Source organism: Capricornis sumatraensis, chromosome 21, assembly GCF_032405125.1.
Source record: "Capricornis sumatraensis isolate serow.1 chromosome 21, serow.2, whole genome shotgun sequence".
Taxonomy (NCBI): domain Eukaryota; kingdom Metazoa; phylum Chordata; class Mammalia; order Artiodactyla; family Bovidae; genus Capricornis; species Capricornis sumatraensis.
This window is the reverse complement of record NC_091089.1, coordinates 24,464,962-24,609,140: the sequence shown is the minus strand read 5'-3', so window position 1 is coordinate 24,609,140 and position 144,179 is coordinate 24,464,962. Positions and strand designations below refer to the sequence as shown.

General features: G+C 41.4%; 3 protein-coding genes and 2 pseudogenes across 5 annotated transcripts; 3 read left to right on the top strand and 2 right to left on the bottom strand.

Annotated features, from left to right (window-relative positions):
- The first annotated feature begins 31,166 nt into the window (after positions 1 to 31,166).
- LOC138097467 (high mobility group protein B3 pseudogene) lies at positions 31,167 to 33,138 on the top strand (annotated as a pseudogene).
- Positions 33,139 to 59,400: 26,262 nt separating this feature from the next.
- Positions 59,401 to 107,318, top strand: LOC138097509 (zinc finger protein 271). Of its 3 annotated transcripts, XM_068993697.1 has the most exons (4): positions 59,401 to 59,479; positions 59,748 to 59,889; positions 62,609 to 63,650; positions 104,407 to 107,318. In XM_068993697.1, exons 2-4 carry the CDS (start codon positions 59,775 to 59,777, stop codon positions 106,220 to 106,222), a joined length of 2,973 nt encoding a protein of 990 aa, XP_068849798.1. In that variant the 5' UTR covers positions 59,401 to 59,479; positions 59,748 to 59,774; the 3' UTR covers positions 106,223 to 107,318. The 3 variants fall into 3 exon arrangements, with proteins under 3 accessions (XP_068849798.1, XP_068849799.1, XP_068849800.1); XM_068993698.1 differs by lacking the exons at positions 59,401 to 59,479; positions 59,748 to 59,889; positions 62,609 to 63,650 and adding exons at positions 95,906 to 95,955; positions 96,752 to 96,928 and having other exon boundaries at positions 104,226 to 107,318; XM_068993699.1 differs by lacking the exons at positions 59,401 to 59,479; positions 59,748 to 59,889; positions 62,609 to 63,650 and adding exons at positions 96,208 to 96,263; positions 96,752 to 96,928 and having other exon boundaries at positions 104,226 to 107,318.
- On the bottom strand, positions 70,022 to 79,109 carry ZSCAN30 (zinc finger and SCAN domain containing 30). Its single transcript, XM_068993700.1, has 3 exons — positions 78,556 to 79,109; positions 78,128 to 78,266; positions 70,022 to 70,953 (listed from the first exon to the last, which is right to left on the bottom strand). Exons 1-3 carry the CDS (start codon positions 78,961 to 78,963, stop codon positions 70,022 to 70,024), a joined length of 1,479 nt encoding a protein of 492 aa, XP_068849801.1. The 5' UTR covers positions 78,964 to 79,109.
- Positions 107,319 to 112,324: 5,006 nt separating the features above from the next.
- LOC138097751 (small ribosomal subunit protein uS2B-like) lies at positions 112,325 to 115,180 on the top strand (annotated as a pseudogene).
- A 9,266-nt stretch (positions 115,181 to 124,446) lies between these two features.
- On the bottom strand, positions 124,447 to 134,818 carry ZNF24 (zinc finger protein 24). Its single transcript, XM_068993702.1, has 4 exons — positions 134,758 to 134,818; positions 132,389 to 132,887; positions 132,009 to 132,156; positions 124,447 to 130,076 (listed from the first exon to the last, which is right to left on the bottom strand). The coding sequence occupies exons 2-4, from the start codon at positions 132,806 to 132,808 to the stop codon at positions 129,538 to 129,540; spliced, it is 1,107 nt and encodes a 368-aa protein (XP_068849803.1). The 5' UTR covers positions 132,809 to 132,887; positions 134,758 to 134,818; the 3' UTR covers positions 124,447 to 129,537.
- Positions 134,819 to 144,179: the final 9,361 nt, after the last annotated feature.

Here is a 144,179-nt window from a genome sequence, read left to right as displayed (position 1 = left end):
ACACGACTGAAGTGACCTAGCATGCACAGTGTCAATGAAACTCTAAGCTACCTTTCCAAGAGCTTATTATAACAAGCCCTTAGAACAAAATACTTTGAGAACATAATATAGGAAGAAAAAACTATGATCTGGGCATACAATAGCCAAATTTGCCCACTCAGTGCACAGAGCAACAACCATTCTCTATTTTCCAAACAAGGACACTCTTAATTTGATTTATATAAATGGAAATTTAGGAAATCAGTCCTGAATATTCATTGGAAGGACTGATGCTGAAGCTGAAACTCCAACACTTTGGCCACCTGATGCGAAGAACTGACTCATTGGAAAAGACCCTGATGCTGGGAAAGATTGAAGGCAGGAGGAGAAGGAGACGACAGAGGATGAGATGATTGGATGGAATCACCGACTCGATAGACATGAGTTTGAGTAAACTCCGGAAGTTGGTGATGGACAGGGAGGCCGGGCATGCTGCAGTCCCTAGGGTCGCACAGAGTTGGACATGACTGAGCGACTGAGCTGAACTGAAATGAAAATTTAAAAATTTACGTAAATGAAATCCCTAGCAGGTGGAGGGAAGTAGGTATACTCTGCAAGGAATGAGCTAGGTCTTAACTGAGAAAGGGGAAAATAGGGTGTTTCTGTGTGCTTTATTCATTTCACTTTGCTTTTAAAGGCCCCTCCCTGCCTATTGTCTCCCCACTACTTCCAGTGATAGTAGTCCCTTGCCTCTAACCAAAAAGCTGCTTTGGTAGGATGAGGAGGAGTCTCCTATGGAATGCAGGCTATTACCCTGTGATTAACTCTTTTCCCTTGGATCAAAACCCCAGGTTCTCTTTGCCAAAAAGACAAAGAGAAGACACTTCTGTGACATATTAAGAGTGTTACAAAATGCTTCCACATAAATTCCCTCATTTGATCTTCATACCAGTCCTGGGAGAGAGACAAAGTCTACATCATAATCCTCATTTTACTGACAATAAAAATAAATCTGATTAAGTGACTTGTTCAAGACCGTACAACTAGTAAAACTCGGGCTGGAAGCCAGGTATTCTGTTACTGAACCTCAGGCTCTTTCCACAGCAGTGTCATGTTCTAAATTATTTGAGAAATAATCTGTTTTACCATACAACACTGACTATCTCTATAGCTGCTATTGCAGTTACGACTTCATCATATTTTTCTTTTTACTTTTTTATAGACTTTAGTTTTTTTAAGAGCAGTTTTAGGTTCACAGCAAAACTGAGCAGAAAGTCTAGAGATTGCCCTTACACCCTCTCTCCCCACAGACGCATAGCCATCGCCATAACCAAAATCCCCCACCGGAGCAATATATTTGTTACAATTCATCATCATTTTTTAACCTATAAGAATCTTCAAATGATCATTCTATTGGCATGTTCTTATCCAGCCCACCCACCTAGAGCTGATGCTCTGCAACAAGAGAAACCACTGCAATGAGAAGAGAGTAGCCTCTGCTTGCTGCAACTATAGAAAGCCCAGGCGCAGCAATGAAGACCTAGCACAGTAAAAAAAAAAAAAAAAAGAAAGAAACTTGAATAAATAAAAATTTTCTTAAAAAAGGAAGTATACAGATAATATAGCTCCTTTTTACAGGGCATATGCTATGCAGTGGCAAGTATACTAGGTGTTTGCACATTTTTGGACAATTAACCCTCACAACTCTAAGGAAGCTGGTTTGTTTGGTTTTTTAATTATTTATTTATTTCGTCTCTTTAGGTCTTAGTTGCAGATCTTCAATGTGGCAGGTGGGTTCTTTAGTTGTGGCATGTGGGATCTAATTCCCTGACCAGGGATCAAACCTGGGGCCCCAGCATTGGTAGCCACTGGACCAGCAGGGAAGTCCCTGTTGTTCTTTTCATCTTTGTGTTTCATGAAACTGAGGCTCAGAGAGGTGAAACGACTTGCCCACACTCAACAAATGAGGAGACAGGATTCAAAATACTCCAAAGTCTATGACATTTCCAAGGCACTGGTTATCAAAGGAAAGACTTCAAAAACCATCTTACCCTCAATCAAGGCAAGATGACTCCTAGAATAGCAAATCTACTGGTTTCCTTAGGAACCTACCTTAACCTAGCAACCCCTACATCGGTCAGTTGTTCATCACGTAAACCCAGGAAAGAAAAGTAAAACAAAGTTCTACAGAATCAATAAATGACTGAAATGTAACTGGAAAGCTGTGTTAGCATCAACACACTGAACCAGCTTGTCTCCCCTTCCCCAGGACAGGCTCTAATGAATGCTCTCTTTACTCAGCGGATCAAAAACCCTCTGTTCAAGGCTTCTACCTCCCACCTATGAACCTCAACCTCTAGCCCATGGTTGAAGCAACTTCCTTTGTCTATGAGATGACAGTCACAAGACTGAGTCAATGAAGGAGAAGGGGGAAGAGAAGGAGGAGGAGGAAGAGGAGGAGGAAAAAGACAGTTTCCAGCATTGGTGGAACCAATGCTACCTAGGGCTCGACTCACCCCTACTTCTTGCACTTATCACCAGCCTCTCTGTTTCATCCCCCAGTGAACGTATGAAAGACCTCAAAGAATGGGCCTCCCAGTCCCCTTGTTTCTATTTAAACCATCCCTAAAACATCATCTACAGTTTTAATTGGACCTGAGGGATCAGGGAAATTGAGTAATGTTTCTAACAGGCCTTGACTTTTACAGTCTTGAAATAATTACTACTGCTATCCTACTGCAACATTATCCTACTAATAATATTGATGCAATAAATATCAATGGTGTTAATAATTGGGGGCTTCCCTGGTGGCTCAGATGGTAAAGAATCTGCCTGCACTGCAAGAGACCCAGGATCCAATCCTGGGTTGGGAAGATCCCCTGGATAAGGAAACGGCAACCCACTCAATATTCTTGCCTAGGAGAATTCCACGGACAAAGGAGCCTGGCAGGCTACAGTTCATAGGGTCGCAGAGTTGGACACAAATTGAGTTCCTATTTCAGGTGCTTTATATACTTAATCCTCACCCAAATTTTAAGATGAAAGGTCCACAATTCTAAAATTATAAAGATCTGAAAACCCAAATGCATTTTCCTAAGTTTACAGGAAACTCTTTTGGTGGCAAAACTTAATCTGAACCAAAACTGGGTTTTTGGTTTTTTCTTTTTTTTTTTTCACAATCTTTATTTGTCCACTTGGTGTGAGCATTCATACATTCTGCTGCAAAATAAGTTAATGTGTTTGATTTGAGGGCACTACCCCAGGCTCCACTGGGATGTAAAATACTATGTGTTATAAAAGATATATGCAACTTTTTCTTTCTAAAATCTAAAAATAACTGAATTCTAAAATATACCTGGACACCAGAATCTCAGATATCTCGTTTTCTGATAAGAAACCGAGAGTCACAAAGAACACAATTTTATTGCATACTTCCTTTAGGTCACCAGAGCTCCTTTACTAATTTAATAGTCCATTTTTTAAATTCAAAAAAGGATAGCTATTACATCTGTGTGTAATCTAATAGTGTATTTACGTGGATCATTCCAGTGCACACCTGATGTACTGGCTTGTGGTTGACCTGAGACAGCTGAGCTTGCATTTATCATTTCCTGTTACCTGACCAATTTCTAGTGGGACCTATTCCATAACATCTCTAAGAACAATGACTGACTATACTCCATGCGCTGTTCTGAATGCCATACATAACACACTTAATCCTCTGAACAACACATGGAGCTAGGCACTATTTTCCCCATTTTATATGGATGTGAAGTAGAAAAAGGCTAAGTATATTGTCCAGCTAGAAAAAGTGGCAAAGCAAGAATCTGACTCTCAGTAGAAACCAGACAAAACTCCTTTCCAGCATTTGTTGGGAGGGGGAAGAACAGAAACAAATAAAACAAATACAAATTATATAGTATATCAGAAGGTGGCTATGTCCCATAAAAAGAAATAAAATCTGAGCTCTTAACTACAACACTCCACTATCTTAGTGAAAGCAATGTCAGGTCTGGTGTCTGAAAGGGGAAAGAGAAGATAAATTTTAGGATAAGTAAACTGAATACTGAACTCCACAATCAAAGGCCTGTCAATGAATTTTTTACAATTTTATTTTTGGTTGTTTTTGGTTGTGCTGGGTCTTCGTTGCTGGGCAGGCTTTCTCTAGCTGAGCGATGGAGGCTGCTCTCCCGCTCTCTAGCTGCGGCGCCTGGCTTCTCACTGCGGTGGCTTCCTTCGTTGTGGGGTGCAGGCTCCAGGGCACAGTCTCAGTAGTTGTGGGTCATGGGCTTAGCTGCTCTACGGCATGTGGGAATCTTCCTGGATCAGGGACTGAACCCGTGTCTCCTGCGTGGGCAGGTGGATTCTTTACCACTGAGCCAGAAGGGAAGCCCTGAAAATGATTTTTTTACATATGAGAACATCCATATCAAGTCATCATGGAGTAACAGGGATTGGATTTACCCTTCCACCTGAAAGGTTCAAAAATAAAAGCAAAAAACAGAATACATGAGAAAATGGTTTTCAAGATACTGGATATCAGACAGTTGGAGGACAGTGATTCCTGACAAACAGGAAATGAATGAGGTGAGCCCTGTTATTCACCTCACTTACTGATTTGGAAATCCTAGGCCATGGCACGGGGTGAGGGGGGGCGGAACTGAAGGAGAAGCCATCTATGGGATACCCCAGGGGATTCTGGTCAGGTTCATACAGCAAGAAGAGAAATAAAAGGCATCTGGCTTAATAAGGAAAAAGGAAAAGTGTCTTCGTTTGCATATGACAGAATTTTCCATGTACAAAATCCCAGAAATTTTTTTAAGCTACTAGAATTAATAAGTGAATTTAACAATATGAAGGATATAAGTGATTATAAAATCAGCTGTATTATTATGTGCCTATAGACTAGTGATGAATCACTGAAAGTCAAAATAAAATATAATTTACAGAGCATCGAAAATATGAAAAAATCTAGAAAAAGATGGGCAAGATACGTACACTGAAACTATAAAACATTGCTGGAAAAATTTAAACACTGCCTAAATGACTGGTGGTCTGCTCATTGTTTACAGGTCACAATAGTCAATTATTCAGAAGGCAGTTCTCCCCACGTTGATCTAAAGATTCAGCACAATTCCTATCTAAACCCCAGCTGGATTTCTACAGATAAGGACAGGATGATTCTAAAATTCATATGGAACTGAAAAAGATCTAGAATAACTACAGAAAAAGTGTTTTTACACAGCAAAGTTAGAGGACTAACACTACTTGATTTTAAGAGTTCTAAATTTACAGCAAAAAAGATTGTGCGGGGAATTCTCTGGTGGTCCAGTGGTTAGGACTCCACACTTTCACTGTCAAGGTCCAGGGTTCAAGCCCTGGTCAGGGAACTAAGATCCCATGAGCCTCGTGGCATAGCTAAAAAAAAAAAAAAAAAGATGGTACACAAATATTCATAGCAGTTCTATTGTGTAATAAACAAAAACTAGAAACGACACAGATGCCCAGGTGAATGGTCAAACAAATTGTGACATATCCATACCATGGAATATTCCTGAGCGATAAAAAAGAATGAAGCAATGATACACATAACAAAAGGGAGAATCTTAATTATGTTAAACAAAAAGAGACAAATATATACGTGATTCCATTTATATGAAATGCTAGAAGATGCAAACTAAACTACAGGGACAGAAAGCAGGTCAATATGGCTGCCTCGTCCCTCAGGAGGGAGAGACTACAAAATGTAATGAGGAAACTTCTGGGAGGTGATGAATATGTTCACTATCTTGATTGTAATGATGATGTCACCGGTGTGGACATATATCAAAATCTATCAATACTACCTGCACATGCAGTACTTTAAACATGTACAGTTTATTGAATGTCAATTATACCTCAAAAAGCTATTAAAAAATAACATGTAAGAATCTAGAGACTCCTTATGGTCAAACCTACTGAAATTATGTCACTTTTACAGAGAGGTATGACTAACTGCAAACAGACAAGTCAGTTCTATACAAAAGTTGAGAGGGCTTGGTTCTTCAAAAGAATGTTATACAAACTGAGAGAGTAGTATTGAAACATACACATTATCGCATATAAAATGGATTGCTGGGGGAAGCTGCTCTATAATACAAGGAGCTCAATCTGGTGCTCCATGGCAACCTAGAGGGGTGGGTGGGGCTGGGAGCAAGGTTCAAGAGGGAGGGAACACAAGTATACTCATGGCTGATTGACACTGCTGTATGCAGAGGCCAACGCAACACTGTAAAGCAATTTTCCTCCAACTAAAAATAAATTTTTAAAGAAAGCAAAAAATGGTAACTAAATAATAAAATTAAAAAAATTTTAAATAATAAAAACAAACCAAGGATTGTTACAAATGTGTGCCATTCATAGATGATCAACCAATTCTAGTCCAAGAAGCAACAGTTTTGCTTTCTTCGCCTTCTTTATGCAAAATGAAAGTTTCAGATATCTTACAAATAACAAGGTCTGTAATTTTGTTTATTATGAGTTTTGATAATCTACTTTTTAGTAGTTTATTTTTATTTATTTTTAACAGTGCTGGTTCTTTGTCGCTGCATGCATGCTCTTCATTGCCGAGTGTGGGCTTTCTCTAATTGCAGCAAGTTGGGACTATTCTGGGTACCAAAGTGTGTGGCACAGGAGCTCAGTAGATGCAGCTCATGGACTTCGTTGCCCCGCAGCATGTGGGATCTAAGCTCCTGGACCACGGATCAAACCTGTGTTCCCTGCATTGGCAGGTGGATTGTTAACCACTGGGCCTCCAGGGAAGTCCCCTGATGATCTACTGCTACACCAAAACCACTGCAAAAGCTAGTGTCTTAAATACAATTTGATCAGGACTCAACAGGAACAGCTCATTTCTGCTTCACTCAGAGCCTTCTCAGATGGCACAAAGGCTGAGAGATGCAAGCATTTGAAGGCTCATTGATCTCAAGTCCAGTGGCTGGAGTTAGTTGTCCCTGTGTGGCCTGGGCCTCCTCACAACATGGCATCTGGATCCTACACACCAACATCCTAAGAAAGAGCCAGTGATAGGCTATGTCACCTCTTCTAACCTAGCCTTTTAAGTCACACTGCCACTCTATCACATTCTGTTCTCTAAAATCAAATGAGAAATGGCAGGGGATTAGATTCCATCTTTTGATGGGATGAATTCAAAGAATTTGCAGATGTTGTTTTAAAATCACCATACTGTGTTTATTAAAAATGCAGGTTCCTCATCATCCTTTCAAATATGTGGCCAGATGCTTTCATGGAAGGAGCTCTTATGCAGGGACTCCAGGACACTGGATGGAAATCCTGATAGAGATCTGAGACTCTTTGTTGCTGTTCTTGTTCAGTCACCCACTCATACCCAACTCTGTGGCCCCGTGGACCGCAGCATGCCAGGCCTCCCTGCCCCTCCTTATTGCTCAAAGTTTTCCCAAGTTGATGTCCATTGCATCGGTGATGCCATCCAGCCATCTCGTCCTCTGTTGCCCTCTTCTCCTTCTGCCCTCAATCTTCCCGAGCATCAGGGACTTTTCCAGTGAGTCAGCTTCTTGCATCAGGTGACCAAACTATTGGAGCTTCAGCTTCAGCATCAGTCCTACCAACAAGTATTCAGGGTTGATTTCCCTTACGATTGACTGGTTTGATCTCCTTGCTGTCCAGGGGACTTTCAGGAGTCTTCTCCAGCACCACAGTTTGAAGGCATCAAATCTTTGGTGTTCTGCCTTCTTTATGCTCTCACAACCGTATGTGACCACTGGGAAGACCATAGCCTTGACTCTTACAACATGGGCTAATTTTCCATGTTAAGAATGGGGACTAGGAAGTAGTATACAGATGAGGTCAGAGTGAGATGAGAGGGCCCAGAGGGAAGGGATGCAGGCTGCACAGTTTAAATCCTCAGCAGAGAAAGGCAGTGGAGGCACTAGACAAAACACAGCAGCCAGACTCCCAAAAGAATACTTAGGGCCACTGATGGGTCGGTCCTGTAAAAGCAGAGTGAGGAATAGTGGTGGGCAGGCCAGCAGCTCAAGGGAGAAATCTTGCAGCAGGTACAGGTGGTTTTGAGTCCAGAAATGGGTTTTGGTACCCTTGTTCATGGCCTCCAGTCCCATCACTTCATAGCAAATAGATGGGGAAACAGTGGCTGACTATTTTTTTCAGCTCCAAAATCACTGCAGATGGTGATTGTAGCCATGAAATTAAAAGATGCTTACTCCTTGGAAGGAAAGTTATGACCAGCCTGCTGTTGCTACTGCTGCTGCTGCTAAGTCACTTCAGTCGTGTCCGACTCTGTGTGACCCCAGAGATGGCAGCCCACCAGGCTCCCCCGTCCCTGGGATTCTCCAGGCAAGAATACTGGAGTGGGTTGCCATTTCCTTCTCCAATGCATGAAAGTGAAAAGTGAAAGTGAAGTCGCTCAGTAGTGTCTGACTCCTAGCGACCCCATGGACTGCAGCCCACCAGGCTCCTCCGTCCATGGGATTTTCCAGGCAAGAGTACTGGAGTGGGTTGCTATTGCCTTCTCCGTGACCAGCCTAGACAGCATATTAAAATGCAGAGACATTACTTTGCCAACAAAAGTCCATCTAGTCAAGGCTATGGTTTTTCCAGTAGTCATGTATGGATGTGAGAGTTGGACTATAAAGAAAGCTGAGTGCAGAAGAATGGATGCTTTTGAACTGTGGTGTTGGAGAAGACTCTTGAGAGTCCCTTGGACTGAAAGGAGATCCAACCAGTTCATCCTAAAGGAGATCAGTCTTGAGTGTTCATTGGAAGGACTGATGCTGAAGCTGAAACTCCAATACTTTGGCTACCTGATGGGAAGAGCAGACTCATTTGAAAAGACCCTGATGCTGGGAAAGATTGAAGGCAGGAGGAGAAGGGGACGACGGAGGATGAGATGGTTGAGTGCATCACCGACTCAATGGACATGAGTTTGGGTCAACCGCGGGAGTTGGTGATGGACAGGGAGGCCTGGAGTGCTGCAGTCCATGGGGTTGCAAAGAGTTGAACATGACTGAGTGATTGAACTGAACCCGTTTCTTGGCAGAACCCTGCTTCTTCTAGACAGCAAACAGTCTGCTATTACTGTACCAAATCATACAGAATCCTCATTTCAGGTTCATATGACCCACTGTCCTACCAGACTAAATGCTCCATCAGGGCAGGCAACATGTTTAATTGTTGGGGGGGTGGGGGGTGGGATGCCACACCATGTGGCAGGCATGTGGGATCTTAATTTCCCCACCAGGGATTGAACCCACACCCTTTGCATTAGAAGTTCTGAGTCATAGCCACTGGACTGCCAGGGAAGTTTCTTTTTTCTTTTTTGTTTGTTTTTTGCTGTTGTCTGCTGAATTCATTTTTGAATCTCAGCACCTTGCATGGTTCCTTTCGCGCCCAATACTTAGCAAGTGCTCAGGAATAAATGGAACTGAACTATCAAGGTCAAAGGAGGGAGACCATCTTAAGGGAGTAGGAGTCCAGGGCTGGACATCAGCACAGGATTTAGAATCCAGGAAAGTCAGGGCTCAGTTATTAAACCGTATAGTGGTGGAGGTCCTAAGCAGATGATCTGTGCTGAGGTTCTGAGTATAACTGGCTACGAGGCTGAACTGCCTGAGCTCTTAAACAAAGGTTCCTTCATTTCCCCCCAAAGATTAATCCTGAAGCATGAGTGTAGGATCACAGAATGGGAACAAGTGGCAGGAACAGAAAAATCTGTGGCCCACATAAAGAATGTACCAGGAAGCCTGTGAGACCCCTTTCTGCTTCTAAGCCAACCTGCACAGAAAGGGGCTGTGCCTATGAGAGGATGTGTTTTGAACAACATGCCAGGAATCCCCCACTGCACCATGTGGCTTCTCCAGGCCAGACTACTCTGCTGTGAGCTCATCTATCCGACTGCCCCAGATTCCCACAGGCATCAAACAAAGCTCATCACCAGGCCCAGACCTCAGTGTTCTTCCTTCATTCCCTGACTCCACAGGACAGAACCACCACCTCCCAGCTGGCCACACTGGAATGGGGCCTTGTCCTGGTCACCTCGCCTCAGTCATCCCCAACTTGCAATTATGTCCTATCAATTCCAACTCTTTATTATCACTCAATCCTGACTCCTCAAAATACAGATCAAAACTATAGTGAGATACCACCCCACACCAGTCAGAATGGCCATCACCAAAAGTGTACAAATTAATAAATGCTGAAGAGGATGTGGAGAAGAGGGAACCCTCCTGTTGGTGGGAATGTAAACTGGTATAACCTCTATGGAGAACAGTATGGAGGTTCCTTCAAAAATTGACAATAGAATTATTATATGATACAGCAATCCAAATCCTAGGCATATATCCCTAAAGGGCAAAAATTCTAATTCAAAAAGATACATGCGCCTCAATGTTCAGAGCAGTACGATTGTCAATAATCAAGACATGGAAACAGCCTAAATGTTCTTCAACAGATGACTGAATAAAGAAGATGTGGTACGTGTGTGTGTGTGTGTGTGTCTGTGCGTGTGTGTGTAGGGTACAGCAACCCACTTCAGTACCCTTGCCTGGAGAATCCCATGGACAGAGAAGCCTGGTGGGCTACAGTCCATAGGGTCGCAAAGAGTGGGACGCGACTGAAGCAACTAAGCATGCAGGTATATATATATAGTGATATATTACTCAGCCATTAAAAAAAAATGAAATCATGCCATTTGCAACAATATGGATAGAACTATAAATTATCGTACTCAGTGAGGTGAAAGTGAAAGTCACTCAGTCATGTCCGACTCTTTGCAACCCCACGGAATTCTCCAGACCAGAATACTGGAGTGGGTAGCCTTTCCCTTCTCCAGGTCATCTTCCCAACCCAGGGATCAAACCCAGGTTTCCCGCATTGCAGGCAGATTCTTTACTAGCTGAGCCACAAGGGAAGCCCAAGAATACTGGAGTGGGTAGCCTATCCCTTCTCCAGTGGATCTTCCCGACCCAGGAATCAAACTGGAGTCTCCTGCATTGCAGGCAGATTCTTTACCAACTGAGCATCAGGGAAGCCCACTCAGTGAAGTTAGACAAAGACAAATATTATATGATATCACTTATATGTGAAATCTAAAAAAATGATAAAAATGAATTTATATATAAAATGGAAATAGATGCACAGACATAGAAAACAAACTTATGGTTACCAAAAGGGAAAGAAGAAAGGGATATATTGGGAATTTTGGATTAATAGATACGTGCTACTATACATAAACTAGATAACCAACAAGGATCTACTGTATAGCACAGGGATCTGTATTTAATACTTTATAGTAACTTATAATGGAAAAGAATCTGAAAATGAATATATATATATATAACTAAATCACTTTGCTATACACCTGAATCACTGTAAATCAACTATACTTCAATTTAAAAAAAAAAAAAAAAAACACAACAAAGCTGTCTCCTCTCCAAGAAATCCCCTCAACCCTAAAAAGTTGAAATGCCTTAAGTAACTTCAGATCCTGAACTACAGGATCAGTACTTACACTGATCAGCAGCTACACTACTCCGATGGCCCAGATGACTTGGCTGTTCAACAGATGTTTATTGAATAAATGGACAAACAAATAAAGCCGTAGCCATTGTAAACCGTGCCCCCACCTAGCACTTCCTAACCTCTTCCGTCCTTTCTTTTTCCCTCCATGACACCCATTGCCTCCTATTGCTATGCCTGTTGCTACACATTTACTTGCTTCTTTTACTCATGATCTCTTCATCTCCACACACCCTTTGAGTGTAACCTCCACGACAAAGGAATTTTTGGCTTAGTTCACCCCTGAACCCCAAGGTCATAGATGAGCACCTGGCATTCAGTAGGCACTTAATGAACACAAATGGATGACAGGCTTCCACTGCTTAGCTGGGTCCACACAGCCTGGGCATTCTCTCAGCAGGGATCCCCCAGGGTCCCTGGCAATCATGCCTCACTGATGTGCCATCCTCTCCTGCCCTGGGGCATTCTTTCCTCATCTGCCTGCCCTCATTGTAGGGCAGCAGCTGCTGCAGAACAACCAGGAAACACTTCTCATCCCCACACCTGGAGAACTCGCTGAGAAAGCCTTTCAACATTCATGTGCCAGGAAAAATCACTTTGTCACTCTTTACAAAGTAGCCAAGTGACCACAAAGTATTCGTTTTAAAAATGCATTTAATGAGGAACTAGTTGGTATTTTAAATTTTAAATATTTGTGAAATTTTAACATTAAAAAAAAAACTTAGACTCAGGAAATACTAAATAAGGGATTATTTTTCTAAACCAGTGACAGAGAAAATCAGCTTTATTTTTATAGTAACAAAATCAAGGTTAGGGACTATCTGTTACTGTTGTTGTTTAGTCACTAAGTCTGACTCTTTTGCAACCCCCCTGGACTGTAGCCCACCAGGCTCCTCTGTCTATGGGATTTTCCTGGCCAGAATACTAGAGTAGGTTGCCATTTCCTTCTCTAGGGTATCTTCCCAACCCAGGGATCGAACCAAAGTCTCCTGTATTGGGCAGGCGAATTCTTTACCACTGAGCAACAAGTAAAGCCCTAGGGACTGCATAGAGTTTGCAAAATTATGTTGTCTTTAAAAAAAATTCATATTGTTTCTAAAAAGCCACTAAAGTGATTTGTGATTGTCAACATAAGAACGCTAATGTTTTTAAGCGCATAAAATATGGCAGACACTTTAGGTATGTCATGCTGTTTAAATCTCACAACTCTGTGACAGAATTAGACTCATTTCAGAGTAAAAGAAACCCCAAATCAGAGCAACTACGTCATTGCTATAACATTTTATTTCCTAACAAAACGGAAGGGAAATTAATACCGTATGGCACAATGATACAATCTGACAAAGTTACAATGGTGGCCAAACATGTCATTGTATACACAGCTTTCTGAACTTCAAATACTTCATAATTAAAAAAAATAATGCTGGTAATAATTTGCCCATGTTATAGTGCTAATTAAGGACAGAACCAAAATTTAAATTCACATCTCTGAAGTCCATGCTTTTCCCATAATATTGTGCTGCCTTGCCTCTCCAAAATAGAAACTATGACATTTGCTTGAACTGGTATAGACCCAATTTGGAAGATTGAAAGTAGGTATAACTCATCATTACACAGTTGTTATTAGCAGAAATTATAATACAAGTGTGGCAAATATGTTGGATGCATACCACATTTTTTGGGCTGTCTTTGAGATGGTTTAGTAATCCTAGACTGAGAGATTGTGAAAATTATCCCTATTCTCAAATGGCCTCTTAGGATAGAGCCCACAAGCTAGAACCAGCATCTCTTTCTTAGAGTACAGGCATAATTAAAAATAAGGAGCACTCTTACGGACAAAGAAAGGCAAAGGAGTAAACCAAAGACAGTAGGTGAGCAGGGCCAACTGTGAGTGAGTTCTGGAGAAGGAATGGGAAAGAATCCTGAGGTTTAAAGAATAAGAAGAGGAGAGAGTGGGAGAGGAAGGGTTATATATAAAGGAGGCATAAAGAGAACTAGGAGATGAGGTGAAGTCTGAAGACAGAGAAAGGTAAGAGTTAGAGAAAGTAAAAGGAATATAGAACAGGAAAAAATTAAAAATTGGAGGAAAACAGTGGGGCAGAGAAGCAGGGGGTATAAAATGAATGACATTAAGGAGAAGGCAGAGGCAGCCCTCCATCAGTTCATAAATTAGTTCCACGTCCTGCCATGTGGGTTTTCCCCTCCCTTTCCTGACATTAACAGGATCAGCAACTTTGAGCGCTACATTTTGCAAGAGGAGGGTGATAAATTGAAAGCATCAGTGAGCAAACAGACCCTCACAATGAAAATTAAGCACTGAGGAATGCAGATTAAATTCCGACATGACATAATACTTAGAAATGCACTGAAACACGATGTTGTTCTGGAATCATTTCCAGGTCTGCAGCAAGCCTCCAGACCACAGGCTGCTGTTACAGATTTTATTTCTCCCCCCCAACCCAGTCCACCACTGTAGACTCGAATCTGACGCCATCTTTACTACTGAACAAGCAGGACGAAGCTTCACAAACATCCCCCCAACCACACCCACACCTGCCAACACCTTTATTTATACAGCAGGCTGAAGGGTGAGTGGCAAGCAGCCAAAACACACACCAGGGGAAACACACTCTCTTTCGAATGCTTTTTTTTCTCTCTCTCCCCGTTTCAAGGAACTTCAAAAATTACATCCAGAATGTCCAAAAATGTCAGAGTTTTTAAAAACCTGTAGCTGCAATCAATTTTCTTCCAGGTTCATCAGGGTTTTTTTTATAGGTAAATATTTCTTTCTAAAGAGGTAGAGGCTAAAAATCCATAAAGCTGCAGAGGGGGACTTAGTAAACGTGTTATTTCATATTGCCCAAATGAGTACTTTTTCTTTAAGGGAGATTAGTTTTAGGTGGTTTTATTTTTTTTATTTTTTTAAAGTACTTTGTAGCCATTTCATCTGTTTATAAACAAGTTTTACGTTAATTCCAGTTAGGTTAATTCAATAAGGATTTACATTAAATCCTTACCAAGTGCCTACTGATATCAAGGTCCTATACCCTAATCCACACAACCTGAAAAAATCAAACTGTCAGCTGGATGATATATTAAAGGTCGGGCTTACCCAGGTGGCACTCGTGGTAAAGAACCCGCCTGCCAATGCAGGAGATATAAGAGGCATGGGTTCAATCCCTGGATCAGGATGATCCCCTGGAGGAGGGCATGGCAACCCAATCCAGTGTTCTGACCTGGAGAATCCCCATGGACAGAGGAGCCTGGTGGGCTACAGTGCATAGGGTCACAAAGAGGCAGACACGACTGAAGCAACCTAGCATGCACGCACACACATTAATGGTCATCTTTACATACAGGCGGTTCCTAAGGGGAAGCAAGCAGACCAGCAAGCACAACTCAGCCACTCATTTCAACCTCCAGCCACCAAGAACTACCTATGTTCCACCATGGTACTGGGAACCACCCTGAGCTACACAACTACCACACGTGGTCACGTGTAGATGTGAGGGCTGGACCATAAGGAGAGCTGAGCGCTGAAGAATTGATGCTTTTGAACTGTGGTGTTGGAGAAGATTCTTGAGAGTCCCTTGGACTGCAAGGAAATCGAACCAGTCTATCCTAAAGGAGATCAGTCGAACATTCATTGGAAAAACTGATGCTGAAGCTGAAACTCCAACACTTTGGCCACCTGATGCGAAGAACTGACTCATTGAAAAGACCCTGATGCTGAGAAAGACTGAGGGCAGGCGGAGAAGGAGACGACAGAGGATGAGATGGTTGGATAGCATCACCGACTTGATAGACATGAGTTTGAGCAAGCTCCGAGAGTGGTGATGGACAGGGAAGCCTGGCGTGCTGCAGTCCATGGGGTTTCAAAGAGTTAGACACAACTGAGCAACTGAACTGAACTGATAAAACCACGAGAGCCCTTGGCCTCCCCTCCCATTTCCTTTCCTCCTCTCTGCTGCCGTATCAACCCTGCAACCTTCCCTGGCAGGTGCCCCTCAGCTCCAGGACATTCCCTGCCCAGGACAACTTTTGGACAAGCAAACCCTGGGCCAAACTCCTGCCACAACATCAATGGAGGAGCAGACACTGGCCTCAGACTCAGAAAACTGAGTGCCAAGTCCTCCACTTGCTAATCGTGTGTCAAAAGACAATTTATTTCACCTCTTTGAAGCTTCCATGTCTTTACCCTTAAAATGGGAAGACGATCTGCTCTACCATCTTCACAGGATTGTGGTGAAGATTTCGTGAGTCTCCTGTGAAGGAGAGCACTTTCTAAGTGCTCTAGTGATATATATCTATTCAGAAGTTACCTGTTTAGAGCTATATGGAGGTAAGTAGTGGCCTAATTTTATAAATTATAGGATACTGGAAGTCACATGTGGATCCAGTCCTGACTGTTGGATAAACCCAAACAAGCCACTTTCCTCCTCCCACCCTTTGTATGATTTCATGTTTTCATTCAACTTGACAATCTCTGAAGACCCTTCAGGAGCTGATAATCTGGAAGTCTAGAGCTGCACTGTTTAACTGCACACGTGTTGCATATAAGCTTTCAGGAATCAGCCCGGGAACGGAACTAACAGGATAATATTGCTTATATGGAAAAATGAGTTCTGAGCCATGACAGCTGCCTTTCAAGTGGACTTTTGGAATAAAAGCAATTTGCAATTTGGAGACTGTATTAATCACCACTGTAGATTTCCATTACCAAAAAAAAAAAAAGCCCTTTGGTGAAGTTAGGAACTATCGCCCATGCTCTCCTGGAGTTGATTTCCCACAGCATTTCAGTTTTGCTGCTGCATGTACTTGAGAACTGAGACATACTTGGGTTTCTAGTTACCCAAACCACCACCGTTTCTAAGGACAATGACTGGTCTTCCTTTTGGCACATGAGCTGTATATACGTATGTATGTGTGTGGGTGTGGGTGTGTGTGTGTGTGTGTGTGTGTGTGTGTGGAGTGAGGGAAGGGGACTAATCTGGATTTCACTTTAAACCTGATATTATATGAAATTATTACACATTATAAAAAGCATTTTGAATTCTTAGAAGAATATGCAATATTGACATACACTTTCATTTTTCACCTTTACTTTCTTCCTTATATCACTCTGCCATTAACTGTCTAAAGTGAAAAAGGAAAGGGCAGTGTATCCCTCAGCAGTTCTAACAAAGGCAGTGGGATAACTGGTACTCTGTCAAATTAAACAATGAAATGAAAAGACTTTCTTCTCAATTGACCTTCCTAAAGCAGGGAAGTCTTGGACACATATTACCCCCAGGTTTCCAGGTGCAATATGTTATAACTCCTGATGCTGTGAGGGAACAGGGAGAGATCATGGGATGCTGCTACTATAGAAGCTTGGGGTTATGTAACAAGAACTTGAGTTGCCAACCTCTGAATGGAGGACAGCTCAGTTGGAGGCTCAGAAACCTGATTTTTCACTGGCTCATCTCACATGGTTCCAGACCGAGGTTTCAGTATATGGCTGTTATGATAAAAGTAACCACAATCCAAGAAATCATAATTATGAAGACACATTGTTCTAAAAAATTCTCTCACATACCTTCCTTCTGTGATGACTTAAGCTCTACTCACTGTCAAGAAGGTAATGTTTTCCCATTACATGAAATGTACATGTTCTTCTCACTTCATGCTTTATTGTGAGATGCACAGACACCTTTTCTAAAGACGAGTTTAAAAATCACACTTTTAAATAAAAATAAAGTGACTTGCACAACAGGCTCCACAAAAAAAGTTCACACACAGTTTTTCAGAAACTATTCCAAGAACTGTGGTAGTTAATGTCTTAAAGTGATCATCCTTTTCTCAACTATGGGGACATTTTGCATCTGATGGACTTTTCAAATTTATTACCAGACAGTAGACATTATCACACTCTGAAACATTATGTGTTTGTGTAAGAAAAATTAAAAAACAAAAAGGAGTTAAGGGGGGGTGTCAAGAGATATAAACTTCCAGTTATAAAATAAACAAGTCTCAGGGGTGACCTGTAATGTACAGCACGACAACTATAGTTAACACCACATTGTATATTTGAAAATTGCTAAGAGGATAGATCTTACAGGTTCTTGTCACAAGAAAAAAATTAGCTTTTTATATCTAAAACATCAGATCATTTTGACAATAAATCTGTTACCCTAGCTTGAGGGGAAATAAAAATCTTTTTTGTGAAAGGCTTTTATGTACTCTGCTGAGAGTCTTAGAAATCCTGCTGCTAAGCTGCTAAGTTGTTTCAGTCGTGTCCGACTCTGTGCGACCCCATAGACAGAAGCCCACCAGGCTCCCCCGTCCCTGGGATTCTCCAGGCAAGAACACTGGAGTGGGTTGCCATTTCCTTCTCCAACGCATGAAAGTGAAAAGTGAAAGTGCACTCAGTCATGTCCGACTCCTAGCAACCCCATGGACTGCAGCCCACCAGGCTCCTCCGTCCACGGGATTTGCCAAGCAAAAATGCTTGTTCTCCTCCAATTATTAAAAAAAATACGAGCAATATCATTTTGTGATAGGATCATTGTGATAGATTCCTGATAGGAATCAAATTGGGGTTCCCAAATCTTGCTGACTGGGATAATGCGAGGCCATATGACAGCACAAGATGCGGCTTTTCCTCTGCAAGAGATCAGAGCAGCTCCTAAGGGATCCTTGTGTCAGTCGATAGATCCTTGAAATCAAACCCGGCGTGGTCGTGCATCATGCTCTTTGGAGAAGGATGACAATGATGATATGGTGATGACAATGAAATAGCTGGCATTTATTGTCCGTTTCTACAAGTCAAGCATCACACGAAGAGCATTATGCAAATTAGCTCATTTAAACCTGACAACAACTCCGGAATAGCTTATTTACACATGCTGCTGCTGCCGCTGCTAAGTCACATCAGTCGTGTCCGACTCTGTGCGACCCCATAGACGGCAGCCCACCAGGCTCCCGTCCCTGGGATTCTCCAGGTAAGAATACTGGAGTGGGTTGTTTATGTTGACTGAATAACTTACCCAAAGGTACACAGCTCAGAAACAGCAAGGCCTCCACCCAAACTCAGATGGGTCTGTGTGCTGAACCACTTCACCTGCCCCTCCAGGTTGTCTTTCCACCCTAATCTCTGCATCAATTTTATAAACTGTGCCAATTTTACACCCAGGTGGTTGACCTCTATGAGCTGCATCAGTGGGCTTCCCTGCCTTCTGGATGATAGTTGTTTTGGCCCATGGAACCAAGGCAGGAGGTCAGCGGGAGGAAAGAGGCGAAGGCCGAGCTGCTTATTCCCTGGGCTTCCTCCCTGTGGAGTCACCTCAGGCTGGGGGTTATTTCTGAAGCCCTATTGCTAGAGTACCATTTCCCAATCAATACTGTGGAATGCTCTGACACATGTAGTGATGGTCTTGGGGTTTCATGAGACCCAGGAGCCAATTTTTGACTAGGCATATTAGTGTGCAGGTAATTATATTCTCCTAGACCAAGAGAGAATTGAAAAGAGCCTGTGCAAGTGTCCTTGTGTGTGTGTTTACAAACACAAGCAGTCCTAAGAGGCCGTGGTCCCTGTGTCAATGCACGAAGTACAGTCACTACCCTCAAGGGACTGCATCGTGCCTCTAACACTGCATCTTGGAATGCAATTCTCCTCGAAAATAATCCTAAAGAACCACAATGTTACAGCTACTAGAGACCCTAGAGATAAAAAAGGAAGAGTTCCAACCCCTTCATTTTTCAGATGAGTCAGTGCATCAGAGCAAGAAGTGACCTCTGTAGATTTCCAGTTCAAAAGTCTGATTCCATTCATCAAACTCTCAGAGTGCTGGGGGCTTTCTCTTGTTCCTCCACGAACTGCCTCCTCCGTCCACTTAGTTCGCAAAACCACCAAGATACTGACAATGACACAATATCTCAAAGTGTTTACTTATTAAGCCTGCTATATTGTAAGGAGTTTTGTGTATGTGTTAGTTGCTAAGTCGTGCTCAACTTTTTGTGACCCCATGGACTGTAGCTGGCCAGACCCCTCTGTCCATGGAATTCTCTGTGCAAGAATACTGGAGTGCATTGCCATTCCCTTCTCCAGGGGATCTTTCCAACTCAGGGATCCAACGTGGGTCTCCTACATTGCAGGCAGATTCTTTACCGTCTGAGCCACCAGGGAAGCCCAATATACTATAAGCAATTTTACATATTATTAAGGAGGGCTTCCCTGATAGCTCATGGAATACTTAATACTGGGCTCCAGTATTCTTGGGCTTCCCTGGTGGCTCAGATGTAAAAAATCTGCCTGCAGTGTGGGAGACCTGCGTTCGATTCCTGGGTTGGGAAGATCCCCTGGAGAAGGGAAAGGCTACCCACTCCAGTATTCTGGCCTGGAGAATTCCATGGACTGTATAGTCCATGGGGTCGCAAAGAGTTGGACACAACTGAGCAAATTTTACTTTCAAGTATTTTACAAGATTTTTAAAGACTGTATAGCCTTTTGGCTTTGGGGTGTAGTGTCCTTTGTTTCATCAGTCCTCTGTGTTTTATTCGCCTCCTCTTCACTCCACTGATGAGGGAAGGATTCCTGCCTTAGGTGACAGGGATGGCGGGATACATGATGCCTGACACTGGACAGATGAGAGGGACAGCAATTTTACAGCCCCATACACTCACAGCCTCAGGGAACACGGTGCACACCATGCAGAACTGCCTGGGGGCTACCCCCAGAAACAGAGGGAATAAGCAGGGTCTGTAGGACGCAAGCTCCATAGAAACAAGAGGGTGAGGTGACCCCTGGCTTCTGCAGGGGGTTGTCGCTGACTTGTCTGAATAGTTCTGCACACTGGCAAGGAACTGAAGAAGCCCGCTATTTAGGGATAAGCAGCACTGTGCCTGGCCCTGTGATAAGGAAGGGCTTGGGCCAGATAATATTCATATTCTAGGCAGAATGCTGTTTTGCTTTTAACTAGATGTTTTATTATTATAAAACCTATAAGCTCTTTTAAAAATATTCAAACAGTTGAAAATGGTATATAATGAAAGCTAAAAGCCTCTCTCACCAAGCCCCACTAGGAGGCCTTTCCCCCAAAACAACTACAAAAAGCTTATGGATATACAAGCATACAATGTGTGTGTGTGTGTGTTAGTCACTCAGTCATGTCTGACTCTTTGCAACCACGTGGATTGTAGCTGCCCAGGCTCCTCTGTCCATGGAATTCTCAGAGAATCCTGGAGTGGGTTGCCATTCCCTTCTCCAAACAAGTATACCATAGTGTATCTTTTCTTAAAAAAAGTTTGAATCCAATAAATGGAAGGGTAATATGCTTTATGTTGAAACTGCATAGTACTTCATTAGATGGATGCTGCATTCATTTGCACAGAGAAGGCAATGGCACCCCACTCCAGTACTCTTGCCTGGAAAATCCCATGGATGGAGGAGCCTGGTGGGCTACAGTCCATGGGGTTGCTAAGAGTCAGACACGACTGAGCGGCTTCACTTTCACTTTTCACTTTAATGCATTGGAGAAGGAAATGGCAACCCACTCCAGTGTTCTTGCCTGGAGAATCCCAGGGATGGGGGAGCCTGGTTGGCTGCCGTCTATGGGGTCGCACAGAGTTGGACACGACTGAAGCGACTTAGCAGCAGCAGCAGCATTCATTTGCAAGGATTGCCATTAAAAAATAACACTGACTGGGTGGCTTAAAACAACAGAAATTTATTTCCTCACAGTTCTGGAGGCTAGAAGTCCAAGATCAAGGTGCCAGCAAGTCTGGTTTCTCCTGAGGCTTCTCTCCTTACCTTGCAGACAGCTGCCTTCTCACACGGCCCTTCCTCTCTGTGCATGCCCCTGGTTCTTTTTCGTCTTCCGAGGACATCAGTCATGAATTAGGGCTCCCCCACCCGTATGATCTGTTAAGGGACTGCATTCAATATGTCAGCAAAATTGGAAAACTCAGTAGTGGCCACAGGACTGGAAAAGGTCAGTTTTCTTTCCAATCCCAAAGAAGGATGATGTCAAAGAATATTCAAACCACTGTACAGTTGCGTTCATTTCACATACCAGTAAGGTTAAGCTCAAAATCCTTCAAGCTAGGCTTCAGCAGTACGTGAACTTCTAAATGTACAAGCTGGATTTAGAAAAGGCAGAGGGACCAGAGACCAAATTGCCAACATTCATTGGATCATAGAGAAAGCAAGCAAATTCCAGAAATACAACCACTTCTGCTTCATTGACTATGCTAAAGCCACTGACTGTGTGGATCACAATAAACTGTGAAAAATTCTTAAAGAGATGGGAATACCAGACCACCTTACTTGTCTCCTGAGAAACCTATATGTGGGTCATAAAGCAATGGTTAGAACCGGACATGGAACAACAGACTGGTTCCAAATTGGGAACGTACAACAAGTCTATATATTGTCACCCTGCTTATTTAACTTATTAACTTATTACTATAACAATAATATATGCAGAGGACATCATGTGAAATGATGGATGAATCACAAGCTGGGATCAAGATTGCTGGGGAAAATATCAACAAACTCAGATATGCAGCTGATATACCACTCCAATGGCAGAGAGTAAAGAGGAACTAAAGAGCCTCCTGATGAAGATGAAAGAGGAAAGTGAAAAAGCTGTCTTGAAACTCAATATTAAAAAGAACTAAGATCATGGCATCTGATTCCATCAGTTCAGTTCAGTTCAGTCGCTCAGTCATGTCCGACTCTTTGCGACCCCATGGATCGCAGCACGCCAGGCCTCCCTGTCCATCACCGTCTCCTGGAGTTCACTCAGATTTATGTCCATCGAGACCGTGATGCCATCCAGCCATCTCATCCTCTGTCGTCCCCTTCTTCTCCTGCCCCCAATCTCTCCCAGCATCAGAGTCTTTTCCAATGAGTCAACTCTTCGCATGAGGTGGCCAAAGTACTGGAGTTTCAGCTTTAGCATCATTCCTTCCAAAGAAATCCCAGGGTTGATCTCCTCCAGAATGGACTCGTTGGATCTCCTTGCAGTCCAAGGGACTCTCAAGAGTCTTCTCCAACACCACAGTTCAAACGCATCAATTCTTCAGCACTCAGCCTTCTTCACAGTCCAACTCTCACATCCATACATGACCACAGGAAAAACCATAGCCTAGACTAGACAGACCTTAGTCGGCAAAGTAATGTCTCTGCTTTTGAATATGCTATCTAGTTTGGTCATAACTTTTCTTCCTAGGAGTAAGCATCTTTTAATTTCATGGCTGCAATCACCATCTGCAGTGATTTTGGAGCCCAAAAAAATAAAGTCTGACACTGTTTCCACTGTTTCTCCATCTATTTCCCATGAAGTGATGGGACCAGATGCCATGATCTTCGTTTTCTGAATGTTGAGCTTTAAGCCAACTTTTTCACTCTCCTCTTTCACTTTCATCAAGAGGCTTTTTAGCTCCTCTTCACTTTCTGCCATAAGGGTGGTATCATCTGCATATCTGAGGTTATTAATATTTCTCCTGGCAATCTTGATTCCAGCTTGTGTTTCTTCCAGTCCAGCGTTTCTCATGATGTACTCTGCATATAAGTTAAATAAGCAGGGTGACAATATACAGCCTTGACGTACTCCTTTTCCTATTTGGAACCAGTCTGTTGTTCCACGTCCAGTTCTAACTGTTGCTTCCTGACCTGCATACAGAGCAAATAGATGGGGAAAAAGAGGAAACTGTGACAGATTTTACTTTCTTGGGCTCCAAAATTACTGTGGATGGTGACTGCAGCCACAAAATTAAAAGGTGCTTGCTCCTTGGAAGGAAAGTTATGACAAACATAGACCAAGTATTAAAAAGCAAAGACATCACTTTGCTGACACAGGTCCATCTACTCAAAGCTATGGTTCTTCCAATAGTCACGTACATATGTGAAAGTTAAACCATAAAGAAGGCTGCGTGTCGAAGAACTGATGCTTTCAAACTGGTGGTGGAGAAGATTCTTGAGAGTTTTTTGGACTGCAAGGAGATCAAACCAGTCAATCCTAAAGAAAATCAACCCTGAATATTCATTGGAAGGCCTGATGCTGATGCTGAAGGTCCGATACTCTGGCCACTAGATGTGAAGAGCCAACTCACTGGAAAAAGACCCTGAAGCTGGGAAAGACTGAAGGCAAAATGAGAAGGGGGTGGCAGAAGGTGAAATGGTTAGATAGCATCAACGACTCAGTGGACACGAATTTGAACAAACTCCAGGAGATAGCGAAGGACAGGGAAGCCTGGCATGCTGTAGTTCATGGGGTCACAAAGAGTCAGACATGACTTAGAAACTGAATAACAACAACTTATAATCTCATTTCAACTTAATCCATTCTTTAAAGGCCCTTTTTCCAAATAGAGTCACATTCTAAGATACTGGGGGTTAGAACTTCAACACAGGAATTTGGGGGGATCATAATTCAGTCCAGAAGCTGGAGTGAATATCATTGTCCATATTTTTGAACATGTAGGTATATCTGTAGAAAAAACTCCTAGAATCAGAACTGCTGAGTCAAAGGAATAAATTTTTGTACCTGTTGCCAAACTGCCCTCCATAAAGGTCTGTCAAATTTAAACTCCCACCAACAGTGTGTTTGAGTAGTCATTTCCCCTCACACCCAACACATGGGATATGATCAGACTTTTTTCATCTTTGCCAAACTGTCAGTAGAAAAAAAAAAAAAAGATATCTTATTTTGGTCTGGTTCTTTTAATTATCAGTGAGGTTTTATACAGTATGCATTTTTCATAAGACGACTATTACCCTTTTTTCATATATGCTATTACATTTACAGTGATTAAGTGCTTTTATATATATATGTATATATAACTTTAAAATCAAAGCTGTTAAAATGTCTTTATTCAAACCCATAGTCAGGTAATTGAAACACTGGTTCCAATATAACAGATTTAAACAAGTATGGGACTTCTGTGGTGATCCATTGGTTAAGAGTACCCCTTCCAATGTGGAGAACATGGGTTCAATCCCTAGTCTGGGACAGTTCCACATGCCACAGGACAACCAGGCCCACACACTGTAGCTACTGAGTCTGTGAGCTCTGGAACCCATGCCACAACTAGAGAGAAGCCCCTTGCCACAAGGAAGGATCCAGCATGCCACAACTAAGCCCCACTGCTGCCAAAAATAAATAAATAAATAATAAAATATCTTTAAAAAGAAGTATGGCCACACAAGCTTTGCATAGAATCTGTTCTAAACAAGCACTTGCTGAATGAAACTGATCACTGGTAGAATTTGCTGTATATCAACAAAGGTAATAAACCCCCTTAAAAAATAAGCCCCTTAAAAAAAAAAAAAAAAAAAAAAAGAACCTAGCTCCTAATCACCAGTGCATTGCTGAGTGAGTGTACATCTCTAAACAACTTCGAATTAATTCAAACATTTTCCTCTACCAGTTCTTCTCCCGTTGACAAATAGGCATGACTCAGCCTGGTGTTTTCAAATTGGATTGAAAGGAAAAATAGGTTGTTTTTAATTTGAAAGTTACCTGAAAATCTTGGTAAATAAACCAAATCTAATTTTTAACCCAGTACCAGTACAAACTTAAATTTTCTTGTATATTGCTGTGCTTCGGGAGCCTCTGGAAGACACAGCACCAGGGCAGCCTCAAGTTCAGGACTTCCCTGGTGATCCAGTGGTTGGGAATCCACCTGCCACTCCAGGGGACACAGGTTCAATCCCTGGTCCAGGAAGATTCCACGTGCCCTGGTGCAACTAAACCCGTGAGCGGCAACTACTATGTCCATACACAACAACGACTAAAGCCTGCTCCCTAGAGCCCATGCTCCACAACAAGAGAAGCCACTCCAACGAGAAGCCCATGCACCACAACCAAGAGGAGCCCCCGCTGCCCACACTACAGAAAAGCCAGCGCACAGCAACGAAGACCTAGTGCAACCAAAAATTAATTAATTAATAGCAACAACAACAAAAAGACAGGATTTCCTATCAGAATGAGCAGACAGTATAAGTAAGATCAGGTACAAATGAATAGGCAAGATGCTGAGAAAAGACGAGTATACTTGCTATGGAACGTAAAAATTTTAAACAGAAAAATTGCCTGCAGGGTTTTGGAATGAGTGTACTTATGGGGAGGGGACCCCCCAGCGAGGGAGGAAATCATGTTCATATAGACTAGAACTATCCAGGTTTCCCAAGTGCCTCCCAATAGCAGCAGGAATATTTATGAACAGATACACTACTCAATTCTGTTTGCCACATGTAAATCTAAAAGTGCACATTAAGTTTGCCATGTTTCAGGATTTCATCATGTTTTTGGCAAGAGTACGTACACATAAGGAGACCTTTTGTTAAACCACATAACTCTGATCTTGTTTATGAGCTCTAAAATTAAATTATCTCACATAAATACTCAGAAGGTAATTGTCATATTAGTCTCAATGGTCCACAGTACCACCACAAAAGAGCCAGTCACAATTCATTCTGTGACATGGGCGGCCTGGCGGCTTGGTATAATGTGCTGCTTCGTGGGAGTTTCATGACCTACAGACTCTCACGCATTTGGAGAGGGAAAGAGTGGCTGGAAGCACTTTTGCTGGATCTGTGGCTGAAGCATTTACTATGAATAAGGGAAATGCACTAATGTGAAAGAATGAAGACTGCAGTTCAGAGCCCGCACACTTTCTCTGTGAAGGGACAAATGGTAAATATTTTAGATTTTGCAGGCCATTAAGTCTCTGTCACAACTACTAGGCTCTGCTGTTGTATCATGAAAACCGCCATAGACAACACATAAACAAACAGCTATAGCAGTGTTCCAATAAAACTTTATTGACCAAAAAAGGTAGACAGGCCAGATTTGGCCTATGGGTCATAATTTACCACCTCTTGCTCTAAACTACATTGATCTTCCCCTTCTCTGGTATTTTCTTTTCTAAACATGCACCATTACTATGTCCCAGGTCCTATTCGACTTCCTAAAAATTATTTTATTTAATCCTGGAAACAACTCTGCTTTTATCACCTTCCCATTCTACAGGTAGGCTTGCCAGGTGGCACAGTGATAAGGAATCTGCCTGCCAACGCAGAAGACACAAGAGATGCGGGCTCAATTTCTGGGTCAGGAAGATCCCCTGGAGTAGGAAATGGCAACCCACTCTAGTATTCTTGGCCCAGAAACTTCCATGGACAGAGCAGCCTGGAGGGTTACAGTCCGTGGGGTCACAAAGAGTCAGACACAACTGGGCACACATACACACACATTTTATAGATGAGGAAACAAGGCCCAGAGATGCTGAGCGACTTTCCCAGAGTTGTACAACCAGAGAGCTAGAACTTGAACCCAGGCAGTCTGACCACAGAGACCACAGCTTGCCACCCACTCCTGTGAGGTTTTAACTGTACTAAGAACTCTTAAAAAAAGAATCCATCCACCCTTCCAGGGACTCCCGAAGCTCCACAAGTCTGCCTGGTACCCAGAGCAGATTATTTTTGCTAGTCTTCATCCAAGTGGATCTTAGGTTCATTCTAGTCCTATGTGAGACTTCTAACAAGGGAAACACAGGGAGACGCTGAGGGTCCCAACTCCATGCTAGCGTTGGATGTTCTCAGACACCTTATGAAGTTTTCTGGATATTTATCCAGCATCTTTTCCCAATTTGCTATAAGCCTAGAAGTTACTGTGTCCCCTAAGGGATAATTTGTGACAATACTGTGCTACCAAAATTTGCTGTTTTAAAAAAAAAAACAAGAGAAAACACTAGAAAATTATCATATTTCGTATAAAATTAATGACTACAGAAATAAAAATTTACCCCAAAGTTCTCTTAGGACACAAAATTACAGGTTCACTGGATGAAAAGTGATGATGTTTGTCACTATAAGTAACAGGATACTACTATGAGGTTTGGAATTTACCTCTTTAAATCTGAATGAAGTAAACACATCCTGGCTGTTGGGGTTCTGATACCACCAAAGACGGGAGGGCAAGTTTAACTTGCTGCTTGTCAAAAAGTCCTGAGGATTTGCTTCTCCCTCACCCTCCCATCATATTTTCTAGATTTCTTTCAATCAAAACTTACCTCTTTTGATAGGGTTAAAACCACATAATTAAAGAAGAAAGTAAACTGAACATTCCCTTTCAGAACATGGAAACTTCCTGTGGTTGCCAAAAAGAACTTGAAATGCTTTAAGACTGAGATTATACATTCAGTCAAATCAGCAAATATAAATTAATAGCTTTGTGTAAGGATTTAGAACGTTTAAGTATTGTAGAATGAGAAAAGAGGTTTTCTCTGAAACGGCCTCTGGGAAAGGGAAGAGGGTATTTTCACATCCCATTCATAAAAGCCAAGGACAAGTCCATAAACTTTTCTATGGCCTTTACTGCAGAGGAAAAAAAATCCTATTTCTATTTGTTAAAAGATTTCATACCCCGGGAGAACAAAGAATGTTTAGTTCTGAAGAGGACACACAAATCTTAGGCAGAATATATTTGTGAGTTTAAAAAAAAGATATTTTATCACATAAAACACCACTGGTATTGTGACTCGAGTCCTTAACAGCTTGAAGTTTTCATTGAACAGGAAAGATATGAAAAGGCAGAGGAGAAGAAAAACATGCGAAGCCTACTATATACCAAGCTCCATGCTAGGAAGTGTAATATAAATTACTATATCAAGGAAATAACTCATTTAAAATATTAATTGCTGCTTAGTTGCTAAGTCGTATCTGACTCTTTTGCAACCCCATGGACTGCAGCCCACCAGGCTCCTCTGTCCAAGCGATTCTCCAGGTGAGAATTCTGGAGTGAGTTGCCATTTCCTTCTCCAGGGGATCTTCCCCACCCAGGGATCGAACCCACGGCTCCTGCCGCTCTCCTGTTTTGCAGGCAGGTTCTTTATCGCTGAGTCACAGGGGAAGCAAAATCTTAATTACATCTTCAAGTTTTGCAGATTCCTAATTGTCATTAAAAATATTTTCTCTTATTTCAATTTCTGTTGGGAAATTTAAATTTTATTGTGCAGGCACTTTTCTTTTAAACTAACACCTTCTTTTAAAAGCAGGCTGAGGAAAACTGACCTGTGAAGGAGCCTAGTTCCTGCTTGCAGGATTGTGCCTGCCTGTCTTAAAACTGTTGCAAGAGCAATGGAACCTCTGGAGCATTTTCAGCTACCAAGGCCTTCATTTGCATCGCCCACCCCACCTCCCAATTATAAACTAATATATTTTTCAACATGAGGACTCGTGTGTATTCATGACTATAATAAATGAGGCATGGCTTTGCAAGCAGTTGGGATATCCCCTCGAGAAGTTGTCTACATAATTAAACCCTGAAGCAGCTGAACATAGTTACTGTGGTGTGCAACCCACTCTTGCATCTGAAGTAACTGCAAAGCCACATCACGTATGTCCAGCAACTACTCAATCAGATGACTCCTAAATCCTCCACCCAGCCTTCCCATGGTAACCTGGAGATTTGCTTCAAGCACAGCAACCTGGCTGCTTTCTCTCACACCTCCTGCCTCAGTTTTGCTGAAAACTCACTTCCCTTGACTTAAACTAAGTTACTCTTATTGTTCTGTTTTCTGTGTTCTGGACACTGTCTAGATTCACTAAACTGTTTTAAGTTTTAAAATAAAAGCTGTGGGGCTCTGACTATAATCATTTACTGTATGTCTATGAACCTGTGTAGAACCTGTTTGCTCTATTTAGGTAATTTATACTTTTCTTTGCATAGATAATCCAAATTTCCTCATGCAATACCCATAACAACTCACTGATATATATATACACACACATATATCTATCACTTTAAAATATATGTATTACTATTCCCACTTTGGCTCAGATGGTAAAGCATCTGCCTGCAATGCAGGAGACCCGGGTTCGACCCCCAGGTCGGGAAGATCCCCTGGAGAAGGAAATGGCAACCCACTCCAGTACTCTTGCCTAGAAGATTCCATGGGTGGAGGAGCCTGGTGGGCTACAGTCCATGGGGTCACAAAGAGTCGGACACAACTGAGCAACTTCACTTTCACTTTTCATTCCCACTTTACAGATGAGGAAGTTGAGCCTAAGAAGTTAAAAATGGCTAGGGCAGTGATAATGATTCAAACCCACTCACTGATTTCCAAAACTTACTGCTCTTAAATATTAGGCAATATTGCCTAATTTAGCTCTTTATCTGGAGTGGTGAATGTAAAACCATACATAATTACATCCCCAGAAAGTATGTTCAACTCCATCTTTATATCTTTTTTAAAAATGATGAGCTAACTGTTAACAGTATTTTGACTATGAATACCATAGAGAATTTGACAGTGCTGCTGGACCCTTCGGAGAAGGTAATGGCACCCCACTCCAGTACTCTTGCCTGGAAAATCCCATGGACGGAGGAGCCTGGAAGGCTGCAGTCCATGGGGTCACTGAGGGTCGGACACGACTGAGCGACTTCACTTTCACTTTTCACTTTCACGCATTGGAGAAGGAAATGGCAACCCACTCCAGTGTTCTTGCCTGGAGAATCCCAGGGACAGGAGAGCCTGGTAGGCTGCCGTCTATGGGGTCGCACAGAGTCGGACACGACTGAAGCGACTTAGCAGCAGTAGCAGCAGTAACTGGACCTTTTGCCCAGGAGAAAAAGCACACACCACACGTACAACAGTCTAGATGGCCGTCAACTTTAAATGTGTCTCCACTGGGAGATTAGAATCCTTCTCCATCACAGGCTCATGTGGCCAGGTCATCTCTCTTCAGTTATTGCCAGCAAGCCTTCCCATTCTTTGATTTTATTTCCTGAGTGTGAAAGGTACCCTTTCCATTACTACATTCTGCCCTTGACAAAGGGAAATGACTCACAGTGGACTTTCCACACTGTTGAGTACCTTTGTCTTCAACAGTAATGTTAAAGATGGTGTGGCCTTTGTACCCATCAGCACAGAGATGTGGCATGGTTTTGCTCCTTGCCAGTACATTTTCCCTCCTGCTGAAATAGTCTTTTTGACTTGCATATGAGAACACATAATCAGCTCAGTCGCTCAGTCATGTCCGACTCTTTGTGGCCCCCTGGACAGCAGTGCACCAGGCTTCCCTGTCCATCACCAACTCCCGGAGTTCACTCAAACTCATGTCCATTGAGTTGGTGATGCCATCCAATCATCTCATCCTCTGTCGTCCCCTTCTCTTCCTGCCTTCAATCTTTCCCAGCATCAGGGTCTTTCACATAATAACTCATTTTTTCACAATTCATTTTCCTATGCAGAATCATTCCGAGAATGGGGCTTGACCACAAGGCATAAGAAAAAGACTGAGGAGAAGCCATTTATAAAAGGCAGTCTGGAGTTCCATGGAGGTTAAGAGCCCAAGCTTTGGAGTAAAGTGGCTCAGTAAGACAGCTGTAGGTTCAAGTCTGTTCTGCCACTCACTTCCTGTGTGACCTTAAACAATCTGTTTAACCTGACTTTCTTGATCTGTGAAATTTTCTAATACTACACATCTCTTGTGGCCCAAGTTAATGCCAAGATTAGATGCTGAGATCAGATTAAGAAACACGCAAGACTTTGGCCTCTCTTGGAGGCAGCTAGTGCGAGGCTGTGGAGCACTGAGCCAAGAGTCCTGCCCTGTGCTGCCCAGATTAGTGAACAATACAGTCAAGATGGCTAAAGGTGATCCCAAGAAACCAAAGGGCAAGATGTGTGCGGATTCCTTTTTTGTGTAGATGTGCAGAGAGGAACATAAGAAAAACCCAGAGGTGCCAGGAGCCAGCGTGAGGAACTCCGCCCATGGCAAAGGTCATGAGGAAGGAGGCTTCAGCATACGCAAAGGCGGGATCGAGCCTCAGGAAACCCCCTGTTCCTGAGCATCTACCCCCAAAACCAGAGTCTGCCTACTTTACTGCTTTATGCTCTCACCTACACCTCTGACTTTACGGGGGGCTGTCCCCCACCTCTCTCGGAGAAAGAGTTAACCTACAGCTCCAGTTAATAAAAATTCCTGGGCGTGACAATGGTGTCTCAGGTCATACCTCTCTGCTGGCATACTAGCTTGTGTGACAGGATTATCCACACTCTTGCTACTATGTACATGATTGTTTACAACCTTTCAACCATAAACAGCACAGAGAGTTTGGAGTATTTTGAAAGTTTAAGTTAGCATTGGGTTTTTCTAAAGATAAAAATCATGTTGGTGAAGGGTTTTTCATTTATTAGGCCAATGTTTGCTGCTAAATCCCCTGCCCTTATACATGTTAATAAATATATAACTAGCATATAGGAGAAATAAGTATTAACCTTTAAGATTAATCATGTTAAACCTTAGGCTAAGTAAATTCCTTTCTTAATTGTAACCCACTACACCCTCACCGTATAGGAATGCAACTTTATCTGGTACCTTTGGAGGGTGGTGCCTGGTTTAAGAAAAATCACCCTTGGAAAATAAGTTTTTTGGTTGACTGACTGTTATCAGAAAGAAAGGATCATAAAATGTTAATAGGCCCCCTGGCCTGAAGATGATGTAAAACCCCTAAAGACCTTTTTGTATACATTTATATGAAGCACCTGATTTTGATAAAGGTCAGGACTGCTGACCCCCATGTGACTTTAAAATTTCCATTTGTCTCTATGTGTAAAAAAAGGTATATAAGCAAACCTGAAAATAAAGAAAACAGATCAGTTTCTGGAAAGACTGATTCCCCCGTGTCGTTCTTTCTTGTTCTCCGTTTTTCTGGCTGAATTCCCATCTAGAGCGTGGGTGCTCACCCAAGCCTGCTAATTTTGCCCTGGCTTTTTAAGATCCACGCGAGAGGGAGCCCAAGGAGGGGCAGCCTCTGATATTCAAGTGGGCGCCGGTGGCCTACGTAGGTGGTGCAAGCTTCTTATCTCGAAACTTTATGGGTATCCCACGTAAACCAAGTTACTCAGCCTCTTTTTCTCCACTAATTTTCCTACTACACTATTCCTTTCTAATCTCCCTCTATATCTTTAACTAAGCAATTAATTCCTAGGACGTTGACTCCGTCCCCGCTTCAAATTACCCTGGATCCACTGGGGCTGGACCCCGGCACAGAGGTCCCTGTCAATTTTGCTGAATTTTCCAAGAAATGCTCCTAGAGGTGGAAGACCATGTCCAGGAAAGAAGTCTAAATTCGATGAAATGGCAAAGGCATGTAAAGTGGACTATGATCAGGAAATAAAGGATTACAGACCAGCTAGGGGAGGCAAGAAGAAGGACCCTAAGGCCCCCAAGAGACTGCTGTCTGGATTTCTCCTATTCTGCTCTGAATTCCACCCCAAGATCAAGTCTACACACCCTGGCATCTCTATTGGAGATGTGGCAAAGAAGCTGGGCGAGATGTGGAATAACTTAAGCGAGAAGCAGCCATACATCAAGAAGGCAGCGAAGCTGAAGAAGTATGAGAAGGGTGTCGCAGACTATAAGTCTAGAGGGAAGTTTGATGGCGCCAAGGGTCCTGCTGCTAAAGTTGCCGGGAAAAAGGTGGAAGAGGAAGACAGAGAGGATGAGGAGGAAGAGGAGGGGAGGAGGAGGATGAATTGAAAACAACTGCTGATCTGTCTCCTTGTGAATACCTTAGGGTAGGGAGTGCCGTGACTGACACACCTCTCACCTGAGATGTGTCTATTGCCCTCATTAGGTTTAATTACCCAACTGGATCATGATCACATGGTAGTCTCTAAAAGCACCCTAGCAGTTGTCAGTGGTTTACAGAAAGTGGCCATGGGTGTCTGGAGCACCTGGAAACTGTATCAAAGCTGTACATATTTCCAAACATTTTTAAAATGAAAAGGCTCATGTGTTCCCCTCACCCTGTGCACTTTGCTGTTGGTGTGACAAGGCATTTAAAGACGTTTCTAGCATTTTTGTTTTAATTTGTAAGGTGGTGTATTAATTCTATGGTCATTGACTAAAAATCCCGAGTTCTCAACTGTACATATCTATAGTTTGTAAAAAGAACAAAGCAACCGAGACACACTCTTGATGCTCCTTGCTTAGTGTGGAGGCTGTGGGGGTGATGCCTGCTGGAGGGGCCGTAGCTCAGGGTATGCACTGCAGGGCTGGACCTGTGGACACTGCAGTGGGCATCCATTCAGCTTCGGGTTGTCTTGTTGTTTGTATATAGCGACGTAGCATCCCGCTGCCATTCTTAGCTGTGGAAAAGGGGGGATGGGGTCAGCTAGCATGAGAAGTGTTTTGGATCCTTTTTAGTTGAAGTGCGGTAGTTTTAAACTGTTTTTTGTTGTTTTTTTTTTAAACAAACCATAGAACTCTTCATTGTCAGCAAAGCCAAGAGCCACTGTACCAGTGAAAGTTCAAGAACCTTCTGTACTAAACACAATCTGCAATCTTCTGGTTTTTTTTTTTTTTGGTATGTTTAGAATGCTGAAACGTTTTTGAAATTAAATAAACAATATTACACTAAAAAAAAAATAAACATGCAAGACTTTGGCATATAGTAAGTACTGGATAATGGGTGATGTTACTATATTATTCTTAGTATTTTTCAATAAACTGGTTATCTAGCACAATTATGGACGTTTATATTCTAATCAACAGACAGTTTTCAAATATGTATTTATTGTTGTTGAAATATGCAGTATTAAACCATGGAATTTTTGCCCGAAACCAAAAGGAAACCCAATCAACTGGATTACTTATTTTTTAGGAATTGGAATATAGTGAAAATGCTTAAAGAGGAAATCATGTGAAGTCCCTGTTTTTAATAATTTGGGAGGATCCTCTAGACTCAGGGTTACACAAATAACCATAAATCATCATTATTATATAACAGATATGCAAAATTACAGAATAAGAGAGGGTTTTAGATGAGAAAATGTCAATTATTCTGTGATGTAGCCTTTTATTAAGAAGTCATCAAGCAGAATTCCCTGGCAGTTCAGTGTTTAGAATCCCTTCACTTCCACTGCAGGGAGCATGGGTTTGATCCCTGGGTGGGCAAATAAGATCTTGCATGCAGCAGTGGAGCAGTAAAAAATAAATAAGAAGTCATCAAGATTTATTTTTAAGAGATATTGAGAATGTGGTTTGTATTTATTGAATGAAGGTCAACCTGAAAATCACAGATGCCAGAGTTTCATGTATTCTCTGATTATGTCTCATAATTTCCTAGCATGACAAAGATTATAAGCCTACTCTATATTTGAAGCAATTGTGTGTTAGGAAGCTTTAATTTGCCAATGTACACATCTAGTAACTTGTGTGAAAGTAACTAGTAATTAGTACATTAGCATTCCAACCTTGGCCTAACTTCAAACCCCTGTTGTTTTTTCACCATACTCTGCTGCCTGCCAAATTTTACAAGGGAAAAGACATAATTTTCAAACCAGTCAGGAACTCTGCTTATAAAATCGTCTTACTCTCTCCATTATCAATCAGACAACCTTCTGGAGGGGAAAAAATGGCAAAGTTTGCAGAATAAATATACAGAATGTACTGTTTATAGAATAGAAAGATTTCAAACTCAAAAAATAGAAGGTAAAAAATGCAACAGAATTCTGGTCTGAGACAACAATTCAATTCAAAAATATAACACCCTTTTTCCAGCTTATTATCTGGATTCATATGAGAGAGCTGCCATCCCAAACTAATTAAAATACTGTTCTAATTAGTAAGCACAAGTTAGCAATTTGATTACTTGCTAATTTGAATGAAGCATCAGCAAAAACCACATGAAACCTGGATGCATAAATCAAGGGAATTTCTCCAATTTTAATGAATCATATCTTTTAAGAGATAAGCCACAGTTAAAAGTTAGTTTATGTGCCAATTAAGGAAGCTATAATCATAAACAATTTGTCTGTGCCTGGAATAAAATTTAATCAAGCTAGGAGCATTTCCTTTTCATCTGTGGAGAAAAAGTAATTTATGTAATTATTATCAAGAATTTGGAAAAAATAAAAAACACTGAAATGCAAGAACTAGGAGAAATTCAAACTGGATATCTAACATGGACTAATAATTTGATACTTCCATAGGTGCTACTAATAAGAAATGATACCAGCGGAGCCCTTGAAACACCCTACATAGCCCAGCAGACCAATGATAGATATTTATGAGTCTGCTGAATCTTGCAGAACACAGAGAATGAAGAAACTCAGAAGATTCAATTGATTTTATCACCTCAATATCCCAGGCTTTTCAAAATAATCCCAGATCCTTTTGTTTTAGGAATCACCTGCCTTAATTTTTCTCTTAGGACCAAATAGTCATCAAGAGTCAGAAAGGTTGGTATAAAAGGGAATATAATATCTATAGGTAAAACACTGCAAGCTAAGGCTCAGTTAGAAAAGCCAAAAAAAGCATCCAGGTGCCTTATTTTTTTTATAAGACTGTGCCAGAAATCATTAACAGAAATGAATCATTTGGGAAGTCTTAACCAAGGCCATAGATTTCACTACAATTCCGTCTTCTCTCGAGTCTAGCTATATCATGCAATCCAATAATGAGGTTCAGAAACCATATTTTTCATCATTTGATAATGTACAGACATGGTCAGTTTAAATGACTGTATTCATGGAAGCCAAATCATAGCACTCTGCCTCTGAACATAACAGGGACAATGAACTCTTGTGATATGAACAAGTGTGCTGAAATTTAAGGAGTGCCAGAATTCAATAACATAAGAGGTGGTTAGGGCTTATGAAACCCCTCTCCCAGGGCTGCTTAGGCATTCATTTTCCTCAGTCTTCTTTTTTAAGTTACAAAAGCACTAAAGAATGTTTGGAAAAATGAAGAAAAATCATCGCACACAACCCTGACACCTTGCTTTTTTTTTCACCCAAAATACTTCTTGGAGATGCATTCATACTGGTATTTAAAGCTGTCTCATTCTTTTAATGACTGCATGTTACTTCAGTGTGTAGATGTAGCATAATTTATTTACCTAGTCCCTATAAAATACCAAGTCACTTGTTTGCATTTTTTTGTTGTTGTTGTTACTAAAGACTGCCACAACAAACATTTTGGTATCAACTTTATGTAGATATGAAAGTATGTAGATGGGATAAATTCCTAGAAATGGATATTCTTGAGTTGATGTTTTATGTAGTTAAAGTCACAGTGTCCATTCAATTTTACAGCCTGAACACATCACATTGGATTTTATACACAATAAATATTTTCCATGTTGCTATATAGCCTCCAAGATTAAACTTTTCAGTGGCTTACAGCTTCTTATTAAGGGGAGACACTCAACCTTCCCTCTATTATTATGCAGTTCAACATTTCTCATTACTTGTTTCAATAAGTAATACAATGCCCTTCCTGTTGCACCGTATCATAACCTGAGCCCTGACTCTGGCCCTCCTCTCCACTTATCTTCACACAAGGCATCCTCATTCTAGAATAATTCCAGGTCCCCATGACCCTAGAATTCCTTTCCTAAATGGCATAACATATACTACAATATGGATGGACCTTGAAAACTCTATGCTTAGTGAAGTGAACCTTCAATTGTTTGAAAACTATAAACAGTTTCCCAAACTGGTTATCGTCTTCAGAAATTTCAACTTTTAATGTAGCTCAAATCTGACTTTAAGCTTCCAGGTTTTCCACGTTGCCTTTGAAGCTTCCCTTCTTCACTCCCATATTCCATCCCAACACATTATAGAAACCTTCCCCTAGAGCTTCATCTGTTACATTTAAATTCTGAGTTCATCTTATACTCATATTTGTATAAATATAGTAAAAGGGTGAAAACCAAACTCTTCACCAGTTATCTAAATTTTGCCTTTATACCATATAACTAAATCCTTTGTGATATACATGCATTATTTAATAAACTTAATAAACATCAAAGAATACTATCTAGCTCTGAAAAAAAAAAAACAAAAACAAAAACCAGTAAATGTAAACACAACCATTTTACTGCCAAGCTGAGAAAAGGAATAAAGCAGTTCATCTGGGAGTATTCCAATGGACTCAGCAAAAGTGAACTATCAACCGAGATTCTAAATAACCGGTCTTTGTAAACTTTATAGAGTAACAACAGTTTTTTAACATTTTCCCTCAAATGGTTAAACCAAATGGAAGAATAATTAAACCCATATTCCATTCAGGATAAAATGAACCTGTGGTTCACCTAATGATCAAGCTTCAGCTAATTAGTAAAAGTGGCCAGACCAGACAATGATAACCAACCCAAAGGAAAAAAGAAGCCCATGATTAAGCAAGCAGATGGCCACCTGCAATTTACTGCTTGATTTGGATTGATGGCCCAACTAGGGAAGGCCTTTAGCTTAAGCTCTTCCCTTGAGAGCCCTGGATGGCTGCACTCCAGTGATTTGTTCAGGTGAGAGCCCTTCTCCTCCCAGGATTGCTTCCATAATTCATAAAATGTCTAACGTGTATATCAAACAAGCACAAACCAGGAGTCCATACTCCTTCAACATGGCATGCTAACTAACTCTTTCCATCAGCCTCAGGCAGGCAGAGTCAAAGAGGAAAAGCATCTTTTTATCTTCCAAAGATCCTGTTTAAGACGCAAAAAAGACTGGGTGGACTCATACCCTACTTAAATCATTTTGTATGTATACCTTAAGCCAATGTTAGCAAAACTCTGTTGACTGCCATGTGAAAGTAGAACCAGGCCTCAGGACAGGTAGAAATGGTGAACTCAGGAAATAGAAATGGTACTGATGTAAGACGGAGCCAAAAGCATGTTTCTATGTATTTCTCAACTTTGTTTAGAATAAGCACATCCTGTACCACTCATGATCAGCTCTAAAAGGAACTGTCCAACCAAGTAAAAAGTATCTGTTTACTAGGCTGCAGGTGGCTGTAAAACAGAAAGATCTCAAACACCATGTATAGTTCTGACAAGGTTTAAGTAGAACATATACATCTTTAAGTGTTTCCTTTTTCATGCAAACATATATTTCTAAAAAAAGTGAAGAAAGAGACATGGATGGGGGAGGGGGAATATGGCTTAGTTTTCAACTCAAAAAACATTTAAATATATAAAAATTGATAGCTCTTAAAGTCAGTCTTAAAGTCAGCTCTTAAAGAGGTTGCTGCCATTGTGTCTTGGGGTTTCATTCTTATGTTTTCTTTTTCTAACTAAAGAGACAGAGAGATAGAGAGAGAAATCTGTATTAATCCTTTATAAGCCAGGTTTTCCAATTACTATATCTTGTAGATTCAGTATCCTTTTCATTAGCAGAAAGTTACTTTGCATTAAATTGAAGGTTTACAAATTAAAACTCAAATCTTTTTATTTTTTCCTAAATAACTCCATAAAGATGTTAAACAGGAAAAGGAAGTTGAGAGTTACGAATTGGGAGGCTATAAGAATTTTTTGTTTCTAAAGGATTGGCTGCAACTGCCAACAATTTCGTGGTTTCAGATGCTTTCAAAAGGAAGAATGTGATAATAGCTCCTGGGTGGAATAATTTTGGCTGTACTTGATTAAATCTAAGCTTAAAACTTAGAGAACAGCTTGGACTGCATTTTTTTTTTTTTTTTTTAAGAAACAGCTATGCATTTCATCTTACTGTGGCCTTGCCAAATTCAGGGACTTTGGGGGGTCTGGCACTGGATTAGACACTAACAAAGCAAGCTAAATACCCTGGGTAATATGAGTTACATAACTGCAATCAACACTAATGACTGTGTCTCACTAAAACCCTGCACGTGTAATTTTGGAAAGGAGTCCTTTCCTTTCACAAAGGGCTATTTCATTAAGCTCCCAGAAAGTACTCAGTCCAAAAGAGAATAAGTGACAAACACCGGACATATTCAGCTGGCATTTTTATTTGTACTCTAGTGTCTTTTTCTGTTGATAAATAAATTATTTTACACTTCCTAGAAATGCATCTAGAGTTTGCATCCAATATCTTAAGCTTGTTCTCAACATCATTTTCTGGTGGCTTCAGGAGATACAACTTTAGGATCACTGACAATAATTCTAGAATACTTAAAAAAAATCCACTACATGTTGGGTAACTCCTGGAGTCTTCATTTTCCAAATTCAAATACAAACAATATTAAATACTAAAAAGTGTCCCATGGGTTTCTGGTTATGGACAATATGGCATAAATGTACCCCTCCCTATTCTTTCTGCTAACCACCACTAAAATCCTGGGCCATTATATATAAAAAAACACATAAAAAGATGCTAAATATTTTTGAAGTAGTGAAAGAAAAGAATTCTATATCCATGAAAATATCCTTCAAGGATAAAGGGAAAATCAGACATTCTCAGATGAAAGAAAAGTAAGATAATTTGTTGCCAGCAGGCCTACCCTAAAGAATGGCTAAAAGAAGTTCTTAAATCAGAAAGGAAATGATAAAGGAAGGAAATTTGGACCATCGGGAAGAAGAACAAAAAAGAATAAAAATTTAGGTAAATACAATAGATGCTCCTTCACCTCTTGAGATTTCTAAATTGCATTTAATGGTTGAAGCAAAAAAGTTATTATTTGATGTGGTTCTTAATGCAAGTAGAGGAAATAGTTGACAATTACATTATAATGGAGGAGGTAAGGTTTCAAACTACAAAGACCAGTAACAGTAGATCATGATAGGTTACGTATATGTAATACAAAGCCTAGAGCAAGCACTCAGAAACGTATACCAACACATACACTCAAAATACCATAGATAAATTAAAATGGAATTCCAAAGAATGTTTTAGTAACCCACAGGAAAGCAAAACAGAAACAGAGAACAAACAGAAAATGAAAAGTAAATGGAGTGCTTAAGCTCTAACATCAACAATTACATTAATGAAAACAGTCTAAATTCACCACTTACACAGAGATTGGCAGAGTGGATAAAAACCATGACCAAAACTGCATACAATTTGGATGGCACTCAAGATCATGATGCTGAGTGAAAAGAATGTCCTCAGAAGTCCACATACTATATCTTTCCATTTATATAACACTTTCAAAATTACAAAATTAAAAATACGGAGAACAGACTAGCAGTTACCAGGGTTAGGGTTGGGGTGGGTGTGACTCTAAAGGGATGCTACCCCAAGGACTGTAGCCAGCCAGGCTCCTCTGTCCATGGGATTTTTCAGACAAGAATACTGGAGTGGGTTGCCATTTCCTTCTCCAGGAGATCTTCCCTGTAAAGGGACAGTATGAAGGAAGTCTTTATGGCAAAGTAATAGTTCTCTATCTTAACTGTAGTGCTGGTTACAGAAATCTATACCTGTTATCGAATGGTATAGAACTGTACACACACATTGTACCATTGTCAGTTTTCTAGTTTTAATACCATATTATGGTTACATAAACCCACCAGTAGTTTCTGCAGCTTCCAACCAATCTTAGCTTTTGAGGCTTTCCTCATAGCTAAGTCGGCAAAGAATCTGCCTGCAATGCAGAAGACCTGGGTTCGATCCCTGGGTTGGAAAGATCCGCTGGAGAAGGAAATGGCAACCCACTCTGGTATTCTTGCCTGGAGAATCCCATGGACAGAGGAGCCTGGTGGGCTGTAGTCTATGGGGTCATAAGAGTCAGACATGACTTAGCCACTAAACCACCACCATGGTTACATAATCCTTTCATAGGCATACTTCAGAGATAATGCAGGTTCAGTTCAGATCACTGCAATAAAACACTGGCAACAAAGACAGTCACAAAATTTTTAGTTTCCCAGTACATATAAAAGGTGTGTTTATGCCATACTGTGGTCTATTAAGTGTGCAATAGCATTTTTTAATGTACACCTTAATTTTAAAATACTTTATTGTTTACAAAAACAGAAATATGGATCAATGGAGTAGAATAGATAGCTCAGAAATAAATCCATACATTTATGGTCAATTAATCTTCAACAAAGGAGGCAAGAATATACAATGAAGAAAAGAGTCTTTTCAGCAACTGATGTTGAGAAAGCTGGACAGCCATATGTAAAGCAATGAATTAAGAACACACCCTCACACCATTCACAAAAATAAACTCAAAATGGCTTAAAGACTTAAATATGAGACAGGACACTGTACAACTCCTAGATGAGAATACAGGCAAAACATTCTTTGACATAAATCAAACCAATGTTTTTTTAGGTCAGTCTCTCAAGGTAATAGAACTAAAAGCAAAAATAAACAATGGTACCTAATCAAACTTATAAGCTTTTGCACAACCAGGGTAACCATAGACAAAACACAAAACAACCTATAAACTAGGAGAAAATATTTTCAACCAATGATACTGACACGGGCTTGCTTAATTTCCAAAATATATAAACACCTCATACAACTCAATAATAAAAAACCAAACAACCCATCAAAAAATGGGCAGAAAACCTGAGCAGACATTTCTCCAAAGAAGACAGATGGTCAAAAAGCATACAAAAAATGCTCAACTTTGCTAATTATTAGAGAAATTCATATCAAAACTACAATGAGGTACCACCTCACACCAATCAGAATGGCCATCATTAAAAAGTTTACAAATAACAAATGTTGGAGAGGGCATAGAAAAAAGGACTCCTCCAGCACTTTTGGTGGGAATGTAAACTGGTATAGCCTGTATGGAGCTTCCTTAAAAAATGGAAAATAAACGTTTCCATATGATCCAGCAAATCTACTCCTGGGCATATATCCAAAGATAACTTAATTCAAAAAGATGCATCACCCCAACATTCATAGGAGCACTATTCACAACGGCCCAGACATGGAGATAGCCTAAATATCCATCAACAGATGAGCAGACAAACATACGGTACATATATACAACGGAGTATTACTTGGCCAAGAAAAAAAGAATGAAATAATGTTATTTGCAGCAACATGGATATTCCTGGAGATTATCATACCAAGTGAAGTAAGTCAAAGACAAATACCATGTGATGTCACATATATAGAAGCTAAAATATGACGCAATGAACTTATTTATGAAACAGAAACAGACTCACAGACACAGAAAGCAAGCTTATGGTTACCATAGGGGAAAGAGGGTGGGGTGGGCATAAATTAGGAGTTTGGGATTAGCAGATACAAACTATTATATATAATACATAAACAACAAGGTACTATAGTATAGCACAGGGAACTATATTCAACATCCTGTAATAAACCATAATAGAAAAGAATATGAAAAAGAATATGTGTATGTATGTATAACTGAATCACTTTGCTGTATACCAGAAACTAACACAGTGTAAATCAGCTATACTTCAATTTTAAAAATACTTTATTGCTTAATAATGCTAAACATCATCTGAACCTTCAACGAGTTATAGCATTTTTTTGCCATAGTAACATCAAAATCACTGATCACAGATCACCACAAAAAATACAGTAATACTGAAAAGTTTGAAGTATTGCAAGAATTACCAAAACATGATGCAGAGACACCAAGTGAGCAAATGCCGTTGGGAAAATGGTGCCAATAGATCTGCTCAATTCAAGGTTGCCACAAACCTTCAATTTGTTTCAAATATATATATATATGTAAAACTTAATATATGTATCTAGTTTCCCCAGTGGATATTGGGCTCCAAAATCACTGCAGATGGTGACTGCAGCCGTGAAATTAAAAGATGCTTACTCCTTGGAAGGAAAGTTATGACCAAACTAGATAGCATATTGAAAAGCAGAGACATTACTTTGCCAATAAAGGTCTGTCTAGTCAAGGCTATGGTTTTTCCAGTGGTCATGTATGGATGTGAGAGTTGGACTGTGAAGAAGGCTGAGCGCCGAAGAATGGATGCTTTTGAACTGTGGTGTTGGAGAAGACTCTTGAGAGTCCCTTGGACTGCAAGGAGATCCAACCAGTCCATTCTGAAGGAGATCAGCCCTGGGTGTTCTTTGGAAGGAATGATGCTGAAGCTGAAACTCCAGTACTTTGGCCACCTCACGCCAAGAGTTGACTCATTGGAAAAGACTCTGATGCTGGGAGGGATTGGGAGCAGGAGGAGAAGGGGACGACAGAGGATGAGATGGCTGGATGGCATCACCAACTCGATGGATGTGAGTCTGAGTGAGCTCCTGGAGTTGGTGATGGACAGGGAGGCCTGGTGTGCTGCGATTCATGGGGTGGCAAAGAGTCAGACATGACTGAGTGACTGAACTGAACTGATGTAATCATTGGAGGGAACTGGGTAAAAGGTACACAGGTCCTCTATGTATGATTTTGCAGCTTCCTGTGAATCTAGTTATCTCAAAAGCAAAACAAAGAAAAAGCTCTACCTAAATTCAAATCCAGGCTCTACCACTCCCTGTATGAATCTGAGCTCATCGACTAATCTGTGCCTTGGGTTTGTTCATCCATAAAATGCAACAACAGTATCTACCAAGTTACAGCAAGAAATAACTGAAACAATACATTATTTTTAAAATTACTGTATGAGTACTAAGTGATTCTTCACATATTTCTAATTTTTCCTTTGTTGTAGAGCTAGGCAAGATCAAGTCCTCTTTTTATCTTTGATTATTTACATGATCTATTTCATGTCCAAATTATACAGCTATTGTTAAGAAGTCATTATGACTAATAAAATAAATGTTTTAAGCATCTCATCAACACATCTAAGAAAACATTGGCCTGCAGGATGAAAGCAAAAGAACTGGACAACTATGCATGGACAGATCTACCCTCTGACTTTATTCACCGTCTCTTCTGGAGAATCAAAATACACCTCCCAAAGCACAAGATGTTTACTGTCCATATTATTCATTGAACAAAAGAAAAAAATCTTATTTCAGGTGGCACTAGTGGTAAAGAATCCACCTGCTGATGCAAGAGATGCAGGTTCGATCCCTGGATCGGGAAGATCCTCTGGAGAAGGAAATGCTAACCCACTCCAGTATTCTTGCCTGGAGAATCCCACGGACAGAGGAGCCTGATGGGCTACAGTCCATGGGGCTGCAAAGAACTGGATACAACTGAGCGACTGAACACAACAGCACAGCACATTATTCACTGAACAAAAGGAAAACAACATACTGTTTAATTAATCAAAAGCCAATTAGAAAACCTGACACATCTATAGCCAATCAAATCCAGAGGAACAGAATAGGGAGTCAAGAAATAAATCAAATACACATGAAAATTTAGTATATGAACAAGATGTTATCTGAAACTGGTCAGGGAAAGATGGGCTATTCAATAAATTGTGCCGTAGCTATTGGACAGCCATCTGGAAATAAAAGGCTACATTCACACTTTGTATCAGGAAAATTTTAAATGGATAAAAGACTTAGATGTGAAAATAAAGCAGTGTGATTACTAGAAGAAAACAGAAATTTCTTTTTAACCTTGAAGTGTGGAAGGTTTTCCTTCAGTTCAGTTCAGTTGCTCAGTTCCTTACCATGATGACAAAGAAGCCACAGAAGAAACAACTGACAAAGTTGACTACATAAAATCAAAAAGTTCTGCATGGCAAAAACAAAATTTAAAACACTAAAAAAAAAAAAAAAAAAAAGTAAATGAGGGAAAATATTCACAGAGAACAGTAAGATCAAAAATCATATTTAAAATTATATCTGGTTATTCCTATAGCAGTTTGTAAGAGCAAAACAATTGGGAACATCAGTAGAAAGCTGATTAAGTTGTTCAGTATATTTTTACATGACAGAATATTATGCAGTTGCAAAAAAGGAAAAAAGTTCTTTAGCTAATATGGACAAATCTCTATTATTAAAACTGGTATTAGTTTTTTTAAAGCAAAGTGAAAACAGAATATACAGCGTGTTTCCTTTTGAGTAAAAGGGGTAAAATAAGAAATATATTGCCTATATGCATGAAGAAACTCTAATGAGACACTGCTGTTGTTTTTCAGTTGCTCAGTCATGTCTGACTCTTTGCAACCCCATGGACTGCAGCACACTAGGCTTCCCTGTCCTTCACCATCTCCTGGAGTTTGCTCAAACTCATGTCCACTGAGTCAGTGATGTCATCCAACCATCTCAAACTTTGTTGTCCACTTCTCCTCCCGCCTTCAATATTTCCCAGGATCATATAACAAACCACTTAGGTTGCCTATCCAGAAGGTAGGCAGATAGGTTAGAAATGAGTAGATAAAGAAAAATTTTCATTTTATACTTTTTGCTACTGTTTTGAATTACTCAAAAATTAATCTGTTCAAAAGACTGGATTAAAAACAACTCTTAAGCAGACTCAGAAAGGATTGTTTTATTGATTTTAACCTCCATTAAAAAGCATCCCAAGCAACTCATATAGACTGAAAATATTCTGATAAACACCGAATCAGAGACTGGGAGTCTTAAGATGCTACCAAGAGCCCCTGGATCAAAGTGCCAAAAGATGTCACACTCATTTCTCACTCAATCTAAGAAATTAAATTTACTTTAACATAGGGACAATAGGGACTACCCTGGTGGTCCACTGGCTAAGGCTCCATGATCCCAATGCAGGAGGCCTGGGTTTGAGGTCAGGGAACTCAATCCCACATGCTGCAACTAAGACCTGGTGCAGTCAAATACATAAATAAAAATAAATATTTAAAAAATAGGGGCAATAATAAAAGTATTTAGCAAATTTTAAAGACATGAACAACTGAATTTTATAAAATTCTGAAGTCTAGAAACACCGCACTACTTAAAGAGACAAATTTTTTAAAAAAAGACAACAATGAAGGTAGGCAATTGGCAGAGGGGGGAAGCAACTTTTGCAATAGAAGATAAGGAGTGGGAAATACCAAAGAGTTGCAGCTCATTACAGCAGCAAACTCAAATTTGAGGGAAATATTCCAACAATTTTTTGTCTATATACATATGTACTGTGTGGGATTATTTTTCTATTTATTCATTTACTTATTTAGTTATTCATTTAGTCACTCATTCAGTCATTCACTTGTCCATTCATTCTGGACTGGCAAAACTTGTCCTTTCATTCTAAACAAAACAAATTTAAAAGCTGAAGGGAGGGAATTCCCTGGCAGTCCTGTGGTTAGGACTCCTTGCTTTCACTGCTGAGGGCCCAGGTTCAATCCCTGGTCGGAGAACCAAGATCCTGCAAGCTGCATGGGGAAGCCACATAAATAAAAAGGCTGAAGGGCATGACATTCTCAAAGCTTACAGACATATAGAGCTAAAAAATCAATTTAAAGAAGGGATTTTTTACAGAACAGTAACCTAAATTATAAAATGGAAGGGTAGCATGATTACAGTATTGGTAAGTGATCATAAAAAAGTGATCATTCCTAAAACACTAAATATTAAAGCAAGTGAGATTATAGGGCTTTCCTGGTAGCTCAGCAGTAAAGAATCTGCCTATAATGCAGAAGACTTGCAGGAGATGTGGGTTTGATCTCTAGGTCAGGAATATCCTCTGGAGAAGGAAATGGCAAACTACACCAGTATTCTTGCCTGGGAAATCCCACAGACAGAGGAGCCTGGCGGGCTACAGTCCATGGGGTTGCAAAGAGTCGGGCACGACTGAGTGACTAAAACAACGACAGAGAGGTTATAAGTATACAGCACTCTCACAGCTTCTAGTCATTTCTGGCTAAGTGTTAGTTATTAAATGACTTACTCTTAACTACAGAAAGAGCACACAACTTTTCCAAATTTAAATATTTTCCTTGAGAGAAGAAAATGAAGGAAAATTTATAGTGAATAACATACACTTTGGATAGAAATCTGATAATATATTAAAACTGGGGGTTAAACCATTTTTGTTATGGAGACATAAATTTAAGCCTGTATTTGTCAGCTGCAAACTAGCACATTGATAAAAGACTATGGATATTAATCTGCTCTGTCTGTTATATCCCATAATCCAAGTTGGGGTTTAGAGTTCCTCCTCCTTGCTCCCAAAATTCTCTATGCTTACTGCACCTTACTGTCTTCTAGAATCCTGTTGGTGTCTCCACATCAGTCTCTAGATAGATTTCCAGTAGACAGGAGGACCCTGTGTCTTCTATTTATTATAGTAGTTACACAGAATCTAGTAAAGTGTTTAGTTGGCTGATGATTAATAAATATTGTTAATTAAATATTAAAAAATTAGGTGTTGTAGCACATATTCACTATATTAATGATGTTGTTTCATAGCCCACTTTTTCATTTAGGCCAAAGTTCTTTGGGTTTATGTATCCATGACTTTTAAAAAGAGATTACAAACTTATAAGACTGAACAAGCATAACACAAATTGAAGCTTAAGAGTTTCACTGTAAAATTCTCCAAGGCTAATTCTCTTTCTGTTCATATAACTCAGAGTTTACTCTTTTACAGCATCCTTGTATAACTCCATGGAAAGCATTTCAGATTATTTTGCTCCTTTGGATGTTATAAAATTTTTCTTTATAATTTAAATACTTAATGAATCCTCTAGATGTTGAAAATCCAAATTACTATGTTCTGAAAATCTTAAATGTTAGTGGGAATGAGGAATTTCACGGCAGATTCCTCTGTGATCATACAAAAGGTGCCCTACTTTATCTGGCCGAGAGGTGGCAGCATGCAACAGGACAGCGTCTCAAAAATCCTGTGCCTATTTCTCCTGAGCATTTAGAACCACGGAAGAACTTTACAAATAGCTATGGAAAGAAGAGACGAATGGCAAGATGAAAAGGAAAGATATATCCATCTGAATGCAGAGTTCCAACGAATAGCAAGGAGAGAGAAGAAAGCCTTCCTCAGTGATCAGTGTAAAGAAATAGAGGAAAACAATAGAATGGGAAAAACTAGAGATCTTTTCAAGAAAATTAGAGATACCAAGGAAACATTTCAAGCAAAGATGGGCTCGATAAAGGACAGAAATGGGATGGACCTAACAGAAGCAGAAGATATTAAGAAGAGGTGGCAAAAATACACAGAAGAACTATACAAAAGAGATCTTCATGACCCAGATAATCACAATGGTGTGATCACTCACCTAGAGCCAGATATCGTGGAATGGGAAGTCAAGTGGGCCTTAGGAAGCATCACTACAAACAAAGCTAGTGGAGGTGATGGAATTCCAGCTGAGATATTTCAAATCCTAGAAGATGATGCCGTGAAAGTGCTGCACTCAATATGCCAGCAAATTTGGAAAACTCAGCAGTGGCCGCAGGACTGGAAAAGGTCAGTTTTCATTCCAATCCCAAAGAAAGGCAATGCCAAAGAATGCTCAAACTACTGCACAATTGCACTTACCTCACACACTAGCAAAGTAATGCTCAAAATTCTCCAAGCCAGGCTTCAGCAATATGTAAACCGTGAACTTCCAGATGTTCAAGCTGGTTTTAGAAAAGGTAGAGGAACCAGAGATTAAATTGCCAACATCCATTGGATCCTCAAAAAAGCAAGAGAGTTCCAGAAAAATATCTACTTCTGCTTTATTGACTATGCCAAAGCCTTTGACGGTGTGGACCACAACAGACTGAAAAATTCTTAAAGAGACAATTTGGCCTGAGAAACCTGTATGCAGATCAGGAAGCAACAGTTAGAACTGGACAGGGAAAAACAGACTGGTTCCAAATCAGGAAAGGAATACATCAAGGCTGTATAATGTCACTCTGCTTATTTAACTTATATGCAGATTACATCATGAGAAACACCGGACTGAAGCACAAGCTGGAATCAAGATTGCTGGCAGAAATATCAATAACCTCAGATATGCAGATGACACCACACTTATGGCAGAAAGCAAAGAACTAAAGAGCCTCTTGATGAAAGTGAAAGAGGGGAGTGAAAAAGTTGGCTTAAAACTCAACATTCAGAAAATTAAGATCATGGCATCCAGTCCCATCACTTCATGGCAAATAGATGGAGAAACAGTGATAGACTTTATTTTGGGGGGCTCCAAAATCACTGTAGATGGTGGCTGCAGCCATGAAATTAAAAGACGCTTACTCCTTGGAAGAAAAGCTATGACCAGCATATTAAAAAAGCTAGACAGCATATTAAAAAGCAGAGACATTACTTTGCCAACAAAGGTCCATCTAGTCAAAGCTATGGTTTTTCCAGTGGTCATGTATGGATTTGAGAGTTGGACTATAAAGAAAGCTGAGCGCTGAAGAATTGATGCTTTGAACTGTGGTGTTGGAGAAAACTCTTGAGAGTCCCTTGGACTTTAAGGAGATTCCATTGTAAAAGAAATCAGTCCTGAATATTTACTGGAAGGACTAATGCTGAAGCTGAAACTCCAATACTTTGGCCACCTGATGCGAAAAACTGACTCATTTAAAAAGACCCTGATGCTGGGAAAGATTGAAGGTGGGAAGAGAAGGGGATGACAGAGGATGAGATGGTTGGATGGCATCACTGACTGGACAGACATGAATTTGAGCAAGCTCCAGGAGTTGGTGATGGACAAGGAAGCCTGGTGTGCTGCAGTCCATGGGGTCGCAAAGAGTCGGACACTACTGAGAGACTGAACTGACTGACTAACTGAAGAACTTTACAGGAGAGTAAACAAAGATTTAGCTACTTTATTAGTTCCAGCCAACTGGACGCCCCAAACGGTAGAGGTCACTGGATGGTTTCAACCATCTTACAGCTAGATCCAGTACCCCCACTGTTGCTAACTATCACCTGCTTGTTAATTCACAATAGGTGTAACATAACATAAACTAGCAAGGTTCCTGCCAAGCCAGAGAGGAAAGAGGTAAAGAACAAGGGAGTTTGGGAAAGCAATTGAAATAAAAGAAATCAAAAAATGCTTGAATATTCTGGAACACCTCTTATAAACACTTGTGATGCGTTTTCAGTCTGTAATAATAAACATGATTAACATGTGATAAATTTTTACATTTATGATACTAACCCTTTTTATATAACCATATTGTTAACATAGAGACTAACAATAATATGATCAAACAACTGCAAACAACTAGTGAGGGTTTTAAGGTTGATTAATGTACTACTCATTTTTTGTACAAGTATATGATTTGATAAAAACAGAAGAATTTATCCTATAGCGTAAGTACTGTTTGACATTCAACATTTTAATATATTTTATTATACTTGTAGGATGTTACTAGCATATGACCCTTTTATAGAATAATAAAATTATGATAAAATATTGGGCAAGTTAGATAATAAGGATAAACAATTACTTGTTTGGGTTTGTCTGGTTTGGTGTGGTTAGATTCAGTCATCAGCAGACTTTATTTCATTCTGCCGTATCATCATCATGCTTACCTACATAAGCTGTTGATTAAGTGTCCTTGTTTTTAAAGATGTAAGAGATCCTGACATGCTCTCTATTTAAAGTTATTATTTGAGTTCCTAGTTACCACCCAGTTTCCTAGGAGACTAAGAAATCTGTTGCTATTTAAACACAAAGCTAAACTGACTATACTTGTTTAACTGCAAAATTGACTTGAGACCTGTTTAAAATTATATAAGAGGGTAGCCACTAAGCCTAGAAATGAGTCAAGTGTGAGGCAGGCTAGAACCTGAATCTCATCTGAAACTTGGAGATTTCTGTGGCGCATTATCTTCCCGTGTGCAGTTTCAGTTCAGACCCACCGTGGACTGTATGGTAGCCCAGAACTGGAAGAAGTACAATCACACATCACTCCAGGGCTACTATACAGCTGCCTGAGTCAGTGAGTGCAGGACCAACTGTTAAACCTTCCTGCACCCTAATTGTGTGCAAGTAGTCTAGACATGTTACATGTTTGTCAAAGTGATGATGACAGTAGTGATGATGTCAGTTTAGCTTGCTAAAAAAAAAAAAAAAAAAGGAAATTTACCTTTTAAAGTAAAGTAAAAATAAAGGGTAATAAAAACTTCCTTTTAAGGACCATTCCTAAAAAATAAGGACTTTTAATTTTAAAAAGAAATTAAGAGGATGATTACAACATCAGATTCATGTTGGGTCTGGCACCAACCTGCAAGATGCATGGGAATAAGAGGGCAGATGTGAGTCAAGGAGATCAATTAAGAAGCTATTACTAGAAAGATAATAAAGGCTTGAATTAAAACAGTAAAAAGGAAAAGATGACAAATCTGAGCTATTTCAAATGATGAGTCAATATGACCAAAGTTTTTAAATGACTGATTTTTCCCACTCCCTTTCACTGACCCTAAAATTTCTACTCACTCATGATATGTGAGGGTAAAAAAATGCAAGAAGTAATTTTTCTACTATAAAAATTCCACAATAACTGATTTTAATAAGTGTAAAAATGGAGGAAGGTAGTCCAATTTGCTTTGGCTGTATGAATGTAAAAGCATTGGTGAACTGTCCATGACGGATGTCCTCACACCTCGCAGGCTGGAAATTAAGATTTGGGGCTTGGGACTTCCCTGGTGATCCAGTGGCTGAGACTCTGTGCTCCCCATGCAGGGGAGCGCAGGTTCAATTCCTGGTCATGGAACTAGATCCCACATGAAATAACTAAGAGTTCACACTATGCAAGTAAGAGAGATCCCGTTTGCCACAAGTAAGACCCGATGTAGCCAAGTAAATAAATATATAAAAAAGATTTTGGGCTTGGTAGATACAATATTGGGACTACCCTGATGGCTCAGATCATAAAGAATCTGCCTGCAATGTACGAGACCTGGGTTTGATCCCTGGGTTGGGAAGATCCCCTGGAGGAGGACATGGCAACCCACTCCATATTCTGGTCTGGAGAATCCCATGGACAGAGGAGCCTAGCAGGCTACAGTCCTTGGGGTTGCAAAGAGTCAGATACGACTGAGCGACTAAGCACAGCACATATATAATTTTGTGATATAATAAGAAATACATGTTTGGTCTTCATCCCCAGTTTCTGGCACAGAATGCCTAAATCCCCTGGAATTTCCGAAGTGGTGGGGTGAGAAGAGTGCCTTTTGTTACATAATATGCCCTTTCAGCTATACCTGAGTTTATGCTAATTCCAACCACATGATCAGAGGACTGGAATTTTCAGCCTCACCCAGTGACCTCCAGGGAGAGGAGAGGAACTAGCGATTAAGTTATTAATAACTGACAGTGGTCAATAACTTAATCAGTTGTGCCTATTAACAGAAGCTCCAAAACTCTGGCCACCTGATGTGAAGAACTGACTCCTTGGAAAAGACCCTGATGCTGGGAAAGATTTAAGGTGGGCGGAGAAGGGGACGACAGAGGATCAGATGGTTGGATGGCATCCCTGACTCGATGGACACAAGTTTGAGCAAGCTCCAGGAATTGGTGGTGAACAGGGAAGCCCGGTGTGCTGCAGTCCATGGGTTCGCAGAGAGCCAGACACGACTGAGTGACTGAACTGAGTGATGTAGCAGAAGCTCCATAAACACCCTAAATGATGGGTCCAGAGAGCTACTGGCAGGTGACACAACCCAACCTCTGTGGGGACAGAAGCTCCCACTCAAGACCCTTCCTGACTTCCTTTTAAATACCTCTTCATCTGGCTGTTCACTTGTATTCATTATACTAAACCAGCATTTCCCTGAGTTCTGTGAGCCTTTAGAGCAAATTATTAAACCTGAGGGGGAGCTGTGCAAACCTCCAATTTATAGCCAAGTCAGACAGAAATGTGGATAAGCTGGGAACCCACTGCTTAAAATTGTCGTCTCAAGGTGGGGGCAGTCATGTGGGACTCAAACCTTTAACCTGTGGGATCTGTGCCGACTGGGTAGTTAGGGTCAGAACTGAATTCGATTGTATTAAGTTGTTAATAACTAATGTTCGCAGAGAAGTGGAGAATTGCTTGGTGTGGGAAACCCACCTATTTGGTGTTGAAAGTGTCATGAATGGAGAAACCGTCTTCCTTTAGTAAACAAGACAGGAATGAAGATACAAATTGGGGGATCATTTATGTACAAGAAGAATGAGATCATTCTCCCAACAGAAAGTATATACATGGAAAGTGATGAAGAGGAGCTCAACAGAAGCCTGAGGCAGGAAGCAGGCAGTGAAGAGGAGCCAGCCAGGCACAGTGTGGCTGGAGCAGGAGAGAAAAATAATATCCTAGAAACTAAAAAAATAAATAAAAATAAAAAAGGATAGGCTATCAGTGACAAAAATACTAGAGTTCAGGAAGGATAAGGATTGAGAAGTCATTGAATTTGGTGATTATAAGATCTCTATCTTCTAAGATTCAACTTCATGAAAATGGTAAGAGAAAACTGGATTAATAGATAAGGATGTATCCTTATCTCCACGCTTCCATAATTCCTCCAAATTGTACTTAAATATCAATATTTTAAACATAAAAGTAAATTACAGCCTTAAAATTCTTCAGTATGCCCTCTTTCCATGGTTATTGTAATGTGCAACTCATTCTGGGATGTGTAAAAATGCGATAACTTTGGCTCTTGAATAGGTAAGCATTAGGTGTCTTAAATGTCACTGTAAAGAATGCCCCCATTGCCCCAAGAGTAATGTCCAAAACATATTTTTGCTTTCAGTGTTTGTTTTTTGCACTGTACATAAAGCATAAATACAAAAAGTAGAAAGAGTAGTAAGCCACTTCCTCCAGTGCAGGATAAATGCCAAATGTGAAAAATCAAGGGATAATAGCAGAGACACTCAAGAGATTCAAAGAAAGCAATACTTCACCTTTAATATGGGTGGGGTTTTTTTTTAACAGAAGTAAATAACATTTGTACATGAGTCATAACCCTAGTTTTCTTTAATTTCACTGAAAAACAAACTAAACAGAACAGAGTCCCTGCTTCTGCCCTGACCCTAAAGGGAGACAGGCCACCAGCTGTGTTAAATCGAGCTCCAGTTCAGACCACTGACAAGTACTTTTTGGTATCCCCTGACATAAGAACAGCAGAACTATTTTCAAGGATAAATATGTCCTCTTAGAAGAAGCCATCAACAAAAAGAAAATATTCCTGGGTTTGATCATACTGTCCTAGAGAAAGAGAAAACTGATTCAGCTGCCATTATTTCCCTTTCAAAGGGCAATTTTGAAGGGATTTGTCGATCTATTAGGCTTGGCAACTAACCAACCAGACAATACAAACAGAAGCCCGAAACCAAAGGAAACTCAATCTGGTCATAATTGCTTTTCTGTGTTTAAGTAGCTCAATTTCCCATTTAAAGGTAAAACCACTTGGTCATCTTCACCACCACCAAACCACCAATGCCACCATTTTTGGTTTTTTCTATTCTAAATTATTTTACTTAATATGAACATCAGGCCCCTGCACAGCTAAGGATTTCCCTTCTCCAACATGAGTTCACTGGACTACGGTTTATAATTTCTGATTTATTTTTTCTTTTAATGAACTCAATGCTTTTGTGACAAGGGATAGAAAAGCTTTTATTATTTAAATTATTCATTCAAGTTACTCAGCCAGGCCTCCAGCTGACATTCCCAATAGACTCTAGGATCTAAGAGAACAAAAATCAGAGAGATTATGAAGGAATGATGCTACAGCTGAGACTCCAGTACTTTGGCCTCCTCATGCGAAGAGCTGACAAATTGGAAAAGACTCTGATGCTGGGAGAGATTGGGGGCAGGAGGAGAAGGGGACGACCTAGGATGAGATGGCTGGATGGCATCACTGACTCTATGGACATGAGTCTGAGTGAACTCCGGGAGTTGTTGATGGACAGGGAGGCCTGGTGTGCTGTGATTCATGGGGTCGCAAAGAGTCGGACACGACTGAGTGACTGAACTGAACTGAATAGGAGCGAAAATCTGCTGGTGGGGGGCAAGGTTTTCCTTAGTCTTAAAAAGAGAAAATATAAGGGTGACCCCTTTTCCTGCCCCTGGATGTCATCTATAATCTGGAACAGAGACCACTTTAGGACCAAAAGGGAAGCCAGACTGGAGAGCATGCCAACACGCTTAAACATGGAGGAGTAAAAAGAAGAAAGGGACCTGGGTCCTTGACAATGTTGTCAAGCCACTGAATTAACCAACCCTGTGGATGACCTGACCTCCATATACCTAGCTATGTTAGGTAATAAAAAGGCTTAAACATTAAGGATATTTAGTAAGGTTTTCTATCACTGCAACTAAGAGTATTTCTTCTCTCTCAATAGTTGTCCTCCTAAATAGTAGGCTTCTCAGGTATGCATAACAATGCAATGATAACTGCCTATATTTTCTCCTAGGTTCAAGCTACTCTTCCTCTTAAAATGCAGAGTCTATTTCAAGAGCCTTCCCATGAGTCTAGTCCTGCCAACAGAATACATAAGTAATATAATGTCAGTTACAGACCTAAGTTTTAAGAGAGCAAGCATCTTACCATCTTCGTTCACACTGTTGGAAACCAGGACCCCTGTCTCTCTGTTCGCTGAACATACGGTAGGCAAGGCACGAGCGGGGAACCTGGAAGAAGATTTGATGCGTCGTAAGAACTGCAGATAAGCTTATTCTCTCCTGATTGGCACAGCAACAAGGCAGCAGCAGACATGTTGCCTTCGCTCATGGTTAACCCAGCGGACACAGCCGTAATGCACGCCAAGGGCGTTTCAGGTGGTGCTTATATAGGCATGATGCACACGTGCAGTGCTACAAACAATTTCAGCTGTTACATAAACGTGCAAAGTTGTTATTTACAAAACGTGTGCCGAGAGAGCCTGATCACTGCCATCTTGGCTAATCTGCTCTTTCCCTACAACCAGGTAAGAAAGTCTAGGCTAACCCCCAAACGACAGGCCACTAGGAGGAAACTTTATGGAGGAGACTCAATTGACTCCAGCCAAAAGGCAGCAGCACCAAGACCACAACAAGGCGAGTGACATCATCCTGGGCCTTCCAGTCCCAATTAAGCTAAGTGGACTGACACCTCATAAAGCACCTCCGCTAAGCCCTGTCTGCAGTCCCGACCACAGAATTGTGAGCAATAAAACACTTGCTATTTCAGTCACTAAGTATTGGAGTAGTTTGTTAGGCAGCAACAGCTGAAGTATAAAGTTGTATTATTTGTTCTCTTGCTTTGTAAAATTGTTCTAGTCTGTGCACTATGATTAGGAGTTATTTAGCGAGCCACTCTGAAAGCTAATGAGTATTTTTTCTTCAAATATGTGTTTTGTCTTAGCTCACAAGAGTTGTTTCTTTCCATGTATCACCTTGTACTAACATTTACAAAACAATTAAATACAAATAAAAGGGGAAATAATTGTGACAAATGAGTTGATATCCTTCTCTCACAAATACAAAAGAAAAATAGCAACACCTCAGTTTTAAAAACGGGAAAAGCCATTTCTTTGAAGAACCACAAATGGTCAGTACACATATGAGGAAAATACATTAACTCAAGCTCACTAATTTAAAAGAAATGCAAATGAAAACAACATGAGGTATCTTTTTTAAAATTTCTTTTTAATTGAAGGATAATTGCTTTACAGTGTTGTGCTGGTTTCTACCAAACATCAACAAAGAGGCATCATTTTTTAATCTACTGCATGGCCAAAGAAAAACTTAAACACTAAGACTTAAAGCCAGTGAAAAACGGAAGAAGTTCCTTATTAGAGGCGCCAAGTCGGGGAGCCCTGTCCTGGAAATACGGCGACTTCGGCATCTCTGGCCGCCAGTTCCCTGACTTAGGGGAGAGTCTGCGGCTGTAATGTGGGCAGAAACAGCTACCGCACAAAGCAGTTGTAAGGCTCCACGATACGCACAGGGAAGAGCACTATAAATGGTTGTTACTTTTTGTTCAGCTCGGTTCATTCACACGTTCACTTCTGTCGGCAGTACTGGAAATGCACAGGAATTACAGGAAAATTCGAATTATTTTCTGAAAAACTGGAAGTGAGATAACTCGGGAGTGACAAGACATCAAGTACGGAGATGACCGAGGCGGTGAGCGGTGCCGACTTCCCACGGCGACCCCCGCCCCTAGAGCATCCTTGACCGGGCGTCGATGGTCCTCGGGTCCCGAGGCCACCACGGAAAGGCGGTGGGAGGACCAGATCCACGCGCTGATTGGCTGCCTGTGAGCACAGGGCGGGGCGGACGGAGGCTCGGGAGAGCCGGCGAGCGGAAGGCCGCGGGCGGGTACTTCCGGTCTTTGTGGCTCTCTGCTGCAGGTCCGCGGCTCGCGCCCTGACCGCTCCCGGGCTTCGCGGTGAGGGACTTGGGACCCGAGGCGGAGGGAGGGCGTGGAGGGCACTCGGCCCCGGCGGCAGGCGCGGGGTGGAGGATCGCCGGTGCTCCGCCTGCCCATCCCTGGGTCTCGGCATTTTGGGGCGGCATCGCCGAGTGTCCTGGGGACGCAGGGGAGGCCAGCAATCTAGCCTCTGCTTTCGGCAGAAAGAGCAATTGTTCCCCCTCCACGGTGACTTTTAAGATGCTGCGATTTAAGCGAGGTATAAAAATAGACTAGTGCGACGGGGCTGGTAAATAAACTACAGATTTGTAGGCTAAATAAATAGTCTGTTCTCTAAAGTTAACTGTAGGTTAGGTTAGGGTTAAATTGTACTGATCTGTCCTAACTAATTCAAGGGCATACCCTTCCATCGAAATTCTCTCATCCAGTAATCAGATCATGATCGATCTACATTATGAAATTTAAAACACAAAGTATTAGTTGCCATATTTCACTTTTTAAAATGTTTACTCCCCTATGAGTTCTAAGCATTTTGAGAGTTTAGATTAACGTTTTTGCTTTTGTGTCTCATAATATCTGACGTGTTTTTGAGCACGTGATAAGCATTTAACAAATACTTCTTAGTTAATTCCTGGGTAGACTCTTACTCAGGAGTAAAAACCTTTGTATCCCAATACCTGGCCCAGGACAGAGCCCATAATAAGTGCCTCAGTGTTTGTTGAGGAAGTGCATGAGATAATAAATTTGATCAAATGGCAAATGTCCAACGATGTTTTCATTAAAATCAACTCATGTTTAATATGAATTTTTAAAAATGTTTTATTACTGCCTTAGATGAAAAGCACCATAATTTGCCATGCTGCTGCTACTGCTAAGTCGCTTCAGTCGTGTCCGACTCTGTGCGACCCCATAGACGACAGGCCACCAGGCTCCTCTGTCCATGGGATTCTCCAGGCAAGAACACTGGAGTGGGTTGCCATTTCCTTCTCCAATGCATGAAAATGAAAAATGAAAGTGAAGTCGCTCAGTCGTGTCCGACTCTTAGCGACCCCATGGACTGCAGCCCACCAGGCTCCTCCGTCCATGGGATTTTCCAGGCAAGAGTACTGGAGTGGGATGCCATTGCCTTCTCCATAATTTGCCATAAGTAAAAGATAACTAAAAATAAATTTTTAAAAAGCGTATCAAATCCTAGCTAGATACGGTTACCCATGGAAATCTGAAGCCTATATTTTAAAGAGAATTTTGCAGGTTTTACAGATGATGTTAAAGACAGGCTGTTCTCCCTGATGCAATCAAGATTGAAAGAGAATTGAAGAGGAAATGTCCCAATATGTAATTCAAGTCAATGCTGCTTTCTTTTGCCTCTAAAATAATTCCTCATAGTATAAACGTGGTAGGAATCCTATAGAATGAGAGACATTGAATGAGGTGAGTGATTGTTAGTTTTGTCCCTTGTTTATTAGTTACGGTCTCCACCCTGATCCCACTGCATATGTTATTCCAGTGACTGATCTTTATTATTACAAGTTCTTAGAGATTTTGTTTCATCACTGTAATTTTAACAGTGCTTTTATATCCTTCAGGAAAGAAGAGATTAACCAAACAAACTGAAATACAGGCCGCAGTTTTAGTGAGCTTCACGCTAAGCTGTTTCAACCCAGAATGGCTCTGGAATCCAGAGCAGTTTCAACCCCAGTACCTCAGAATTCTCAGGAACAAGAGCTAATACTGGTGAAAGTAGAAGAAAGCTGTTCTTGGGGTCAGAAAGTTAAGCAGAACAGGAGTACCCGATCCTGCCAAGAATTGTTTCGCCAGCAGTTCAGAAAGTTCTGCTACCAGGAGACACCAGGGCCCCGGGAAGCGCTGGGCCGACTCCAGGAGCTTTGCTATCAGTGGCTCAGGCCTGAGTTGCACACAAAGGAGCAGATCCTGGAGCTGCTGGTGCTGGAGCAGTTCCTGAGTATCCTGCCGGAGGAGCTGCAGATCTGGGTTCAGCAGCATAGTCCAAAGAATGGCGAGGAAGCCGTGACTCTTTTGGAGGATCTGGAGAGGGAATTCGATGATCCCGGGCAGCAGGTGGGAACAGGGAGATGTGATATGTTGTGGGGAAAGGAATGTACAAACTCGAGCATGTGGCATCATCATAAGAATGGGATGAGAATTTATCTCCACTGAACCATAACCCTGAAGTGACTACTAGGGCCATACCCGTCTCTGTCCTTCGTAGTTCTTTTGTCCCTATCCCTCATCCCAGGAGATGTCTTTGTTAACCCCTGAGAGATTTTTACTAAGCATTTTCCCTAGGGGTTTTCTCACAGAGCTAACCATATTTTACTGATTTTAGGTCCCAGCTAGTCCACAGGGACCAACAATGCCTTGGAAGGATTTGACCTGTCTTGGAGCAGCCCAGGAGTTTACACATATTCAGCGCCAGCCTTTAAAGAAACAGCTGAAACCCTGGGAACCTTGCCTTTCCCCCAAGAGTGGTAAGAAATAGAAACTCATCTGGAAACTTATCAGGCCTCTGGTCTCGAGGATAGGGAATTAGCTACATTTTACAGCACACTCCATGAGAACCTCATCTTTATTCTAGAGAGGAGGTGCTCACTTTTGCAGCTTTGTATTCAGCGGTCCTGGTGAATTACAGTTAGCCCTCCCTGTGTCAGTTTGCCTGTCCTTTATTCATTTATTCCTTCATTGCTGCTGCTAAGTCGCTTCAGTCATGTCCGACTCTATGGGACTGCATAGAAGGCAGCCCACCAGGCTCCGCTGTCCCTGGGATTGTCCAGGCAAGAACACTGGAGTGGGTTGCCATTTCCTCCTCCAATGCATGAAAGTGAAAAGTGAAAGTGAAGTCGCTCAGTCGTGTCTGACTCCTAGCGACCCCATGGACTGCATGCAGCCTATCAGGTTCCTCTATCCATGGGATTTTCCAGGCAAGAGTACTGGAGTGGGGTGCCATCACATGTTGTATTGTGGTGAGCAGTGGTTCTCTATTTTCAAGGAATGTTTGGGTCTAGATGGGGTAGTTGGCAAGCACAAAGGCAATTATAATACAGTGCCAGGTAGTAAATTATAGAATAAAAGTAGATACTGGGTCCTACTACATATAAAGGCACCCAAGTCAACTTTAGAGGTTCAAGGAGTACTTCCTGGAAGGAGAGACATCTCAGCTAAGACATGAACCGTGAGTAGAGGTAAGCTGGGTAAATAAGTGGGAGGAGGAGCTTCCACACTAAAGGGAAAAACTGTTTCTCTGCTCACAACACTTATGATACCGGATATGTGGGGTCTTCCCTCCTGTTAAGCTCTTCTGACACTAACTACCCAGAACCAGTGCAGACCCCACAGCTTAAGGTTTCAGCCCCAAGAAACTGAGCCCTCCCCTGCCCTCCGTCAGATACTAGTCTCACTTCTCACATGTGTGAATCCCCAGACTACCCACACTTCTGTCCAGGTTGGCTGCAGATTGGAGATTCCACAACTGCATCCTGAGGTTTCATAATTTGCTGTAGTGGCTCCCAGAACTCAGGAAACACCTTCACCATTTCCTGTTCATTGTAAGGATACCGATGACCAGCCAGATGAAGAGGCGCACAGGGCAAGGTCCAGAAGGGGCCTGAGCACAGGTGCTTCTCTTCCTGGAGTTCGGGATGTGCCACTGTCCCTGAAGCTCTCTGAACCCCTTTATTTAATGTGTTATGGAGGTTTTGTTAGGCGTGATTAATTACGTCATTGGCCATTGGGGATTAATTAACTCAGTCTCCAGCCCCTCTCTCTGGTGTTCAGGGTGGGACTGAAAGTTCTGACCCTCTGGTCAAACTGGAAAACCTTTGGGAACCAGCCCTCCATGCCCTCTAAGAGTCAACTCATTAGTATAAGCTCCAGTATCCTCTCTTCTCCACCACAGACCAAACTGCAGGGGTTTTAAAAGCTCTGTGCCAGGAACTGGGGTTGAGGCCAAATATATATTTCCCACATTATAATGTCACATAAGCAAGGGCCACAAAGTCCTAAAGATGAGAGAAGACAACCCATTCTGGAAATTTCAGGTAATTTGATTTAACTTGAAGAGAGAATTCCTAGCGAAGAGAGAGAAACTAGAGGGGAAATTGGCACACAGTTGTGAAAATGTGTCTGTCATCCTAACTGGTTTATACAGTGCAGTGGGGTTCAGCTGAAGGGTTTTAGATAAGGGAGTGACATGATCAGACCTGTGTTTTAAGACTCAGTTGCAGAGAGGAGAATGGATTTGAGAAGGGCAGTGCAGAGTCTGGTTAGAGACAGTTGTATCCAAGTGGCCACAGGGAATAAATGACGATAGGGTGAGAGGTGGGGAACATCACAGCTGAAAAAATACATCTGATGATATAGTTTAGTTTGGGACATTTTGGTGTTTATGAATTATTTATAAGTAACATGGCCAACTCACATTGGATATGAGAGTCTGGAGCTTAAGAGAACTGGGTTAGAATTGGCGATCTGGGGAGACATTAATATGTAGCCTAAGTAGTGACTGACGATGAGGAGGTAGTTGGTGGACTGAAGACATGTGAGAGCTCAGGACAGAACTCTGAGGAACTCGTGTTCAAGTGACTGACCTTGAATCTGAGAAGGAACAGCCATAGAGATCAGGCTAATGTGTTTAAAAGAGAGTGTCTCTGGAAGAAAGGTGTAGTCCGCAGTATCAATGCTACAGAAAGGCCAGCTAAGGAAGATCCAGAAAGTAGCCGTTGGATTTAGCAGCTATGGAGTTGGTGATTTTGACAAGGGCAGGGTGGAGGGTGCATAGGTAAGGCAGACATCAGATTACAGAATGCAGACCAGTACAGACTGTTGTTTGAAGAAGCTTTACTCTGAGTGGGAGTGAGGTTGCATGAGGGAGCTTGATTTTAAAAGATGAGAGAGACTTGAATTTATTTAAGTGGTCAGGAGTCAGCGGAGAAAGATCAAAACAGTAGGCATGAAATAGTGGATAATTGATTTATTGAAGTCTCAGAGGAGGCAGGAAAGGATAGATTTCAAACTGTGGATGTAGGCCTTAGTATTAGAATGGAGGAGGGACCCTGTTTTGACCAGTAAAGAAAAGGTGCATGCAGACAGCTATATCTTGTGGGCAGGAGCATCTATTTTCTCTAACGTAGAAAGGGAGTATTGAAAGTGACTGGAGAAATAAAACCTTATTTTTTGTTATTACCATTTCAGGTTGTGAGAATAATGAATTGGCAACAAAGGACATTTCAGGAGAGAAATCACAGAGACTTTCCCAGGAGCCTTCATTTGGAGGATTCAGTGAACACACAAGCAGTTTAGAGTGGCAGCAAGGGAGTGCTCCAGGGGAGACATTGAGAAGATCCCCTTCCCAGGGGGCCAGTTTTAGTCCAGTAATCTTCACACACAAATCGCTAGGAAACAGAGACCACCCCGAGCCCCAGAGAAACCTGATTCTAAGCACAAACTCTGTAACGTATCAGAGATTTCCTAAAGAAGAGAGACCTTACAGGTGTGACATCTGCGGGCACAGCTTCAAACAGCATTCTTCTCTAACACAACACCAGAGAATCCATACTGGAGAAAAGCCCTACAAATGTAACCAGTGTGGGAAGGCCTTTAGTTTGAGGTCCTATCTTATTATTCATCAGAGAATCCATAGCGGTGAGAAAGCTTATGAATGTAGCGAATGCGGGAAGGCCTTCAACCAGAGCTCAGCCCTCATTAGACATCGGAAAATCCACACCGGTGAGAAAGCTTGTAAATGTAACGAGTGTGGCAAAGCATTCAGTCAGAGTTCCTATCTCATTATCCATCAAAGAATTCACACTGGTGAGAAACCCTACGAGTGTAATGAGTGTGGGAAAACCTTTAGCCAAAGCTCAAAGCTTATCAGACACCAGCGAATTCATACAGGAGAAAGACCTTATGAATGTAACGAGTGTGGAAAAGCTTTCAGGCAGAGCTCAGAGCTGATAACCCATCAGAGAATACATAGTGGAGAGAAACCCTATGAGTGTAATGAGTGTGGAAAAGCCTTCAGCCTGAGCTCAAACCTCATCAGACATCAAAGAATTCACAGTGGAGAGGAACCTTATCAGTGTAACGAATGTGGCAAAACCTTCAAAAGGAGCTCAGCCCTTGTGCAGCATCAGAGAATCCATTCCGGGGAAGAGGCTTACATATGTAGTGAGTGCGGCAAGGCCTTCAGGCACAGATCAGTCCTCACGCGCCATCAGAGAGTCCACATTGTAAAGTGACTTGTTAATACATTGAATACTGTAAATATTTCAGTCAGGCTTCTATCTTTGTTTGTCAGAAGGGTTTCATTTACTTTGGAGTAAAACTCCACGGAGGTGGTTATGAAGTACCAGGTCTCAAGTCATCTGACTACACAGCACTTCCCAGTGCTCATGCACATTGTCCCCTGAAAGCTTTTCCTGTGACTAATCAGAACAGCAGGCAGAAGAACTGTTGCTTCCAGCTTTTCTCTTGCCATTAGGAATCCTCAGGAAATGTGGAAAATGGGATTATAACATTTAAATCTCATTTTCCACGAGACTTAAAGAGGGCACAGCAATCCAAACTCTTGTCAATGCATCTAATGATCCATGGGCCAGATTTGGGGGGTGGCATGGAGAGTATGAGGGACATTTTCTCAGGAATGCAAAAGGTTTTACTGACCAGTTAAGACCAGTGGCAGGGCAGCAAGTCATGGGGAACAGTTTCATCAGTGACTTATTGAGCCCAGGGCAGGCCGGAAGTGAGACAGTGAAGAGAAAATACAAATTAAGTTATCCCAGCAGTTATTTTTTGAGTGGCTGCTATCAGGCACAAGGGGTACAGTAGACAGTAAGCCTGTCTCTGCAGTTTCATGGACAAGGCATATAGGCAGTGATACTGGTTCCATCAGTGCTTGTGTGATGTTAAGGAGTACCTGACCCAACCTTGGATCAGGGAAGGCCTCTGAAAAAAATTACCTGAAGGATAAGTGGGAGTTAGCCAGGGAGGTAGGCCACCAGGAAGAAAGTCTGGCACATCTGAGAAAAGGAAAAGGCTGTGTTAAGTAAAGCATGGCTGTTGAGTTCCTTCTGAAGTAGATTCCTGACTATAAAAGAAACATGGATGTAGCCAGTCTTGTTTACTACAGTGCCTGCAGTTAAAACATGAACCAGTGGAAAAGTTTGTCAATAAAACCTGGAGTCTTTGGAACACAGGGCGGTAAGGAGCTTTGTCTTGGTTTGTGTGATCCTGGGGTAAGGGTTAATAGGTCATTTCCTTGTCCATCGGGGGGCCAGAAAGAGCCCAGTCTAGCAGAGTCCTGAGTTTCAGCTCTCCCTTGCAGGTGTAAGGACTCCTTTGGTGCTCTGGTCAGACCTCAGCTTCTAGCTCCCAAGGCTCTGGGCCAGAAGGTGCCATGCTGCCCTGTTGTCTCGGGCTGTGCCTCCACAATAGTGTGCACGCCCGCCTCAGGTGCTAAGAAATATTTGTCCATTGAGGGTCTCTCTCTCTTCTCCAAGCACCTCACATGTGTTCAGTTCTGTCTTTTTATCAGAAGTATCTCAAAGTCTTGGGAAGTTTGTCAAAGACCATGCTAAAGGGAAGTAACAGTACCAGTCATGGTCCATCCAGAGACTGCCCTCTTGAGGGACCCAGCAGGAAATGTCTCCTCAGACAGGTGCTTCTCAGCGCAATGCAGAAGGGTAGAGTTAGCAACAGGAAGACATGTTGCTTAGAGGTATAACACACCTTCCCAGGTGGCACTAGTGGTAGGGAACCTGCCTGCTAGTGCAGGAGACAAGAGATGCAGGTTCAGTCCCTGGGTCGGGAAGATCCCCTGGAGGAGGGAATGACAACCCACTCCAGTATTGCCTGGAGCATCCCATGGACAGGAGCCTGGTGGGCTACAGTCCATAGGGTCACGGAGCGGACACAACTGATGTGACTTAGCACATCACACACCTTAACCAAAGATACAAACCTTTGGGAATCTCATGTCCTGTACATAGGAAAAAGGAGGGTTTTCATGAGGATAAATAGGGAAGTAATGCTCCTACTGGGGCGTGAGCTTGTACTAACCAATAAGAATGGTGGGAGGGCTACAGCCCAGGCTTGGAAAGAATGTAAAAAAGGATCAGTTCCATGTAACAGAATAGCATGATAAAGCGATTCAACTCCTGTTCCTCTTCACAGAGGCAGACCCCATCAAACTGAAACTGGTAGAACAAATGCTAAGTAGGAATTGCTACAACATATATTACAAAAGGCAGATACTCTTCATAGGGTTCTTAACGTATATTGGTAAGAAACATAATAGGTACGTGCAAAGGCTTTGTATAGATGTGTTACTTTTCAGACAGCCCATATTTTACAGATGAGATGAATGAAGGCTTAGGGTCATGGCTTATTCAAGATCATGTAGCTACAGAGTGGTGAGGTCAGACTGGAAACCTAGGCAGTAGGAATCCAGAACATGTCCATGGAGCCACTTCTCTGTACCGTCTCCCCATGAAAAGGTCCCGGTAGAAGAAATAGTACTGAAATAGGCAAGTCACAAAAGTATCAATGCCAATGGACAATAAATGTTAGCCTTGCTAGAATTAAAGATGTATATTAAAGCAAGAGTTGAGGTGGCACTTTTTTCCCTGTCATAAAACTTAAAGATTCAGGGAAATTGGGACTCTGATGCTGCTGGTGAGGTGTGAATAGACGCTGTCTGGCAATCAATACCAAAAGCCTTAAACGTTGCCTTTTGTTAAAATTCTACCTGGAAATGTATGCTTCAGAAACCATCATGAATGTATACAGAGTTGTTAAAAAAAAAAATGATGCTGGTTAATAATAAATGACAAAGCATATCTTAAGTAAAAACACAAGACTGTGTACAATATGATTCATTTAAAAAAGTACATTTATGCATTAAAAATACTGGAAATACATATAGACTGATTTGCCATACTGGTTACATCTGAGTAATAAGATTATAGGTGATTTAATTTTTTCTTGTGCTTGTGTCTTCCAACATTTCCTACAATAAATATCTCAAACTTCTAAAGTTAGAGGAAAAAAAGGTTTAAAAGGGAATGGAAGCCTAGGATAGTTGAAAAACACCAAGAAAAGCACGTGCTTTCTATAGCATCTTTGTACATTCTGAGTCCCAGGAGGTTAGTTAACTCATTAACTATCTGTGACTTCCTCACTGGTAAATGACAATGGCAGATGTGTTCACCTCACTAGTGTATAAAAAAGTCTGCAAATTGTAAATTTCTGTGAAGAACAGTAGCCTTGACATGAAGACTTCTGTTCTCATTGGTGCTTTTCCATGAATTCTGCACCACCGGCAAGTCACCTCATAACTCTGGACCCTTAGTCCAAAGGAGCTGAAGTAGGTGATCTCTTTAAGAGTTAAAGCTTCAACAGTCTTATGTTTATGAAATGGTGGGGGATGGGCACTAAATAAGGTAGATGCCAAAGGTAATTGCTTTTTCCTTCATCAGAATTGCTGGAGGAAAAGTAACCCATCTGTTTCTTTTCTGCTCAGAGCCCTCATTTCTTGGGGTGGAGAGGCAGTCCACTGTTTACCCTAAACAGATCCTGCACAAATTCTTGGATTTTAAAAGATGTGGAATGTAGGCACAGTGCTTAATACATTTTCTACCTCTCCCTCATGTCCACAGGCTAGTTAACACTGTCTAGATGAGAGAATTAGAAATTTAAACATCTGACCTTGGTCTTAACTCCCCTGTGAGTTAAGCTTTGCTTCTTTTACCCCTTGAAGTGAATCCTCAGAGCAGGGAGACTTGCCAGTCATTTCCGTACAGAAGGAACTCATCTGGAGAGCATTTCTGCAAAGTCAAGAGGGAGGGTGAGTAGCCAGACCCACCCCCTGCTTTCTGATTGGCCAGAACCAGACACTGCTGCTCAGTAACTTTATCATTCACAGCTGTCTCCTTGGCAGGCATGAATGATGGCAGATCTAGAGGGTCATGGGGTTTTCCTTCACATGTGATTGTATTAAGGACCTGCTGAGAGGAGAGGGGAAAGCTGTGGCATTCTCCCAGACTCGCTCCCAAGGCGGGTGGGGAAGCGTCCTGATTCTGGTGGATGCAGGGCATGTGTGTTCAGAGGGGACTTGCTCTGATTCCCACGTTGTCTCAACCACAGTGCAGCCCCAGATGTCCCCTCAATTTTGTGGCTTCACCTGATGAACTGCATCCCCAGGGACTAGCTAGCGTCTCAGACATGTTTTGGCCATGGAATCAAAGGTGAGATCACCAGCTCCCAGCCTTCCACAGCGCCTTCCCCTGTTCCCCCAACATGTCTCCACTTGTCTTATTGTGCTTATTACTGAGTGATCAATTTCAAAGCAAAACTTAAAACTCAAATTTTATTACAAGACATCTTGCATTACATTCTCATACTAAATAGCTGAAGTATAACAACAAGGTCCTATTGTATAGTACAGGGAACTACATTCAATGTCCTGAGATAAATCATAATGGAAATGAGTATTTTAAAGAATATACAGATATATAACTGAATTACTGCTGTACAGCAGAAATTAACAATATTGTAAATCAACTACCAAAAATTTTTTAATGAACAGTTGAAGTATATATTCAAAAGGATAAATGTTAAAAATCAGTTACTAAGAATGATTCAACAGACAAGATTATTACCAAGAAAAAATATATATGTGTGTATATTATATATATTAGGGTTGGTGGGTTAAAAAAATGAATAGAAAGTACTCTAAAATGTTAACAATGTTTCTGTGGATGATGGGATCCTGGGTGATTTATACGTTCTCATTTCTATACTATCAACATTTACAGTTCACAATCAGGAAAAGATATTCAATGGTATTAAAAACATGAAATCATTTGATTGTCACCTACAGGAAAAGGCAGCTCTATCCATCTGAAAAATCTTTTTAGATATCTGATTGACCTCACTAGTGATCCTACAGCCTCTGGACACAAAGGCTGTCCCCTCAATCCCACTTCCCCTGTTACCCACAACAGCTTTGATCACCATATCTGCTTCAGAAGTGACAGCATCAGGAAGGGAAACTGGGGTATTCTAGAAGAGGACTCAGACTTTCTCTTAGGTATTAACTGCCCTCAACAATTACTGGTGAGTTAATTACAACTGACAAAAATTAGTGAAGTAGAGTTTTGAGGAATCTGAGAGGGTAATTCAACAAATACTCATTGACCTCAAGTAGCTTAGCATCTGTGAGTCTGATGAAGAGGAGGGCAAGCAGGGAATGAGACATAGTGGAGCCTGGGAAGAACTCCTACTTCCGTGTTCCTGTCAGCTTCTCATTTCTGGGCCCCAGGGTCATGAGACACAAACAGTCCAGTCCGCACTGTCCCTCTAGCATCCAATATGTACTCCTTCCTAGATGTACAAACATGTCTTTTTCATGCATCACAGCCAAGTCTCCCATCACACTAATTCTCTGAGTACTTCAAGAGTTTGGGATTGGCCACCCAACTCAGTGACTAAATAGGAAGTGAGGAACCAACACCTCTCCTGGCTTCTGAACCAGCGGCCACAAGAACAAATTGTTGCCAGAGAGAAGTCAGAAGAAGGGATGGTTCCAGATCCTCTCTTCATGCCATGGAGCATGCGATAACCTCTGCATGTAACATTCTCTTCCTTCTTGCTTTGTTCTGGCTAACCTCTACCCACCTTTTATGTCTGAGATTTCATCACATCCAAGAAGCCTTTGGTGACTCATGGACCAGGTTAGATATCTCTTGCCATCCATGCATTTCAACAGAATCATACATGCACACACACACATATACATATACTCACATATGAATGTGTATATATATTTCTGAATATGCATATGCATGTAAGGGCTTCCTTGGTGGCTCAGTGGTAAAGAATCCACCTGCAGTGCAGAAGCCTCAAGAGATGTAGGTTAGATCTTTGGGTCTGGAAGATCCTCTGGAGGAGGAAACAGCAACCCACTCCAGTATTCTTGCCTGGAGAATCTCATGGACAGAGGAGTTTGGGGTCACAAAGAGTCAGATATAACTGAAGCGACTGAGCATGCATGCATGCATATATATATAAAACTCACTAGCCCTTAACTCGAGATGCAATGGCCATGTCTGCCCCTGATGAATGGCACATACCAGGCGCTCAGTAAATAAGCAGACCTCAGCAAGAAGGCCAGGGCTGAGGAGAGAACTGACATGGGAGGAGAATGAGTCACCATTCCCCAGATACTACTAAAGTGATCCAGGGCATAATCCAGCATTTCACAACCTCACAACAGAACATTTCGGAGAACTGGACAATTTGGCATGTGCCTTCACCTGCCAAATACAAATGCACTTGCCTGGGCGGGGATCCTTACCATTGGAGGCATCGCCTCCTAGACCATCTTATAAGGAGCTCTCTCAGGATCTCTTCCCTAACCCCAGATTTACTGCGAAGGTACCCATTCGACACTTCAACAAACATCCTTCTGTGGATCTACTCTTACCAACAGTCCATTGCACTGCAAGGACAAGAATTCTGCTCTCAGAAAACCTTTACCTTCTGCGGAGTCTCACCCTCAAAGTGAGTTCCTAGCATTTCACAATTGTACAACTCTTACCCAAAGAGTTACACTCTGGTGTGAGTTCTCTGATGCTGCATGAGGCCTGATCTATGCCTAAAGGTCTTCCTACACTCACTGCATTCATAAGGCTTTTCCCCAGTGTGGATCCTCTGATGCTGGGTGAGGGCTGAGCTTTGATTGAAGGATTTTCCACATGCATTACATTCATAAGGTTTCTCTCCAGTGTGAATTCGCTGATGTTCAATAAGGATAGAGCTTCTACCGAAAGCCTTACCACATTCAGTACATTCATAGCCTTTGTCTCCAGTGTGAATTTTCTTATGCTGAATAAGGGCTGAGCTCCGGCTGAAAGCTCTCCCACATTCACCACATCCATAAGGCTTCTCTCCAGTGTGAATTCTCCAATGCCGGATAAGCTCTGAGCTGCCCCTGAAGGCTTTTCCACATTCACAACATCCATAGGGTTTTTCACCACTATGAATTCTCCGATGTCTAACAAGGTCTGAGCTCAGACTAAAGGCTTTGCTACAATCTTGACATACATAAGGTCTCTCTCCAGTATGAATTCTCTGATGTCTAATCAGCTTTGAGCTCTGGCAAAAGGCTTTCCCGCAGTCCAAGCACTCATAGAGCTTACCCCCAGCAAGAATTCTCGGTTGTGTTATAGCATTTGAGTTCAGGCTGAGACTTCCTATACTTTCATTATATTCCAGGAAACTCTTTTCTGTGGAGATTTTCTTGGTGAAGCTTGCCAGGCTAAAATGTTTTTCCTGGGAAGGGAACTGACTCAGTTTGTTCCCAGAAGCACTTCCTTTCAGCTTCTCAAAATTGTCCAGACCTCCTAAAGCTTCTTCAAGTATCTGTCCTGAAGGAGTTTCCCCAGGGAGTCGTCTTGGAGGTATTGTGGTTGCTGATGCAACACATTCAATAATTTCTTGCTTTGCTGTCAATACTCTGTCAGCCACCAGCTTGCCATCTAAAAATGTGAATAGAAAATGCAAGTGTCATTTGCTCCCCATGCTGGAAGAAAAAACTTACTATAGTGAGAATAGAAAAGAAATCAAGTGAAATAGGTATTTACCTATTGGAAGGAAAACTCTTAAAAATTAGCTTCCAAACCTAGAATTAAGAGAAGTGACTTGGTTTCAGTTTTATTTATTAAATAAAAAAGAAAATGGTAAAAAAAAAAAAAAAAAAAACAGAGAAGTGACTTGGGGTAGTGAGAGGTGCCTGTCCCCAGAGAGTAATATAGACTAGAATGAGTCAGCCTGGGAAAGAAGAGTGAACAGTGAAAGACATTAGCTAAAGGAGATGGTGGTAAACAGGAGTAGCAGTGAGAGCAGGATGCTGGGAGACAGTCCTGGGTTAGAGGAGAAGGTGTGTTTTTAGGTAATGAGGGAAAGGAAAAGAGAAGATAGGAACAACTAGGCTAAAGAAAGATGTCTGAATCTTGAATCTAGTCCTTCTAGAAAAACAGGAGAGGAGAAGATACAATTAGAAAACACTTCAAGGTTTAGAACTGAACAGAGGTAGGTGGTACAAGGGCTTCCCAGGTGGTGCTAGTGGTAAAGAACCCATGAGCCAATGCAGGAGACGTGTGTTCGATATCCGGGTTGGGAAGATCTCCTGGAGGAGGACATGGCAACCCACTCCAGTATTCATGCCTGAAGAATCCCATGGACTGAGGGCCACAGTCCATAGAGTCTCAAAGAGTCAGACATGACTGAATCAACTAAGCACGCACACACACAGGTGGTGCAAAGGTAACCAGCAGATTCTGGCAAGTTCTTAGTTGATCAAATAATTACAAACAAAGAGAATATGATATGCAGAGCATAATAAAAGGAATCTTGTGAATTCCTGACTCACTCAGGGTCTGGTGGGAGTCTTCCATGTTCACTTTTTTATTGATAAATGGTCAGAGAATGTTGGAAAGGAGAGGCAGATATGACTGCCTGGTGCCAAACCTTCAGCTCTCACACAATATGCCCCTCTCGTTTCTAGATTTCTAGTAACTCAAAACAGAAGGCTACTAAATGATGGCTAAGGTAACTTGAATTATTTTGCATGGAGAAAATCTGAAAAACTGTTAAGTTACTTTCCACCTCCTCAAAGTCCTCTAAACTTATATGCATTCTACAGATCAGGAAATGACGTCTCAGAGAGGCTATATCATTGATATGTCTTGTTGCTGTTGTTTAGTTGCTAAGTTGTGTCTGACTCTTTGAGACCCCATGCACTGTAGCCCACCAGGCTCCTCTGTCCATGGGATTATTGGAGTGGGTTGCTACTTCCTTCTCCAGAGGATCTTCCTAACTCAAGGATGGAACCCAGATCTCCTTCTTGGCAGGCAGGTTCTTTATCACTGACCACCAAGGAAGTTCACTGATGTAAGGTCACAGAATAAATAATTGGTAGAGTTAGGATTCAACCAAAGATGCTTCATATCAAGGTTTACAGTTTTCCCTCCATGTCGTATGCCTTCCTTATTGGAAGGAAGCATAGTCCATTCTAAAGGAGATCAGCCCTGGGTGTTCTTTGGAAGGAATGATGCTAAAGCTGAAACTCCAATACTTTGGCCACTTCATGTGAAGAGTTGACTCATTGGAAAAGACTCTGATGCTGGGAGGGATTGGGAGCAGGAGGAAGAGGGGACGACAGAGGATGAGATGGCTGGATGGCATCACCGACTCGATGGACGTGAGTTTGAGTGAACTCCAGGAGATGGTGATGGACAGGGAGGCCTGGTGTGCTGCGATTCACGTGGTGGCAAAGAGTCAGACACGACTGAGCGACTGAACTGAACTGAACTCATGGCTATAATTGCACTGAGGGGAAAAAAATTTTTTTTTAACATTTTTGTTTTATTTTTTAAAAAAGCATGTTTTTATAGGAAAATAAATACCTTTTCTGATATTCTTATAGTTTATGATACTTCAAACACAATGGTTACCTGACCAAAGCAGAGGGCTACCCAGCTCCTCTTTCCGTCACTCCTTACCAGAAATCACAGATGGACGACACTGCCTCTTAGATTAGGCTGGAACACTCAAATTCACACTGTTCTTGGATCTTAGACAGAAACTTAATCAAGCCTGTGCTTGTTTGAAAAGGGAAAAATTATAAATAAAAGCATAATATATAAAAAAAAGGCTGAAGAATAATAAGCACCAACTTGGTTAAAGTCAGAGAATTAACAACCGAATGAGAAATTTTCTGAAAGTAGTAAATAGATCAAATTATTAAAGAGTATAAAGTGGCAATAAAATTTTATAGGGACAAAATTAGGGCTGTGAACATTAGAACAGCTACATAATTTACAGGATTTAAAATATCTCTTACTCCTTGGAAGGAAAGTTATGACCAACCCAGACAACATATTAAAAAGCAGAGACATTACTTTGCCAACAAAGATCCGTCTAGTCAAGACTATGGTTTTTCCAGTAGTCATGTATGGATGTGAGAGTTGGACTATAAAGAAAGCTGAGTGCCAAAGAATTGATGCTTTTGAACTGTGGTTTTGGAGAAGACTCTTGAGAGTCCCTTGGACTGCAAGTAGATCCAACCACTCCATCCTAAAGGAAATCAGTCCTGAATATTCATTGGAAGGACTGATGTTGAAGCTGAAACTCCAATACTTTGGCCACCTGATGCGAAGAGTTGACTCATTTGAAAAGACCCTGGTCCTGCGAAAGACTGAAGGCGGAAGGAGAAGGCGACAGAGGATGAGATGGTTGGATGGCATCACTGACTCAATGGACATGAGTTTGAGTGAACTCCGGGAGTTGGTGATGGACAGGGAGGCCTGGCTTGCTGAAGTCCATGGGGTCACAAAGAGTCGGACACAACTGAGTGACTGAACTGAACTGAACTGAAAATACCTCTTCAAATTCTGTAATTACATGAACTCAAATCATGAGACCAGTAAAAAGTCCTGACCTTAGATGTATAGATCAGGAAAAATATCAAGACTTTTATTCTTTCAACTATATATGTTTATTATATAAAAATATTATGATAAACAGTTAACTAGAATAATTTATGGAAATGAAAGATTGAAAGTAGAATAACAAATGACTACTTGAATATTTAGAAATATTTGTACAAAAATAAGCCAAATAATCTAATTAATATCTCCCAGGAATGAATGATAATTCACAATCAAGCCCAAAGTCCAGAGGCTGGAGGGCAGAGTACAGATTATAGGAGGCACTCTGGAAGGGAAATAAGCCACAGATTTCCCTATAGAAAAGCTCTTCTATATAATATCCCTTCACCCCACCCCACTACTTCCCTATCTTTTCAATACCCTGTATGGTCTAAAATCCTCTTACCTAGGGACTCAGCCTTAATTGCACAGGGTTCCTGTGGTCATGTATGGATGTGAGAGTTGGACTGTGAAGAAGGCTGAATGCCTAAGAATTGATGCTTTTGAACTGTGGTGTTGGAGAAGACTCTTGAGAGTCCCATGGACTGCAACGAGATCCAACCAGTCCATTCTGAAGGAGATCAGTCCTGGGTGTTCTTTGGAATGATGCTAAAGCTGAAACTCCAGTACTTTGGCCACCTCATGCAAAGAGTTGACTCATTGCAAAAGACTCTGATGCTGGGAGGGATTGCGGGGGGCGGTGGCAGGAGGAGAAGCGGACGACCGAGGATGAGATGGCTGGATGGCATCACGGACTCGATGGACGCGACTCTGAGTGAACTCTGGGAGATGGTGATGAACAGGGAGGCCTGGTGTGCTGCGATTCATGGGGTCGCAAAGAGTTGGACACGACTGAGTGACTGAACCGAACACTATAAAGATGATGCTCCATTGCCCACCAAATCACCTTCACCAGTATGGTGCCTCCTTCCCTCAGCTGCTGCAACTGTTGGCTCCTAATGACCTAAGCTGTCCCTTTCTCTGGAGACTTTCCCTGGCAGATGAAAGCCACCCGGCCTAGGAAATTACTCCACCCTCACCGCCCTCTACCCCAACTCAAGAAGGGACAACTCAGCAGTACAATTATGCTCCAGGGGGATCCCTCCAAAGCCCCACCACATGGATTAAGCCAAGGCTAGGTTTCTTGATCTTGCCCCTTCCTAACCCTACCTCCTTCCTAACCCTACCTCTCTCATTCCATCCAGAGTTCTCCTGAAGAGCATGTTCTCAGCAAACCACCTGCACTCAAATCTCCAACTCAGATTTTTCTTCTTGCAAGACATACTATTAAGCTAGTGAAGAAGCTACAGGAAAATTATATTATATATTATATAACAAGGGTGTAAGGTTGTAAAAATGACGTGATGACTCTAACAATCCTGGCAGAGTGGATTTCTCCAATGTACCCCAGGACCTAGGTAAAAGATGTGAAATGATCCACATTAATCCTTCAGAAGTGGAGGTGAAACCCTCATGACTGAAAAAGAGATCAGCATAATGAGATTCATCGGGAATCCAGTAAAGGCCATTCAAGGCCATATACTTAGGGACCAGGCATAAACGGAGGATGAGGAAGGCTGGAAGATGGAATCATTGTGGCTATAAGTTGATTGAGTCAACAATGTAATACCACTGTGAAAGAGCAAACTGCAACACATAAGAGGGGTGTGAATCTACCTTATAAATTAATCAGATCTTCATTAGGGTATTTTATTTTTTTGTCCCTGTAGTTCAAATGAATGTGGAGAACCTGAAGCATGTCCAGGGGAATGACCAGAGAGATGGAACACAGAGTCAGAGGCAGTGAGACACTTGGTTAAAGTTAAAGGGAGGTGTACTCACTGCCTTCAAGAATAGGTTGTGTTTTATGAGGACTCTGCTGAACAAATAAAATAAAATGGAATTAAAGTTGGAAGCAGTTTATATCGACCCAGAGAAGAAGTTTAAGTTTGTTTTAGTTGGCTGGTCTGCCTGCCATAACACAATACCATACACTGGATGGCTTAAACAATAGAAATTTACTTTCTCACAATTCTGGAGGTTGGAAGTCCAAAATCAATGTGTTGACAGGTTTTTTTCCCCCCAGGTCTACCTCTCCATGGCTTGCAGTGGCTTTCTTTCCACTGTGTCCTTATATGGTTGTCCCTCAATTTGTGTTATGTCCCAATTACCTCTTTTAAGGACATCATCATATTGGATTAGAGATCACCCTAACAATCCCATGTTAACTTATTTACTACTTTAAAGGCTCTATCTCAAACACAGTCATATTCTGAGGTACTGGAGGCTAAGGTTTCAACACAGAAATTGGGGGCAGGGGGACATAATTCAGCCCACAACAAATATCAGAATGAAAAAACCAAGAAGGACTTTAAAAATTACAGGACAGTCTCATTCCTCAAGACCTTAAAATAGAAATAATCTATTCTAACTGATTTAGATATTTACCTCCTTTAAGGCAGAGGACTCGAGGAGATGATTATTAAAATCCACTTGAATGTAGTTCCTACTGGATGCAGAAGATGGTTCACTTGGCAAATGATGTGTCAGGGGAGCTGGAAGGGAGTTTCTCAGGAGGTTTCAATGTATAGATGCATGAGTTCCTTTGGTGAACTGCCAAAATCTGAGAGCTAGCCCTTGACCTTGTGGCCTCATAAACCTAACCTTATCATCATACAATGAATAGATTTACCTCTTGGGGTCAACTCTCATTAGCCAAGCTCATGAAACTGAGCAGGAAAACCACAATAAGAATGAATGAGTAACGTAACTGTCACACAGACCAGACTAGACTAATGCACTTTTTTATTAAAGCTAAGTTTCATGGGAACTTAATAAGATTGTTTGGTAAAGATGAAATCAGAAGAGTAGGTAGGTGTAACAAACTTATTTATGAAAACAAGTTAATAAGCCTGATGTATGTGCTGCCCATAGGGACACCTTTGCCAGTAACATAATCAAAGCCCCCTGGTCAGCTTCAAACCCACCTTTCGATGCCCTGCCTGTGACACACTTCTCCCGGGCCGACTGACACAATGTGAGCTTTAACAGTAGAGGGGGCCAAACAGACACTGGAGGAGGAAGGGGCTTCCCTTCCTGGTTCTGATGTGCTCTCTCTGTTTCCCTGCAATGTGCAGGGCACCATCCCTCAGGGTGGCTTTCCAGCAAGTTCCGTGTCATGGCACCTCCCCATGGGGGTCTCCTGGCACTCAAAAGGGTGCCTTCTCACTGAATTCTGCCCCCTAGAACACAACACTCTCCCCCAGCCCATGAATGGCTGTCCTCAAACCCCAAAGAGCAGTGTCCCAGCAAGCCTGCCAGCAAGCACTTCTGGGAACATCTCAGCGGGCCACAGCTGTGCCCTCTTCAACAAGGTCTGGACCTCACCTCTGCCAGGGGAGGGAGAGGATGTGGCACCCTCTTGCAGACTGGTTCCTTTCTGGGGTGCTCTACCTCAATCCTGGAGACTCCCTACATGTGTTATTTCTGTATACTTACTGGGGATTTTAAAAACTAATTAGTAATTAATCCCCTGTCATAGTTAATAATTCTTAATGCTAAACTTTCCCTGTTAAAGCTACCATGTAATTTCTCTTACTGATACATTATTCGTCTTCATCTTAGGGATTGCCTTGACAGTAGGACCATAATATTAAAAAACCAGAATACTAGTCTTTGAATATTATGGGTATTATTAGAGAATTCTATTAGAGACCTTAATTCTTTCTAAGTTTCTTTTTTAGTTTTTTTTAAAGTAATTTTAATTGTTTTTTATTATGCTGGGTCTTCGCTGTTGTATGTAGGCTTTCTCTAGTTGCCGTGAGAGGGAGCTACTCTCTAGTCGCAGTGCACAGGCTTCTTACTGGCGTGGGTCTCATGTGGTGGAGCACGGGCTGCAGTAGTTGTGGCGGACGGGTTTAGTTGAGGCAGGTGGCATCTTCCCTGACCAAGGACGGAACCCGTGTCCTCAGCACTGGCAGACGAATTCTTCACCACTGGACCACCTGGGAAGTGCTGAGACCGTAATTTTTAACCCAGAATTAGAAACCATGTTGGAATTTCAGATTCTAGGCAGAGCCAAAGGAAGAGTATTTCTAGGTAAGGGGGCTTTTCCACAACATTTAATGACAGTCACAAGCAGCAGTCATTAAGAAAATGCCCCATGCCACACATTCACACCTTCACCTCCATCCTCAAGCCCACATGGGCTGTGGCCCCTCACCTCTCTCACAGAAAGCCTGGCACTCCTGAGTCTCATTCTTGCCTCGCTTTTCCAAGGGCTGGAGCTGGATACTCAGTGACTTCAGTGCTCCCACAGATGTCATTTCCTTCCAGGTCATTCCCTGGCCATGAGCTGTGTCCTAGGAGTAATCAAGTACCAACACTATGATTCTGAGGACATACAACACTATGATTCTGAGGCCTGCCCTTCTAGAATAAAAGGGCAGGCCAGCCAGAGTCAGAAACTCAAGCAAATGATTAGATAGAGAACAAGAAGGCTAATAGCTCTAGTGACTTGATCCTAATAGACTAATAATAAGCCAAAAGACAAAAATCTTTATCATTCTCTGGTAGCCCAGGCAAGTCACTCAGAATGGCTTTCTCATTAACCTACAAACAGTTAAACAAGCCAACAAAACACCTCCTTACCTGTTGTTTTGGCTCATCGAGCTCCTTCTCCAGCTCCTCCAACATCTCCACGGCGTCCTCTCCGCTCTCTGGTCGGTTCTCTCGGAACAAGGCCTGCAGCTCCTCAGGCAGGATGGCCAGGAACTGCTCCAGCACCAGCAGCTCCAGGATCTGCTCCTTGCTGAGCACCTCGGGCCTCAGCCACTGACAGCAAAGCTCACGGAGTCGGCCCAGCGCCTCCCGGGGCCCCGCGGAGTCAGAGTAGCCAAACTGCCTGAACCGCTGGCGGAAGGCCTCCTGGCTACAGGCATTTCCTTGACAGTCAAAGTCCTGCCCCCAAACACAGTTTTCCTCTTCAACCTTCACCACGGTGAGTCTTTCCTGCCCTTTTGGAGCACAGTAGACCAAGGCTGTAGACTTCCCTGCCATTCTGGGCAGAGACAACCTGAAGAGGCTGCCTAGCCGAAGCGGTGGAAAGATGGAGGTCTGTGTCTAACGAGATTTGTTCTGAGTTCTGATGCTCCAGGGAGCTCCTGAGATGGACGATGCTAATGTCACACAGGGGGAAAAAATGTGTTTAGAATATAAATTCAGCTATTTGAAGACCAGGTGCCACAGAGCATAGCACTGTAAAGAAAACTGACGAGAAGGAAGCTTTCGTATAAATGATCCATTCATAGATGATTCAGGATTTTTCTCAGGATGTGAAACAGAAAATGTTAAGTATCACTGAAATAAATTCAACTTTTGGTGACCATGTTAGAGACAACATTGGAGACAGTAAGTAGTGCTCACAGATCATGGAAAGCAGGAAAAACACTCTAGTGTGTTATTACTCCTCAGAATAACAAGCACCATTTTACTGAGCACCTACTAGATGCGAAGCACCTGCTAGATACTCAACATAATTTAACTTCCCTAAGAATTCTGCAAGGACAATCATAATTGTGCCCATTTTCCAAATGAGGCTGCTGAGAATCATAAAGGGACCCAAGACACACAAACCAGTAAGCAGCACAACTGTGCTCAGTAACCAGAGTATTTATTAGCTCCTTCTATTAAGCCATGGGGTCTCCCCAAAGAGGGGCTTCCTGAGTGACTCAGTGGTAAAGAATCTGCCTGCCAATGCAGAAGACTTGGGTTCAATCCTTGGGTTGGGAAAATCCTCTGGAGAAGAAAATAGCAACCCATTCCATTTATTCTCGCCTGGGAAATCCCACAGACAGAGGAGCCTGGCGGGCTACAATCCATGGGGTCACAAAGAGTTGGATACGACTAAACAACAACAACTCCCCAAAGAGAATCTGCACTTAATAAACCTACCTTGGGCCAGGCATTTTACAAATACAATTTTATCAGAAAGTATAAATAACAGTAACAGGTATGCATTATCATCCCCACTTTACAGATGAGGAAACTGAGGTTCTCAAAAGCCGAGTAATTTGCCCAAGGTCCCAAACTGGTATACAGCAAAGTCAAGACATGAACCTAGGAATAGCCAACTCTGATGCACTGGCTTTTTAAAATTACAGAATGGGTTAATGCCCAGGACAATCTAGGTTGACACTAAATTAAGAATGAGGGTGAAACTGTTAAAGAAAGGTCATGGAGAATGGCCAAGGTGATGTACATAAAAGGAAGGTTTATTCTTGACTTTAAATCACAAGGTTCTGAGACAACACAAAGAAAAGAGGAATGGATTCCTTCATCCATTATCTCAACAATACTTGAACTCTATGCTAGGCAGTGTACTGATCAGTATTCTCAGAGTACGAAGGTCTGTTTTCAAGGACTCCTAGTTTAGTACACTGAAACCATAATCACAGAAAACTAGTCAATCTAATCACACAGACCACAGCCTTGTCTAACTCAATGAAACTAAGCCATGCCATGTGGGGCCACCCAAGATGGGTGGGTCACGGTGGAGAAGTCTGACAGAATGTGGTCCACTGGAGAAGGGAATGGCAAACCACTTCAGTATTCTTACCTCGAGAACCCCATGAACAGTATAAAAAGGCAAAATGATAGGATACTGAAAGAGGAACTCCGCAGGTCAGTAGGTGCCCAATATGCTACTGGAGATCAGTGGAGAAATAACGCCAGAAAGAATGAAGGGATGGAGCCAAAGCAAAAACAATACCCAGTTGTGGATGTGACTGGTGATAGAAGCAAGGTCTGATGCTATAAAGAGCAATATTGCATAGGAACCTGGAATGTCAGGTCCATGAATCAGGGTAAATTGGAAGTGGTCAAACAGGAGATGGCAAGAGTGAACATTGACATTCTAGGAATCAGCAAACTAAAATGGACTGGAATGGGTGAATTTAACTCAGATGATCATTATGTCTACTACTGTGGGCAAGAATCCCTTAGAAGAAATGGAGTAGCCATCATGGTCAACAAAAGAGTCCAAAATGCAGTACTTGGATGCAATCTCAAACATGACAGAATGATCTCTGTTTGTTCCCAAGGCAAACCATTCAGTATCACAGTAATCCAAGTCTATGTCCCAACCAGTAACACAGAAGAAGCTCAACGGTTCTATGAAGACCTACAAGACCTTTTACAACTAACACCCAAAAAAGATGTCCTTTTCATTACAGGGGACTGGAATGCAAAAGTAGGAAGTCAAGAAACACCTGGGGTGACAGGCAAATTTGGCCTTGGAATATGGGATGAAGCAGGGCAAAGGCTAATAGAGTTTTGCCAAGAGAACACACTGGTCATAGCAAACACCCTCTTCCAACAACACAAGAGAAAACTCTACACATAGACATCACCAGATGGTCAACACCGAAATCAGATTGAGTATACTCTTTGCAGCCAAAAATGGAGAAGCTCTATACAGTCAGCAAAAGCAAGACCAGGAGCTGACTATGGCTTAGATCATAAACTCCTTATTGCCAAATTCAAACTCAAATTGAAGAAAGTAGGGAAAACCACCAGACCATTCAGGTATGACCTAAATCAAATCCCTTATGATTATACAGTGGAAGTGAGAAATAGATTTAAGGGACTAGATCTGATAGCTAGAATGCCTGATGAACTATGGACAGAGGTTTGTGACATTGTACAGGAGACGGGAATCAAGACCATCCCCATGGAAAAGAAATGCAAAAAAGCAAACTGGCTGTCTGGGGAGGCCTTAAAAATAGCTGTGAAAAGAAGAGAAGCGAAAAGCAAAGGAGAAAAGGAAAGATATAAGCATCTGAATGCAGAGTTCCAAAGAATAGCAAGGAGAGATCAGAAAGCCTTCCTCAGCGATAAATGCAAAGAAATAGAGGAAAACAACAGAATGGGAATGACTAGAGATCTCTTCAAGAAAATTAGAGAACCAAGGGAACATTTCATGCAAAGATGGGCTCGATAAAGGACAGAAATGGTATGGACCTAACAGAAGCAGAAGATATTAAGAAGAGGTGGCAAGAACACACAGAAAAATTATACAAAAAAGATCTTCACGACCCAGATAATCATGATGGTGTGATCACTCACCTAGAGCCAGACATCCTGGAATGGGAAGTCAAGTGGGCCTTAGAAAGCATCACTATGAACAAAGCTAGTGGAGGTGATGGCATTCCAGTTGAACTGTTTCAAATCCTGGAAGATGATGCTGTGAAAGTGCTGCACTCAATATGCCAGCAAATTTGGAAAACTCAGCAGTGGCCATAGAACTGGAAAAGGTCAGTTTTCATTCCAATCCCAAAGAAAGGCAATGCCAAAGAATGCTCAAACTACCACACAATTGCACTCATCTCACGCACTAGTAAATTAATGCTCAATATTCTCCAAGCCAGGCTTCAGCAATATGTGAACCATGCACTTCCTAATGTTCAAGCTGGTTTTAGAAAAGGCAGAGGAACCAGAGATCAAATTGCCAATATCCGCTGGATCATGGAAAAAGCGAGAGAGTTCCAGAAAAACATCTATTTCTGCTTTATTGACTATGCCAAAGCCTTTGACTTTGTGGATCACAATATACAGCCCTAACCATGAACAAAGATTAGATTAAAGATTTCCATAAAGGCCTTACAAATAGCATGGCTCTGCCCATCAGAGCAAAACCCAGATTTCCCCACAGCCAGTACCTCCCATCAAGAAGCTTCCACAATCCTCTTATCCATATCCATCAGAGGGCACACAAAATGAAAACCACATCACAGAAAACTAACCAAACTGATCACATGGATCACAGCCTAGTCTAACTCAATGAAACTATGAGCCATGCCATGCAGGGCCACCCAAGATGGACGGGTCATGGAACAGAGTTCTGACAAAACATGGTCCACTGAAGAAGGGAATGGCAAACCACTTCAGTATTCTTGCCATGAGAACCCCATGAACAGAATGAAAAGGCAAAAAGATTTGATACTGACAGATGACCTCCCTAGGTCAGTAGCTGTCCAATATGATACTGGAGAAAAGTGGAGAAATAGCTCCAGAAAGAATGAAGAGGCTGAGCCAAAGCAAAAACACCACCCAGTTGTGGATATGACTGGTGATAGAAGTAAAGTCAGATGCTGTAAGAACAATATTGCATAGGAACCTGGAATGTTAGGTCCATGAATCAAGGTAAACTGGAAGCTGTCAAAGTGGAGACAGCAAGAGTGAATATCGCCATTTTAGAAATCAGTGAACTAAAAGGGACCAGAATGGGAGAATTTAATTCAGATGACCATTACATCTACTACTGTGGGCAAGAATCCCTTAGAAGAAATGGAGTAGCCCTCCTAGTTAACAGGAATCCAAAATGCAGTACTTGAGTGCAATCTCAAAAATGACAGAATGATCTCTGCTCATTTCTAAGGTAAACCATTCAATATCAGTTATCCAAGTCTATGACCCAGCCACTAATGCCAAAGAAGCTGAAGTTGAACGGTTCTATGAAGACCTACAAAACCTTCTAGAACTAACCAAACAAGAAAAAAAAAAAATGTCCTTTTCATCATAGGGGACTGGAATACAAAATCAAGAGATACCTGGAGTAACAGGCAAGTTTCGCCTTGGAGTACAAAATGAAGCAGGGCAAAGGCTAACAGAGTTTTGCCAAGAGAACACACTGGTCTTAGCAAACACCCTCTTCCAAAAACACAAGAAATGATTCTACACATGGACATCACCAGATGGTCAATACTGAAATCAGATTGATTATATTCTTCACAGCCAAAGATGGCTCTATACAGTCAGCAGAAACAAGACCAGGAGCTGACTGTGGCTCACATGATGAACTCCTTATTGCCAAATTCAGACTTAAATTGAAGAAAGTAGGGAAAACCACTAGACCATTCAGGTATGACCTAAATCAAATCCTTTACAATTATACAGCGGAAGTGACAAATAGATTCAAGGATTAGATCTGATAGAGTGCCTGAAGAACTATGGACAGAGGTTTGTGACACTGTACCTGAGACAGTGATCAAGAAAAACAAAATGCAAAAAGGCAAAATGGTTGCTTGAAGAGGCCTTATAAATAGCTTAGAAAAGAAGAGAAGCAAAAAGCAAAGAAGAAAACGAAAGATATGCCCATCTGAATGCAGAGTTCCAAAGAATAACAAGGAGAGATAAGATAGCCTTCCTAAGTAACCAATATAAAGAAATAGAGGAAAACAATAGAATGGGAAAGACTAGAAACGTCAAGAAAATTAGAGATACCAAGGGAACATTTCATGCAAAGATGGGCACAATAAAGGACAGAAATGTTATGGACCTAACAGAAGCAGAAGATATTAAGAAGCGGTGGCAAGAATACACAGAAGAACTATACGAGAAAGATCTTAATGACCCAGACAACCATGATGATGTGATCACTCACCTAGAGTCAGATATCCTGGAATGCAAAGTTGGAATGCAAAGATGGAATTCCAGCTGAGCTCTTTCAAATCCTAAAAGATGATGCTGTGAAAGTGCTGCACTCAATATGCCAGCAAATTTGGAAAACTCAGCAGTGGCCACAGGACTGGACAGGTCAGTTTTCATTCAAATCCCAAAGAATGTTCAAACTAACGCACAATTGCACTCATCTTACATGCTAGCAAAGTAATGCTCAAAATTCTCGAGGCTAGGCTTCAACAGTATGTGAACCAAGAAATTCCAGATGTTCAAGCTGGATTTAGAAAAGGCAGAGGAAGCAGAGATCAAATTGCCAATATCAGCTGGATCACAGAAAAAGCAAGAGAATTCCAGAAAAACATCTATTCCTGCTTCTTTGACTATGCCAAAGCTTTTGACTATGTGGATCACAACAAACAGTGGAAAATTCTTAAAGAGATGGGAATACCAGACCATTTGACCTACCTTCAGAGAAATCTGTCTGCAGGTCAAGAAGCAACAGGTAGAATTGGACATGAAACAACAGACTGGTTCTGAATTAGAAAAGGAGTACATCAAGGCCATATACTGTCACTCTGCTTATTTAACTTATATGCAGAGTACATCATGAGAAATGCTGGGCTGGAAGAAGTACAAGCTGGAATCAAGACTGCCGGGAGAAATATCAATAACCTCAGATAGGCAGATGACAACACCCTTATGGCAGAAAGTGAAGAGGAACTAAAAAGCCTCTTGATGAAAGTGAGAGAGGAGAGTGAAAAAGTTGGCTTAAAGCTCAACATTCAGAAAACAAAGATCATGGCATCTGGTCCCATCACTTCATGGGAAATAGATGGGGAAACAGTGGATACAGTGTCAGACTTTATTTGGGGGGCTCCAAAATCACTGCAGATGGTGACTGCAGCCATGAAATTAAAAGACGCTTACTCCTTGGAAGGAAAGATATGACCAATGTAGACAGCATATTGAAAAGCAGAGACATTACTTTGCCAACAAAGGTCCATAGTCAAGGCTATGGTTTTTCCAGTGGTCATGTATGGATGTGAGAGTTGGACTGTGAAGAAAGCTGAGCACCTAAGAATTGATGCTTTTGAACTGTGGTGTTGGAGAAGACTCTTGAGAGTCTCTTGGACTGCAAAGAGATCCAACCAGTCCATCCTAAAGGAGACCAGTCCTGGGTGTGCATTGGAAGGACTGATGCTAAAGCTGAAACTCCAATACTGTGGCCACTTGATTCAAAGAACTGATTCATTTGAAAAGACCCTGATGCTGGGAAAGACTGAAGGCAGGAGAAGAGAATAACAGAGGATGAGATGGTTGCATGGCATGAGTTTGAGCAAGCTCTGGGAGTTGGTGATGGACAGGAAGCTTGGTGTGTTGCAGTCCGTGGGGGTGCAAAGAGTCGGACATGACTGAGGGACTGAACTGAACTGATACTTCAGTGGGTTATTTGAGTAATACCCATGCATGTGTGCTCAGTTGCTTCAGCCATGTCCAACTCTTTGCGACCCCGTGGACTGTATCCTGCCAGCCTCCTTTGCTATGCCCTCCTTTAGGGGATCTTCCAGATCCAGGGATTGAAGCGGCATCTCCTGCATTTCCTTTACTGCAAGTGGATTCTTTACTGCTGAGCCACCGAGGAAGCTCAAGCAATACCTATCATCCTCCACAATGAGATTATAAGCCACATCAAGATTTTTGCTCCCCATGGCATCACGGACTCGATGGACGTGAGTCTGAGTGAACTCCGGGAGATGGTGATGGACAGGGAGGCCTGGCGTGCTGCGATTCATGGGGTCACAAAGAGTCGGACACGACTGAGCGACTGAACTGAACTGAACTGTGTCTCCATCACCCAGTCCAATGTGTGGTACATAGTAGGCATTACATATATAAAAGAAAGAGTGTCACTACAGTTAAGAAAGGAGAGTTTAAAACAGGCAGTGGTCAACATTGTTAAATGCCTAACTAGATCTAAAAAAGTCCCCATTTTTCATACTGCAAGGAGATAACTTAGCTCACAGGAAAAGCACCAGCTTTGGAATCAGGTGACCCCACAATGTGGAATCATAATGCAGCCTCTTACAAGCTATGATATTAGTCGCCAACTAAACCTTTCTGAGATTCCATTTCTTCTCCATTAAAAATGGAGTCAACAATGCTTTCATCAGAGTTATTACAGGAATTGGAATAACAAACATTTAGTTTTGCTTGGTATATTAAGTATTTTTTAAATTCTGATGCTTTGACACCTAGGGCCTTGTCAACACTGGAGGGACTGCCCTTTTCAGGGCTAGCAGATTTCAAGAGATAGCAAACTTGCCTGCAGGTATGCCTTTTACATACCAAGCAACCAATCCAGAGCCCCACACACCCACCACCTCCTCCAGGGGGCTTTCTCATCCAGGACCACCATTCCCCTGCCCTAATCACCCCAGACCAGGTATCAGACAATCAGGGACAACCCCTATGCCTCAGAGCCCTGTCCCTACTTTGAAATTATTCAAAGTAGCCAATCCTAAACCTGATGATCTTGCCCTGTTTCTTGCCACACAAGACACAATAAAGGCTCCTGCCCACTTTCTGCTCATATCACCTCCTAACTGACCCTGGTGCTTCCCCAAGTGGCTCTGTGGGCCAGGCATGCCCCTGTTCTTTTGGGACCTGTAACAAACCACCTTTTCTCACTAATCATCTCCTGATCTGTTGACCGCTCCATAACTAAATAATAATAAAAGTTGCATTTTAAAACACTTGGCCCAGAGGAGATTCTCAACACATCGTGCATACAGCACTCAACATAGTGGATAAGGGAAACGCAAATTTCACGTCAGAAGGCATGGGTTACAGAATAGGCTTCATTGGGGAAACTTGCTGAGTGGTGAGTAAAAAGAGCACATGTCCCCTGATTCTCCAATTATCCCATAGAAAGGAATTCTGGTGGTTTTTTTTCCCCCTCTCCTTTTGTTTTGGGCTTTTGTTCTTTGTGTTTTTTCGGCTGTGTGCAGCATGAAGGGTTTTAGTTCCCTGACCAGGGATCCAATATGCCCCTTGCACTGAACCACCAGGGAATTTACGGAAGGTAATTCAAGGGAGTGCTCTGGGCAGAGGAACCAGAGATCAAATTGCCAACATCCGCTGGATCATGGAAAAAGCAAGAGAGTTCCAGAAAAACATCTATTTCTGCTTTATCGACTATGCCAAAGCCTTTGACTGTGTGGATCACAATAAACTGTGGAAAATTCTGAAAGAGATGGGAATACCAGACCACCTAACCTGCCTCTTGAGAAATCTGTATGCAGGTCAGGAAGCAACAGTTAGAACTGGACATGGAACAGACTGGTTCCAAATAGGAAAAGGAGTACGTCAAGGCTGTATATTGTCACCCTGCTTATTTAACGTATATGCAGAGTACATCATGAGAAACGCTGGACTGGAAGAAACAGAAGCTGGAATCCAGATTGCCAGGGGAAATATCAATAACCTCAGACATGCAGATGACACCACCCTTATGGCAGAAAGTGAAGAGGCGCTAAAAGGCCTCTTGATGAAAGTGAAAGAGGAGAGTGAAAAAGTTGGCTTAAAGCTCAACATTCAGAAAACGACGATCATGGCGTCTGGTCCCATCACTTCATGGGAAATAGATGGGGAAACAGTAGAAACAGTGTCAGACTTAATTTTTTTGGGCTCCAAAATCACTGCAGATGGTGACTGCAGCCATGAAATTAAAAGATGCTTACTCCTTGGAAGGAAAGTTATGACCAACCTAGATAGCATATTCAAAAGCAGAGACATTACTTGGCCGACTAAGCTCCATCTAGTCAAGGCTATGGTTTTTCCTGTGGTCATGTATGAATGTGACAGTTGGACTGTGAAGAAGGCTGAGTGCCGAAGAATTGATGCGTTTGAACTCTGGTGTTGGAGAAGACTCTTGAGGGTCCCTTGGACTGCAAGGAGATCCAACCAGTCCTTTCTGAAGGAGATCAACCCTGGGATTTCTTTGGAAGGAATGATGCTAAGGCTGAAGCTCCAGTACTTTGGCCACCTCATGCGAAGAGTTGACTCATTGGAAAAGACTCTGATGCTGGGAGAGATTGGGGGCAGGAGGAGAAGGGGATGACCCAGGATAAGATGGCTGGATGGCATCATGGACTCGATGGACGTGAGTCTGAGTGAACTCCGGGAGATGGTGATGGACAGGGAGGCCTGGCGTGCTGCGATTCATGGGGTCGCAAAGAGTCGGACACGACTGCGCGACTGAACTGAACTGAAATATGAGAATGTAGCCTTGTCAGCAAGGGGCATAAAAGTCGATTGCTTTGGACCAGAGGTGTGAATTTAAGTGTCAGCTGTTTTTGGAGTTGTCTAAGGGACCCAGTTGCAGGCCGGAAGCACCTCTGGGAGATGAAATCCTGGTCTCAAGTAGCTCTTAGTCCAAGAAACCCAAGGAAGTCCAGGGCACTTTTGGACATTCCTGCTTGCTGCAGTATAAAGTATCTACCTTGTCTGCTTAAACTGTAACAGAAAACACTAATTGAGCTTTCACTGTAGTGTCAAGCATCAGCTACCTGTTCTAAGTGTCTTCATTCATCTTTATAGCACTCTGTATTCTAGTTTTACAAAAGAAAAACAGAGAAGTTTTGTACTTTGTCTCAGTCTCAAGGCTAGTAAGTAGTCTGGATTTTGAAACCAAATGGTCTGACTCGAGTCCATACTCTTAGACCGGTACCCTGCTGAACTGCCCTTTCACATCTGCCTTCTCCACTAAACCAACTGCACTTTTGAGGACAGCCTGTGTTTTCATACATTTTTCTAACAACATTTATTGAGTTCCTACTTTGTGCGGGCACTGGGCTAGGCACTGAAAGAGGTATAAACAAGACAATGTCCTTGCATTGTGGTTGTTGAGTTGCTAAGTCGTGTCAGACTTTTGCAACTCCTGTGACCACCCCCCCGCCCCCACCCATCCCATGGACTGTAGCCCGCCAGGCTCCTCTATCCATGGGATTTCCTTCTCCAGGGGATCTTCCCAACCCAGGGATGGAACCAGCGTCTCTTGCACCTCATGCACTGGCAGACGGAGTCCTTACCACTGCTCCACATGGGAAGCCCTTACCACTGAGCCACCCGGGACTGAAATACAGTAGGGAGAGGCAGATGTTAAAAAAAAAAGAGCACGGAATTACCTGATTTAATCGTGAAAGAACTACAAGGGGGAGAGTAGAAGTGCTCTGAGAGTGGCTGGTTTAAAAAAAAAAAAATCTAACCTATAAATCTAACCTAGACTGGGGAAGTCAAGAAGGATGGCTGAGATAGGACACAAGAACGAACTCTGGGCGAGTGAAAAGGAAGGAAGGATTCCATCTGTGCCCCTGTGACTCCTCCGTCAGCGGCCAGGCACACAGGAAGCGCTCGGTTAGTGCTCGCGGAGTCCAGGGATGCAAAGGCGGGTGGATGAACCGCAAGCGGACAAACCCATGAAAAAATGGACCGGCCGACGGACGGAAGGGCGGGCGGCCAGACGGTACCGTTGAGGGGCGGCCACTTGGTAGAACCGCATGCTCTGCCTGGGGCCTAGGCAGGCCGAGGCCGCATAGCGCGGTTTAGGACGCACCCGGGGCCGGGGGGCCGCACCGCCTCACTCACCCTTCGCTCCGCGGGCGGCAGAGACTGACCCCAGGTGAAGGGCAGAATGACCTCGGGCGGCGCGCGCCGGAAGTAGGGGGCGGCACGCCCCTCTAGGCCGCCGGGAGGACTGCAGCTCTGTGGCGGGCGCGCGGCGGGGTTCAGAGAACCATTAAGGGGACCGGGGAGAAGGAGGGGTCTCTGGGTGGGACCTGGTGGGGACAGCCCCAGATCGAAAACGGTTGACTGGAGACTGAAAGAGGAAAATAGAGATAGAAATAGCGATAGAGCTTAGTGTAGCATCAAGGAGATAAAAATAGAACGGACCATCTGTAAATCTGGGGCAGAGGACCAGATCACATTCGCACACGGCGAACACGCTGTCTGCAAGGACAGTTCTCGAAGCTACAGGGCGAGAGTAGGGGAAGGGGTCTTACCCCAGCGTGGCGAGAGTGTAAAGTGCAGAACCACCCCACTGTCGACTGCAAGGGCTTGGGGATCCGGGACTCAGCAGTAGAAGGTCACTAATTTTCTCAAAGACTGCGGTACTCAAGCTGAGCCTTGCCGCAGACGGAGTAAAATGGAGATTTAGGAGTTCAGTGTTTCCTACCACGTAGGGAGCTTCAGGAGCGAGAGCACAGCGGTGGGGAGCTCAGGACCCGCTGGGGAATTAGCCCGGCATCTTGGTTGGCTGGATCCTAGGCTAAGGGATGGGTTGGGATCGGGTTTGGAGAGTTTCAAATGCCCTGCTAAGGAATCAGGAATGCATTTAGTTAGCGGTGCAAGCCATTTACGTGTGACATGGCCAGAATTGTAATTCTGGGGCAGTATCTGACAGTGCTTTGTAGACAGGATTAAAGGACAAAAGAGATGAAAGAGGACAGGCGGTTAAAAATGTAAACGTAGCAAGATTTGTGAGTATCTGAAAATATGACTAAAGATAGGGAAGAGACATTACCAAGGGAGATCTTGTGGGAAAAGAAACAAGGAATTATAAAATACTAGTATCTGAGGGAATGAAGGGGTAGAGCTGGTAGAGAAGAGGAGCTTCTCAGGGAAGCTGGGCCCAGCTAGTTCAAACATCATGAAAGCCAGGAGAGCTCTCAGGAGAGGGAACAAGTGACCAGGAGATGCTACAGAGAGCTGGAGAAGATGCTAAGATGATGCTAGAATTAAGGCAAAGGACAGAAGAGCCAAAGAGATGTTACCTATGGAATGTCCTTGCCTGGGGTTAAGAAGTATATGGTAAGGCCCTGAGAATAGATAATAATTCCTTTCGAGAAATGTGATAATGCAGGAAGGAAATAGGAAACTCGTTGATCGAGGCAACAGGATTTTAAGGAGTTTGTTTTCTAAGGAGATTAGAGACCTAATTATATTTGTAGAATAAAGAGTGAGTGGGGAGAAAAATTGAAGATAGAAGAATAGAGGAATAGTTGATGGGGAGAGAATAAGACTGGATAGGTCTCAGGAAGTAAGATGAAACACTATAACAAAAGATGGTACGTTTAGTCTATGTTGTCATGCTCTGAATGTAGACCAACCAAGTAGTAGCAGTAGGTGATGCTCATTTTAGAAGTAAATAAGTGCACTGTTTACTGAATTGTCACAAACTGAACACACCTGTGTTACTAGCACTCAGATGAAGAAACAATATTATCCATCCTCAGAAGTGCCTACTGCAGTCTCATTAAGCCACTACCCTCTTCTGGCCCTAAAAGATAGAAACTACCCTAGAGGAGGGCATGGCAACCCACTCCAGTATTCTTCCCTGGAGAATCCCCATGGACAGAGGAGCCTGGCAGGCTACAGTCCATGGGGTTGCAAAGAGTTAGACACGACTGAGCAATAGCATAGCACACATACACTAAACCCTTAACATGATAGGTTAGTCTTGCCTATTTTTGTACTTTATGTAAATGGAACTCGATATGCACTCTCTTAATTCAGCCTTCATTCAACACTGTGTATGAAATTCATATTGCTTTCTGTAGATGTACACTGTACATTCTCATTTCTAGTAAGAATATATTGTGTGATTATGCCAGTACTCAGACATTCTATTATTGGTGAACATTATTGAGAGTGAAGTATTTAACTCTCTAAATACATTATTTTTGGATGTTAAGCTAACCTTGTATTGCTAAGATAAATTCCACTTGATCATGATGTATAATTTTTAATATATTGATGGATTTAATTTACTCGTATTTGATTGAGAATATTTGTGTCCATATTATTAGAGATATTCATCTGTAGTTTTCTTTTCCTGTGATATCTTTGTCTCACTTTGGTATCAGAGTAATTAATGGCCCCTTTTATTTTCTGGGAGAGATTGTGAAGGATTAATATTTACTTCCCTGATAGCTCAGTTGGTAAAGAATCCACCTGCAATGCAGGAGACCCCAGTTCAATTCCTGGGTCGGGAAGATCTGCTGGACAGGGGATAGGCTACCCACTCTGGTATTCTTGGGTTTCCTTTATGGCTCAGCTGGTAAAGAACCCACCTGCAATGCAGGAGACCCTGGTTCAATCCTTGGGTTGGGGATATCCCCTGGAGAAGGGAAAGACTACCCACTCCAGTATTCTGCCCTGGAGAATTGGGTGGACTGTATAGTCCATGGGGTCCCAAAGACTCGGATGCGACTTTCAATATTCTTAAACTGTTTGATAGATTTCACTTGTATCTAGGCCTGTGCTTTTCCTTGTTAGAAAAATTTTTATTATGAGCTCAATTTCTTTACTTTTCATATATTTATTGTTTTTATTTCTTTTTCAGTTTTAGTAATTTATATAATTCTAAGTAGTTTGTCCATTTCACTTATGTTGTATAATGTGTTTGCATAAAGTTGTTTATAATAATCCCTGGTTTGGTTTTGTTGCTAAGTCGTGTCTGACTCTTGCAACACCATGGACTGTAGCCCACCAGGCTCCTCTGTCCATGGGATTTTCCACGCAAGAATACTGGAGTAGATTGCCATTTCCTTCTCCAGCAGATCTTCCCAACCCAGGAATCAAACCCAGGTCTCCTGCATTGCAGGCAGATTCTTTACCGACTGAACTATGAGTGAAATTTTTATAGGGTTAGTAGTGATGTCCCCTCTTCTTGGCTTTTGTTAATCTCTCTTTTTTCTTTAGTTGATCTAGTAAAGGCCAGCTATATACTAACAAAAATACCAATTTTTGTTGGTATTTTCAAAGAAAAAAATTTTGGTATTTTGGGGGGGGCTGGGTAGCAACCTGCGCCGGGTCTTAGTTGTGGCACACAAGCTCTTTGAGTACTGACTCCTTTACGATTTATCTCTTTCCTCTGAGATTTTTACTGTAATCAGCAAGGGAAAATCATCCGTCTATACTTTACACCTTTTGCTTGATAATATCCTCAGTTAACTACCCAAGCTCATCACTTACAAGTTTTATTTTCTGTCCAACAGTAGAATATGATTCAGTCAAGCTCCTGCTACTTTATAAACAGTATCACCTTTTTCTCCAGCTTCCAGTAATGTTTTCTTCATTTCTGAGATGTCACTAGAAGTTTTTGTTTGTTTGTTTGTTTGTTTGTTTTTGGCCACACCACATGGCTTGTGAGATCGTAGTTCCCAGACCAGGGATTGAACCCCAGGCCCCAACTATGAAAGTGCCAAGTCCTAACGGATGGACCACCAGAGAATTTGCCCCCACCAGAAGTATTTTTAATGCTCGTTATTTCTAGCAAAATTCTGTTCATGACAATATATGTATTCTCTAAGATGACAGAGGATTCTGCTTCTGAGCTTTTCGTTTCCTCTGAGCGCTTGCCAGAGTCACTGTTAATGTCCATATTTCTACCAACAATCTCTATAGGGAGAGAACGCCAAGGACTGGGACTTGCCTGGCCGTCTCCTGGTTGACTCTGCACTTACTGCAGGGAGCATGGCTTCCATTCCTGATCAGGGGACTAAAGTCCTGAATGCTGCATGGCACGGCCAAGGAATGCCAGCAACCACCTGAAGTTAGGAGACGGGGGTGGAACCAGTCCTTCCCTAGAGCCTTCAGAGGATCATGGCCCTTGCTAACACCTTTGATTTTGAGTTTTAAGCTCCAGACTGTGACAGAGAAAATTTTTGTGGGGTTAAGCCGCTCAGTTTGTGGTACTAGAAATGGGGTCCTGAACAAATACCTAAAAATGTAGATGTGGCTTTCAAACTGGGAAATGACCAGAAGCTGGAGTCCTGAGATTGATGATACCAAGTCTAGAATGCCTTGAAGAGATTGTGTCCATACAAAGACCTGTACGCAAATGTTCATGGCACCTTTATTCCTAATGGTGAAAAAAACTATAGATAACCCAAATGCCTATCAACTGGTGAATGGATAAACAAACTGTGTACATCCAATGGAATATCATTCAGCAACAAAAAGGAGGAGTGGGCTGCTGATACAGCAATATAGCTAAATCTCAAAATAATAATGCTTAGTGAAAGAAGTTTGAGTGCAAAAAGGAGTGCATTCTGTTTGAGTCCACGTAAATAACTCTAGAAAATGCTAACTATAATAACAGAAAGCAGAATAGTGGTTGGGGGCTGTGGCAACAAAGGGAGAGATTACCAAGGGAAGGAGGAAACTTTTGGGAATATGTTCATAATTTTCATTATGGTGATGGTTGTATACATAGGACAAAACTCACCAAATTGTATACTTTAAATATTTGCTGATTATTGCATGCCTGTTATACCTCACTGTGGTTTTTTTTTTTTAAAAAGCATCTGCACTCCCTACTTGGAAGTGCTGGACCCAAACAAGGAGTCCTTACATTTGTTCTTACATAATGTTCCTTACATTTCATCAGGGTCTCATTTACATCACTGCTGCTGCTGCTAAGTCGCTGCAGTCCCATAGACGGCCTCCTACCAGGCTCCTCTGTCCCTGGGATTCTCCAGGCAAGAACACTGGAGTGGGTTGCCATCATTCACATCCCTAAGATTTCATAAATTGGAACAGGTTCTAGGGGTGAAAGACAAAGTCCTCTTCCTCTACCTCAAGCATCACTTCAGCCAACCACCATTTTCCCAAACCTATACCTTTTCTTCTGACATCTTAACTCACATATCTCACCGGTCTCAATACTTGTATTATTTCCTATTTCTATATCCCCCCCTCCTCCCGCCCTCATCTTACTTCCCAAGATATTTCCAAGGACACAGCAATATCCTTTCCTACCCTGATGCCCTCTCCCGCCCCGTCAGGTCCTTCTCACTCTGATCCTTCAGCCACAACGAGGAGTGTATTGGCAAGCAAACAGTTTAGAAAGAGACACTCATGGCCTTTCTTAACAGCAAAGTAGATGCAACTCCAGCTTTCTAGCAAGTCAGGGATGAATTCCTGAGCACTGTCTATTTTTAAGGCAGCAGTTCTCAAAGTGTGGCCCCAGGATCACCTGAGAACCTGCGCCCCCACGGCAGACCTGAGTCGGAAGCTGGGGTGGGGCCCAGCAATCACTTTTAATAGAGGCATGTCAGTGTTCTGGGGCGGAGGGAAACCTGAGAGACAGGAAGAAAGATTGGAAGCTCACCTTGCGTATCTGATTGACAGATTTGGGAACTGGAGACAGGCTGTGGGGTTGGGGGAGAGCGGGGAGGGGCGGGGGGAGACATTAACAAAGGAGAAAGATAATTAAGGAAGAGCTCATTATGTAGTCAGAAAATCTACCCTGCCCCAGAGAGCTCTCTCGAAAGATGATTTCCGACATTTACGCCAGGAACTGGCAGACAGGGCCCTAGCTGAGGACATCGGCGGATGTTCAGGGGTTAAATCTCGGCAACTCCCCGCCCCCACCCCACCCCACCTCGCCGCTCCCGCCTCGCGCGTGCGCGCGTGCGAGGCCTCGGGCCATAGAGGTAAGCAAGCCTCCCAGATTCCTAGAGCGGACGACGCGATGGCGGGTTTACCGGGTGGGAGGCTTGACGGCGACCTGGAGAACACATCAAGGTATGGGCGATGTCGGCTCACGGATGGCAGAGGAACTCGGACGGTCTGGGCTGCCCAGCGGCCTCGCAGCGCCGCCAGGGTACCGTGTACGGTTCCTTGAGTCTATAGGGAGTCGAGGCTGCCTCCGTGGCCCCCAGGCGCGGCTCCTGGGCCCTGGGAGCAAGCTGGTCGGTGCTTGGCCTGGTGTGCTTTGGGTACCCGGCCAGTCGTTGACCGGGCTTGGGTTCTACTGAATGAGCATTAGAAACTTTGGAAGCAAGTGGAATCCAGAAGCTTGGATCTAGCCGCACGAATCAGCCGACGGAGGTGTGAGTGTGATGTCTCAGTAGTGTCATTTGGGTGTAGGAAGGGCAGCGAATAACAGAGAGCTAACCGCTAGGACAGAATTCTGAAATTCCCTCCCCTGCCTTATGTTTCCCATTATATCCTTAGTTTGGCAGCATTAACCCCCGAATTATTTTTTAAAACCTCTGGACTTGGAATGGAGATTACATGTCCAAGACGGGTGGTATACACTGTTGATACACTGTGTGTAAAATAGATAACTAATAAAAAATTAGGTGTGATGAGAACATAGCTCAGCAAACTCTTCTAAATGCTCTGTGGTAACCTATATGGAAAGGAAGTCCAAAAGGGACTTCCCTAACTAATCCTGTCTGCTGGATGATGAGGGAGGAAGCATAGTAAATTTGAAAGAAAAGCACTTGAAAGTTAAATGAGCTTTTACTTTCTCCTTAACGTCTTTTATATCCAGAGGATGTTTTTGCTGGTCTAGTCTCAGAAATTATATCTTCAGTCTCTGCAGTGATTCCCTTCCAAGTCCAATGGTGCCCAGTTGCCTCCAGGCCCCAGACTTCTCTGTGAACAAGAAAAGCTCACTGAGGAAATGGTAATTCTTCAGTTGCTCCCTGAGGTGTCATGTCCAGTTGCAGTCTATGGAGACTCAGTTCAGAGTCTTAAGAACACCTGTCAGGTGAGAAGCAGTGTGTATCTTTTTAATGGTTGGGGAGGGGGTGGTTTGGGGTTACCTTACTATGTTAGTATCTTCCGGTGCTGTTGGTATTTCTCATTGCCAATACCCTTCCCTGTATTAGGCAGTACCATCTCTTTTTTCACAAAAGAAAAAACATTCTTTTGTGTTCCAAGCTCCTGGCTTTATTTTTCATTCTTGCAACCGAATTCTCCTGGCATTCCTTCCTCTCCTCCATTTTTCCCATTATAATCACCTCTCCACCAAGCTGTCAGTATTCTGTATTTCCCCGGGGATTACTACCTGTGAACTAATCAAAGAAGCCTTTGCCCTCAAGGAGTTTATATTCTAGTTGCAGGGAAAGGAAATATGTAAATATACAGTGTAGTATCCGTTGTGGCTCAGCTGGTAAAGAATTCACCTGCAATGCGGGAGACCTGGGTTTGTTCCCTGCGTTGGGGAGATCCCCTAGAGAAGGGAAAGGCTACCCACTCCAGTATTCTGGCCTGGAGAGTTCCATGAACCATATAGTCCATGGGGTCGAAAAGAGTTGGACACGACTTAGCGACTTTCACTTTTACTTAACTTTCACAGTATAGTATCAGATACTGATAATGGTTATGGAGAATGTATCGGAATTCTGGCAGGAAACAGATAGCTCATTCAAACTGGATAATTCAGATTTCATGAAGAGGCTGGGCAGGATTATAGAAATCAACAAGGGATGGAGAAGAGTCTACACAAAGTCTAAGCTGATAGAACTATCTTCTGTCACCCAATCCACATCGCCCTTATCTTCTGCCAGCATCTCAGTGGCACAGAGTTCTTTATCTAGTCAAATAACATAAGCCTTTCCTAGATGATCTTTCAGGTTACTTTGGTGTACCATTGACAGGGCCTATTAGACATGAGAGAACTAATGGGCATCCCCATGAAGTCCTCTGAGTTCCAGTAGCAGCAACCATTTCCCTACTGGTAATTGGTATCAGTCATTCTGGCCAGCAGAGTGACCCATCTCTGCCTGCTGGTTTGGCAGTTTGAGGAGCCCAAAATACAGACGCAGGAAATAGTCTCAACTTCAAATTTAATAAAATTATGACTTTGTCCCACGGTAGAAGTATTTTTCCTTTGAAAATCAGAATCCTAAGCCCACCAAGCCCCAGATTGTAGGGATAGGAAGCAAAACTAATGTAAGTGAATTATAAGGTATAGAGTAAGAGACATTATTACTTTCTCTTCTGCCCTTGGCTCCTATATCCATGTGTTATGGCCATGGGGAATGTATAGCGCTGTTTATCATCCTCTAGTTTATTGCATATATTGCATCCCATATGACAGAACTGCAAACTTATCAAGGTGTTGTTGCCCAGCTGGTACCATAACTGAACCTTCATTTAATCATTCCACCATTATCATCATCCACTTAAATCTGGATGGTGGGACATATGATAAGGCCCATGAGTTATATGTGTATGAGCTCACTGCTGAACTTCCTTCTCTGTAAATTGACTCCTTTGGCGGTAATACTATATAGAATACTGTGATAAGAAATACAGCATTCTCTTAAGTCAATGTAAATTTTTATCTGGACTGTGTATATAGTCCTTTGAAAACAAATGGTTGCCCTCTCCATAATAAAAGGGTATATTGACTATGTCCCCAAGTGGCTACCTAGTTTCTGTCTAGAGAATGGTACCTTATTAGGGCCTTAGCAGTTGGCCTCTTGGGCACATAGAAATTATTCTAGGCATATCAATCTTCATAAGTGGAGGTCCATATTGGTGAGCCCTTATGTAGCCTCCATCTGTGCTGCCGTGACCACTTTGTGCATGAATCCATTGGGCAAACACTGCACTGGTGAAAAGGCTGATTGACATCATAATATGGATCGCTGTGTCCATCTGATTGAGAGGCTTCTCCACAGAAAATGCCCTTTGGTAGGATTCACATGGGCCACTAACTTATTAGTGGTTCGTGCTTTGGTTCATCCTCATAATATTCTTCCAGAATCTTTATTTCTCATCTTGTTCTGTCTTATACTTCCCAGGTACCTAAGTAATCAGATGGGCTTCCCTGGTGGTTCATCAGTAAAGAATCTACCTTCCAATGTAGGAGATGTGGGTTTGATCCCTGTGTCGGGAAGATCCCCTAGAGAAGGAAATGGCAACCCACTCCAGTATTCTTGCTTGGGAAATTCCATGGACAGAGGAACCTGGCAGGCTACAGTCCATGGGGTCACAAAGAGTTGGACACAACTTAGCGACTAAATTACAACGAGTAAGCGGATAACCCATTAGTTACTACCTGCGAGTCGTCAATACATGTATCTTAGGCTGTGTTGCCTAAGTAGGCATGGAAAGTAGACAACCAGGTATATACCTGAAATTCTGCCCACTGGAAGGATTTGCCTTTTCCAGCGTGTTTGAGGCAACCCCTGAGTAGAGGTATAAGCTGGTGCCCATACACTGGGCAGACCCATCTGTGCATTTTCCTCTTCTGTTAACTGGTAATAGGGAACTCCCATGGGACCATGAGTATAGGTTGAGGGGGTGTGGTAGTGGAGAAATAGGAACAGGAATGGGAATCTGAGTCACTTGCACATGGAATTTACTTGTCTTTCAGATTTGCTTTTATAATGGAATACTGGTTTATATGTTCAGTTCTATGAATTGATGGATCAAATAACAACTAGTACACAGTGGTCACTTTATAATAGTTATTTGGTACCCTGTGGTCAAGCATTAAGTCTCTAATAGTGCTCAAGAGCAAGCCAAGATCTGCTTTTCACTTAGAAAATTGTTGGTAGAAGGGAGTATGGCCTTATTCCACTATGGTTCTTTTTTTTAATATTTATTTTTATTTATTTGGCTGTGCCAGGTCTTAGTTGTAACATGTGGGATCTTTAGTTGTGGCATGCCAGCTCTTAGTTGCAGCATGTGGGATCTAGTTCCCTGACCAGGGATCGAACCCAGACTCCCTGTATTGGGAGCATGGAGTCTTAGTCACTAGACCACCAGGGAAGTCCCTTCACTGTGGTTCTCTTACAGAGGCTTTCAAGAGTCTCCATACAGCAACCATGACTGCTCCTGACACTTCCAGTACCGTTGGTTATCCTGGTTAATGAGGTCATGTGACAGGACAGCTTGCATTGCAACATGGTCCTTACTGTAGAACTTTTTTTTATTCTACTGTTAGTTACTCAGTCATGTCTGACTCTGTGACCCCATGCACTGTAACCCGCCAGGCTTCTCTCTCCATGGACTCCAGGCAGGAGTACTGAGTCTCTCTCAAAAGTAGCAACCTTAACAAATTACTTAGATTGGTTATTTCAGCTCATTTACTATGGTATCTGTTCCCTAGAAAATGCAGGCCCACCAAGCATTATGCCTCTCTGAGGTGGTAAGAATTGGTTAGAGGTATAACCAAAGTGAGAGAATAAGCCATGTGACAGAGAAGGGTCTTCCAGGAAGAGGGAATAGCAAAAGTCAGAGCCCCATAAATATAGCAGGAACAGAGCAAGCCTGGGGTAGACAGGTGATAGGGGTGGTGTAGAATGAAATGAGGGCAGAGAGAAAAAAAGGGACCAGATCATAAGTTATTTCCAGTGAAATGGGAAACCAGTGGAACTCTTTGCACAAGATAACATGTAAAGATCACTAACCATTATATGGAGAATAGGAGAAAAGTAAGTTAGCATAAAGAAAGTAAATGATTTAAGAGAATAATCAACTATGTCAAATAAATCAAGAATAAGACTGAAAATTGACCATTGGATTTCTTAAGATAGAGCATATTAGGGGCTTTAATAAGTATGGTTTTGGTGGAGTTACAGAGATAAAAGCCTGATTGCAGTGAGTTTAAAAAGGACTAGACTTGATGTTGCTTAGAATATAGCACTATGTGAACTATACATACCTGAGCGAAGTGTGAAGTGGCTTAACCACTTTGGAAAAATCTAGTTGAAGACCCAACAGTTCTGACCCTAAATTTATATAACCAAGAGAAACACTTGTATATGTATACCAAGATAGATGCACTAGCATATTCATATCAGCATTGTTTGAAATAGCAAAATGTTCTTATCCATTGAAGAAGAATGGATAGATCACTTGTGGTATATGTCACATTATAGTGGTGAACATGAATGCACTGTGGGTGAATCTTCCAAACATGATGTTGAGCATAAAAACAGTCATAGAATATATGTGGTATGATTCCATAAATGTATAAAGTTCAAAAACATGCCGTCTTTGCTGCTAGGGATGCCATACCAAAACCATAGAGTGGGTGGCATAAACAACACAAATGTATTTTCTCAGTTGTATGTATTAATTTTGGTCATCTATGCTTTACTTTGCTTCTAGAAGTCTTACAGCTTTAGGTTTTATATTTAGGTTTATATTACATTTCTAGTTAATTTTTAAAATAATTTTATTTATTTATTTTTGGCTGTGCTGGGTTTTTGTTGCTGCACAGCCTTTTCTCTAGTTAGAGTGAGTGGGAGCTACTCTCTAGTTACGTTGCATTGGCTTCTCATTCCCATGGCTTCTCTTGTTGCGGAGCATGGGCTGTAGGCATACGGGTTTCAGTAGTTGTGGTGCACAGGCTTAGTTGCTCTGAGGCATGTGGGATCTTCCTGGATCAGGGATTGAACCTGTGTCTCCTGCATTGGCAGGCAGATTCTTTACCACTGAGCCACCAGGGAAGCCCCTCTAGTTAATTTTTGTGTATAATATAAGGAGGGGCTTCCCTGGTGGCTCAATAGGTAAAGAACAGAGTCAGAGTTAATTTTTGTTATTATGATATCCACTTGTAACACTTGTTTTTGAAAAGAAACTACTTTTTCACCATTGAATTATCTTGGCAACTTTGTTAAATGTCATTTGTACATACATATTTAGATCTGTTTATAGACTCTGTTCTATTCAGTTAATGGATATGTCTATCCTTGCCAGTATCTCACTGCCTCAATTACTATAGCTTTGTAATAAAGCTTGAAATCAAGTAGTATAAGCTGTCCAGTTTTGTTCTTTTTCAAAATTGTTTAGACCTTTCTCTGACTTTCTACACAGAGTTTAGAATCAGTTTGTCAGTTTCTAGAAAAAGGCCTGCTAAGAATTTGATTGAGGTTGCATTGAATCCACAGATCACTTTGGGAAGAATTTATCTTCTTAATATAAAATCTTCCTGTCTGTAGATGATGGTATATATTTCTAAGTCTTTAATTTCTCTTAGGAGTGTTTTGTAGTTTTCATTATGCAGATATTGCACATACCTTGTTGAATTTGCTTCTAAGTATTTCATTTTTTAGTGCAACTGAGAAAATCTTTTTAATTATAGGTTCTAGTTGTTCATTGCTAGTATACAGAAATGCAGTCAGGTTTTGTGTATTGCAATAAAACCCATTACAAGTTCTAGTAACTTTTTAAAGACACTTTAGGATTTTCTGTATATGTGATTGCATAATCTGTAATACAATTTGACTTCTTTTTGTATATCTCATTTATTTTTCATGTTTTATTGCACTGTCTATGAATAGTGAATAGAAGTTATACAGTATTGAATAAAGTGGTAACATGTTCTTGTTTTCTTCCCTTCTTCCCAGGAGAAAACCATGTAATGTTTAACCATTAAGTATGACGTTAGCTATTAGTTTTCCTTTGCCTTTTATTAAAGTAGTTAATTTACATATAACATAGCTGATGTTAGGATTTAAATGTACCATCTTATTTTTTTGTTTTTATTTTATCCCATCTTTTGTTTCTTTTTTGTTTTTCTTTTTTCTCTTCATGTGCCTGTTATTTACGTTACCAGGTTTTTTTGTTTTTCCGTTTTTTCTCTATCAGCTTATTGTTTATACATCCTTGTATTGTTACTTACCTGTCACCTTATAGCTTTCACCTCATAGGCTTTCTCAAATGTGATTCTGTGAGAAGATTAAGAGAAAATGCTCTAAAGCATTCACTGTAACATATTAATGTTTCTCCTATACATCTATTGATGTACTAGCTCTCTACCATCTTTGGGAGAATTAAGAAAACAGTCACTCATAATATTTTCTTGTGGAACTGTGTTTGAAAAAGGCTGCCTTAGAAATCACAATATATGTATTTAATTTATTACAGTTTATCTTAGTTTACTATTTCTAGGATAATCCAAAGACCTTGTAATATTTTGGTTCCATTTACCTTCCTCCTCTCATGCTATTTTTTCCATATATTTTAATTCTACATATATATTGTAAACTCCATGAGACATCATGCCCATTTAGATTTACCCCAATACCTCACTTTTTCTAGTACCTTTTGCCTGAAGGAAATGGCAACCCACTCCAGTATTCTTGCCTGGAGAATCCCATGGACGGAGGAGCCTGGTAGGTTACAGTCCATGGGGTCGCAAAGAGTTGGACACGACTGAATGACTTCACTTTCACTTGCCTGTGGCAAAGAGGATAAACCTCCACTTGGAGGCTTGGGATTTTGGATTTTAGCCCTTGAAATTAACCTCTGTCATGTTTTTAGCTCTACAGACCATTTGCAGTCTGACAGTGATGTACCTTTTATAGTAAACACCTCTTAAGAATGAGCTGATAGTCTCAAGAATTTCGGTGGAGCTCTCATGTTGTCTACCATTACAGACATCTGGTATTGTTGAGCATAGGAATAACTTCCTAAAAAAAGCAACTCAAAAGAGATTTCTGATCCTACTCCCTAAACTTTTTCTGGTTTACACACCTTAGTAAGGAAGTTTGGTCATTGAATATAGCTATTCTCAAAAGGATCATGTTTTCTTGGTCACTTTCTTCTAATAATCAAGACAAAAGAGGTAGAGGACTACATAGACCTATTTTTGAAAATTCAGGCTTCTTTCCTGGGCTTGCTTCTTTCTTCCCCCTGGACAGCACATGACCAGCCTGGTTGGTATACACTCACAGTGACGGCTGCCACTGCCTCCTCCTCTTTTTCCCTTTTACCTCCTTCCAACTCCCTCACTGAAGTTTTCATTCATACTGCCTACTTTACATATATCAGTAAGTTGCTTATGTATTAGCTCCAAATAGTCAAACTTTGCTAATTACTGTAATTAGATTTCAGTATTCACAGATCTCTTCTTGTGACAAACATACAGAACATATCTGAGAAGCCACTTTAATAAACAGTTATTCATTATTTATTAATTTTCAGTGTTTTGGAGTACTCCTATACTGTGACATTTCATAGGAAAATACTAATCTTTTTCACCTTAAAATTTCTTACAGTATGGAGAACATGTTCCATCTATATTTTGTTTATTGTTTTAGATGGTGTGACTAAGGCCAGTGTTGGAGAGATGGCTTCCAAGGAGGAAATTACAGCAAAAATTGAACCATTGACTGAAGAGTCTGGCAACCCTAGAAACGATGTTCTCCAGGATTCTGAATGCAAAGAAGTCTCTGGACTTGGGGATAAATTCAATGAAAAGGATCAGAACCTCTTTAAAAGAAGACAGCACAACTGTGATGAATGTGGGCAAAGCTTTGCTTGTAGTACAGGCCTTATTAGGCATCGAAGAACCCACTGGGAGAAACCCTATGGATGTGATCAGTGTGGAAAGGCCTTTAATGTGAGCTCAGCCCTGGTTCTGCATCAGAGAATTCATACTGGAGAGAAACCCTATCCTTGTAATTGGTGCATTAAAAGTTTCAGTCGGAGCTCAGACCTTATTAAACATCAAAGAGTCCACACTGGTGAAAAACCTTACAAATGTGATGAATGTGGGAAAGCCTTCAGTCAGAGCTCTGATCTTATTATACATCAGAGAATCCATACAGGAGAAAAACCCTATCAATGTAGTCATTGTAGTAAAAGTTTTAGCCAGCGCTCAGACCTGGTTAAACATCAGAGAATCCATACTGGAGAGAAGCCTTATACATGTAACCAGTGTAACAAACATTTTAGTCAGAGTTCTGATGTTATAAAACATCAAAGAATCCACACTGGTGAGAAACCATATAAATGCGATGTGTGTGGAAAAGCCTTCAGTCAGAGCTCAGATCTTATTCTACATCAGAGAATCCACACTGGAGAGAAACCATATCCATGTAATCAGTGTAACAAAAGTTTCAGTCAGAACTCAGACCTTATTAAACATCGAAGGATCCACACTGGAGAGAAACCCTATAAATGTAATGAATGTGGAAAAGCTTTTAATCAGAGCTCAGTTCTTATTCTGCATCAGAGAATTCACACTGGAGAGAAACCCTATCCATGTAATCAGTGTAGCAAAACCTTCAGTAGACTTTCAGATCTTATTAATCATCAACGAATTCACACTGGAGAGAAGCCTTACCCATGTAACCAGTGCAGTAAAATGTTTAGTCGAAGATCGGACCTTATTAAACATTACAGAATTCATACAGGTGAGAAACCCTATGAGTGTGATGAGTGTGGGAAAACCTTTAGTCAAAGCTCAAACCTTATTCTGCATCAGAGAATCCACACTGGAGAGAAACCCTATCCATGTAGTGATTGTACTAAAAGTTTTAGTCGTCGTTCAGACCTTGTGAAACATCAAAGAATACACACTGGAGAGAAACCGTACACATGTAATCAGTGCAATAAAAGTTTTAGTCAAAGCTCAGACCTCACTAAACATCAGAGAGTACACTCTGGAGAAAAACCCTATCATTGTGATTGTTGTGAGAAAGCTTTCAGTCAGAGTTCTGACCTTATTCTTCATCAGAGAATTCACACTGGAGAAAAACCATATCCATGCACACAGTGCAGCAAAAGTTTCAGTCAGAACTCAGACCTTATCAAGCACCAGAGGATCCACACTGGGGAAAAACCATATAAATGTAATGAGTGTGGGAAGGCTTTCAGTCAGTGTTCAGCTCTTGTCCTACATCAGAGGATCCATACTGGGGAGAAACCATACCCATGTGATCAATGTGGCAAAGGCTTTAGTCGGCACTCAGATCTCATTAACCATCAAAGAGTCCACACGAGTGAAAATCCATATAAATGTGATGTGTGTAGAAAAGCCTTCAGCACATGCACTGATCTTACTGAACACCAGAGAATCCACATGAGAGAGAAACCACACAGGTGCGTTCAGTGCAGTAGTTTTAGCCAGCTCGCTGATCTTAATCATCATGAGAAAATTCATGCTGGGGAAGATGCTTTGAATGTGGGAAAACCTTTAGTGTATACCCCAACTTTATTCAGTACTAGAGATGCTCTGCCAGAAAAAAATCTTAGGAATGCTATTGATTATGAAAAAGGTTTTAATCAATGTTCAGCTCTCATGCTACATTAAAAAAACACACACACTAGAGAAAAAACAGTAATTCAATTTTTGTAATGAAAAGTTTAACTCAGAGCTCAGACATTACTAAAAAATTCTGAGAACAAATCCTGTGGGTAGAGGGAAAATCTTTAATGTGAAAAAAATTTACTGAATGTCAGCAACAATGGAAAAAAATTTCTGTCTGCTGTAATGTAAGAAAAGCTCTAGTCTTTGAATCAAATACAATCCACAAGAGGAAAGTTTTTATCATTATAAGAAATGTCTCACAGTGATAATGCAGAATGTTACCAGATATTGTAAAAATCAGTGTGGTGGCATGTGTAATCAGAGCTCAAAAAGAAATGTATTAATTAGTGTTATAATCTCACACCTTTAGTGAGCCCAGATCACCAGTGGCAGAGAAGTTATTTTAGAGAATGTAGGGAAAACTTAAACCCTTCCCTTATCTGTCATTCACTCTGCTAATTGGCATACCACTTATCTCCTGACAGCTGGAGAGTTCTACTTTATGCTAATTCTAGCTATTAAATTCCCTGCGTGTGAACATGCTATGCTATTCTGATATTGAACTTAACTACAAAACTCTAGTGCCCCATTTTCTGAAAGATTTTTTTTTTTCGTGGCTAAGTTTTGTTCTTCCTAGTGAGCACAAGTTTTCAAGTTTCTGTGATGTTCACAGCAAACATGAATTTGTTTTCCTCTTAATTCAGCCCATCCATAAACTATAGAGGTTTGAAATTATTTCAACACTATCATTTAATGGCAGCTTCTGAATATATGAAATAATTGTTTTAAATTCCATATGTTAAAGTATGAAGATTACTACTGTGTTTATCCTGTCATCTATAGATTGAGCAAAATGTTGGCTAAAGTAATAACCTTCATGACTAATTCATATAGCATATTCTGTCTGCAAGTAAAAAGATCTGTTGATCTTTTTTTAATGGCAACATTCATCAGACTTTGTTTTGTTTGTTGATTTCTGACATACATACTGATAATAGGCTATGTATACTTGATATTTTCAACTGAAAAATAGTTTTTTAAAAGTAAGAAAACCTGTCTTTCTGGTATTAACCATTTGTTAAAATTCTGCTACTGTTATTTACTTTGACTATCCCCCATAATTATCCAATTAATATTTTAATACACATTGTTAAATTATTATGTGCAAGACATTTTTTTTTTTTTTAGGTTTTCTAGTATACACAAAGAATACACTGTCCCCAGAAGTCATGAATTGTATGGTGATAAAGGCTGACATATGTAGAAAACATGGCTCAATAGAATCATTAAGGTAGACAAGACGCTTATAAGAGCTCACAGGAGGGAGGGTTCAATTGTGATTGGAAAAAAAGGAAAAGCTTTGTGGAGTTCCCAAGATTTGAGTTTTGAAGGATGGGAGTAGAGGCATATGGGCTGGGAGGGAATAGTCAAGAAAGGCACAGAAGTGAGAAAATACAAAAAAAATGATGTAGAGTATGGTGCTTAGTCACTAATTCAATAAATATTCAGTGTCAGACACTGCAGTGAGTGCTACTGAAGAAAGAATGATGCCCTTGTGCTTAAGTGTTTAAGAAAATAATGACTGAAACATGTCCTTAAAAGAGTAAGAATAAAGTGGAAATTAAAATGAAGCAGGAGAAAAGACGGTTAAGTGTGATGCTAAATAAGCAGACACTTCAACTTTCTGGAGTTTGGTGTCATCTGTAAAACAAAAGTGGGTATGGTTGGAATAGATTTCATATTTCTGCATATTGCTCTCAAGGTAGTGGAAAGCTATTAAGATCTATGAAGCAGGGAATGGCATGATCGTCATCTTGCTTTCAGAAAAGTCTAAAAAGGAAGAGCAAAAAGGAAAACCATTTTGGAAGTCTAGAAATACAACCACGAGGTCCAGAAGTAGAGGAGCTAAATGGCACAGACATGATGATAGGTTGAGAATGAGTAGGGGTGAAGTGAGAACTGAGTAGGAGGGGAAAAGCATATAATCGATTATCATCTGTTTGGGGGGAGTTTTAAAAGTTAAGAAAAATACAATGATAAAATTTATATCTGAAGGTTAGCTATTTTTCCTGAGGATAAACACTAAGAACCAGCTGCTTACTACACATTTACTATCTAGTGTTCTACAGGTAAACTTAAAATTCATAAACTTGACACACATGATATCGTCCTCCTAAATTCCTTACTAAACACCTTGCCATCCAGATAAAATAACTGGTAGCCAACCTACATCCCTCATTCTCCCCCAGTTTTCTAAATCTACTTGCTCACTAGGTCATTTCTGAGTTACAAAAATAATACTACTTGTAAAAATTTAAACAATAGTGAAGTATATAAAGTAAAAAAGGAAGGAAAACAGAGTTAGGCCTGCTATTTTATGCCAGTTGATTCCCCTGGCATTTGCTGATTCTCAAACTGGCGAGACAAAAGGCCAAGAAATCTAACCAGAGGACCCTGGAAGATTCAGATATCTACTATCACAGTCTGAATCACCAATTGAATCATCAGAAATAGGAAATCTGAATATAACTATAGCTAGTAAGGAAACTCCCGACATAGAGAAGCCTAGAATCAGATGGTTCCACTGTTGAATTCTACCAAACATTTAAAGAAGAAACACCAATCCATCTCAAACTCCTTAAAAAAACAGGAGGGAATGTTTTCAAGCTCATTTTATGAGGTCAGAATCAACCTGATATCAAAGCCAGACAAAGATACTACAAGAAAACTACAGATCAATATCTCCTATAAATATTGATGCAAAAACCCTCAACAGAATATTACCAAACAGAATTCAATAGCACATTAACAGGGTTATACACCAAGACCAAGTGGAATTTATTTCTGACATGCAAGGATGGTTCAACATATGAAAATCAACCAATGTAATGCATCATATTACGAGAGTAAAGAGTAAAAACCACATGATCATCTCAATGCAAAAAAAAATTTCTTTGACAAAATTTAACACCTTTTCATGACAACCCACACACTCAACAATCTCGGAATAATACCTGGATAATAATAAAGGCCATACATATAAAACTCATAGTCAACATGTACTCAGTGGTGAAACCCTGAAAACGTTTCCTCTGAGAGGAGTAAGAATGCCTGCTTTTGCCATGTTAATATAGCACTGGAACTCCTAGCCACAGCAACTAGCAAGAAAAATAAAGGAGGGATTAAAATGATATCTCTCTGTAGATAACATGATCTTATATACAGAAAATCCTTAAAGTCTCACGCACACAACTTGTTAGAACTCAAATCAATTTAGCACAGTTGTAGGGTACAAAATCAACATACAAAAATCAGTTGTGTTTTTATACACTAACAATAAACAACCTGAAAAAAAGTAATTCCATTTACAGTGGCATCAAAAAGAATAAAATACTTAAGAATACACTTAACCAAGGAAACAAAAGACATGCTAAAATCTACAAAACATATGAAAGAAAGTAGACACCAATAAATAAAGAGCCATCCCATGGTATTAAGTACATTAAAAAATTAACCAAGGAAACAAAAAACTTATACACTAAAAGCTACAAAATGTTCTGAAAGAAATTAGACACCAACAAATGAAGACACTCCATAGTGTTAAATACATTAAGTAATAGAGAGTAGTAAATACTACCCAAAGAAATCTACAGATTCAGTGAAATCCCTATCAAAACCCTAACAACATTTTTTTCAGACCCAGAAAAATCCATCCTAAAGCTCACATGGAATATCAAGGAGCCCTCAATAGCCAAAACAACCTTGAGGAAGAACAAAGTTGGAAGTCCCACACTTCTGATTTTGAAACTTAACTACAGTAATAGAAACAGTGTCGTACTGGCATAAAGACAAATGCATAGACCAATGGAATAGTATAGAGAGCCCAGAGATAAACCCTCCCATAAATACTCAAATGATTTTCAACAAGGGTGTCAAGACCATTCAATGTGTAAAAAGACAGTTTTCTTGATACACGACATTGGGAAAACTGCATATTGACAAGCAAAAGAATGAATTTGGACCCTTGCCTTACACCATGTACAAAAATTAACTCAAAATGGATTAAAGACCTAAACATAAGAGCTAAAACTACAAAACTCTTAGAAGAAAACATGAAGGAAATTGGATTTGTCAGTGATTTCTTGGATATGACAACATAAGAGGAAACGAATTAAGTGGATTTCATCAAAATCTAAAACTTATGCATAAAAGGATACTATTATAAGAATGAAAAAGGAAATCCATAGGATTTGAGAAAATATTTGCAGATCATATACAGATGGATTAAAAAAATTTTTTTTATTTTTAATAGAAGGATAATTGCTTTACAGTATTGCATTCATTTCTACCAAACATCAACATGAAACAACCACTGATTTACAGATAAGGGATTAATATTCAGAATATGTAAAGAACCCCTACAACTCAACAATAATTAACCAGATTTTTTAATTGATCAAGTGGCTTGAATAGACATTTCTCCAAAGATGTTATAAAAATGGTCAAAAAGCACATAAAAAGATACTCAATATCACTAATCATTAGGGAAATGCAGACCAAAACCTCAGTGAGATATTCTATACCTATTAGGATAGCCATTAAGAAAGGAAGGAAGGAGGGATAGAAGGAAGTAAGGAAATAATATTGTTGGTGAGAAACTGGAACTCTTGCACAACGCTGATGGGAATGTAAAATGGTGTAGCCACTGTAGGCAGCAGTATCGTGGGTCCTCAGAAAATTAAACACTGAACTACAATGTGATCCAGTAATTCCACTTCTGGGTATAGACACAGAATGGTTGAAAGAAGGGACTCAAATATTTGTACACTGATCACAGCAGCATTACTGACAATAGCCAAAAGCTGAAAACAATCTGAATGTCCATGGACAGACATTGAATAAACACAATGTGGTATATAAATACAGTAGAATATTACTCAGCTTTACAGAGAAAGGAAATTTTGATAGACACTATGTCATAGAGGAACACTGAAGACATCATGCTAAGTGAAATAAGCCAGACACGGACAGATATTTTATGATCCCACTTACATGGTGTACCCAGCAGATTGGATACACTGAAATGGAAGTTAGTGAGAGATACATAAGTAGAAAACACCAAGGCTGAAACATGGAAGAAAAAAAAGTTATAGGAGATACAGAAGAGAGCATAGGAATCATACCTGCTATGGTAAAAAGGCCTTGTTGTTCAGTTGCTAACTGCAGCACGCCAGGCTTCCCTGTCCTTCAGTATCTCCTGGGGTTTGCTCAAACTCATGTTCATTGAGCTGGTGATGCCATCCAGCCATCTCATCCTCTGTCAACCCCCTCTCCTCCTGCCATCAATCGTTCCCAGCATCAAGGTTTTTTCCAATGGGACACAACTTAGCTACTAAGCTGTGGGGTCACAAAGAGTGAGACATGACTGAGCGACTGAACTGAGCTAGCTACTAAGTCATCAAAAAGTCCTAACACACAAAATTTGAATCTCAATGAAATAAGAGATGATGGCACAAAGGCTGTATTTAAAGACTGGTCAAGAATTTTCCAATGCTCATGAATAATCAAGTCATACATTAAAGGAGCACCGCAGACACCAAAAACTGCAAAGAAAGTATAGCTGGGGATATCATCATACCTAACAGTACCAAAGAAAAGAGAAAATCTTAAGAAGGGGGGAAGTTGTTATATTCAAGGAAGCAACGACTAGACTGAGGCTTAACTTCTCAACATAAAGCCGGAAGATAGTGAGATATCTTGGAAGTGTAATTTTCAAAAGTAAAGACGATGTAAAGATATTTCCAGACAAATAAAAAGGAGAGAATTCGTTGCTCACAGACTCAAAAAATACTAAAAGAAGCTCTTCAGGCACAAGAGAAGAACACTTAAGGAAAAATGAAGAGCCATGGAAAGTATAAATCTGAAGGTAAATCTAAACAAATATTGACTATAAGAAAAGGTAAGAATGCCTAAAGTCAGGATCTAAGTACATTCTCAGGAAAATGGTAGAAGTACTAATTTATATTAGGTTCCAATAAATAAGGATGCGTGTTGTGATCTCTAGAGTAAAAGAGGAATATAACTAAGAATTTAACAAAAAGTAAAATGGAGTAATAAAAACTATTGATTAATCCCACAGAAGGCAGCAAGAGAAAAAGAATATAGATAGAAAACAAATAGGAGCATGATATGTAAGCCCAAATACACCAGTAATGGGACCTTCCTAACCCAGGGATTGAACCCATGTCTCTTACATCTCTTGTATTGGCAATTGGTTTCTTTACCTCTAGCACCACCTGGGAAGCCCATGTTACATGCAAGTGGACACAAGACAGACATTCTTGACTAGAATTTTTTTTAATCATATTACTTGAGATACAACTATCAAGGGGATTCCAAGGGGCTCAGTGGGTAAAGAACCTACCTATCAATGCAGGAGATATACGCTGCAGGGTTTAATCCCTGGGTTGGGAAGATCCCCTGGAGGAGGGCATGGCATCCCACTGCAGTATTCTTGCCTGGGAAATCCCATAGACAGAGGAGCCTGGAGGGCAATAGTTCATGGGGTTGCAAAGAGTTAGACACAACTGGAGTAACTTAGCACACACACAAGCACAACTATCAAAATCCAGGAAATTTGAAATATTGATACAAGTACGGAAAAAGATACTTCATTCAAACATTAACCAAAAGAAGGTGCTAATAGCTATACCAGTATTAGACAAGAAGTAGACTGTAAAGCAAATGTCTTACTAGAGATAAAATGAACAGAGGCCTCTGTGAGAGGCTGGTGGGCATCCCTAGGATCAGTAACCACTGTAAGTCTCCACTCCCAGAAGACTGTTGATGAGTCAGTTTACCAAGAAAATAGAAATATACTAAATGTGTATACACCTAACAATTCTGCTTCACAGTATATAAAGCTAAAATTGACAAAACTAAAATGCGAAAGGTAAATCTACAATTTTAGTAGGAGACTTACACAAATCTCTTAGTAAAAGAGAACAACCAGGAAAAATGTCCAAGAATATAGTATATTTGGACAATATGATTAATAAAATCACCTAATGGACATATAGATAACAGTGCAACCAGTAATGGCAGGAAACTTGATTCTTTTTAGGTGCACCGAGAACATTTTCCAAAACTGAGCATATGCTGGTTTGTGAAGCAAGCCTCAACAAATTTTGTCAGATTGAAATCATTTAGAGTCGGGCTATGCAACAGAATTTTCTGTGTTCCATCTGTATTGTTCAATACAATAGACACCAGAATCAATACAGTAGTCACTAGCCACATGTGGCTACTGAGCACTTAAATTATGTGACTAATGAACTGTATTATATTTATTTTAGTTAATTTATACAGTTACATCTGGTTAGTGACTACTTATTAGCATAGACTTAGCATATGTTTTCATAAAACAATAAAACTAGCTAGAAATCAACAGCATAAACATTTTTAAAATTCCCAAATCTTTGAAAATTAAGAAAAACAATTCAAATTACCCATGGGTAAAAGAAACAAACACAATGGAAATTAGAATGTATTTTTATCTGGATTAAGTGAAATACAACTTTATCCACAGAAATAAAGTAAGATACAACTAAAGTCCTGATTAAAGAAATGTATAGCATTCAGTGCATGTTTTAGGGGGAGAGGGAAAGGCTAAAATTTAGTGGTTTGAATCTCCATCACCAGAAGTTAGAAAAAGAATATCAAGTAAATCTAAAGAAAGTAGCTATTGCTGTTTAGTCACTCTTTGTGACCCCATAGATTGTAGCCCACCTGGCTCCTCTGTCCATGGGATTTCCCAGGCAAGAATACTGGAGCAGGTTGCCGTTTCCTTCTCCAGGGGATCTTCCCAACCCAGGGTTGAACCTGCATCTCCGGCTTTGCAGGTGAATTCTTTACCACTGAGCCACCTGGGAAGCCCCAAAGGAAAGTAGAGATTCATATGGGTTGTTCTGGTTTCTCATCATAATTTAAAGAAAAATACTCACAATATCCAGAGCCCTTTATGTCCTGCAAAAGAAAGAAGAAGAGGTCCTCAAATTCCTTACATAGGGAATTCCCTGGTGGCGCAGTGGCTAAGATACCATGCTCCCAATGCTGGGGGCCTGGGTTCAAACCCTAGTCAGGGGACTAGATCCCACATGCCACAACTAAAGATCCTGCATGCCACCGCAACAAAGATCTGGTGCAGCCAAATAAAAATTAAACTATTTTAAAAAGAAAAATCCTTACATAAGGAACCCATTTAGGAGGCACTTAGGTTGACTTCCAAATGGAACAGTGAATCTACAGAAGGAAAAAGTGATGGTGTCTACCTCGTAAATCTGAAGAGAATCTGGGAGAAAGTTCTGGCAGCTTGTGCCATGCCGTTGATCCCACTGAAAACTCGGCTAATGTCAGTGTCCTGTCCTCCAGATGTACTGGCCACCAAGCTGTGCTGAAGTTTGCTGCTGCCCCAAGGCCATTCCTGTTGCTGACTGTGTCAGTCCTGGAGATTTCACTCACCAGATCCAGGCAGTCTTCTGGGAGTGGGGACTTCCGGTGGTTGCTGATCCTAGGGCCACACACTAGCCTCTCACAGAGGCCTCTTACGTTAACCTGCCTACCACTGCTCTGTGTAACTCAGACTCAACTCTGCGCTCTGTGGGCATTGCCATTTCCTCCAACAACAAGGGAGCTCACTCAGTGGGTTTGTGACGGGTGCTGGCCTAGGAAGTTGTACACATGCATGGCACCATCTCTCATGAACACCCACAGGAGGTCACACCTGATCTCAGCATCCACACAGACCCAGAAGAGATTGAAGAGGAGGAGCAGGCTCCTGCTGAAAAGGCTGTGACCAAAGAGGCAGCTCTAGCTGCTGAGTTTACTGCTGCTCAACCTGAGATCCCAGACTGGTCTGCAGCGTACAGTTGCCCTGGGTGCCTACTCAGCAATCCCTCCTGAAGACTGGAGTACGCAGCTCCCACTGCTCAGGAATGAGGAGGGAAGACCACTGAGTGGTTTTAAACCACTCTCTCATAGACTTTAAATAGAACATGGAAATTAAGTTGAGGGAAAATAAAGTTTTTTTTAAAAAAAAGGAAGGAAATAGTAGAACATGAATTAATGAACTCGAAAGCAAACACTTTAAAAAGAAAATAAAGCCAAAGGCTCATTTTTGGGAAAAGAATAAATCTGATATTCTCCCAGCAAAACTTATCAAGAAAGAGAGAAAAGTCCCATATGTCAATGTGAGGAATGCAAAAGTGGCCGTCAGCACAGATCTACAGCCATTACAGGGGTAATATGAAGGATATAATTAATAATTTTACCTGAAAATAATAAAAATCTAAAATTAACAATATAAAATTTGAATAGCTCTATGTCTATTAAGGACATTATCTGTAATTTAAAATTTTCCTATAAAGAATATTCTAAGCCAGACATCTCAGCAGGGAATACTTCCAGACAGTAAATGAAAAAAAAAAAACTCACACAATCTTTTTAAGGTAATAGACCATACATTACCCAACTAACTTTATGGAAGCTGTGGATTATGTTCCTTACAGAGGAAGATTTCCTTTCTGAAACTAGAACAAGAGGCCAGCTTTCCCAATAATGTTGACACACCCATCTCTCCACATCTTGCTGGAACACCCTTCAGGCCTTTGATCATTCCAGCTGTCAAGGAGCTGCAGTTGAGCCTCCAAGGCACATTAAAAGCAATCTTTCAAAGAATTGGGATCCAGTTCTCTGGCAGGTAGACTGAATCTATACAATATCATTTATCACTTACACTAATACCAGGCTGAATGAAGAAATGAAGTCGCTCAGTCATGTCCGACTCTTTGCAATCCCATAGACTATAGTCCACCAGGCTCCTCTGTCCATGGGATTCTCCAGGCAAGAATACTGGAGTGGGTTGCCATTTCCTTCTCCAGGGAATCTTCCCAACCCAGGGATCAAACCCAGGTCTCCCACATTGCAGATGGATGCTTTAACCTCTGAGCTACCAGGGAAGCCCTTTCATTTCATTTCATTTCATTTCATTTCATTTCATTTCTCTGGCAGGCAGATTGAATCTATACAATATCATTTATCACTTACACTAATACCAGGCTGAATGAATTACAAGCTAGAATCAAGATTGCTGGGAGAAATCAACAACCTCAAATATGCAGATAATACCACTCTAATGGCAGAGAGCAAAGAGGAACTAAAGAACCTCTTGATGAGGTGAAAGAGGAGAGTGAAAAAGCTGGCTTATAACTCAACATTCAAAAAACTAAGACCATGGCTCTGGTCCCATCACTTCATGGCAAATAGAAGGGGAAAAAGTGGAACCAGTGACACTTTCTTGGGCTCCAAAATCACTGAGGATGGTGATCGTAGCCATGAAATTAAAAGACACTTGCTTCTTGGAAGAAAAGCTATGACAAGCCTAGACAGCATAGTAAAAAGTAGAGAAATCACTTTGCTGACAAAGGTCTGTATAGTCAAAGGTATGGTTTTTCCAGTAGTCATGTACAGATGTGAGTTGGACCATAAAGAAGGCTGAGAACCAAAGAATTGATACTTTTGAACTGTGGTATTGGATAAGACTCCTGAGAGTCCCTTGGACTGGAAGGAGATCAAACCAGTCAACCCTAAGGAACTCAACCCTGAATATTCACTGGAAGGATTGATACTGAAGCTGAAACTCCAATACTTTGGCCACCTGATGAGAAGAGTAGACCGAGTATTTTGATGAGTGCCATACTACATATATGTGTACTTTGTTCTAAAAATCATATTGACAGTGGCAAATGAAAAATTTTCCATTGTTGTACCAGAAATATTCCTTTATCATAAACATAGCTCTAACATCTTCATTTTAAATATGGCTATAAGGGATATTTATAATTGCTTTCTCAATATTCCTCCTCTCTCTCCCTGCCCCCAAATTTCTCAATAATAGCACCTTACCTGACTTCCTTTTAGTAATTTGCTCTCTCTCTTTCAGGGCTACTGTTTTTTCTAAATTTGCATTTTGAGATTTCAAACTTACAGAAAAGTTGCAAGAAGTGTACAAAGAATTCCTATATGTACTTCCCCCAGATTCCCCAAATATCATTTTATCACATTTGCTTTATCATTATCTACCTACCTACTCTATCTACCCAGATATATCTACATATATTTTTAAATTTTTTTTCCTGGATTGTTTAGGAGTAAGTTGCAGACAACTTACTTTGCAGGTAAAGGAGAAAAGGAAAGATATGCCTATTTCAATGCAGAGTTCCAAAGAATAGCAAGGAAAGATAAGAAAGCCTTCCTCAGTGATCAGTGCAAAGAAATAGAGGAAAACAGTAGAATGGGAAAGACTAGAGATCTCTTCAAGAAAATTAGAGATACCAAAGGAACATTTCATGCAAAGATGGGCTCGATAAAGGATAGAAATGGTATGGACCTAACAGAAGCAGAAGATATTAAGAAGAGATGGCGAGAAAACACAGAAGAACTATACAAAAGAGATCTTCATGACCCAGATAATCATAATGGTGTGATCACTTACCTAGAACCAGACATCCTGGAATGTGAAGTCAAGTGGGCCTTAGGAAGCATCATTACAAACAAAGCTAGTGGAGGTGATGGAATTCCAGTTGAGCTCTTTCAAATCCTGAAAGATGATACTGTGAAAGTGCTGAATTCAATATGCAAGCAAATTTGGAAAACTCAGCAGTGGCCACAGGACTGGAAAAGGTCAGTTTTCATTCCAATTCCAAAGAAAGGCAATGCCAAAGAATGCTCAAACTACCACACAATTGCACTCATCTCACATGCTAGTAAAGTAATGCTCAAAATTCACCAAGCCAGGCTTCAGCAATACGTGAACCGTGAGCTTCCAGATGTTCAAGCTGGTTTTAGAAAAGGCAGAGGAACCAGAGATCAAATTGCCAACATCCGCTGGATCATGGAAAAAGCAAGAGAGTTCCAGAAAAACATCTATTTCTGCTTTATTGACTATGCCAAAGCCTTTGACTGTGTGGATCACAACAAACTGTGGAAAATTCTGAAAGAGATGGGGATACCAGACCACCTGACCTGCCTCCTGAGAAATCTGTATACAGGTCAAGAAGCAACAGTCAGAACTGGACATGGAGCAACAGACTGGTTCCAAATTGGGAAAGGAGTATGTCAAGGCTGTATATTGTCACCCGGCTTATTTAACTTATATGCAGAGTACATCATGCAAAATGCTGGGCTGGATGAAGCACAAACTGAAATCAATGTTGCCGGGAGAAATATCAATCACCTCAGATATGCAGATGACACCACCCTTATGGCAGAAAGCAAAGAAGAATTAAAGAGCCTCTTGATGAAAATGAAAGAGAAGGGTGAAAAATTTGGCTTAAAACTCAATATTCAGAAAACTAAGATCATGGCATTGGTCCCATCACTTCATGGCAAGTAGATGGGGAAACAGTGGAAAGAGTGGCAGACTTAATTTTGGGGGCCTCCAAAATCACTACAAATGGTGACTGCAGCCATGTAATTAAAAGAGGATGAGAAGGAAGCTGAAACTGCAATACTTTGGCCACTTGATGGGAAGAACTGACTTATTTGAAAAGACCCTGATGCTGGGAAAGATTGAAGGCAAAAGGAGAAGGGGACGACAGAGGATGAGATGGTTGCATGGCATCAATGACTCAATGGACATGAGTTTGAGTAAACTCTGTGAGTTGGTGATGGACAGAGAGGCCTGGCATGCTGCAGTCCATAGGGTTGCAATGAGTCAGACACGACTGAGCAACTGAACTGAAGTTGCAGGCACAGTGTTCCTTTGACATTCATAGCAAGGAGAAAGAGGATTTTGAGCAGAGAAATGGTATAGTCTGGTTTCTGTGATCTGGCTGCCTTGTGGGGAACTGAGTAAAGCAGGGAGATGAGGAGGCTCTGGCCTGAGCAACTGGGAGGATAAAATTGCCACTTTATAAGATGGCAATATAAGATACGAGAAAACTACATGTTTGGTGAGAAATTAAAAGATTGATTGGGGCATGTTAGGTTGAAGATGCCTAATGAATCACTGTTCCAAGCCCCATTTATAAGCCTATTTGCAGGGCCAGGGTTTCTGCTCTTTGATACTGATGACCCTCTAAGAAGACTGCCTGCACCATCCACCTTGCGGTTGCAGCACCAGGCTGCAAGTGGAGGGAGCAACTGACTCCCCCTGGATCTCTGGCCCAACACTCCCCCTGTGCTGCTGTGCTGTCTTGGATCCTGACTTCTCAGTGGCTGCTGCTGGAGGGGCTCAAGGATACCACCTGGGAGTGTGGCGTTGATGTTCTCTGGTGGAAACTGAGGGGAGCCTGAAGAAAAGTCATCTCCTTCCTCCCACCCCATGGTGAGATGACCTAGTTCATACCACATGCACTCTGAAGACAGTGAAACTATGCAAACAGCTGTGCCTTGACTGTAGACACAGAGTGACACCCACTTGTACCTTTCTTTTTCCCTGCCTCACTACCCATTTACCTTCAGCCATCATGTTCTGAGATTGCACCACCCCAATAAAGGAAAAGAACCCACCTGCCAATGCAGGAGACACAGGAGACCCAGGTTCCATCCCTGGATCAGGAAGATCCTCTGGAGGAGGAAATGGCAACCCACTCCAGAGTTCTTGCCTGGGAAATCCCAAGGACAGAGGAGCCTGGCTGGCTACAGTCCAGGGGGTTGCAAAGAATCGGACACAGCTGAGCACGAAGGCATGCAATAAAGAATTAACAATAAGGTTTAATTTTAGGCTCTGTTTTCTTGGGAACCCAGATTAAAGTAGGCATCAAAGTGGAGATACCTGGTAGGCAATGGGATTTATGAACCTGTAATTCAGAGAAGAGGTCAAGGCTGGAATACAGATTTTGGAATCCTAGGTACTAATTGTAAAGACCTAAGACCAGAGGTTCCTGCATGGCTCAGAGGTTAAAGCGTCTGCCTCCAATGCGGGAGACCCAGGTTTGATCCCTGGGTTGGGAAGATCCCCTGGAGAAGGAAATGGTAACCCACTCCAGTATTCTTGCCTGGAGAATCGCATGGACAGAGGAGCCTGGCGGGCTACAGTGCACAGGGTCGCAAAGAGTCAGACATGACTGAGCAGCTTCGCTTCAAGACCAGATGAGATCCTAGGAAGAGAACATAGGTAGAAAACCAGAGATTTGAACGCTGACCCCTCAGGCACTCCAACATACTGAAGGCTAGAGAGTTGAGGAAATAGCACCATTGAGACTGAGAAGAAATGTCCCACTAGGTAGAGAAAAACCAAGTGTGTTGTTCCTGAAGCCAAATGAAAATGTCAATTATGCAAAATACTGCTGACAGCTCAAACAATAAGTTGGTATTGGAACCAGCATGTGGAGTTTAGCAAACTTCATTACTACTCTGTGTGTGGAGAATTAGCTTAATATTCAGTAATGTCACACCTCTCATTCCTGATATAATTTGCATCTTTTTTTTTTCCCCCTGATCAGTTTGGCTTAGAAGTTTATCTTGTTCTTTTTAAAAAGTTGCTTTTGGTTTAAAGAGAGTATAGAAATTGATTTCTTATTTTTGTTTTCTATTCTATTGATTTCCAATCTAGTCTTTCTTTTCTTCTCTTTACTTTGGGCTTATTCTTATTGTGGTTTCTTAAAGTGGAACTGAAGTAATTAAATCGAGACTTCTTTTATTAATATGTGTAATGGCTAAAAATTTACCTGTAAAACCTGTGTGCCAGAAATAATTTGTTGAAATATTTCTTTGTTCCTTTCTCCCCTCACCTTTGGGAACTCTACCGTTGTACATACTACGGTGCTTGATACTGTGCTGCTGCTGCTGCTGCTAAGTCGCTTCAGTCGTGTCCGACTCTATGGGACCGCATAGACGGCAGCCCACCAGGCTCCGCTGTCCCTGGGATTCTCCAGGCAAGAACACTGAAGTGGGTTGCCATTTCCTTCTCCAATGCATGAAAATGCAAAGTGAAAGTGAAGTCACTCAGTTGTGTCCGATTCTTAGCAACCCCATGGACTGCAGCTTACCAGGCTCCTCCGTCCATGGGATTTTCCAGGCAAGAGTACTGGAGTGGGTTGCCATTGCCTTTTCCAATACTGTACTGTAGCTCTGTTCATTTTTTCTGTGTTTTCCTTTTTTCATTTTGAATGATTTTTGCTATGTCTTACCTACGGTAATTTTTTTTTTCTATTATGTTTAATCCACAATTAATCCCATCTGTGCTTTTTTAAAAAAAAAAAAAAAATCTGATATTGTAGCTTTCATCTCCAAAAGCTTGATTTGGTTGTTTTTCTTAGATTTCATGTCGCTACTGAGCATGTTCTATATTTCCTTATCTTCTTGATCATATGGAATAGTTTAATAACTGTCTTAATGAGCTTGTCTAATTGTCGCTTCTGGATCAATTTGAGCAGTTTTTCTTATTATGGTTGCGTTTTCCTGCTTCTTTGCATGACATGAATTACCCAATTTTTTATTGGATGCCAGTCATTGTGTATTGTATGCTATTGGGTGCTAAGTATTTTTAATATATATATATTCTTGAGCTTTGTTCTTGGATGTGTTTAAATTACTTAAACAGTTTTATCCTATTAGGTCTTGCTGTTAAGTATCTTTCAGGCAGTGTTGTCTAGGGTTCATTTTTCTCCTATGGAGGTAAGACATTTTGGACCCAGAGTTTCTCAACCTCAGCACTACTGACATTTAAGGCCAGATGATTCATAATAGAACATTTAGCTGCAGTCCATGGGGTCGCTAAGAGTCGAACAAGACTGAGCGACTTCACTTTCACTTTTCACTTTCATGCATTGGAGAAGGAAATGGCAACCCACTCCAGTGTTCTTGCCTGGAGAATCCCAGGAACAGGGAAGCCTGGTGGGCTGCTGTCTATGGGGTCGCACAGAGTCGGACACGACTGAAGCAACTTAGCAGCAGCAGCAGCAGCATCTCTGGCCTCCACTCACTAGATGCCGGTATAGGTTCATCTCCTCTGGCTGTGAAAACCAAAACTGTCTCCAGAAATCACCAATTGCCTCCTGTGAGATTGCGGGGTGGGGGGTGGGGGGACAGGGAAGGTGTGTGTGTGCCAAAACTGCCCTCTTTTGAGAACCACAGCTCTAACAGATGTCCTGTCACTTTTAAGGCTTTCTGCTCTGCCTGATGGTACTATTCCTGGCCATTGTGAGTTCCAGTGATTTCCCCCACTAATTCTTCTGGATGGTTCTTTCCTCCACCTCAGATAGTTTTCACTCAGCTGAATGCTTGTGAAGGACCCTCTGCAGATCTCCAACGTTTACTTCTCTTTGGTACTCCACCCTGCAAAAGCTAGTCCCTTGACCTCTCAGGGCCCCCTGCTCCATCTTCTCATTGAGGGAGACTGCCAAGTTTTGCTGGAGTTCTCCCTCCCTGTACTGTGGCCTGGAAGGCCACACGCAGTGACTAGTTGCTTAGTCGTGTCCCACTCTTTGGGATCCCATGGACTGCCCATGGAATTCTCCAGGCAATATTGGAGTGGGTTGCATTGCCTTCTCAGGGGTCGAACCCAGGTCTCCTGCACGGGAGATTCTTTACCATCTGAGCCACCAGGGAAGCCCCAAATTTGCCTCGCATTTCCCATTTCAGGCATCTCCTCTCTCCTATTCTTTGCTTCTGATTCTTTGCTTTGTCTAATATTGTACTTGCTCAAGCAGGTTAGATTTAGTCATCTTGGTCTGAAGGATTTTGTGATGGTTTTATAAAAGGATATTTACATGCTAATTCAAAAAATTCAGAGAGGAAAACTTCATAATGCAAGAGGTAAGGATTACTACAGTATGTCTGAGGTTTGAGAGGGTGGCTTAGACCCAACAGAGACGGCAGCCTCAGGTAGAAGTACAGTTGATCCACAGTTAAGAGGAAAAGTGGCACTAAGATTAGGAAACCAAGATATGGACTTCGTTTACTGCTTTCTAGATTTTTCCTTCTGTTGTAAACACAGTACAATAGGTAGAGACAGGGACAGGTATATAGAGTGCATTTTTATAGGTGTAGACACAACATAAAATTGTTACTGGGATAATACTAGGGTTGTGGACTTGGGTTACTTTTGGAATGCTTTTTATTTCTACACTTTTCTCATGTAGCTATATATTAGTTTATATTAATAGTCTATTATAGATTTACATAAAAATATGTAGAGAAACATTTTTTACGAATTTAAAGAAACTAGTTGGGACACTTTAGTCTCAGCACCTACTCACTACACTCCTTTGCCCAAAACCTGTGAGTTTTCCATCTCATTCATAGTTCTCGCCAATGGCTAACCAAGTATTCCATGATCTGGCCCTACTCTCCACCCTTAACTACTTTCTCTGGTTTCACCCACTACATTCACCCATGTTCACTCTGCTCTAGCCCCACTGGCCTTGTCTCTTGAACAAATCAGGCATTGCTCCTACATCAAGTTCTTCACACTTGCTGTTCCCATGCCTAGAATATCTTTCCTCCAGAGTCTCAGAGTGCTTCCTTCCATTTACTGGTATCCTTTCTCAAACTTCACTATTAGCAAAGTCTTCCCGATATGACCTAAATTGCAATCCATTTCCTGCTTGATGTTTTGTGGTCTCTTCTCGCCTACTGTATTTTCTCCTTACCATTCATCACATGCTTTCTCTTTTTCCTACTGCCATCTGTAGTTTCCAAAAGCAACAGATATAAATACCAGGGCAGTCTTGGGCCTGAGCAACTTCAAATCCACAGGCCTGAAAATTTTTTAAAAAGGACCCCAGAAAACCACATTGGGGGGAGGAGGGGGAATGGAGGACATGGGAAGGCATTCCAAGTCACATACAGGGGGTGCTTGTGGGGAACACCCTGAGTGATGGTTGGAGGTGAGTAGAGCATACACTCAGCAGTGTAATCCCCAGTCTGGGTCCCAAGTTAATGAATCTGTAAGAAGGATGGGAAGAGAAATGCCAAGGACTTGACTGTGTGACGTTTTTTATCTACAGACATTCCCAACACCAGTGTTCAGTTATTGTTGGAATTTAAAGTATATTTATGTGCTGTGTGATGTAGACAAGAGTAGAGTAACAAATGGCAGAGGTTGACAGAGGCCAAATCATGGAAGGCCATGCTAATTTTATTAACTTATGTAGTGCATAAAGTATAAGTCTAGAATTTAAAATTACAAAGGTTTTCTACAGATCAGTAAGAAAATACAAATAACCTATATTAATCAGGACAGAAACCCAATTCAGTTATTTTAAACAAGAAAGGGACTTTATTGGCTCACAAAACGTTAAAGTCCAGAGGTAGGGCAGGCTTTAGGCACAGCTGGATCTAGGGCCTCCAGAAAAATGACATCAGAACTTAGCTCTCATTCCTTTCTGCTAGCCTCTGAGTTTCCCCTCAGACTCTTTCCACATAGTACAAATTTTCAGGCTTACACAGTCCTTAGTTCGTGGGATCTCTGTTGAGCGTTCTTTCCAAGAGTTCCAGCAGAAGTTCCGTTGAGGGCATTCTTTAGCCTGACTTGGGTTACATGCCCATTCTTTAATCACTGTCGCTAAGGAGCTGTGGGACTCAGGAAGGCCTGACCTGGTCATGTACTCACCTAAGCCACAGGGAATGGGTTCCCCACAATATATATTCTGTTATCATAAGACGGGGAAAGAGATGCTGAACAGAAACAACATATATCCACATAACTCAACAGAAAAGCAGGTGAAGGATACAAACTATCTATGATAAAACTATAAACGGCCAATAAATATATGAAAATAACCTTAACCTTGCCATTAATCAGGAAAATGTAAAACGATCCTTTTTTTCTTTTTTGCCCATCGGATAAAAATTATCAAGTGCAGGTAAAGCTTTATGGGGAAATGAGCACTTCCCATACAGTTGGTGAAAACAGAAAGTCATGAAGGCCTTTTGGAAGGCTAAGGTGGGTCTCTTATCTGATTGTTCCCTGATAACAATCTGATAGATCCAACAATCTACCTTCTACTCCATTCTAAAAAAATATTCACACACATGCATAAAGATACGAAAGAGATGTTTACTTTGGCAATGTAAGAGCAAAAGAAAAAATAAGGGAACAGTTAAATAATGGTATTTTCATAGTACTGAATATTATTCAACCATTAAGGAGATTTAAAGACCTCAGGATTGGTTTTCGAGACAAAAAAAGCAAGCTGCAGAACAATACATATATATATCCTATTTATGTAAAAATGACATTTATATGTATATGCATATTCACATGGGAATTATGTAAAGGAGATTAGATGAATGCATACTCAACTGTGGGCAGTGGAATGTGATAGGAAATGCTGGAGAAAAGGGTCTCTCTTCGCTCCTTTATAAAATTTTGTACACTGAGATGGTAGTCATTTATATTTTCATAATTAAAAATGGGAAAATGCAATTCACAATTGGAAATAAAAAGTATATTTGCAAATTGCAAGTATAAAAAGATAATTCTCCTTATTAACAAAAAAAAAAAAGAGCAAACACATTGAAGGATTCAGGGTTGTTGGGAATATAGGCAAAGAGGCACTCTAACTAGTGATGGAGTTGCAAAGTGGTACAATATTTTCTCATGGTATTTCTCCAAACATTAAATATGTACATTTCCTGACCCAATAAATCCGCTTCTGGCTATTTACGCTACAGAAATACCCACATAGGCAGCAAAATATATATGGATGTTAACTCTACTTTTCTTAGTAATTAAAAAAAAAATGGAACTAATGAAATTACCTACCAATAGGGGTTGTCTAATAAGTTACAGCATATTTTTTTAGGCTGTGCTGTGTGGCATGTGGGATCTTAGTTCCCCAATCAGGGATCAAACTTGTGCCCCCTGCATTGGGAGTGCCGAGTCTTAACCATTGGACTGCCTAGGAAGTCCCAGTTATAGCGTTATTGATGCAATGGGTTAGTATGTAGCCATAAAAAAATAAAAGTCTACATCCAAGTGGGAGGGAGAGGAGGCAATTTTCAGTGCACTACACGTAAAATGGGGGTATGTACCTACCTCATATGGTCGGTGTGGGGATTAAGAGTTAATCCATGGTAAAGCGCTTCCAACAGTATCTGTGTACAGTGACAAGTGTCAGCTATTAACAAGTTTTTGCTTAATGATGTATTTGCCTAAGTCTGGAAGAAGACCAAACCAAATAATTATTACTTGTCAATTTAGACCATAAAAAGAAATGTCCTTTTCCATTTTGTGTTTTTGAACTGTAGAAAAGTCAAACAAGTATGTTTTAATAGCTTTTATATTTGCTAACCATAAGATAAAAGCATAAAATTTACCAGTCAAGGTTTAATAGCCATCATTCATTGCATTGTTAAAAAAAAATACATCCCTGGAGTTCACAGAACTAGATTTGAGTTTTAGCTCTAACTGGCCACATGCAAGCCACACGATCTCTAAATCTTGCTTTCCTAGTCTACAAATCTAAGGGAGATGGGTAGTGTCTAACCCAATGACTGGCATGCAGATTATTTCAGTACATAGAACCCTCCCTGCAACTTACACAAATGTGACAGACCTACTGCTAAATGATCAAGTGCCAACTGGGTGTGAATGTGCAGAGTTCAACCTCCAAGAAAATCAAAAGAAAATTTCGCAGTAATGAGCAAGTGCTCAGTGGCTACTGGTCAGGCATAAGCAGTCTGCTTGCCGTTAATAATGACTGCTCATTTGCTAACCCACCCAATAGATGCCACTGCTTGGCAATGCTAGATCACCACTTCATCAAAGGCTGGGCACCCCCCAGAATTGCCAACTATGATCATCTGAGTGGACATAAATGAAAGTCCAGACGAAATCATAAAGCACTGAATAGATAACCAGAGATGGGGACTACAGAGACAATCATTTCCTTTTAATGTGTATCATCACCCAGTTTTCTGGGGTCCAGTCCATTTTCCCCCCAGAGCCTTGCCTTAGTCTCAGAATCCTTCTTAAACAACACACAGGTATCAGGGATGACAAGACAAACTCACATTTGCCAACTCTAATACTTATTTCTAAGTTCGCACATTACACCAAACATCTTTGGCATTTATGACAAATGTACCTCAGGGAAGCTTCTTTGTATACAGGAAAAGCAGAAGATCTAAAAAACCATGAAACTCTAGCCACCAAGAGGTTACTCCTTTCTTACCTACTCTGATAAAAGAATTCTGTCATCCCAGCAGTATTCCAAATATGCCACTTCAGAACCTACTTGGAAAGAAGCCAGTTATAAATAAATCAACCAACCCAAGACCGTTTTATCTTAGAGCAGAGGAATTCATAGCTTTATTGGACACTGACTTGTTTCCTCTCAGCCACAAAGAGAAAAAGACCCAAACAAAAGTCCCTACATATTCTTGTATAACTTAAAATACATTATATCATTACTACATATTTATACTTCAATAAATCTTAATCTATAAAGCACATTTCTTATAATTATCAAAAAATTCTATAAACAAGCTCCATTCTGCCTCACTTCTCCACCAGCTAGCCTTGCATTTATTACTCTGCTTTTTAACAGGCTCATGCAAATCACACCTTCCATTTTTTAATTTGATCCAAGCACCAGATGTAACCCAAAACTCTGGAAATACGTAATATTTTTATTCATATGGGTCATTTTCCACACAATTATGCCACTATAAAAAAGCCTTTCCTCATATTCTATATATTTTAACTTCCAGAGTTTTCAACTAAACAGAACCACAGTATTTGGGATTCTCAACCAAGGAGTATATAATCCTACTACTACAATGTTATTACTTTTATACATTTTTTTTAATGTGTTAAGACTTAAAATTAAAAAAAGCTCCACCAACTCTGACAATTAATAAACTAGTTGTTAATAGCCTAGTTCTTTTTTAAATAGAACAATCCATTCAACCTAATATGTTAAGTACAACCTCAATACTACTAGAGATTGATTAGTTGTTTTTTTTGTTTTTTTTTTTATAAAAGACCCATAAACTTCCAAACTGTGATATTATCTTGGACTCACCTCTGAAGACTGCTGACAAGCTGACTAGCTCTTTGAGCTGAGTCCTCCTTTCCCCAATACAACACCCTGGTAAGAGAACTATGGCTCTAGAAATCTCAGAGGTGACCCCCCATCCCAGGACTGCTTAGACTGGGGTTGGGGGGGAAGAGGCTAACTCACAGGAAACAGCTTTATACCAACCCCCAGTGATTTACAGTGGAAGAATACCTACCTCCCCATGGCAGGGTTACAGTACCTAGCACAGTGCCTTGTTGGTAGAAAATTTAATAATAAACGCATGGCTGCTCTGTTAGCTTGTTGTTCAACCCTTTTGTACCAAAAGAGTAAAATCAAAACCCTGATACCTTGTTCCTCACCTATCAGGGATTTTCCTGTCCTCAACAAAAATGAAGGAAAAATAACGACGACTTAGATCTTCAAGTCTTCTGTTTTCTAAAAGCCAAGACAGACCATTACTCGTTTACATTTGCCCTTCAACACTGCCATTCACTACAGATCCTCCCCTAGTGTTATAATTTCTACCTTCAAAGCCTTACAACTGTTTGTTTAGACTGTTCACTTTCTAATGATACATGAGAAGACATTATTTTCATGAGTGGGTTGCTTCTCAATTACAGGTAGGATGAGCTATTTTTGAGTTTTCCAGCAGGCAGATAATTATACCTAGAATAAATTCTTGATACACTTCAATTCTTGGATCAAAGTATTTGTCAGTCTTCCCCAATCTAGGTGTCCCATTGACTTTTTGATGTTTTATCAACCGTCACTTCTTATCTGAGTTTTAAGGCTCATTTCACTCTGGTTTTTGGTCACCTTTTATCTTCTATTTTCAAAAATTCATATTCAAATTAGGTAAAAGGAAACAGGTAAATCTGGAAAAAGTGGTTTCAGTTTTCAGATTTTGTAATTCTTATGTTGCTTTTCAATGCAGAAGGGAATGTATCCTTGCAAAGAACATTTTGATGACCAACACAAATAATGTATCTGTCTAAGAAGCAAACTTTGTAACAAAGGGACAAAGATCAGGTAGTTCATCATTAGGAAAAATAATAAGAAATATCACATGGAAGATTAGGCATTAACACCTGAATTAAGTTTAAAATTTCAGTTTCTAGGCAGGTATGACACCATTCCTTTCAAGATAATAATAATGGGTGAAGATTTTCTACATTTCCCAGTGGATTTTCTAACAGTCTATAGGAAAACTATGTCATTTCATGTTTTTAATTTTGTCTTCATTTCAGAAGAAAAAGACCTGAGTGCTGACTTTTTTTTTTTAATTTCTTAAACTTTCACAACATTGAGAAGTTTTTCTGCATTGTGTCTTCGCTGATGTCTAAAAAGATTTGAGCTTTGACTATAGGATTTCCCACACTGAACGCATTCATAAGGTTTCTCCCCAGTATGGATTCTCTGGTGATTGATAAGCCCAGAATTCTGGCTAAAAGCTTTTCCACATTCGAGACATTTGTAAGGTTTTTCTCCAGTGTGGACTCTCTGGTGCTGCACGAGGATGGAACTCCTGCTGAATGCTTTCCCACACTCAACACATCCATAGGGTTTCTCCCCACTGTGGATTCTCTGATGAAGAATAAGGGCTGAGCCCTGACTGAAGTGTTTCCCACATTCGTCACATATATGCTGTTTCTTTCGGGAGGGATTTCTCTTTCTTTCAAACCTGCCCTTAGGGAAACAGGTTTCTCCATATTTAAAGATTTGAGGAACACCTATATTGAGAGTGCCGGAAACTTCATGAGATTCTCCTGCTGAAGGAATCTCCTGCTTTGGAGCTAGAGCTCCATTTTCAGTCCTAGCATCATCATCTGAAATAAACAGAAAATGTAGATATCACTTACTTCCTATTCTGGGAGGACAGACAATGGAAGAAAAAAAATATTAAAAAAAAAAGAACTATAAGTAAATAGCTTATATATGTCTATAAACAGCACCATGAAACTGGTGATGATACTGCCTAGTCTCAAAAAAGAAAAAAATGAAAACAACTGATTATGAGGTTAATGAGATGAGAGCATGGGAACATATGAGGAATTAAAAGGCTGTATCCTAGTAAGTGGTAGCACAGGGAGTAGATTACACAATGGTGGTCAAAAATCAAAGTGCGGAAAAACCACAGATGTTTCAGAGAGTCTAAGTTTGTTAGGAGACACAGAGATGCAGCTAAGGTCAGGAGAAAAATAAATCAAAATTTGCCATCAGGAAATCACATTGTTTTGCTTTGAAAAAGGGAGAAATTATATCAAAATATAAAGTGTAAGTAACCAATCTGTCAGACAGTAATTTTTCTAAAATGAGCAAGACAAGGCAGGTCAAAGCCAAGATTAGATTACAAGGAGAATACAGCAGTCCTAACAAGAAGCAGCTGAAGGTAAGCCGGGAGCATCTTGTGTTAACTTGGGACACGACACTTCCAGATTCAAGGCTCTTTTAATGACTTAAGTTTTCCTGTAAAAGCAACTTGCTGTATTTGGTATTTGTCATGGTATTAAGATGAGCTGTGACTTCTAGGCCTGTTAGATGTGCACAGTGAAAGAACAGCCTGAATTACCAACATGAGGTACCATCATCTACCTATAGGCTGGAGTGGTATGAGCAAGTCTCATATAAGACCTTCCTGAAACTTCAAGCTTTGATGAATAAACAGTTACTAAAGGGTGAACAGAAGCACTCAAAAACTTGTACATAGTGAGAAAGTCTGTAACAAATGATTAAGAAAGAGATAGAAAAGAAGGCTGACAAAGAGACACTGAAGAGTCAGAGGAGATTAGTGAGGTCTGGAGACTTGAGTAACAGAGGAGTGAGTGTGAAGGTGACAAATGGCACAGAAAGAATTTAGTTCCCAAGTGTGGTAAAGACCGGAACGCTAAAATGAGGTGAGACTTATTCTATTCTACAGTTTAGAGGCAAGAATTAAGTCTATTCTATAGTTCAGGCAAGGGAGAAGTTTGCCACCCAGGAAGATGCCACCTCCAACAACCAAAGATACTGCTTCTCAAACTTTACTGCACAGAAGAACACCCCATAATTCAGAGGGGCAGCCTACTCAGAACTCATCTGGCTTGCACTAGCATTACCTTCAACTATCTCAAGAAATGATGCCCAAAGCAGTCACAAACAAAATTTCATTTTAATTTCTATAAATGAAAAAGAAATCTAGCAGGTTTAGGAATATACAGGATTGTATCAAAATAAATAAGTATGTGGCATTAACTCCCAAGATGCTGGGAAAGAATGGCATTAGTGAACGATCTTTCCATTTAATTTTTCTGTACTTATGTTGAAGAAAAAAACAAAAAAGCTGAAAATACGAAAAGATTCTGGTGATAACAAAAAAACTAGATTTGAAGAAGTAAGCTTTTTATACCAGAGAGACGAGGTAGGAGACTGGAAGGATGTGAAACAGGTGGCAAATAAGCAAAACAGAGGGACTTGGTCCCTCTGTACAGAGGTGGGTTATGGCTCAGAGTAAGTCAAATGCCCACCAGAAATGGGCAGGCCTTCAAAGAAAGACATAAAAGCAAAGAAAAGGTTGATGATGTTATGTTGAAAAATAAAAGACTCAAGGTTAGCAAACCAATTGTTATCACGTAAGAACAGAAATCCTACAATGTGTCTATGCCTAAGCAATCAGATGAAGGTGATTATTCTCCCTCCCTGCTCCCAGTAAAAATAAGCAGAGTTCTGGACAAAAGATCCACACTCTCACTCTCCAGCCCACAGGGAGTTCCGGTCCTCACCACAGTGCCTTAGGGAATGGAGCTCCCAGGATGCCCACTTCAGCTGGTTTTCCACAGCATCAAGCTCAGAACTCGGTAATCCCTGAGCTTCTTCTTGAGATACTATCTCCTCCACTAACACTTCCCGTTTTCGTCGACGAAGAGAAACCTGGAAATGATAGGAATTGGTTCAGTTGAGAAGAAATTTGATGAGAATCAAAACTAAAACACACACCAAAGAAATCATACAAAACATATGCTGCAGAGGCCTAGAGGGCAAAGCAGCATAAATAATGAAGGGGGGGAGGGGAAGCATAAACATAATTCTAACTTAGTTGAGTGGAACTAATTCAGAAGCTGTGAATACTGCTACGCCAGTGCTCCTAACACAGGAAACTTACTGGCTGTCCAGGGTCATCTAGTTCACTCTCTAAATCCTCCAGGACCGTCACTGCCTCCTCTCCATTCTCTGGATGATGCTCTCGAACCCAAGTCTGTAGCTCCTTGGGGAGAATGGCAACAAACTGCTCCAGTACAACCAGCTCCAAGATTTGTTCTTTTGTGTGTGTCTCTGGCCTGAGCCACAGACGGCAAAGTTCTCGAAGCTGGCTCACAGCTTCCCGGGGCCCAGGTGAATCCTGGTATCCAAACTGCCTGAACCTCTGGCGGAAAACCTCCGGGTCAGGAAGATGGTTCCAGGGGATACTCGACCCTTCTTCACCATCAGGATCCTCCTCCAACTTCACTCTTAGAATTTTTTCCTCTTCATCTGGAGTTGGGATGATAAGTATTGAATCCTCTTCCACTGACTGTGCAGACATCCTGATTTGTAATACTTCAAGGAAAGACAATCAAGTCAAGATACCTTAGGGAAATACCCAGTTTTCTTCACAGGCACTCCTGAGGCACAAGAAATGAAAAATATATAAATGACTAAATATTCTAAGAACCTGGACACAGACTGATTAAAGGAAATAAAAATGTATTCTTTTACTAGATTAAAAATTCCAATCAATAACCTGAACTAGAAGTTTGCAAACTACAGCTCATGAGCAAATCTGGCCGACTGCCCATTTTTGTACAATGCGTATACTAAGAATAGTTTTCACACTTGTACATGGTTGGAAACAAATCAAAAGAACACTCCATGACATGTGAAAATAACATGAAATTAAATCGTCTGTCTCCATAAATAATTTTACTCATTTGTTCACACTACAATAGCAGAGCTGAGTAGTTGCAATAGGCACTATAGGGCATGAGAAACCTAATATTTACCCTGGTCCTTTAGAGATAAAGTTTGCCAACCTATGATCAACAAAACCTATTTCAACAATCAAAAGAATCCAAGTTAAGAACCAGCCCTTCTCAGTGTTATCTAAATGCATCTGACCCTTGAACACATTATCTACAATTCAATACTGGTGTTCCTTGACACACTTAGGTCATCTCAAAAGCAGGGACTGCTTTTTTACTATCTGTTAAAAAAATTTTTTTTCACAAAACGTTTAAGAGTTATTTTTTAAATGTTTAAGAACTCCTAGGACTTTAGATATACGTTAAAAAAAAATTCACTTGGTCAGGAATAGATAATAATGTTGGAAAAAAGGAACCACTATGTGCCATAAAATTTAATTATTTTTCAGTTACCCTCCACACCATAAATACCTTTAAATTAGGAACGACAGGCATTAATCAGCAAATTCTAGGGGAAAAAAGAACTCTTGTAACACCTTTGTGGTGCAGATTCTTCTGCTGACATTGAATGACTCACAATCTCCCCAGCTACTACGTTCATGGAAACCTTGTGCTATTTCTGATCCTTTCCTTGGTATTTGCACAGTCATGCCCATGCCATTGTCTACAACACCCGTTAAGAATGAGCCCACGCAGCTGCTCAATGTACCCATATAGGCCCCAGAATACGAAAGCTAATTTCCAAAAACTTCCTGTAACCCTACCAAAACTAGGAATCAGAAAAGATCTTATCAGGTAACATACACACAAGTTTAATTAAATACTCTGGAGTGTGGCGGCCTTATAAACACGTAGCTTTGGCCTACAGATCTGTTTCTATTCCAAGACCCTACCTTTCTACGGCTCAAGCATTCTACAGAAAAGAAATTTCTCTTCCTTTTACGTTCTCAAACAGCACTCTGGCGGTGGGATGTGAGGAGTTGCGAGGAGCGCAGGTCCGCGGTCCCGACCGTCTTTGGGCAGAGAGCCCGGTCCCAAGTGACCTCCCCACGCACTCCTGCAGAGTGCCGCTACGAACCGCGCCCTCACCCCAACGACGTCAGCCCCTTTTCCCTGCACTCGCGGCGGCGGCTTTCCTCAGACCGAATGCCACCCGGCCACAACAGCAAACGAGCCGCGGCACTTCCGCCCGCGGCCAGCTGAACTACAAGTCCCGGCAGGCCCCGCGCGAGGCCCGCCCACTCCCACCTCCGCCCGAGAAGAATCCCAGAACTCTCCGCGAGATGCCAGGGCCTCGAAATAGAACAAAACCGGCCGATGGGGGAGGGGAAGTCGGGGGTCGCGAAGGACACAAGGGATGGAGGACTCTTCGAGGGTGCTGAAAGCCCGATCTGGCTTTTCGTCTTCCCTTGCCCGTCCCACAACTGCCGGGCACGGAGACCGCGGCCTGTCCCCCACGCCTCTGGGAGAAGCCGAGGAAGGTTCCCGCCAGGCTTCTTCGCTGACTCTTGTCAAGCAGTCTGCAGCCCCCAGGCCAGCGTCTCTCACACCCTTCCCCCCAACTCGCGCAAACCTCGGGCTCGGGAACCACAGCCGCTTCGCTGTCCTCGGCCGACGCAGAAACGCCGCTCACGAGCCGTTTCCCAGCAGCCCCCGGCGCGGACTGCTTCCGGTCTGTGGGCCCCAGGAGGCGGGGGGGAGGCGAAGCCCCACGTTGCCATGGAGATGCGCTCTGGGCCGGGGGAAGGGCTGCCCAACGACAATGACTGCTTTGAGGCTGCGCTTGGCCTCGCGCCTTCCTCCCCCGGTCTGGGTTCCGCTTGAAAGACAAGGAAAAGAAAGAATTCTGCCACTAAGACAGTCTTTACGGTTTCATAAGCCTTTTCACATGCATTATCTCATGTGATCGTCACAGTAGTTCTCTGAAAGAAGTATTATGAATATTTATGAATGTTAATTACTTTGTACCAGGCACTGTCACCGTGCTTTACATGTAATTTCATTTTCACAACAACGCTGAGATAGTAAGTACTTTTGTTATTCCCATTTCACAGCTGAGATCACTGAGGCACAAGTAAATAGCTTGCGGAGTGCTCATAACTGGTGAGTGGGAAGCAAGATTTGAAACCAAGGCATGACTCTCACCTTTGCCTCCTACTTGCTACGCTATACAACTGTATTATGACCAGTTTACTTGTCAGGGAAACAAGATGAGACTTTTAACCAAGAGCTTTGGCAGTGAGCTCACACTGAATTTGCAGAATGCGTGGTCATTTTCTGACTTGAGGCTTGACAGTTTATATTACAAAGCAGCTGCCAAAGTGATCGTTTAAAAACAGAAATCAGACAACTTAATTCCCCTATGTAAAGACGTTTAATGGATCCCTAACTGCCTTACTCCTGCTTGTGCTCAGTTGCTCATTGTGTTTGCCACCCTATGGACTGTATCCGGCCAAGCTGCTCTGTCCTTGGGATTTTTCAGGTAAAATACTGGAGTGGGTTGCCGTTTCCTCCTTCAGGGGAATCTTCCCCTACACTCTTAATTATGACATAAAAATTCCTTACATTTTCCTGTAAGACCCCACTAGTCTGTTCCCTGCCCCCACCCCCACTCTCCAGCTCTATAGGCTCATTGTGGTCTGGATCCTCAGCCTTCCTGACCACCTTTCCTCCTGGAAGCCTCCCCTCTCTCATAGCACTGGGTAGAAGCGATCTCATTTATTCACTTCTCTATTTTTTTGTTTGTTTGTTTTGCTTTTGTCCATAAGACCCATAGAGGCAGAGGCTGTGCCTGCCTTGTTTACCACAGTATCTCCACATAGTAATCCCAGGATATTGACTGCCTGGTACATGGTGGTTGGTCAGTTGCCAAGTCTGGTCTGACTGTGAGCCCATGAACTGCAGCACCCCGGCTCCTCTGTCCTTCACTGTCTCCTGGAGTTTGCTCAAATTCATGCCTATTGAGTCAGTGACGCCATCCAACCATCTCATCCTCCGCCACCCCCTTCTCTTTTTGCCTTCAATCTTTCCCAGCATCAGGGTCTTTTCCAATGAGTTGGCTCTTCGAATCAGGTGGCCAAAGTATTGGAGCCTCAGCTTAGTGTCAGTCCTTCCAAAGGATATTCAGAGTTGATTTCCTTTAGGAATGACTAGAGAACTCGGTAAATATTTGTTGAATAAATGAATAAAGTGTGGGCTGCTCAGATTGCTGCTTTTGCTAAGTCACATGTCAGGCCTAAGAAACCACAAAGAAAGAGCCCTGTTGTTTAAGGTCTGTGTTAGAAGTGCAGGTCCAGCCTTTCAGAAGCATTCCAAGATCCTCAGGCTTCAGCTTTCTGCCTCTTTGGGAAAGTTCCCTTTGCAAAGAGCCCTCAGTCTGCTGGACTGGTGAATGAGAAAGCTCACGAGTTAGCAGCTGATGGTATAGCACTCCTCTACTCTGACTGGAGCTTTGCCCCTCCAAACCCCTGCTACTTCTGATGACTCGTCTCTCTTCGTTTAGGAAGTTTCTGAAATCTTTACTTTTTCCTTTCCTACTTGGCTATTGCCACCAACCTACTTGGCTGCTCTTCCCAACTGTTCTCTCTTTGGTGACTCTAAAAAGCTAGCTCATGTTATTTTTCAGAGACAAACCAAAATTTAATTTCTCAAGGTTCATGCTGTGTACTTTAGCAGAATTTGATGGAGGATCTTGTATATACATTTGTAATAGATAAAAAATAAACCAGATTGAAAATCCTTTTTCTTTCTTTTTAAAAGCAAGCCATGTACCAAGTTTTTTGGTCCAAATTGTGTAGTATAAGTTAAATTGCATTCTGTTAACCAGTATGAGTGTATTTCTGTAAGTATGCTTGCATGCGTGCTAAGTGGCTTCAGTCTTGTCTAACTTTTTGTGACCCTATGGACCACAGCCCACCAGGCTCCTCTGCCCATGGAATTTCCAGGCAAGAATACTGGAGTGGGTTGCCATGTCCTCCTCCAGGGATCTTCCCAACCCAGGATTGAACCTACATCTCTTATGACACCTGCACTGGCAGTTGGGTTTTCTGTAAGTATAGCTATGTCGAAATAAAGTTTTAAAAAGCAATAAATAAATAAAAGCTAGCTCAAGGCATTTTTGTTTTATTTTGTCTTGCTTTAAGTGTTTTTACATCTAATTAATGCTGGAAAACTAAAAACATACACATCAAACAGAAGTACTTGGGCAGATTAAAAATGTTAAAATTTAACAAAACCCTTTGCCTGGGATTCATTCTATCATTCTTCATTCTTTCTGAGAGAGTAAATAAAATCACAATGAGTTTTTCTTCTCTAATTTACTCTTGAGAGCAGGGACTATAAACCTTGGTTTTGAAACCCCATCTTCTGAGTTCTGGGTTTGATTCCTCGGTCAGGAAGATCCCCTGGAGAAGGAAATGGCTACGCACTCCAGTGTTCTTGCCTGGAGAATTCCACGGAGAGAGGAGCCTAGTGGGCTACAGTCGATGGGGTCATAAAGTGTCAGACACGACTGATTGACTAACACTTTAACTTTCAATGGAAACAGTCACAGACTTTATTTTCTTGGGCTCCAAAATCACTATGGACAGTGACTGCAGCCATGAAATTAAAAGATGCTTTCTCCTTGGAAGAAAAGCTATGACAACTAGACAGTGTATTAAAAAAGCAGAAACATTATGTTGCTGACAAAAGTCCATATACTCAAAGCTATTGTTTTTCCAGTGGTCCTGTATGGATGTGAGAATTGGACTGTAAAGAAGGATGAAAGCCAAAGAATTAATGCTTTTGAACTGTGGTGTTGGAGAAGACTCTTGAGAGTCCCTTGGACTGCAAGGAGATCTAACCAGTCCATCCTAAAGGAAATCAGTCCTGAATATTCATTGGAAGGACTGATGCTAAAGCTGAAACTCCAATACTTTGGCCACCTGATGCCAAAAACTGACTCACTGGAAAAGACCCTGATGCTGGGAAAGATTGAAGGCAGGAGGAGAAAGGGATGACAGAGGATGAGATTGTTGGATGGCATCACTGACTCAATGGATATGAGCTTGAGCAAACTCCAGGAGATAGTGAAGGACAAGGAAGCCTTCTGTGTTGCAATCCATGGGGTCACAAAGAGTTGGCCATTACTGAGCAACTGAAAGAGGAGAGTGAAAAAGCTGGCTTAAAACTCAACATTCAAAAAACTAAGATCATGGCATCTGGTCCCATCACTGCATGGCAAATAGATGGGGAAACAATAGCAACAGTGACGTATTTTATTTTCTGGGGCTCCAAAATCACTGCAGATGGTGACTACAGCCATGACATTAAAAGATGCTTGCTCCTTAGAAGAAAAGCTATGACCAACCTAGACAGCATGTTAAAAAGCAGACATTCTTTTGCTGACAAAGGTCCGTCTAGTTAAAGCAATAGTTTTTCCATAGTCACATATGAACGTGAAAGTTGGACCATAAAGAAAGCTGAGTCCCTAAGAATTGATGCTTTTGAACTGTGGTGTTGGAGAAGACTCTTGAGAGTCCCCTGGACTGTAAGGAGATAAAATCAGTCAATCCTAAAGGAAATCAGTCCCGAATATTCATTGGAAGGGCTGATGTTGAAGCTGAAACTCCAATACTTTGGCCACCTGATATGAAGAACTGACTTATTGGAAAAGACCTTGATGCTGGGAAAAATTGAAGACAGGAGGAAAAAGGGATGACAGAGGATGAGATGGTTGGATGGCATCACTGACTCAATAGACATGAATTTGAGCGAGCTCTGGGAGTTGGTGATAGACAGGGAGGCCTGGCGTGCTGCAGTCCATGGGGTCACAAAGAGTCAGACACAACTGAGCAACTGAACTGAACTGAGTAACTGAACAACAACACTGTGCTCAGCCATAGGTAATAAGTTGTGATTGAGCTAAACCATTCATGACTTACCTGTTTCCCTTTGCCATGAACTCACTTTGCCTAGCTAGAGATGGTCATATGATTCAGTTCATGGTCAATGATATATAAGGGAAAGTAGTCTCATTTATATTTCAATGAGATATAAAGGAAAGTGTCTTTCAAAAAATTTATCTAACTCATATAAGCTATCAGATGTATTAGCATAAAGTTGTTCATAATATTCCCTTAATATACTGTCTACAGGATCAGTAGTGATGTCCCCTTTTTCATTCCTGAAATTGGTAATCTTATTTACTTTTCTGTATATGTGTTGCCTTGAAGTTTGTCAATTTTATTTATCTTTCAAGGAAACAACTTTTCGCTTTGTTTTCTCTATTGTTTTTTTATTTCATGGGGTTCTTCTCTTTTTAAATGTTTTAAAATAAGTTAATAGTAAAATTAGTTCTGCTTTTAGCAGATAGCTCTAGGATTTTTAATACATGTATAAATTATGAAACTATCACCAAAATCATAATATAGGTTAGTTCTATCATTCCACAAATCTCCCTCAAGATGTACTTACAACTTTTCTACTCCATAACCCATGGCACCACTGGTTTGCATGTATGAATGCTAAGTTGACTCAGTCATGTCTGACTCTTTGTGATCCTATGGACTGTAGCCCACCAGGCTCCTCTATCCATAGGGTTCTCCAGGCAAGAATACTACAGTGGGTTGCCATGCCCTCCTCGAGAACCACTGGTTTATTATCCATCAAAATAGTTTTGACTTTTACAGAGTGTAATATAAGTGGAATCATAAAGTATTTAACCTTTCACATAACTTTCATTAAGTATAAAAGCTTTGAGATTCATTTGTGGTGGTGTTACCTGTCTCAATTGTTCATTTCATTTTATTGCTGCATATTGTTGAGTAAGATTTTACTGTAGGTATCGTTTGTTTATCCAGTTAAGCATTGAAGGACTTTTTGGATTAATTCCAGATTTGGGCAATTTTAAATAAAGTTTCCCTGGTAGCTCAGACAGTAAAGAATCTGCCTGCAATGCAGGAGACCTGGCTTTGATCCCTGGGTCAGGAAGATCCCCTGGGGAAGGGAATGGCTATCCACTCCAATATTCTTGCCTGGAGAATTCCATGGACAGAGGAGCCTGAGGTTGCATGGGGTTACAGTCCATGGAGTTGCAAAAGAGTTGGACACGATTGAGTGACTAACACACGTGCACACTATAAATATTAATGGACAGGCTTTGTGATCATAAGTTTTCATCTCTCTGGAGTAAATATCTAGAAGTGGAATTGCTAGGTCATATAATTTTATGGACTGAAAGTTTGTGCCCACTTCCCAAACTCACTAGCTGAGGCCCTAATTCACAGTGTAATAGTATTTGAAGCTGGGCACTTTGGGAGGTAATTAAGTTTATATGTAGTCATGAGAGTGGGATTAGTTCCCTTATAAAAGAGACACACAGCGCTGCTTCCTCTCTTTCTCTACCATGTGAGGACAAGGGATAACGATGGCTATCTGCAAGCCAGAAGAGAGCCCCCACCTGGGAACCAAATTCAGTTTAGTTCAGTGTCTCACTTGTGTCCAACTCTTTGCGACCCCATGGACTGCAGTCCGCCAGGCCTCCCTGTCTATCACCAACTCCTGGAGCTTGCTCAAACTAATGTCCATCAAGTTGGTGATGCCATCCAACTATCTCATCCTCTGTCATCCCCTTCTCCTCCTGCCTTCAGTCATTCCCAGCATCAGGGTCTTTTCCAATGAGTCAGTTCTTTGCATCAGGTAGCCAAAGTATTGGAGTTTCAGCTTCAACATCAGTCCTTCCAATGAGTATTCAGGACTGATTTCCTTTAGGATTGACTGATTTGATCTCCTTACAATCCAGGGGACTCTCAAGAGTCTTCTCCAACACCACAGTTCAAAAGCATCAATTCTTCGGCGCTTAGCTTTCTTTATAGTCCAACTCTCACATCCATACATGACTACTGGAAAATTATAGCTTTGACTAGGCAGACCTTTGTCGGCAAAGGAATGTCTCTGCTTTTTAATATGCTGTCAAGGTTTGTCATAGCTTTTCTTCCAAGGAGAAAGCATCTTTTAATTTCATGGCTGCAGTCACCATCTGCATGATTTTGGAGCCCAAGATAATGAAGTCTGTCACTGTTTTCATTGTTTCCCCATCCATTTGCCAGGAAGTGATGGGACCAGATTCTATGATTTTAGTTTTCTGAATGTTGAAGTTTTAAGCCAACTTTTTCACTCTTCTCTTTCAGTTTCATCAAGAGGCTCTTTAGTTCCTCTTCACTTTCTACCATAAGGGTGGTATCGTCTGCATATCTGAGGTTATTGATATTTCTCCCATCAATCTTGATCCCCCCTTGTGCTTCATCCAGCCCGGCATTTTGCATGATGTACTCTGCATATAAGTTAATAAGCAGGGTGACAGGGAACCAAATTAGCTGACACCTCTACCTTGGACTTTCCAAATTCCAGAACTGTAAGAACAAATTTGTTATTTAAGGCACCAGTGTATGATATTTTGTTATAGCAGCTGGAGCTAATATATATGATTTTTTAGTTTGAATAAATTGAATTTTTTAATTAAAAAAAATATTGAACTAAAACCAACATTTCGTACATAAAGAATGAATCTGGAAAATCATGATTAAAAATTATATCTCTATATCTTCTTTTAATAGAATGTTTGACAGAGAAAAAGGTTTAATTTTGATGAACTCCAATTTATTCATTTTAAAATTTTATTCCTTGGGACTTCCCTGATGGTCCAGTGGCTAAGTCTCTGAGCTCTCAGTGCAGGGGGCCTGGGTGTGACCCCTGGTCAGGGAACTAGATCCGTCGTGCCACAGCTAAGAGTTCGCATGCTGCAACTAAAGACTCCACACGTCCCAAGAAGATCAAAGATCCTGTGTGCCACAACCAAGACCCAGTACAGTCAAATACATAAATATTTTAAAGATAAATAAAAGCAGTGGGGATTGGCACCAAGCTTCTGGGACCAAAGCTCCTCCAAGCAGAATGAAGTGCTCCCCTCTCTCTCAAAGTGCCTGCCCCATGTCCTGTGTCATTGCTGTGCTCCTTTCACTCCGCTGTCACAGGGAGAGGAGTTGAGTGAAGAAAGAAGGATATGGAACTTCCCTTATGCTCTCTGACCCTGAAGAACCCCTTTCCCATCCCTTAGGCTTCTCTGTGGGCACTTCTGGGTTTCAGGCTTCCTTTGAGTCTAGGCCAGGTGATACCAAAAAGGAAAAAAAGGGTAAAATTCAGTAGAACTTGAAATTCTAGTCTTCTTCCCCAGTCTGATTTCTATTATTCACTTTGAGGAGTCCTCAGGGAGCTACTCTGTGATCTTTGTCCGGGATTCTCTGGGACTTTGGCCACCTGATGGGAAGAGCCAACTCATTGAAAAAGACCCTGATGCTCGGGAAGACTGAAAGCAAAAGGATAAAGGGGTGGCAGAGGATGAGATGGTTAGATAGCATCACTGACTCAGTGGACTTGAATTTAAGTAAACTCTGGCAGATAGTGGAGGACACAGGAGCCTGGTGTGCTTATAGTCCAGGGGGTAGCAAAGAGTCAGACATGACTGAGCGACTGGACAACAACTGTGGGACTCTCTCGGGAGAGACAGGGTTGGAGGATGCTTACTCCATCTTGCCTAGAACCAGAGCCTCTGTTTGTTACTTTTATCATTCTCTTCTACTTATTTTGGTTTTAAGTTGATCTTCTGGTTTTTACCCTGACAGTCTTTTGTCTCTTCTAGTGTAAGTATATGAAAAGTGGTACCTTAGGGCTTAGTCCTGCTTATCTGTAGTATTCTTAGCTCCTCCCTCCACCTGGGTCAGCTGCATCCTCCAGCTCTTGCAGGACTGCCTGCTATCATAACCAGTCACAAGAACATCTGGAGACTGAAAAGTATCGTCTCTTTTTTATGTCTCTTTTTTAGAAGAAAGCAAACTTTTCCAGAAGCTAGGCAGCAGGCTTTCCCTAATGTCTCATTGGCCTAAACTGAGTGATATGCCAGTGCCTAAATCAAAACTGGGCTTCCCTGGTAGCTCAAAGAATTCACCTGCCAATGCAAGAGATGCAGGTTTGACCCCTGGGTTGGGAAGATCCCCTGAAGAAGGAAATGGCAACCCACTCCAGTATTCTTCCCTGGGAAATCCCAGGGACAGAGGAGCTTGGTGGGCTACAGTCCACTGGGTCACAAAGAGTTGGACATGACTTGGGGACTGAACAACAAAATCAAAATTACTTGCAGGTGGAATGGAATTATCATTATTGGCCTATACTAATCATTTGTGGTTGAATGACTATCAAGAAATCAAACTAAAACCACCTGGGTGGCAAGACTGCTAAGAGTCAAATGAATCAAAAGCAACATTTAATGGACTAATTCAGTTCTGATTCAGCCTCACTGACATGTCCAAGTGGAGATATTCTACCTACAATCCTGACAAGTCCTTCTTCAATAGAATGGAGCCAGCAGAACTATATAGGAAAAGACGGTAGATGTCTGTCCAGCTGATCATTAGCTCTGACCATAGAGTTCCTTATTTTAGCTGCCACCCCATGTCATTATAGACTTTGAATAAAATCAGTCTCCCATCTGAAGACAAACAAGTTAATCTTAGCCAATCTTCAAATTCAAACTTGAATAAGATTAAGAGATCCAGATAAGACACATCCATGTGGTTAAAATGTCAGGAATCAATAAAGTAAATAATTAGCATGTGCTCAGTCACTTCAGTCATGTCCTACGCTTTTCAACCCTGTGGACGGTAGCCCACGAGGCTCCTCTGTCCATGGGATTCTCCAGGCAAGAATACTGGAGTAGGTTGCCATGCTCTCCACCAGGGGATCTTCCTGACCCAGGGATTGAACCCATGTCTCCTGCATCTCATGCCTTGCAGGCAGATTCTTTCCTCACTGAGCCACCTGGGAAGCCCAAATAATTAGCATATAATAGTAATTATAGGTATTTAGCATATAGCTTTATAAAAGGAAGCATGTGGAATCCAAGATAGAAATTATAAACCAATATTATTTACTAGCCATTCAGGACTTAATGCTTATATA

Excerpts from the sequence above, each read along its gene's own strand:
- LOC138097509 (XM_068993697.1), top strand. The coding sequence starts at position 59,775 with ATGCCTTGGAAGGATTTGACCTGTCTTGGAGCAGCCCAGGAGTTTACA. Across the intron at positions 59,890-62,608 it reads TTGCCTTTCCCCCAAGAGTG|GTTGTGAGAATAATGAATTG; the intron begins GTAAGAAATAGA and ends TTACCATTTCAG. Across the intron at positions 63,651-104,406 it reads CAGAGAGTCCACATTGTAAA|AAGACAGCACAACTGTGATG; the intron begins GTGACTTGTTAA and ends CCTCTTTAAAAG.
- ZSCAN30 (XM_068993700.1), bottom strand. The coding sequence starts at position 78,963 with ATGGCAGGGAAGTCTACAGCCTTGGTCTACTGTGCTCCAAAAGGGCAG. Across the intron at positions 78,267-78,555 it reads TCGATGAGCCAAAACAACAG|GACACAGCTCATGGCCAGGG; the intron begins GTAAGGAGGTGT and ends GATTACTCCTAG. Across the intron at positions 70,954-78,127 it reads CCAGGCTTTCTGTGAGAGAG|ATGGCAAGCTGGTGGCTGAC; the intron begins GTGAGGGGCCAC and ends TCACATTTTTAG.
- ZNF24 (XM_068993702.1), bottom strand. The coding sequence starts at position 132,808 with ATGTCTGCACAGTCAGTGGAAGAGGATTCAATACTTATCATCCCAACT. Across the intron at positions 132,157-132,388 it reads TAGATGACCCTGGACAGCCA|GTTTCTCTTCGTCGACGAAA; the intron begins GTAAGTTTCCTG and ends TATCATTTCCAG. Across the intron at positions 130,077-132,008 it reads CCATTCCCTAAGGCACTGTG|ATGATGATGCTAGGACTGAA; the intron begins GTGAGGACCGGA and ends TGTTTATTTCAG.